The 144179-nt window shown below is 38.2% G+C and overlaps 3 protein-coding genes and 1 non-coding gene across 11 annotated transcripts; 2 read left to right on the top strand and 2 right to left on the bottom strand.

Annotated features, from left to right (window-relative positions):
* Nucleotides 1-14002: 14002 nt before the first annotated feature.
* TRNAF-GAA (transfer RNA phenylalanine (anticodon GAA)) lies at nucleotides 14003-14075 on the bottom strand. Its single transcript has one exon. It is a non-coding gene; the product is annotated as a tRNA-Phe (tRNA).
* Nucleotides 14076-32684: 18609 nt separating this feature from the next.
* LOC107800735 (dihydrolipoyllysine-residue succinyltransferase component of 2-oxoglutarate dehydrogenase complex 1, mitochondrial) lies at nucleotides 32685-39968 on the top strand. Of its 3 annotated transcripts, none has more exons than XM_075219861.1 (15): nucleotides 32685-32774; nucleotides 33044-33100; nucleotides 33208-33282; nucleotides 34089-34149; nucleotides 34231-34258; nucleotides 35580-35650; nucleotides 36770-36844; nucleotides 36958-37013; nucleotides 37108-37152; nucleotides 37256-37540; nucleotides 38029-38123; nucleotides 38693-38783; nucleotides 38908-39018; nucleotides 39181-39375; nucleotides 39460-39968. In XM_075219861.1, exons 2-15 carry the CDS (start codon nucleotides 33065-33067, stop codon nucleotides 39649-39651), a joined length of 1416 nt encoding a protein of 471 aa, XP_075075962.1. In that variant the 5' UTR covers nucleotides 32685-32774; nucleotides 33044-33064; the 3' UTR covers nucleotides 39652-39968. The 3 variants fall into 3 exon arrangements, with proteins under 3 accessions (XP_075075962.1, XP_016479453.1, XP_016479446.1); XM_016623967.2 differs by having other exon boundaries at nucleotides 32702-32792; XM_016623960.2 differs by having other exon boundaries at nucleotides 32703-32936.
* A 2792-nt stretch (nucleotides 39969-42760) lies between these two features.
* LOC107800727 (uncharacterized) lies at nucleotides 42761-43654 on the top strand. The gene is made up of 2 exons (XM_016623952.2): nucleotides 42761-42953; nucleotides 43500-43654. Exons 1-2 carry the CDS (start codon nucleotides 42761-42763, stop codon nucleotides 43652-43654), a joined length of 348 nt encoding a protein of 115 aa, XP_016479438.2.
* Nucleotides 43655-45157: 1503 nt separating this feature from the next.
* Nucleotides 45158-97398, bottom strand: LOC107766028 (uncharacterized). Of its 6 annotated transcripts, none has more exons than XM_075219856.1 (23): nucleotides 97068-97398; nucleotides 94547-94768; nucleotides 93975-94005; nucleotides 93331-93512; nucleotides 92411-92567; nucleotides 91702-91798; nucleotides 90666-90835; nucleotides 84853-85025; nucleotides 79944-80132; nucleotides 79768-79857; nucleotides 74892-74972; nucleotides 57955-58098; nucleotides 57670-57752; nucleotides 54443-54584; nucleotides 54242-54325; nucleotides 52619-52780; nucleotides 52454-52541; nucleotides 51376-51453; nucleotides 50135-50201; nucleotides 49956-50055; nucleotides 45954-46070; nucleotides 45808-45864; nucleotides 45158-45560 (listed from the first exon to the last, which is right to left on the bottom strand). In XM_075219856.1, the coding sequence occupies exons 1-23, from the start codon at nucleotides 97179-97181 to the stop codon at nucleotides 45384-45386; spliced, it is 2805 nt and encodes a 934-aa protein (XP_075075957.1). In that variant the 5' UTR covers nucleotides 97182-97398; the 3' UTR covers nucleotides 45158-45383. The 6 variants fall into 6 exon arrangements, 4 of the variants coding, with proteins under 4 accessions (XP_075075957.1, XP_075075959.1, XP_075075960.1 ...); XM_075219858.1 differs by having other exon boundaries at nucleotides 94547-94745; nucleotides 97068-97393; XM_075219859.1 differs by lacking the exon at nucleotides 93975-94005 and having other exon boundaries at nucleotides 97068-97393.
* Between the last annotated feature and the right edge of the window lie 46781 nt (nucleotides 97399-144179).

Below are 144179 nucleotides of genomic sequence, written 5' to 3'. Positions count from 1 at the left end.
CACGACCCCCTGAAAATCCATGGGATGTCTGGAGTGCTGAATGAAATGGCCTGGGAGGATGACCCCTACCAAAAGTACCTCGACCTCCATATGAGGTCCCATTGAATCCACTAGAATGACGCGGCCTCTTGTCACACCCCCGACCACTCCCCTGTAATAGAACCATCTCAACTCGCCTGGCCACATTGGCTGCATCCTGGAAAGAAATCTCACTCCCTATCTCCTTAGCCATCTGCAATCTGATAGGCTGAGCTAGTCCATCAATAAACCTCCTCCCCTTCTCTCTCTCGGTGGGAAGTATAAGAAGAGCATGACGGGCCAAGTCAATAAATCTGGTCTCGTACTGAGTGACGGTCATAGAACCCTGCTGGAGACGTTCAAACTGCCTCCAATAGTCCTCCCTCTAAGTGATAGGAAGGAACTTCTCCAGAAATAGCTGAGAAAACTAGTCCTAAGTCAAAGAACGCAACCCAGCTGGTCTGGCCAAACAATAGTCCCTCCACCAATTCTTGGTGGAACCTGATAGACGAAAAGCAGCAAAGTCGACCCCATTAGTCTCCACTATCTCCATGTTCTGTAGAACCTCACTGGGGATCCTCTGAAGATGTACCGCCATAGGTAGTAGTGAAAAGCTTGGTGAACCTGTCCAATCTCCACAAAGCATCAGAAGACATAGTTGCTCCATCACCGGTCTGAGGTACAATACCCGACGGAACTACCCCAACTGGCTGAGCTGCTGGAGTCTGAAGCTGAGGAGCCATCTGCTCCGGAGTGCGAGTAGCGGGAGTCTGTGCTCCTCCCCCAGCTCGAGAGGCGGCTGGTGCTACAGAAGGTATGCCGGCCTGAGTAACATTCTCCATAAGGCCCACTAGTCGGACCAAAGCATCCTGAAGTAACGGGGTAGCTATGAGCCCCTCTGGAACCTGAGTTGTCCCTGCTGCAACGGTCTAGGCCGGAACCTCATCATCAAACTCTACCTGAGGCTCCGCCGCTGGTGCTGCTGCTCGATCTCTGGGCTGAGCCCTACCCCTGCCTCGGCCTCTAGCACGGCCTCGACCTCCTCCTCTGCCCCACGTAGGATCTGCCGCTGGGGGCTCGGTATACTGATCAGCTGATGAAGCAGTACGTGTTCCCTCTATCTGCGAAAGAACAGAGTAGAGACTTCAATTAGTATTGAAGATCAAACCACACGACTGAGATGAATAGAAGTGAAATTGTTCCTAACTCTGTAGCCTCTAGGGATAAGCACAGATGTCTCCGTACCGATCCCTCAGACTCTACTAAGCTTGTTCGTGAATTGTGAGACCTAAGAAACCTAGAGCTCTAATACCAACTTGTCACGACCCGAATTTTCCACCGTCGGGACCGTGATGGTGCCTAATATTGTACTCGCTAGGAAAGCCAACGTTTCAGAATATCTTACCTTTTTCCTTTATCTTTCAAATATTTTAAGACTTAACAAAATAAACCAGCGGAAATAAGTGCAAGAGAAAACAGTTTAAAAGCTTAACTTTATGCAATAACCGAAATAAAATTCACCCAGAACTGGTGTCAAGACTCACGAACTGTCTACGAATACTACAAATAATGGTGTGAACGAAATGTTTACATCTATCTTGAAAGTAGATAAAACAGAAATGAAATAGGATAGAAGGGGACGACAGGGCCTGCGGACGCCTACAGAACTACCTTGGATCTCCAAAATGCAGCAACAGCTACCAACCTCTCGATCAGCCACTAGCTCCGAAGTCTGCACAAGAAATGCAGAGTGTGGTATCAGTACAACCGACCCCATGTACTGGTAAGTGACGAGGCTACGGCGGGGCATACAACATATACAACCTGCAACAGTTTATACTAAACAGAAAAGAAAATACATAATGTAATAAAGCAATAACTGGCATTAAATAAATTTGGAACCCAACTATTCTACTAGTATTCAGCTATAACCAATCCTTATGGGTGTTTCAACATCATAATAATGGACCTCAACAGATATGAACACATAACAACAACTGATGCGGTACGCATCCCGATCCCATCATATAAACAACAACGGTATCAATATTCACCCCTATTCCTCCTTGTTGCGGCGTGCAACCCGATCCCACATGTCCACCCTTATTACTCCTCAACACATTTCACCCTTATTTCTCCTATTGTGGCGCTCAACCCGATCCCACATGTCCACCCTTATTACTTCTTGTTGCGGCATGCAACCCGATCCCACTAGACAACATCAATTCTCCCTTATTCTTCCTCAACATCAACAATATATATATATATATATATATATATATATATATATATATATATATATATATATATATATATATATATATATATATATATATATATATATATATATATATATATATATATATATATATATATATATATAAGTTAATTCAAATCCTCTAATATACTTATACCGCAATTCACACAATGGAATATCACTACGATTAGGAAACTTCACCAGTGTAAACTACTCAACGAAACCAACCAAGGTGTACCATAAGGCACCAACAAGCCAATATAAGCCAACAGTGTGATAAAACGAAACCATGAATCAATTAAATACTTCAATAAAGAGAACAACAGTTAATATAAAGCGATTAGACATTGAAACATATATGAGCAAGTAGCAATTAAGACATGGAAGCAATTGCAATTAAGGCAAGAAATAGTATAATAGAAAATGGGGAAGGGAACAAGCTAAAAATAGAAATTTAGTGGCGCATAGATACTCGTCACCATATCTATACGCCACACACATGGAATTTCACATAGCAAATAAGTCGGGGATTCCTATTCCCTCAAGTCAAAGTTAGACGAAACACTTACCTCAAGTCAACGGGTAATTCAACACTCAATCACCGCTTTACCTCTCGATTCCATCACCAATTCACTCGTATCTAGTCATAATTAATTTAATAACATCAATAAACGCTAAAGAAAACAGTTCCACTGCATAATCATAGATTTTCTAGCATTTTCCCCAAAAAGTCAAAAACCGACCTCGGGCCCGCTTGGTCAAAACCCGAAGTTCGGACCAAAAATCGATTACTCATTCACCCCTGAGCCCGTATATGCAATTGGTTTTGGAATCCGACCTCAATTTGAGGTCTAATTCCCCAAATTTCACCCAAAAATACCCAATTTCCCATGAAAATCCCTAGATTTTATGATGAAATCTTACAAAAAGATGAGATAGATTGAAAGAGTTGAGTTAGAAATTACTTACTTATGATTTGGAGAAGTTTGGGTATTTGAAAAATCTCCTAGGGAGGTTTAGGGTTTGAGAGAATTGAAAAATGGGTGAAAATCCCGTCTAAGTTATGATTTACACGGTCGTAGATATCGCATTTGCGATCAAAGGTTCGCAAATGCGAACTCGTAAATACGACCAATGCATCACAATTGCGAAGCTTGGCCTGACCTGCTGCCTTCGCAAATGCGAACAATTGTTCGCAAATGCGATCACTGTTAGAGTCGCAATTGCGACGATGAACTTCGCAAATGCGAAGGTCCCCCTCCCTGCCCTCTGATCGCAAATGCGATGGAACTTCGCAAATGCAATGCTCTCATTTGCGAACCAGATCTGCAATACAACATCAATTTTCTTAAGTCTCAAAACACTCCGTAGCCTATCCAAAACTCACCCGAGCCCTCGGGGTTCCAAACCAAATATGCACACAAGTCTTAAAATATCCTACGAACTTGCTCTCGCAATCAAATCGCCAAAATAGCATTTAGAACTATGAATTCAACACCAAAACTCATAAAATTTTCAAGATAGTTCAAAATTTCTAACATTTCAACCAAAGGTCTGAATCACGTCAAATCACCTCCGTTTTCCACCAAATTTCACAGATATGGTCTAAATACCATAATGGACCTGTACCGGGCTCTGGAACCAAAATACAGGCCCGATACCAACAAGATAAAATCTATTTAAATTTCCAAAAACCATTATATTTTCAGTTAAACAATTTTCTTCAAAAATTCATTTCTCGGGCTAGGGACCTCGGAATTCTATTCCGGGAATACGTCCAAGTCTCATATTTTACTACGGATCCTCCGGCACCGTCGGAATACAGGTCCGGGTCCGTTTACCCAAAATATTGACTGAAGTCAATTAAAATCATCTTTTTAAGCCAAAAATTATTTTGTTTCTTAAATTTTTCATACAAAAGCATTCCGGTATCGCGTTCGGACTGTGCATGTAAATCTAAGAGTGATAAAAGGAGGTTTTTAATGCCTCAGAACACAAAAACGGATTCTAAAACAAAAGATGACCTTTTGGGTCATCACATGACAACAGAATTGGCTACAAAAAATAAATAAAATCAACCCTCTGTGTAAACCAGGTAAAAACATAAAAGAAATTGGCTATTTTTAGTTTATTGTTGATATGGGATGTTATTCTTGTTAATTATTCTTTTTCTTTTTGGTTTTATCTAATTTCATCAAGTCTTGATTAAATATTTTAAGGGCCCGTTTGGCCATAAAAAGGGATTCCTTTTTTTTCGAAAATTTTTTTATTTTTTTTTCGAAATCAAGGATTGACCATGAAAATTTCAATTTTTCATTTGAAGTTGAATTTTGAAATTTTTCGGAATTTGAAAAACTCCAAAAAACTATTTTTCAAAATTTTCACTTCAAAGCACTCACAAAAATTTAGAAACAGCTCCAAATTGTATTCATGTCCAAACGCAACTCTAATTTTCAAATACTATTTTCAACTTGAATTTTTTTCTCACTTTTTTCGGAATTTCACAATTCTTATGTCCAAACGCCCACTTAGTTTCACAGTTAAACAGAGCCATATATCCTACAGTGGGTATTAGTGCATATGGAGCGTAATTCAATGGGTTCAACTATCTCAGCATTTTGGAAACATACACAAATATGTAAATTTAATTGAATTTTGACAAATTTCGAATAAGTATTTTAAAAGGTGCATAGTTTTAAACTTATTATGTGAGACTATGACATCTCCTAATTGTTCTTAAAAGCATATGCTCACTAGATCTTGTCGTCGAGATGTATGGACCAAGCACGTACTACGTTATCAATTAAAAGGAAGCACATTGAGACAGAAAAGAAAAAAGAAATAGAAAACTGAGTTGGTTGGTAAACGTCGAATTTCTTAAGCAAATGTAATTTACGCACATTAAACATTTGCAATTGTTATTCTACTTCTCATTAGTCTCAGCGCCTGCTACAGGGTCAACCAATTAAAGCATATATTTGAGGCCCCACAAATTTTGGGGGGAGGGGGGGCTCATTTTTCTTTAATCAAAAAATAGGCTAATAGGTTAATTATCGGAAAATAATGAGTACTTTTAAATAGAGAAGTAGATATTTTTATATCAAACAATAATATGATGCATGTTCTTTAGTTCATACTCTTTGTTCATCAGCTTATTATATTTTTGTTCTTGCACCAATCAGTTCGAGGGTATTTATGCTCGAGGGCTAAATCTCGTTCAAACACTGGTTTGCTTTATCTTATTTGTTAATTTCTATTGCTAGTCTTTACATTTATCAATTGGTATTCGGTGAAATCATGTGTCCTTAAAACCACATTATAAATTTAATTGTTATCCAAATTTAAGGGTAAACAAGTTATTTATAGTCTTTTTATTATATTCATCTATCTATACTATATTAAAAGCACAAAGGTCCTTAGCGAAATGTCGTTCGCCTTTTTTACCTTCTAAAACCTGATTTCATACTAGACAAATTAGTCATTTCATTATTTCTCCTAATTTTTTTGGGACTTTAAAATCACCTAAGATTTTTCTTATTATATTTTTCCTTAATTCTTTTTTGAAGTATATATGTAAAAAGTCATAATATTTGGCAACATGTAACACATTAATTATCAAACCAACGTGAGTAATTTTCCATCCAAAGAAAAGCTACATTTTCATTGTTAGATATCCTTCGACAAATATAAGAAGTATAAAAAGAAATCAAGAAAATTAATTTTTTAAATTAATTTTACACTCAAAATAATCATTTAATTATTTTTCTAACTTTTAGGACGTTAAAATTAGCTAAAATTTTACTTATTATATTTATTTTAGTTGAACTATGTAAAAACCTTAATATATAGAATTATATGATGTGTAATATATTTATTAAATCAAAACTAACGTGAGTATTTGCCATTCAAAGCAAAGCTAAACTTCCATTGTGATATCCTTCTATTGTGATATTACCATTGTTTCAGCTATCGTTTCTCTTTTACTATAATTCAAGGGTCTAAAAAATAACTTTATCAATTAAAATTTGAATTATTATAATAGAATAACAATAAACATTGGTTTTCTACCTTATTTTTGTGACCTTTATTTTGTATGACCATTCGATTAAAATTTTCGTATGATAACCTACACATGGAGTCTTTTTTTTTTGTTTTTCTTTTTATAACCATTCTAATAAATGACAGTTTCCTATATTTACGTTATTTTTTATAAAGTATTAACTCTAATATTATAATATTTTTTAAGATTTTATATTATTATTTATTTATCGAGCTAACGGGCTAAAAATGATCAATGTTCATCATATTTAAGAACTTATACTTTTTATTTTATTTTATTCAATAACTCACATTATTTAATATTTTTTCGTATTTTAAAAAAAAATCCATTGATATAGGGTACACGCGCAAAGCGCGTACTGTCACACCTCCTTTTTACACACCCGAGGGAGTATAAGGGAGTTTTTCCAATTTAAGTGACAGTATTCGAAATGAGATTATTTATTTGATTTTCAGAGTCGCCACTTGGGATAATTATTGGTGTCCCAAGTCACCGGTTTATTTTAAATCCCAAATCGAGGAAATTCGACTTTCCTTTTGAAGTCTGCGAACCAAAAATTCTAAGTAAGGAATTCTGTTAACCCGGGAGAAGGTGTTAGGCATTCCTGGGTTTCGTGGTTCTAGCACGGTCGCTTAAACTATTAAAATTGACCCATTATCCGATTTATTACATGTTTTAACCTATCGTGCATTTTTAACTTATTAACCGTTTTTGATTATTTTAAAATGCTTTTAGGAAGATTCAACGTTATTTAAAACACGCCTCGAACCACGGCACATGAAATGCACCCGTAATCCACAACACATTTTATTTAACGTTGTTGAAAATTAGAATCGGGTCACATGAAATGCACACCCAGATTTATAGCATGCTTATTTCTACTATCATTATTCAAAATTGTGGTAGGGTCACATGAAATGCACACCCGAGCCCCTTTAATCTAATTTGACATAGTTCAGTTGACGAATAGCAACCCAATATCTATATTATGATAAATCATGTTCAGATATAACCAATTCGAGTGAACAATTAACATTAAGCTAGAATAAAATAAGTAGAGGATTGAAGAGTTGAACCTCAATATAGCCGAAAAATTAATTGTTTTACTGTTTTGAACTCAAAAATGTGACGAACCGCAGACGGGAATCCAAATCGGCACCGAAAATTTACAACCGGCAACAAACTCGAATCAACCTCGACTAAACTCCATTTTTGAAGCGAAATTCAAAATTAAAATGAAGGAGCATAATTTTTTTTTCTTTACGGACAATGGCAGACGTTTTCTTTCTTCTTCTTTTTTTATGCGTTTTTTCTTAATTCTTTTCCCTCACTGTTCTGTCCCCTCTATCCTCAATCCATGCTCCAACGAAATAGCTCCAAGTCCAGATGCCAAAGGAACGAAAAGGCCAGCTTCAAAGATTCATCTAAAAATCTCTAACTCAGGATTGGAGCCCTAATGTTGGCAAAGAAAAGGCGACTAGAGAATGGAGGTCCTATGTCTAAAATCTCAACTTAGGGATTGGGGCCCTAATGTTGGCAAAAAGACGACTAGGGAATGACGACCCTATATCTAAAAATCTCAACTCATGGATTGGAGCCCTAATGTTGGCAAAAGCGTAAAAGAATGAGGTTGGGAATCCTAAGCTATCAATTTTTTTGAATTTTCTTCTTATCTATTTTCTTTCATTTCAATTCATTTTTTAATAAAAAAAATACAGGAAAGAATTTGGAGGAGACTTCCCTTTTGGGTTGATTATTGTTGCAAATCTGTTTCTAGCGCTTACACATTTCATTTTCCTTTTTGGCTGCACCTGCTTCTTGCACGGTTGCTTTGGATTGCACCTGTTTCAATTTTTCAAACAAAAAATAATTTTAAAAGTAAAAATAAAATATTTTTATTTGAATTTTCATTTGTTTTCTCGTTTTCTAAAGAAGAAGAAAAAATATTTTTAGATTTTGGATGTTGCCTCTTAATTTTCGAAAGAGGGACTTTTAAGAAAATGTTTTGGATTTCTGAGTTTTTATTTATTTACAAAAGCACTTCTAAAGAAAAGTAAAAATATTTTTGGATTTCAGCTTGTTCAATTTTTTATGGACATTTACAAAAGAAGGACTTCTAAAGAAGAAAAGAATATTTTTGAATTTTTGTTTCTGATTTTTGTGGGAAAAATACTTCAAAATGAAGGAAACCCGTATTTTAAATTTTTATTCTTTTTTATTTTTCTTTTTATTTCTTTTTCCAAATGAAAGACTTCAGAAAGAAGGAAACTATTTTTGAGTTTAAAAACTTTTTTTTTGAATTTTCTAAAGAAAGATTTCTAAAGAAGGAACTAAAAGAAAAAATATTTTTTTTGGGGAATTTTTTGAAAATTGGGGTCAGAACCGATGAGGCTTGCCTACATATCTCACATCTGATGAGAATCAGACCCGCATAATTTGGTCAATTTTGCCGGAACATGTGAAACATGGCACTTGAAAATTTTGGCTCATTTTGAAATGACTTATTTTTTTATTTTTTATTTTTTATTTTTATTTTTTCATAATTTCGGTAGAGTTTCAGAATTTTATAAATACCTACCTCTCTCTCCTATTTTTGAGTTTTGATTTTTTTTCTTTTCTTTTTTTTTTTGATTTCCTTTCCCTATTCTAAAAGCCGGTCAACATGCAAGCCGAAACAAACAGATGTGCAAGTAGCACATAAGATGCATCAGGATGGTCTTTTTAATTTGGGTACACCTGTCCTAGACGGACCCAACCCCTGTGTTGAGTCCCTAAAGTCATATGCACGTGATGCAAACAAACGTTCCTACTAGGGATTCGGCATGAGGCTTTGTTATACTAGGTTTTAAACCTGGGTGTATTGTTCTAGACCTGGCTTACCCGAGCGGACAGCTCGAGCCGAGGGGGGGCAGCATACCGGAAATACAGAAGCTTCATCGGCTTTGCAACTTGTCTGAACCTCGTCCTAAAATTGAGATAAGACTCTAACAGAAAAGAAGTCACACAAAAGTGCACACTTCCCATCTGATTTAGAAGACTTAGAGAGATGAGGGTTTCGTAGCAATTTATATACAGTCCAAACAATATCAAAGCGGTGAAAAGCTGCAATTAGTACATTAGGCTCAACATGTAAAAATCAGATAAAAACAAACCAATTACAACAGTTATTCTATGCTCAAATTCTTGAACCCTGAACCGAAGTTCTGGGTTTGGATCCCCAGTAGAGTCTTCAGAGCTGTCGCACCTCCTTTTTACACACCCGAGGGGGTATAAGGGAGTTTTTCCAATTTAAGTGACATTATTCGAAATGAGATTATTTATTTGATTTTCAGAGTCGCCACTTGGGATAATTATTGGTGTCTCAAGTCATCGGTTTATTTTAAATCCCAAATCGAGGAAATTCGACTTTCCTTTTGAAGTCTGCGAACCAAAAATTCTAAGTAAGGAATTCTGTTAACCCGGGAGAAGGTGTTAGGCATTCCTGGGTTCCGTGGTTCTAGCACGGTCGCTTAAACTATTAAAATTGGTTCGTTATCCGATTTATTACATGTTTAACCTATCGTGCATTCTTAACTTATTAACCGTTTTTGATTATTTTAAAACGCTTTTAGGAAGATTCAACGTTATTTAAAACACGCCTCGAACCACGCCACATGAAATGCACCCGCGATCCACGACACATTTTATTTAACGTTGTTGAGAATTAGAATCGGGTCACATAAAATGCACACCCGAATTTATAACATGCTTATTTCTACTATCATTATTCAAAATTGTGGTAGGGTCACATGAAATGCACACCCGAGCCCCTTTAATCTAATTTGACATAATTCAGTTGACAAATAGCAACTCAATATCTATATTGTGACAAATTATGTTCAGCTATAACCAATTCGAGTGAACAATTAACATTAAGCTAGAATAAAATGAGTAGAGGATTGAAGAGTTGAACCTCAATATAGCCGAAAAATTGATTGTTTTACTGTTTTGAACTCAAAAATGTGACGAACCGCAGACGGGAACCCAAATCGACACCAAAAATTTACAACCGGCAACAAACTCGAATCAACCTCGACTAAACTCCATTTTTGAAGCGAAATTCAAAATTAAAATGAAGGAGCATAATATATTATTTTTTTTGACGGACAATGGCAGACGTTTTCTTTCTTCTTCTTTTTTTATGCGTTTTTTCTTAATTCTTTTCCCTCACTGTTCTGTCCCCTCTATCCTCAATCAATGCTCCAACGAAATAGCTCCAAGTCCAGATGCCAAAGGAACGAAAAGGCCAGCTTCAAAGCTTCATCTAAAATCTGTATTACTACTTCGCCAATCTTCTGAACTTCAACCGATCAATTAATGAATCTATTGTTCTCTTTTCCGTGTGTGTGTGTGAATGGTGAGCGTTAGATCTGGAAGAAAAAATTGGAACTGTGTTAACCTTTCGCTCTCAAATCAGCGAACATCTTGTTTTTTTCGAAGAAGAAAAGAGCTGATGGGGATGTGGGGGAAATCGTTTTTTTGGTTATCTTGAATTGCGGCGCAGCTCTTTGATTGTTTGGAGTCCAGCTTTTTGCTGCTTTTTTTTTTTTTGGTCTTTACGCTGATAGGTCTTAGGTTAGCTTTTAGGCCTCCTTTTTGGTTGTATTTTTCGCTGATCTTATTTACAGAAAACGGCGGATTAGGGATTACCTACTATTATATAAAGGTAGGGATTAGGTTAGGGGTATGAGCCTAGGAATTATGGGCTTGATAATTGTGGACTAGGTTTAAAAATTAGGCCTAAAAATAGGTTACTTGAGCCCAAATTTTATTCTTTACTCGCGAACGGAACTAAAATACGACCTCATTTATTAACTGTTAAAATAACACTGACCGTTAAAATAAACTATTTTTTTTTTGGTATTTTTCAAGACTAAAAATAACTACAAAACATTAATGGAACAATTTTTGAATTTTCATTTTTCTTGTAATAAAATAAGGTAAAAGAGTAAAAATTATTTGAAATAGCTATGTTAGGTCTAAATTAAATATTTACGTGCTAAAATATGAAAAATCTTGGGGATGGTCAAAAATCACATATCTACACGTACCCTAATATTAGTTAACTTAAATATGTCAACAAAAAATTAAGTATGAATCTAGTTGTTCCAAAATTAAAAAAAAAAAAAAAAAGAGTTAAAACTATAATGCATCCCCAAAAAAGATAATTAGAAGAATGCAATTATAAAAAAGTTGTTAATAATCTTGCATCTCAAAACATTAGGAAAATAGAATCCAATTTATATATATAATTTTTTTTAAAGTAAAGCTTAAGGCCTTTCGTCAATGTTGTCTTTAGGCCACATAGACTGTGTTGAGCTGCCCCTGATTATTCTATATAAATTTTCGTTTCTTTTGACATCGATTTGGATTACTCATCCTTAATTTGCTTTTTAAAGGGAAAATATCACTTGATTTTACCCGTGAATAGTTGCAAGGACTGGTCTTAAATCTTAATGCATGCAGTTGGTATGGACATATAGTCATGGCTCGTTTTAATTGACTCTTAATTGAGATAACGACTTTTACATGGAAATTACAGGAAACAAGCTGGAATAATTCAATGCATGCTCTGGATATTATTGGAGGAAACAAGCTGGAAACAATTCAATGCAGTTTTCATTTTCACATTATAGTAATTAGCAGCCTTGTCCATATATATATATATATAGTGCCTATTATTCCACAAGACCCCTCATTTCATTAGAAATACACCCCAAAAAACAGAAATATAGCCAAGATTTGATCCGTGTCTATGGCTTTGTTCAATTTCTGCAGTTGCTTCTCTGAGTCATCCAACTCAGAGTCCAGCCGATTCGTCTGCAATGGCGATGTTTGTGTTCTGCGTGATCCCAAGTCTTCCGCAGATATCAACTTCAAGAAGAAGGATAAGTCGAAGCGAAGCTTTAGAAACCCATTTTCTCAGCTTTCTCTAAGCAAGTCTCCAAGATAACATGGTGGATCGAAAATTTAAACTTGATGGTGTCAACCTTTAAGGTCTTACAACTGAACCCATTATACTTTTGAAATTATGGGTTTAAAATTTAATATCTGTTGAAATTTTGGTGACACATATATATCTGCGCTAAAATGTTTGGTTCAATTAAACCCATTAATTATATATATGTTCCGCTTTTCAATTTCTTACCATCCAACTTATCTTTCAATTTGTTATTATTCTTCGGAGGAGGAACTTCCTATGGAAAAAAACACACTTACATTGAATAAGATATGGGCCTTAATATCCAAAATCGAACTACTTTGACGAAAATCATGTATGTATTGGGGTTCATTTCTTCTAGTGTAAACCAAAAAGAGTTTCTGCTTTAACCTTATTGATATGACTTGATACACATTTTGATTTTTCTTTGATATATATTTTCAAAGGAGAGTGATAATTATCCTTTGATATGATTCAAAGAAGCACCTTTTCGAATAAAAAAAATGCAGAAACACTACAGATCTTCCAGTTACGCAGCTATTACCCACCATTACCTTATTTGTTTGGCTCAATAAAATGAGAACCACACTTTTTGCAGATTATAATGAATGGACCGCTCCGAATTAATTTTGGCAAATGTTGATGCTGAATAGCGACAAGTTAACTTCGAATACAGTACCAATCAGAGGCGGACTCAGGATTTGAGCACGACGGGCACCATTTTGTGCTAATCACTAGCGATAAAATTCGGCGTGCAGCTCTTTGAAAACTTAATGATTTTAATGACTTATCATCTAAGTATAAACAAAAAAAAGTTCTAAAGAAAAGAAAGCACTGAACAAAGAGAGTTTTCTTCGCAAAATGGGTGCTATAGGAAGGGAAAATGTTTGATTAAGCATGTTTCGCACTTTAAAATTTCTTTGAAATAAAATAAAGGGTCGGTGATCCAAAAGGCGTTCAAACTTTAAAGAAATCAAGATTAAGAGTATGTTAATAGTAAAAAAAACTAAAGAAAAGTCTAAACTCTTAGTTTCCACTGTCGAATCGGAGTCAAAGTGATTGATGAAGAAAGTTGTGGCATAAAGATTTGTATTTTTCTATTTGTGGAGTGCTAAATTGCAATTTGAAGCTTTTTACTTTAATTTTAAGGGATGAATTTGAAAAAAAAAATTAATTAAGTTGACTATTATGTATTAGAAGTTAGAACTAAATTATAATTGAATTCAAAGAAAAAGAATAAAGAAAAAAAACAATTTGTTATTAAGTATAAAGAAAGTACGTTGTATTCAATTAACTAAAAAAAATTGAAGATGGATCCGAACCCAGATCATCTAGCAAACAAGGGAATTGACGCGCCCAATATAACCACTTCTTCCGTCCATCTTTTAGTGTCTGGGGGCACAACTAAAATATTTAAGGGGCCTATATACATGTACAGGTATATATGCAATGTTTTTGTCGAGGCTAACGGGTCCCCTGGCCCCTCTACATGCAACGTAGGTCCACCTTTGGTACCGGAATATCAAACGCTAGCCTAAAAAAATGTGAGGTTATATTAGCCAATATACTGAAGCTGAAATGTGAAACACCAGAGCGGCGGAGAAGATCGAAGCAGTAAGCGCTACTGTTGTCTCGTAGAAGAGATTAAGAGAATGGGATTTCAACGAGTAGACAAAAAAGAGAGAAATGCGGTGAACGTGGATCGAACACGTGACCTTCAGATCTTCAGTCTGACGCTCTCCCAACTGAGCTATCCCCGCGTTTTGACACGTTCTGCTGCTATCCTATATTTGTCTTAAACATCCCCGTGACTTAATCCCCAAGTTTAATACCAGCAAAAAGAAATCTCTCCCTGGCGTAAACTATCTTTTTATAAATATTACACTAAACACCCCTGTAATATAACTCAATTATACTTACACTTCTTATATTTCAAAATCAAATATTTATACTCCATATACCATGAAATCCTACACTCACACCCCTTATAAGGTGTAACCTTATGTAAACTTAACTAAGTATTTTCAGAATATAAAATAGGAAATGAGTAGTTCCGAAACTCATAACTAGGAAATAAAATTTTTACTTCTTAAGTTATTATTAATAGTTGGCATTATCTTATTAAGTAATTTGTATTCATTTGTTATTTTAGAATTTCAAAAGATATTATTCTCTTTTTTAATCAAAGAAGCAAATAAAGATTTCAACAAAAATATTTATCCTCTTTGTTAAATTTTCATTAAATAAATACATTAAAAAATTATTTATAAATTTAATTTATTTTGATAATTATATTTTCATATACTTAATTATAGATATACCTCATAGGGGGTGTAACTTTAGAAATTTTATAGTAAAGAGTGTGTAAGTTTTGAGAGTGTACAACAACAACAACAACAAAGTATAATTCTGTGGAGGATAATGTGTACGCAGACCTTACCCCTACCATGGGGTAGAGAGGCTGTTTCCAAATAGACTCTGACATCCTTCCCTCCAAGAACTTCCCACATTGCTCTTGGGGAGACTCGAACTCACAACCTCTTGGTTGGAAGTGGGGGTTGCTTACCATCAGATCAACCCCTCTCGTGAAAGTGGATGTATAGTGTAATAGTCCTTTTTTTTTTTAATTTAATGCCTTGATGCCTTGACTTGAAAAAGATATTTTGTGGAAATTGGAGTATGACCCATTTTTTAATTTAATCAGCCTTGCTTTTTACTATTTATTTATTTGGTCTTTGACCTATCAAATTTAATTCCATCCGCTCATTTAAAACTCTTATAGTTAGTAAATTTCTTATTTTTACCTAAGTAGTCGTTAACACTTCATTTCATCAGACATTTGTTGGTTAGAAGATAATAAAGTAACCAAATACGAACAAATAATAATTTATAGGAATTTCCAACTCTTATTTCGTTTTCCAAGTTAATTTTTCAATAGGCAGAAAAATATGTTAGGAAGATCTTATCTTATCTTTTTATTTTTCAATCATTTTCTACTTTTATTTGATAAAGATAATCTGAAAATTCATAACTTCTCAAAAGTATAAAATTTAAAACTTCATCTCTTCAACTATACATACCCCCCCTGCATGGCCTTATCCCCACCCCTAGCAAAGGACCCAATACCTCTATTACTACAGGAATCCCTTGAACGTGGAACCAACAATCAAGAACACCTTCAAGGAAATCCTAGTAGAGAAACACGTGACAACGTCAAATGTTTACTATCCACAGTACTACCAGCAGTAGAGCTTGAAACAGCTTCAAACATAGGGAGCACTGAGCCACCCCCACTGTCACGGGAGTAAAAACTTAGGATATACCAACCATGCAAATTCTCACTTATCATCAAGGTGTTTGGAAGGAAAATCTCCCACCATTTCCAACAGACCATACTCCAGCAGCTTTGGAACCCAACTAAGCAGCTTATCCTAATTGACCTAGGATGGAAGAAAAAGGAAAATATGACCAATGCGCTACACGGGTGTCGTTATGGGCCATTTCCTCTCTGTTTGAAATTGGGAGCCAACTTTCATTCCGGCAAATACAATGATACAATCCACAACCATATGGATTAGGCTACCGCAATTACCCACTGAATTCTATGATAAACAAATCCTAAAAAACATGCGCATAAAGATTGGCAAGGTGCTGAAGATAGACACATGTACCTCTACTACATTACAAGGCAGATATGCACGGATCTGTATTCAAGTGCTAACCGAGGAACCACTGCAAACAATGGTAATAATAGGGGACCATAAGCAGCCGATTGTGTATGAGGGTGACGGTATCCTTTGCAAAGGGCGTGGGCGAATTGGCCATATCTCCAAAAAAAATACCCCTTAGCAATAGTTATCGACACACCGAAGCAAGTGGAATGCTCAAACAGTTCCTAAAAACTATCTGGAGAGGAAAGCTAGAAACCAGCGGAATTTCCAAGGAGGAAGAAGCATCGAGGGAAAATAATAGAGCACCAGAAACACTCCCTACCTTCCCTACTCAGATGCACTCTAAAAAGCCACCCGATCCTAAACTTGTACAGTCTGCACCTACTTCATTCACCAAACAAATCTCACATACCTTCATCCCTTCACCTGGCCAAAGAAACAGGAGAACCATCTCTCCAGCTAAAATGCATGAGAGAAGAGCTAAGGGCCTTTGCTATTTCTGTAATGAAAAATTCACACCAGGTCATAAGTGTACATTGGCTTCAATTGTTTGTGTTGGGAGGAGAGACTATGAGGAGATGGAGGAGGAATAGGTTAGTGGAGACCCCTCAACTGAAGAATCATACACTGTAGGAGATAATACACCAATAATCTCTTTATATGTTATAACTGGACTTAGAGGTGCCCAAACTATTAAGGTAACTGGGTATAGTGAAAAAAGGCCCCTACACATACTTATTGATAGTGGTAGCACAGATAATTTCATTGATTCTGACATAGCTAAAAGGTTGGGTTGTGTGATCACTCTAATTAAGTCTCAGTCTGTTAGTATAGGCAATGGAACTGAGTCTAACATTACTGTTGTTGTGAAGAACTTCCAATGGATGCTGCAGGGTACCACTTACACCTTTGACATGATTATTTTCCATGTTGGTAAGTATGATGTGGTATTGGGAGCACTGTGCATGATCACCTTAGGACCAATCACCTTAGACTTCTAATTTGACCATCTCCTTTAACTCTGAAGGCAAGCATCATGTCCTCAAAGGAGACTTTCCTAAGTGTAAAGAAGCTGGAGCTAAGGCTATTAATAGATTGAAGGGAGATGAGATACAAATGTTCACGCTTCAGATCAATTCTGACAACTCTCATAGAGGAGGAGACTATCAGCTCTATGCTCTCTAACTACCTAAACCTACTGACACACGTGAAAATCTCTCCCAACTCCTCTTCACCTACAAACATCTCTTTGTAAAACCAACCACCTTACCTCCTACTAGAGGCACCTTTGACCGTAGGACACCCTTGCAACCTGACTCCAAGGCTGTTAACATTCGATCTTATAGCTATTCTGCTATGAAGAAGGACATTATTGAGAGGTTTATTAAGGATATGTTAGCATAGGGAGCCATCCAGTACAACAACAACCCTTTTGCTTCTCTATTGGTCCTTGTTGGTAAGAAAGATGGTACTTGGAGGTTGTGTGTGGATTATAGGGAACTAAATCAGTGCGTTATCAAGGATAAGTTTTCTATTCCTATAATTGATTATCTACTTGATGAGCTAGGGGGGGAGCTACAATCTTTTCTAAAATTGATTTGAGGTCTGGATACCATCAGTTTAGAATGGCTATTGAGGACATCCACAAGACAGCTCTCAAAACTACCACGACCCAAAATCTAACCATGAGTGATGGCACCTATCGTGTTACAAGGCAAGACTATTTCCCAAAATATTACTAATAAATCGATTATAAAATTTTAATAAAATATTTCAACATTTAAATTTTTCATAAACTAAATCAACTCTAAATATAATATTAAAAAATACGAAAAACGAGCCCCAAACATCGGAGTTTTACTAAGTCATGAGTGTCTAAAACTATGAACTAAGATATACAAACTGTCTAACTGTCCAAGGAAGAAATGACAAAAGGAGTAACAAGGTCGTGCAGACACTAGCAGCTACCTTGAAATCTCCACAGATAGTCGGCCTGAACTCAACGATCGCCGCGCTCTAACTCACCTGGATCTGCATAAAGTGCAGAGTGTAGAGTGAGTACAACCGACTCAGTAGTAACAGAAATAACTAAGGAACTGAGCAGTAGTGGCGAGCTAAGCAAAATGGTTCAGAACAATTTATTTTCACAATTTACAATAAACATGAATGAACAGGTAAATTCCATAAAACCAACAAATGCCACAAAGAAATTAACAGGTAAATATAGCAACATCAAAAGTAAATGCAACCTCACAGCGATGTCACTCCATCACTCGCACTCAACACTCAACATTTAACACTCAATACACTCAACAATCTGTGCTCACTGGGGTGTGTATAGACTTCGGAGGGGCTCCCAAAGCCCAAGCTCTAAGCACAGATAACACATGTGCTACCATATCAATACCTGGATCCGCACGGTCAACTCACGTGCTACGCGGATAACTCACGCGCTATGATATCAATACCTGGACCAGCACAGTCAACTCACGTGCTACGCGGACAGTTCACGCGCTATGGTATTAATATCCTCACAACCAGGCCCTCGGCCTCACTCAATCATGTACCTCACTAGCCTCACCATCATCAACAAATAAGGGAACACAACCCACATCAAGTATCACAGCATATTAGCAAATAATAGAGACTAAGGTAAACATGTACAATAATTTCTATGACTGAGTACAAATAAAGTGAGCAAGAATAAAGTCTAAGCATGATCACTAACATGAAGGCAGACAAGTTCAACAACAAGTAACTACGTAAACACAAATGATGGCCATAAGGCCTCACGGGACGGACCAAGTCTTAATCCTTCGGGGTATACACCCACACGCCCGTCACCTAGTGTGGGTATCACCTCCAAACAGTTACACGATATCAAATTCTCCAGGTTTATACCCTCAAAGCCAGAGTTAAAATTATTACTTACCTCAACAACGTAAAATCTTACTCCGGGATACCCTCGTCTCTAACTCGGTCTCTAAAAGCTCTGAATCTAACCATAATCAGATTAATACCATCAACATGTGCTAAAGAATTAAATTCCACAATAAAGACTATAAAATATGCCAAAAATCTGAAATCGGCCAAAATCCGACCCCGGTCCTACGTCTCAGAATCAGTCAAAAATGGCAGAATAATAATCCACGTCCTCTCCCGAGTCTAACCATATAAAATTCGTTAAAATCATACTCCGTTTGATCCCTCAAATCCTCACTTAAAACTCTCCAAAACTCAAGCCCTAACTCTCTCAATTTCACTTTGAAATCATCAATCAAATCCCAAAAATGAAGATGGATTCATGAAATATAATTAAAACCGAGTAGAGAACACTTAACCCAATCCATATGGTGAAAATCTCCTCCAAAATCGTCCATATCCGAGCTCCCCAACTCAAAATATAACCGAATGAACAAACCCTTGTTTTGTATATTTTTTCCAGCTATTTTGCCTTGTTTCTCGTACCAAATGATGCCGAAACTCACTTTTTATATCTCTAATGGATTTCTTATGAAATTATAGTCAAGTTAGGCTTTTGAATCACTCAATTTGACCTTATAATAAAGGATATATGTTAGTTTCAATATTTTGCAAATAGTGCAGATTTTTAATTACGCAATCAGTGGGAATTTCGTAATTAATCTAAAAAAAATCTGTCAACCTAATTCTTAGTAAAATAACCATAAAATCCTAATACAATGTCCAAATTCAATGATTCTTTTTCATACGGGTCCGTAATTACGATACGGATCTAATGCTTCAATCAAAAAGAAATCGGAGCTCATTTGTTCAATATGATATCATTTATGCTTGAAGAAACGTCGTCAAAACATAAGAAAAACGGGCGTAACATAACCCAAACCTATCTGAAACTCACCCGAGGCCCTCGAGACCTCAACCAATAATTCCAACAAGTCATATATCACTACCCGAGCTTAATCGAACCTTCGGAACACCGAAAACAACACCAAAACACCAAATCAACCTCGAATTCAAGCCTAAGAACTTTTAAACTTCCAACTTTCGCCAATTCAAGTCTAATTCTACCACGGACCTCCAAATTACATTCTAAACACACTCCTAAGTCTAAAATCACCCAACGAAGCTAACCGAATTATAAAAATCCAAATCCAAATTTGTTTACTCATAAGTCAACTTCCGGTTGACTTTTCTAACTAAGAGACTAAGTGATCATTTCTCTCCAAAACTACTCGGAACCAAAACCTACCAACTTGATACAACTCAACACAGCTGAACAACACATAAATAAGTATAGATGGGGGAAATGGGGCTATAACTCTCAGAACGAACGACGGGGTCGTTACAAAAAATATATACGAGCCACTATGAATACCTAATGATGCCCTTTGACCTCACAAATGCCCCATCCACCTTCCAGGGCCTTATGAATCATCTCTTTCAAGAGTATCTCAGGAAATTTGTTTTGATATTGTTTTATGACATTGTTTCTGACATTCTAATCAATAGCAGGACCTTACAAGATCACTGTCACCATATGCTGCAAGTTTTGATGTCATGACTCAACATTAACTATTTGCCAAGCAATCTAAATGTATGTTGGAGTTCAATAGGTAGAGTATCATGGTCATTTCATCTCTAAGAAGGGAGTGTCTACTGATCGTAAGAAGATCCAAGCTATGTAGTAGTGGCCTACTCCCACAAATCTTAAACAAGTAAGAGGACTCCTTGGATTAGTTGGGTACTACAAAAAATTTATCAGGAATTATAGTCTCATTAGCAGACCTCTTACTAACTTGCTAAAAAATATGGTTTCTCATAGTCTTCCACAACTGAAGCTGCCTTCAGTAACCTGAAGGATGCCCTCACCTCTGCTCCAATATTAGCCCTTCCTGGCTACTCCACTAGCTTTGTAGTTGAGACATATGCAAGTGGAGTGGATTTGGAGCAATATTTATACAAAGATGTCACCCCATTGCCTATATCAGCAAGGGTCTTGCCACCAGACATATAGGATTATTAGTCTATGAGAAAGAGTTTATTGCCCTAGTGTTTGTAGTCACTAAGTGGTCACATTACCTTCTAGGCCAACAATTCATTGTCAAAACATATCAAAAGGCCTTAAAATTCCTCGGAGCAGAAATAACATACAAATTCTCAAATCAGATGGCTAGCTAAAATATTGCCTTCTGACTTTGAGATACAATATAAAAAGGGAAAGGAAAATATAGTTGCTGATTCATTGTCCAGGATGCAAGGAGCTGAACTACTCACACTAATAGTTTCATTAGTTCACACAAACCAGTGGCAAGAAATTGAGGACTCCTGGGCATAGGACACTGAGCTGCAAGCTCTTATTGCTAACCTACAAACCACCCCTCACTCTCAGTATACTTGGCTCAGTGGGCAGTTAAAAAAGGAAAAGAAAGTTGGTCATAGGCCATGATCTGGCCTTGAGGACCAAGCTCATTTCACTCTATCATAACACACCAACTGGTGGCCACTCAAGCATTGATGCCACCACCAGGAGACTATTCATATATTTCTACTGGAAGGGTATTAAGAAGGACGTTATTGACTACATACATAAATGTGCCATCTATCAAATGAATAAGTATGATCCTGCAACATACCCTGGATTCTTACAATCTCTTCCAATTCCATCATTGCCATGGACTGCTATCAACATGGATTTTATTGAAGGTCTGTCTAAATCTAGAGGAAAGACAATCATATGGGTAATTGTGGATAAATTCACCAAGTATAGGCATTTTTTAGCCTTGTCCCACTCCTTATCTACTCAATCTCTGGCACCATTATCCTTAGATCACATTTTAAAACTTCATGGGCAACCAACTACCATCACTAGTGTCAGGGACCCCATCTTTGTTAGTGCTTTCTGGCAGGAATTTCTATCTTTGCAAGGGGGTTCAATTGTAGACTTCTACAGTCTACCACCCTCAAACTAATGGCCAAAAGAGGTCTTCAATAGATGCCTTAAAACCTATCTCAGATGTTTTTTAACTGATTCACCATATGAATGGCCTGATTTTTTTCCTTTAGCAAAATGGCAGTATAATTTCACCTTCCACTCTGCTGCATAGACCGCTTCCTTTGAGCTTCTATATGTCTATCCTCCTCCTACTCACCTGATTTACCTACTTGATTTTATTGATAACCTACCTGTGGACAACCTACTACTGGTTAGGGATCTGAAATTTCACATAGCTAAGTTCCATTTAACTAGAGCTCAGCAAAGGATGCAGACCTTAACTAATGCTCACAGAACAGACAGGCACTTTGAGGTCGGAGATTCGATCTTCATCAAACTTCAATCTTACAGGAAAATTACCCTTTCAAATTTACCCTTCCATAAGCTCACATCTAAGTATTTCGTTCTGTATCCTATTGTTGAAAGTATTGGCTCAATGGCTTATAAGCTGCTCCTTCCTCCTATAGTCAAGATCCACCCTATCTTTCATATTTCTCAACTAAAGTTTTGTCATGTCATACCCACTGATATCCTATCACTGACCTTGCCGGCCCCTTTTTCCCAGCCCCCGAGTCTATTTTGGCAAGAAGAATGATCAAGAGAGGCAACAAGGCTGTAGCTCAATACTTGATTAAGTGGGCTGATCTTGCTTATGACTTTGCTACCTGGGAGTCTGCTACTGACCTGCGTGCAAGGTTTCCTTCATTCACCTTTGAGGACAAGGATGTAGTTCATCGGGAGAGGGGGTGGTATTCATACCAAAAAAAGAGTTTAAAGAGAAATTAGTTAATTTCAGTTTTTGGCGGGAAAGTTAGTTAGTTGTTAATTGCACTGTTCTCGTCTTTTCATTTAAATTTTACCGTGTCGGCATAGATGGGAAATGAAATTCGTATGACCCGAGTGTAGCTACAAGTATAAATCTCAACTCTATCATTGTAAAAGGTATGTTGAATGATAATATACAATTGCCTTCTTCTCTTTTCTTCTGATTCTCTCTCCTCTTATCTCCTCTTCGCCTTAATCTCTCTTTTCTTCTCAAATTCTATCTGCAATACCAATTTTGGTATCACCTTAATGGGGCATGGAACCTCAACAACCTCTCTCTAACACTTCCTGACAATGTAGTGAGCTCCATTAATAACACTAGCATCCATGCCAACTCAGGCGGAATGGACAGGCTGATTTGGAATTTAACAAGTAATGGCCTCTTCTCCACCAAGACATCATACTCCCTCATAGAGGCCCAACTAAAACATAGTGACAACTCCATTAGGGAGCACTTCATGTGGATTTGGAACCTTAAGAACTCTTACAAGGTTAAGTTTTTTGTGTAGCTTATGATGCATGGCAGACTCCCTACTAGCTAGTACCTGCACTCACTGTACATCACCACCAACCCTATATGCTTCTTTTGTAACAAGGAAGAGGAAATAATATCCCATATCTTCTTTCAATGTGATAATGTTAAATTCTTATGGGAGGCCATCTCATTGTAGAGTACCTGCAATGTGTGTATACATGCTGCTACCAATGCACCTCAGCATTGGGAGACTCTTTACCGTAACGTCAAGAATTATAAATTCAATAACCCCCTTCTATCTTTGGAAGATCTGACTAACCAAGAATAGCAACTGCTTCAATAAGAAGAAAGAACCAATCCCTAGCAACACAATAGCTAAAACAGTTGAGTTCTTACATGTAGTTGGTAGATGTACGACTAGGACACCAAAGCAGATCATTAGTGTCAAGTGGGAACCTCCTAACACAGGAACCTATAAGCTTAACACAGATGAGTCCCGTCTTTTGCAGGGAAATAAATGAGGTATAGGAGGGGTAGTGAGAAACAACAATAAGGACTGGATAATGGGGTTCTGGGTTTCATGGGTGGGCTAGCACACACAACTAACATGCATGCAGAACTAAAGACTTTTATGCAGGGATTGAAACTTGGAATTTTTCAATAACTTCACTCCACTGGAAGTGAACATATACGCAACTTAGGTGATCACCATGATAAATTGAGGGCACTTGATTTATGATATTACGGTTTATGAAAATGGACAATGCATGATCGTTATATATTAAGTGGTTCATTACATGTTCTTCAAGTTTTAATGGACTATGTACTACGTCTATTAATAATTGTACAATCTGTAACTCTATTTTTTATTAGTATCTATCACCTTCTCGAGCTTTTATTTGTATTTACTTTTTAGAGAGGATACCCAATTGAGATTAATAGTATAAGTCTCTTTCTCTACATTTATTCTAGCTTACGTAACATATTAGCATCGAGACCTCAAAATATAACTTGAATTATGTGAGCTTGTTTATCTTTTTTGTTAATCTTATTTCTTATGTAGTTTTGTTGAGGACCGTCGTTCATACTAATATAAAGTTTGGTCTTCAACTTATTTTGATGAGTCTATTTGAACATCAACTTTCATAAATTAGGAGACACAAAAATTTAAGTGCCTCGTGCTGCAAGAATCTTACATACTAAATCGCTCCCTTGCTCAGCCTACCTTCGAGCACGATTTAACAAATAAATAAATTTTTTAAAATTTATGATTTTTAAATGCGAAAAAGGCCCAAAATTGCTCATGTACTATTCGTCTAGGAGACTTTTGCCCTCCATTACTAGTTGAAAATTTTATGCCTTTACCATTACAAAACTAGCACATATTTGTCCCTATTTGCGAAAAATTCACTTTTGCCCATTTTCACTGACAGAGCCACCAAAAAAATATGAAAAAGGTCCAAAGATACCCCTCAAGTTTGCAAAATATTTACTTTTGCCCTTAATATAATAATTTGATTAATATTTTCTCTTTTTACTAAGGGGTTCATTTTAAACCTCACTTTGAGTATATTAAAATCACAAAATAATACTTTGCAACCCCCTCTTATTGATTAAATGCGGAAAAGGGCCAAAATTGCTCATGTACTATTCGTCTAGGGACACTTTTGCCCTCCATTACTAGTTGGAAATTTTATGCCCTTACCATTACAAAACTAGCACACATTTGTCCCTATTTGCGAAATATTCACTTTTGTCCATTTTCATTGATAGAGCCGCAACAAAAATATGAAAAAGGTCCAAAGATACCCTAAGTTTGCAAAATATTTACTTTTGTCCTTGATATAATAATTTGATTAATATTTTCTCTTTTTACTAAGAAATTCATTTTAAACCTCACTTTGAGTATATTAAAATCACAAAATACTTTGCAACCCTCTCTTATTGAATATCCCCCTCCTCTTTCATATTTAGGTTTAACCCCCCCCCCCCCCTCCCCGCCCCCCCAAAAAAAAAACATTTAAACTTTTTTCTTATGTAACTATTGTTTTAATTAATAATTTAGTTATACAAAGTCAAACACTCTATTCCGTGTTTTGCTTACTTTTGTTGTTATATTTATTCTAATTTAGCTTTTGACGTACGTGTTCAATTCTTTCAATTTTTTTATTTTTTTTTGTATTAAAAATTTTCATGAAATTTTAATTATTTTTTGCTTGACAACAGTTGTGTCTAGTGCTTTTCTTTAACTATATTAGAGTTTTTGGTTGAATTAGCTTTCTTTATTTCAATCATTTACTTCTAGTTATAGATTTATAAATATATTTTATATTATGGGTACATCTATTTGATGGTTAATTTTTTAATTTTTTTTTACTTAGTTTAAAAAAAGGGGGAGGGAAGGGGGATGATCAATAAGAGGCGGTTCAACTAATGGTCAAGTATCAGTGTGATTTTAAAATACACAAATTAAGGTCTAAAATGAATCCTTAGTGGAAAAAACTATTAATCAAATTATTATATTGGGGGCAAAAGTAATTAATTTGCAAATTTGAGGGGCAACTTTGGACATTTTTTATATTTTTTTGTTGGCTCCGTTAATGAAAAATAGCAAAAAATGAACCTTTCACAAATCACATGAGTAAATATATACCAGCTTTGTAATGGTAGGGGCAAAAAATATCCAATTATTAACAAAGGACAAAAGTATCCCGAAACGAATAGGACGAGTCAATTTTGGTCCTTTTTCATTTTAAATATGTTATAAAATTTTATAGCTATAAAAGTATATTATTAAGGAGAAAATAATATATTTAAAATTAGAATACCTCTAAAATTTAAAAATATATAATCAATTTTAGAATAAAATAATATCATATGAAATAAGTAGAAAAAGTAGCTCCATTTGCATTTGTAAGTTTTTTTTCGAGCGACGCCGTCAACCTAACAATATTTCTTTGAGTCCGGAACCAAAATGTAGTTTTTTTTACTCAAACTACACAAATAGATGGTTAAAAAAAAGTTACATTTTTATATATAGCGCCACAATATCTGGCGCTATACATTAACAGTAACAGAACCGTTAATGTATAGCGCCAGGTATTATGGCGCTATAATGTAAAAGCTGGCATGGCCAGGTATAGCGCCACAATACCTGGAGCTATACATAGCGCATTAATGTATAGCGCCAGGTATTGTGGCGCTATACATAAAACTCGAAGAAAAAGGGTCCCACATTCGAGTAGAGTTTCGTGCTATTGTTGATTCACAATTCCGGAGTCAAAATTTCAATTTTTGCTTTGCCAAAATTCTAAATCGAGGTATTTCGATTTATTTTAAGTTGAAACATTTATAATAATGTATATTATTTGATTTGTATGTGTTCTATTTCGGTTTGTGTTTTTTTTCGAAACTAGCATGTTAAATTTATCCGAATTTAATATTAGTATTTTCTAATAAAATATAAATTAGTAAAATAAATTTGTCTGTTAATATCCTGATTTATATATATGTTTTTTATTCCATTTTGTATTTTATTTGCAATTAAATTTATTTGTTGTTTATGCTTAGTTTAGATTATTTTTTAGCGTAGTAAAATCCAGACCTTTTTAGCGTAGTAAAACGTAGACCCTTATAGCGTAGTAAAATTTAGAGCCTTGTAGCGGAGTAATGTGTAGTATTTTAGCTTAGAATTCTTTTTGTTTAAGTATTTTATACTGGTATTTGAAAATGCAAACTTTGTACAATTAAGTTAATAATTGTATCAACACACATAATTAGTAATTTGTACAATTAAGTTATTAAAAAATATGAATTTAAATTATAATAAACACACACACACACACACACACACACACACACACATATATATATATATATATATATATATATATATATATATATATATATATATATATATATATATAATTTGTACAATTAAGTTATTAAAAAATAATAATTTAAATTATAATAAACACACACACACACATATATATATATATAGAATTTGTACTATACACACATACACACACACACACACACACACACACACACACACACACACACACACACATATATATATATATATATATATATATATATATATATATATATATATATATATATATATATATATATAATTTGTACAATTAAGTTATTAAAAAATATGAATTTAAATTATAATAAAAAACACATAAAGATTAATGATAGTTTACAGTTGACGACATGGACGCGACTATACATCCCGGCCCCCGGACGTTGGATCTATTAGCCCTACAGCCCCAGCATAGATCCGAGTATATATGGGACGGACAGTTGCTTACGCAGACTTTCCGGGCTAGGAGAGTGGATCTATTGTGGGAGTTTTGAGTCCTCCCCGTGTTCTACATCCCCGCGTTGTCCATTACCTGGAGGAAATGGGATTATATAGGATTATTAGGATTGGCCGGATACAGCTCGACTATGCTTTGATCACGGCCTTGATTGAGCGTTGGCGACCGGAGACGCACACTTTCCATTTGCCAATCGGCGAGGCTACCATCACACTGCAGAACGCTGAGATTTTATATGGTCTGCCCGCTGATGGCTTGCCAGTTTTACTGCCTGCGACCATGAGATATTATTCGCGACAGGCATATTGGGATATGCTGCACATGCTCACGGGTTTCATGCCGGAGGACGAGGAGGTAGCGTCTGGGTCCAATCGTATACAGTTGGTCCTCATTAGAGACCACATGGTGCAGATCCACCATACTATCACCGACGAGTCAGCGGAGGTGGATGTACATCGATATACGAGGCTGCTGTTGCTCCTTCTATTTGGGGGGTCTTGTCCCGAACACTTCGGAGAACATAGTGAGCCTCCGTTTTTTGCATCATATTGCCCGGTTCGAGGATAGAACCATCTACAGCTGGGGTGGTACTGTCATCTCATACTTGTACATGCAGATGTGCCGGGCTTGCATCGGCACACAGAGAGACGTTTGTGGCTTTCTGCCGCTTCTACAGGTGACAATATATTCAAATAATATATCCATTAGTTACAATTCTACTTAGTTATAGTTAATCTTATAATTTACGTCAACTTTGTATGTTAGGTTTGGGCCTGGGAGCGATTTCTGCAGTTTCAGCCACCTCTACCACAGCTACCGGCTAATGTAAAAATTCCGCAACTCCCTCTAGCCTGTAGGTGGGTTATGCGTCGTACTCTTGCACGAGAGTATGATGCCCATCATAATCTCCCCCTCTGCAGGGATGTGTTGGATCTGCTGGATGACGCACAGGTGAATATCTAACTAAACTTACCTGTTATAGATTAACTTAGTGTTGCGCATACTAACTTTTTGTGTTCTTATTTGATAGTTCATCTGGACATCGTATAGCGATGAGGTGATAGGTACCCTGCCAGCGTATTGCACGTTCGGCCGACATATTTGGAGGGCTTCTGTCCCGCTCATATGCCTCGATATTGTCGAGCATCATGCCTCCGAGCGGGTATTTCGCCAGTTTGGCCTGCCGTAGCCTATACCGACTCCGCCTGCATGGCATGCTTTACATTATGAGAGGGATGATCGGTCCAGGGTGGACGACACATTTATGGCATGACTTAACGAGCAGCTGGGTACTTGGGACAGGCGAGGGGACTTGACCCCACCTCTGCAGCACTTTCCTATTCAACGTTATATGGCATGGTACCGCACTGTTTCCCAACTTTTTATCGGGAACCCAGTTCATCAGGCACACGGTCGGTACATCCCATACGCCGGGAGACACGAGGCCCTGGTATGTTTTCTGTTATTATTAATTATATACCTGTAATTTAGTGTCAAATATGTAGTTTAAATTTTTTACTTTGTGCATGCGATTGGATTGCATACCATCTATCATATGGGGCAGCAGATGCAGAGTTATGTCCACGATCCTGTGGCCATGCAAGAGTATAGTCGTCGATTCATGGATGTGGCTGCCCAGACACTGCAGCGAGCCCGATCGGATCAGCGTTTGGCACACGAGGCTGATTATATGGACCCAACGCAGTACCATCGAGGTCGTGGTATCCCACGAGCTGGTGGTGCCCGACGTGCAGGTGGTGCCGGACGACGTGGTCCTGGGCGGAGAGGAAGTGGTCCCCAGCAAGGGGGCGTTGAGGCTCCTGCTGCTGAAGTTGCTGCTGATATGGCAGGTGGCATGCATGAGACGGACATGCCGTCTTACAACCTTGGAATTTATCACACTCCAGTGCCATCGCAGGTGACCCCATCGGGTCAATTATTGATCACAGGCTCGGATATTCAAGGAGTGGATTGGGGTAGATACTTCCCAGACCCCATGTGAGCAAGGCATGTGGTAAATGGACCATTTCCCACAGGAGCATAACCTTGCAGATTCATTTACAATATGTACATTATTACCTCGATTATTATGGATAGCAGTGCAAACTTCAAAAACACCTCTTTCGTTATCATACTGCAAAAATGAATGTCAATGTGCTCGCCATCTGTATTTCTCAAATCTCTTCATAGGCACTGGCATAAATTCAATACCCCTCTCCATCAATTCCGTTGCAGCTGCAGACCGTTCAACAAACCTCTCCGCCATCTGCTTGAACGACATCCGCACCATGGCTGTGACGGGCAATCCTCTTGCTGACTTTAATAACCCGTTGAAGGACTCTAACACGTTTGTCGTAAGAATTCCCCATCGTCTGCCACCATCCGCATGCAACATCCACTTTTTAGGGTCATGTCGTATTAACCAACGATAGGCTGCCTCGTCTTCTTGCCTGATAGAATCCACATGCCTCCGGAATTTATGCTGTTGGTGGTCTGTTGCTGCCATCCACATCAAATCATGTAGATCCTTGTTGGGATGTGCCTTCTGGAAATTGGCCTTAAAGTGCCTCACACAGTAACGGTGGTATGCATAAGGTTCTTGCCATGCAGGCAAGTTCTCCACAGAACTTAATATACCACCGTGCCGATCAGATATTAGACAAATACCTGAACGTTGTTTGACAACGTGCTCTTTCAGGTGGTTCAAAAATATCGTTCACGTCTCTGTGCTTTCATTGGCACAAACAGCAAAATCTAGAGGAAATATCTGTCCATTAGCATCCACTGCCACGACTATCAATAGCTTGATATCGTACTTTCCATAGACATGAGTTTCGTCTATGGATATTACGGGCCGGCAATGCAAAAAACCATCAATTGCTGGCTTAAACGCCCAGAACACGTAATTGAATATGTATTCTGGTGTTCCCGGACTCTGCTCAAGCTTCCATTCAACAACTGTCCCGGGGTTAAAGTGCTGCAGTGCGGCCATGTACTTTAGCAGAGATGCAAATGACTTATCCCAATTACCGTAGACAATTTCAAATGCACGTTTGCGCCCGAGAAATGCCTTTCTTTTCGTAATGGTATGGCCATATTCCTGGTGGACTGATGTAATGCACTCTTTGATTGTATACCTTATGGATGCTTCGAGGTGCGGAATAAGTACAAGAGATATCAAGTCAATATCCAAGTTGAAGTGATTACCGTTGAATGTGTCCATTTCGCATGTGTGGGTGGGAATATATTTACCCACTTTCCACATACCTGTCTTCTTCTTGGTCGCACGCAACATCCAATTACATGGCCAAAACCACCTGCGGCAAACAACCTTGTATACCATCGAACTTGACTCCCATACCTGCATCTCACGACACTCTTTTATGTTGTGCATTTTACAAGCCCTGCTTAAGCGTGCTTTATCAGGAAAAAGCATCCTCTTTGCAAGCACTGTTGGTCTAGACTCATCCCACATTGTTGTCCGGAGTTCATCAAAATCCCTTGTGAGAGCTTCCACATCCGGCACAGTTGGCAAGTTATCAATGTAAGGAATCTCCCTTGAATGAAACGACACTCCGGACTCGTACACTCTTCGTCTAGGTGAGTCTCTCTTCAAATCAGGTCCTTCCTCCTCATCCTGTTCATCACCATCCTCATGAAAAAAGGGTGTCTTGTCTCCAGATTCATCGGCATTGTTATCGTGATCACTGTTTTGTTCCTCACTCTATGCATCTGCCAGATCACGATGTAATACGTCGTTTTCCGTCAATTGAGTGAGTACAGGTGGTTCAACTTGCTCGTTTTTACTACACAACCAACAAAAATATAAGCTACTGAATTAATAAATGATATCCATATGGTTTTATATCACTTCACTTACAAGTCGTAATGTGATGAAATTCCATGATGGACGTTTTCAATTAGGTGATGACTACCGGATGGGCCACTTGTAAAATTCATATCCGGCCGGTACCCCTATTAAATATATGAGCGTTAATACAAATTCAAGTACGCCAAAAATATACATAATTAACACAAATGAAAATTAAAGCTTACCACTCGTCTTGTGAATTATGGAAAGCAGGGTATAAATTATTTTCTCGTTGCTCATTCGCCGCCGGTGATAAGTTTAAATCAATGAAAACTCTTTCATCCGGAACCTGTCCGGCAAAAACTGCTCCAAAATAACCACCCGATGACTGAGGGTTATCTCTGCTACGCACAACCTCGTTTTTGGGAACGTCTTCGACCTTCACGTACATCTCCAACATTGTGATTACAAGAAATTCCCGACATTCGTCCGGAGTCCTCAAAAAATCACTCAAAGTTTCATCATCGTCGATGTTAAACTCCGAGTAAAAAACAACCCCTTGCGGAGTGACGGAATACGGATATCTTCCGGTTACTTTAACTATAACTGAACGTTTCCTCACACTCAGTTTTTTGCATAATAACGATATCAATTTATCGTACTTTATTGTAAGTGGCAGTTTAACATGACACTGAGCAGGTAAACTGTAGCCCACAGAATTATTCTCCATCACAACCTCACCCCCCTCCCCAATATAATGAAACTCTTATTCTACGCTCTTCAGACATAATGAAAAATTGTTGGAGAATTTAAGAACAATAAACGTTTCAACAAGAGTTAACAAATTTTTTTTGGATGAATTTCTATACAATCCTAACCTCTTTATATAGGAAATGGCTAGCCGGATTTTTTTTATATGTATAGCGCCAAAAACGTTGGCACTATACGCTTTTGAATTATTGAAGTCCGAAATTATTGGTGGGGCCAGGAAAATCTATTATAGCGCCACAATACCTGGCGCTATACATTAACAGTAACAGAACCATTAATGTATAGCGCCAGGTATTGTGGCGCTATACCTGGCCATGTCAGCTTTTACAGTATAACGCCACAATACTTGGCGCTATACATTAACGATTCCGTTACTGTTAATGTATAGCAGGTATTGTGGCGCTATAATAGATTTGTACCTTTTTTTTAACACCTATTTGTGCAGTTTGAGTAAAAAAAATCACATTTTGGTTCTGGACTCTATTTCTTGCGGGGACAAGTTGGCATGGCCAGTCCAATAGTCCATTCCCTCAACTCCTTCTCGAAGGCAAAAAAAGGAAGAAAAGTCGGAATAATTTTCTTTATTTGGAAATAGAAAAAGGTAGCAGCTGTGCAGGAAGTGCGAACAAGTTCTCCCTTGCGACTTTCCCTCTCTCTGTTTCCATTCTCAATCGGCGCACTTTCCCCAAACCCTTTTCTCTTTGATCTTCATTTATTCTTCAGTTCAAAACCTTTCTTCTCATCGTATTTACTTCTATATTCTGTAAGATCTACTTTATCGCCACCATCCACACACCGTCACACACACACACGCACGTATTAACAGTATTGAATTTTCTCCTAAATTTCTTTTTTTAATTGATTTAACAGCTTTAATACACCAAATCTACGATGCTGGGCGTTTTAAGGCGCAAAGCTTCTGCTTCGGTACAATTCCTCATTTAGCCTTTTTTTTCTTTTTAGTTTGCATACTTTGTATTGGACTTTAAGATGAGTAAAATTAATATAACGAAATTTGTTCTTTTATTGGATAGTGTTTAGGGGAAAATCTGCATGTGATTCGCACTGCAGCTTCTACATCAAGAATTCCCTCTGCCGCATCAGAAAAGGTAATGACTTTGATTTTCTGTGTATAGGAGGTCAATTTTATGTTAACACAATTATTTTGCACATTTACGTCCGAGCTGTGACTTTTGGTCAGTTTTAAGATAAATACATTATTGAGCAGGGGTGGAGGTAGCGTTAATGTTATGGGTTCATCCAAACCCACTAGCTTTGGCCTCGAACCTTGTATATGTAAGTTCACTAGATAAGTACAAATAATAAATTCTTTCAGACGTATGTAAATCAAATGGACTGGTAGAATTGCTAACTTGAACCGTAAAGTTCAAATCCTGGATCTGCCTATGTTATTGAGCTATTAGGTTAAAGTATAGTGTATCTTGGTTAATGAAATGAAAGCAGTCTTTTGTCTTGAATATGAGGTTATTCGAGCAGGGAGTAGTGTTCATCAAATTGCCGTTTCCCTTTAATTTAGTAATTTTGAAGGTTGTTGTGCTAATTAGGCATATTTTGTGTCGAATTGTATGATATCCAGTCCGTGGATCTCACCTACTGTTTATTACCATGTTTTTTTTTTTTGCGATTTCTCCTTATACACTGGGATGTGCCAAAATTTATGCTTTGATTGCTTTTGAAAGACTATGTTCTGAATTAGTTAGGTCTTAGAATTCATGATATAATATTTGAAATAAACTATCTGATAGTTATCCAGACTCTTATCTTTTTTGTCCTCTAATTGGGGGATGTTAGTTGTCTTTTTTTATTTGGAGACTCTGCTCTTTTATGTTTTGTCTTCATATGCTTTGTTTTTTTTCGAGATTTTAGGCATAACATACTTCACACATGTCAACAGATAATACTTATTCCTAGACAATGTGGTCGTGCTCGGAATTTCAGTCACCGTGTTTTACCTGGTAATTGTGCTGGCTCAATCACAAATTTCAACATATTCATTTCACATTGCGATGGTTATTAACTCCTAAATTTCGATACAGGATACTCAACGAACTTGAGGCCAGAAAGGTTAGTGATCAGTTTCATTACTAGTACACTTTCTGTTTTTGTGTAAAGGTGTATAGCATGAAAAGATGCACCATACTCTTACCCCGATTAGCCTTTGCATTTTGCCCTCCTCGTAGGACACCCTGCTTTAGTTCAATATTTGGAGGTGAAACCAACTGTTGTTTTTTATATTTGCATATCTTAGGCTCCTGGTTAAGTATTGCTATTAGACATACGGCTTGGTCACTATTTTTCGTCATTATGCTTTACGGGAAGAAGAGACATTTTTGGCAGCTGGCTTTGTCCCTTCTTGTACTTGAATGAGAAATTAAGAGCCAAAGCAGTGCGAGAAAGATAGTATGTTCGTTTATGCAAGAGAGATAAAGGTCTACATGTTTCTATACATGATATATAAGTGAAACACCACCCATTCCCAAATTATATGATACAATTCAGCTGCCTATAAATTAATGAATCGAATGACTTACATTAACATTCAAATTGTGGTTAGAAGAGTATATTATGATTGTTGAAGATTGATAAGGAGATCATCACATCATGATCTAGATTTGCATCTTAATGAAAGTGAATTTGATACTTGTAAAAGGTGTGAATTATTTTTTGTGCCAGAAACTTTTTGGGACATCCATAGGTGGAACTTTGTCATACAAACTAAGGATAGGGGAGATTTATGATCGTAGATCTGATAAAATAAGAAAAAAGATCTGATAAGTTCATATGCTCAAAGAAGTCTTTGTACCCCCAAAAAGGTGGATCTTAAAGAATTAAACTAATCTGCTTGTTTTTTCTTCTTATGTGTATGCATGTGTACATATATTAAATATATTTTCAGCAGTGACCTACCTATATCAATAACACATCCCTGACCACAAAAATGGATTAGTTTAGTTTTGGCATCCGACAATCTCATTTCTCATCTCATTTTTCTTTTATAGTCTTAAGGTCATTTTTGAATTGTAGTGTGAAGAAAGAAAAAACAAAATAAATCACTAGTAATTAGTTTCTCAGTAAAAGCTCCACCTTATGCAGTAAAATAACTTAAATCATATTTATCTTTTATCTCATTTTCTTCACCAACTGTATAACCAGAGATGAGATAATGCGCCTTTATGTGTGCGGTTTAGTGTTGCCACCAATATCTAGTCAAGATTAATCCTTTCTTTCTTATGTTGCACCCTGTTCTGTTTGTTGGCTTTAATTGGTGGATGTTAGTGAGTAAAGAATAAGAGAGTTGATGATTTTGGTACATTCTGCTGCTTCTTCCACTTTTCTTTTTCCCCACTTTTCTGGCGGTCCATTTGAATTATATCATTTTCTGCAGGGGAGCTGTGGCCAATCATCACTCAAGTCTCACGCTACAGATTTGCAGCAGGCCTTTTTGTTCAAATAGTGGTATATCTGCTTTATTAGTGATTAACCTTGTCTTGAATCTTGATACATGTGAACCTATTCATGCATCTACTAATCTCCAACATGTAACTATTGAAAATGTCATTTGGTCCATTCTGTTTTCAATGGTTTACCACGGTTCCGTCCTTTCTATTCATTAGTGCCGGACGCTATTGATGATAGGGCTGGAAAATGCTAGCTATTAATTTGCCTATTGTATCTTCTCTAGTTTTTGACACATTGTTAAAATATCTTTTTAGAGAACATACCCTTTTTTTCCGTTTTCTGTTTGTTGAGATCCTATATAGATACTAATTGAATTTTGTCGGTTCTTTTGTTGTTTTCCATTGTGATCGTTGCCATTTAACATGTTAGTTATGGTAATATCAAATTCCTATCTGGGAGTGGAAGATTAATTTGCAATTATCCGTCCAAACTCCAAAGATACTGTGCTAGTTACTTGGAATGGTGTGAAATTAAGTACTCATTGGAAATTTACAATTGATTTATACTCCATATATTGTGTAGTAATGGATTGGTTGGATGTTTACTCTTATTCATCTTCTTGTTTCCGTTTCTAGTCTTCTTCTCAGTGCCATCCTTTTCCTTCTGTTGGACTTGGTTGTGATTAAGTATGGTTACACAAGAACATTAAAACTTTATCCCTGTTATTTTCATTATTAGTACATCAATTCGGCCATTGAATATCTTGAAGTGTGGTAATCTAAACTGGAGGAATCAGCTGTACTTATACTGCAACAATGGAGTCTGATGACGACTACCAGTGCCATGACTAGCAAGTTCATTATAGAGACATTTTTAACCTATGTATTCTGTGCATGATATGCTTTCTCTCAATTATAGTGATGAAATTGCTATTCATCACTTGTTTTCATTGTTATGTACATGAGTTACAATATTGGATATCCTACGATGTGTCAACCATTAAAGTGGAGTTGAATCATGACTATCAGTGAGATGGCTGAGAATTTTATTATAGTTAAGAGAATGTTTAAATTGCCATTTCCTTGTGCGCTTATTTGTCTCTGCAGACTGCAATGTGGCGATGCAATTACTAACATTTTGTGTTTTTGTTTTGCCTCATCTGTATTTCTGCCAAAGGCGATCTGGTTGATGCTGTTGTTCCTTTTATGGGCGAATCCATAAGTGACGGCACACTGGCTAAATTCCTGAAGAGTATGTTTTTTGTTATTTTGTCCACGATGATATTCTTTGAGGCACAACACTTGGTTTCTTTCGTCTCTCATTCTTTTTAATAATTTCTTTCATGTCTCATTCTTTTTAATCAGATCCCGGTGACAGAGTAGAAGTTGACGAGCCTATTGCTCAGATTGAAACCGATAAGGTATTTGGTTTGGAACATGTTTAACTAATTTTAATCAATCTTGTTATGGATTTCCGTGGAGGTTAATGGCTTACATGTCATCTATACTTGACAGGTGACAATTGATGTTACTAGTCCTGAAGCCGGTGTAATCCAAAAGGTAGAATATTAACACCAGTACTCCTCGTTTTGTTCCTCGGGTTTATTATACCTTTCTTATTTTGATATAAATGGATTCTGCATCTGCTTTTGAACATTTACAGTTTGTAGCTAAGGAAGGAGACACTGTGGAACCAGGCTATAAGGTTGCTATTATTTCAAAATCTGGTGAGGGTGTAGAAAGTGTAGATCATGTTGCTCCATCTGAGAAGCCATCTGAAAAAGAAGCTCCGAAGCCACCTTCTGCTGTTGAAGAGAAAAAAGAGGAAGAGATGAAACCTAAAGTTGAGACAACTCCTGTCAAGGAGAAGTCTAAGGAAACTTCACCACCTCCTCCTAAGCGCTCTGCTACAGAACCCCAACTTCCCCCTAAAGAGCGGGAAAGACGAGTGAGTCCCTTAAACTTTTGAAAGCTTATTGTCACGACCCGTGTTATTAAAATCCATGCCTTGTAGCTTAAAGAACTATGTGTAAGCAAGGCGTTATCACTTTGGTAGCAAAACTTTACGCTTCTGGAAAGTGTGTTCTTCAAATGATGATGCCAAAGTGAATCCAACCAGAAGCGGTTAAATATTTGAATCTCAACTTTGAGGAGTCGGGTTAATATTAGCATTATTGTATATTGGATGCTAAATCAGTTATTTTAATTATATCATAGTACTAGATTCATATGTGATCGGTATTTTCTAATCTTTCTGTAAATTGTGTGCTTCACTTCAAAGAAGCATGCACTTCACTTCTCCCTTTTCTTTTCAAGTCTTGTGGACTTTGTCACTTTTTCCACTTTTCGTTTTAAGAAGCACTATTCACGACATTATTTATTTGAGCATTTGTCGCAATTGCTATGTAGCAACATCTGAATCTTCTTTGATGATAGGTTCCCATGACGAGGCTCAGGAAAAGAGTTGCTACCCGCTTGAAAGATTCTCAGAACACATTTGCATTGTTGACTACATTCAATGAAGTTGATATGTAAGTTTGGATTGTAATTTTGATAAACAATTAATGAGTGTCTTTGTCGTATGTTATATGCTTAATCCTAGTGCTATCAGAAAGATAGAAGTCCTCTGATACCATGATAAGAAGTCCTCTGATACCATGATCTATGTTACATGGATTCATCAATGGGTGCATATTCAGTATGTGTGTGGAAGCATCCGGTTCCGGCATGCTAATGTTTGCCAACGTCTAATGTATTTTGAAGAATCCACGCGAAATACCCACACCCATGTTACACCCGTTCGACATGGGTACATCAAGGAACATGAAGGATCCTTGTAACGCGGTCCCTTTGATGACTAAAATTGGTTTAGTTGCCTTCCAAATAATAGTACTTATCTTTCTTTTTGATGAATTTTTCAGATAGCAAGTGACCTTTGAGGTTATAACTTTAGTTTCTTTCTCAAGTTGATATCCTGGATGCAAATTTGTTTCTGTTCTAATCCATTAGAGGTGTACGAGGCATTGTCATAGCCCATGAAGTGTTTGTTAGGCACCATTGTATTAGTTGTATTCATTTTCTCCAATCTTGGTTGTTGCAGGACAAATTTGATGAAGCTCCGATCTGATTACAAAGATGCATTTGTTGAAAAGCACGGAGTGAAGTTAGGACTGATGTCTGGATTTGTGAAAGTATGAGAAGCATCAATGTCAATACTTTTTCTTTTTACATATTGGTTGACAAATTCTGACGAAAAACATCTATTACTTGTCCCAACAAAAAAACTCTGACGAAAAGGATTATACGAAATTTCAGGCAGCAGTTAGTGCACTCCAGAATCAACCTATAGTTAATGCAGTTATTGATGGCGATGATATCATATATCGGGACTATGTAGACATCAGTATAGCTGTTGGTACCCCAAAGGTAGGCCCACCCTTCCCTTGCCTCGATATTTTGAATATTATAGACAGTTCATGGAAAATCTGTAATCTGATTTCTCAATCTTGTCCTTCTATCTGCTTTTGGGAATCTACTCTTTTGAGTTTATTGTCAATGTTTTCCAACTTTCTTTTTTCAAATTAATAGGGTCTGGTCGTCCCTGTTCTCCGCAATGCTGAGAAGATGAATTTTGCTGAGATAGAGAAGACAATAAACGGACTCGCTAAGAAGGCAACTAATGGGACCATCTCAATTGATGAAATGGCTGGAGGGTCATTCACAATATCCAATGGTGGTGTGTATGGAAGTCTTCTAAGTACCCCTATCATAAATCCTCCTCAGGTATGTGTCCTTGTTGAGACATAGAAGGGTAGCAATTTCTCGTGGAGTGATCTCACCATTTAAGTTTGTTGCTTGATTTTGTAGTCGGCTATTTTGGGAATGCACTCAATTGTGAATCGCCCAATGGTTGTTGGAGGCAACGTTGTGTCAAGACCAATGATGTACATTGCGCTGACATATGACCATAGGCTGATTGATGGAAGAGAGGCAGTGTACTTTCTGAGAAGGATTAAAGATGTGGTTGAAGATCCACGTCGCCTACTCCTTGATGTTTGAAGATATACAACCATCTCTGGCTTTTGATTGACTGTTCATGGTATACCTGAGTGCACACTCAAGCTTAAAACCAGAATAAACATGACAATGTCACAGTTTTGGAGGCCTTGAACATTGTTTTTTCCCCTGATTATTTAATATGCTGCAACCATCTATACTTGAGATGTGCAAATAGAGCTATGTTGCAATTCAATCTTTCCCTTCCCTGATTCACTTTTTCCACAACTCTTTACTTTTGACATGATGCTGAAAAAGGATTATTTCTTGTTTATATTTCACCAACTTGAACTGTTTTTATACATTTCAGTTTCATGTTATGCAGTTGCTCCTGTCCTCTGGATTTGTGGCAATACCTTTCGTAGAACTGCACGGGTAGCCCAATTGGATTCACACCTGTGTTTTTAGATACCGTGGCCTCTATTTTCCGGATACATCTCTTGACCTAATTAGAGTACTGCGTTCTTTCAGTACTGTGGTTAGTCCCATAATCATGTCCCATAATCTGTCATGCATTATTGCTATAAAATATAAAAAGGTTGTCTTGCTCTTGATGTAATTGTGTCTCTCTTGTCATTCCTCCTAATTGCATGTGAGAAGGAATGGAAGAGTTTACAAGATATGGAGACATTAGGAATCTTATGCAGGTTGGATGCACATGGCCTTCAATGCTTAAAGGCTCGGTATAAAGCTTTGTGGTCTTTCTTTTGCAGATAGCAGGGATCAAATTAAGAGGACAAATTCCCTAGTCTTGTTTGCTTCTGAAGCGACTAAGATGTATATTCCCTTAGAGCCACGTTGTCTTGTTTTGATCTGTCAATTTTTGAATCAACTAACCCTTTTGACTGAACCTTAATATTATTATTATTTTTTTAATAAAGGAAAGAAGGCTCGTAAGTTATCCCAAAAAGAATATCAAGTTTATAAACAGTCAGACGAACGGCTAGTGCCACCTTTTTTTTTTTTGGTATCGAAGAAATCATAAGCCGCAGGGATAGATTCCTTCGTTTTCGTTGGTAGGGCTAGAGAAGGGAATAACAATTGGGTAAAATTTTCATGTGGCGCCTAATTTTGTGCTATCCATTGAATTGGGCGAATTGCAGCAATAGCCCCTTTAAAGCCCGATATTTAAATATACCCACAATTTACAATGTATTTAAAGATTAGCTAATGCACCCAAGCTTCAAGACTAAGTATCCTAAATTTGGAAATTCAGGACTTAGTGTCCTGAATTTTTGAGCTGTTAATTTGAAATTCAGGACTAAGTGTCCTGAATTGCTGAACTAATTTAAAATTCAGGACATAAGATTCGAATTCAGGACACAATTTTCGAACTTTGGGACATGATGTCCTGAAGTTTGAATTTTGAGGTTTAAACTCTAGGACGTTGTGTCCTGAAGTTTTAGCGAAATTGGCTAATCTTTAAATACATTGTAAAGTGTAGATATATTTAAAAAAACATGCTTAAAAGTGGCTACTTGGTGTCATTTCCACCATTGAATTTGTACTCATTTTCTAAAAAAGTTTAAGCGATACCCAATTTTTTGGTAAATACAGATACATACATTTTTCCCTTCTTCTTTGTTGTTGCTTTCTTCTTTTTTGTGCTTAGAGTTTTTTCTTCTTCTTAGTTGCAAAATGAGTTTGTTAAATTTATTGTTGTTGTTGTTTTGACAATTTGATAATTGAGGTTTGTTCTTTATAATATTTAAAAGTCATGTTTCAAATTTGAGTTCATTTGGAGTAGATTTAGGTGTTGAATCGTGTGTTGAATAGTAAAAATTCGAAGAACAAGTTTATGTTTCAGAACTTAAGATTCAAATTTCTGAAGTTGCATGTGAAAGATAGAAGAATTTCAGATTTAATTTATGAAGTTGCATTGAAGATATTAGACTCAAATCCGAACCGGTACACTTTGCAAGAATATGTACAATGAAGGTATAAATTTTTAATTGCCCCAAAAGTGGGTACATATAAAAATGCCCCTGAAATTGGTGCAAACACTAAATTGTGTATTCGGCGTGTTTCGTATTGTTAAAGTGCCAAATGTAGGAGTGTCAAATTAGCATGATTTATGTTATCCCTTTATGTTACTCCCTCAAAATTTGACGAGTTGGAAGAGCCTGTTAATCGAGGGTGCATCATAATGGGTTAAACTCGACATTTAGGCTTGCGCTAAATTGAGCTGGAAGAGTCGAAACAAATTGATTCTTGATTCGTTATTTTGGGCTAAAATAGTTAAATCGTCTAAAATAAATATATGAATAAACAATAGAATATATAGAAAGAGAATTGTTTTTAATCTAATTGCACGAAGAAATTATTATAGAAGTAGTTCTAAGTTAAGCATGACCCACAATTTGACTCATATTTATTTGAACATATTTGGATACCATTATCAAGGAATGTGATAGGATGGATGATCTCTCCGCCTTTAATTAGGGTCTCGAGTTTGAGCCTAAAAATATAAAAACTACTCTTGTAAGGAGTTATTTCCTAATAAAACTTACACAAATGAATGCGTTTATTTAAAGGAAAAAAACATATTTCAATCCACAAGTTAAATCATAATCCATACTTTTACTTAATCTGTTTTGACTCGCCAGACCACCTCGTCCATTTGGCACCCCAACCAAATTTTGCACATAGGTTTTGTGTAAGGCAAAAAAAGGTTTCCATTTCCCATTGGATTTAAGGTTTCGATTCCGTAGTTGAAAGGGATCGAAGTATTTTGCAATTTGGGGCGGCAATCCAAACAAGAATTCCCCTTTGACGTGTTCACGGGTTCAATAAAAGAAGCCTCCATTTACGTGCCACCACACACATTCCTGAACCAAACTACAAGTAAATCAGTTGGAAACCACAAGCATTTTCCTTTGTTCTTTCCTACTTTTTAGTCCCTAAGCATTTTCCTTTGTTACTAGCACGCTTTTAGAGTTGAGTTAAATATTTTCCTTTACCTCACTAATAATTCATCACAACAACAACCAAAAGTTGTGTTTTTTGAACATTCAACGACAATATGATTCAACCGTTATTCGCACTTGTATTTTTTGAAGTGGCAGTGGTATTGATCCTCGTATTCCGAACCCCTTTAAGAAAACCTGTTTTGATGGCATTGGATAGATCAAAACAAGGGAGGGGACCTGTCATAGTAAAGAGTGCTGGTGGAACCTTATTTGTGGTTTTAGTCTCAATCTTGTTCAATGTCACTATTATTCAGAACCGTGCCACGGAATCTGGCACTGTCAATCCAACTGATCAAGTTCTATTGGCTAATCACCTCCTAGAAGCGTCACTCTTGGGTGAATCTCGTGTACCTCTACATCTTTTATGTTATAATTTCTGTCACATTATATTTGGCAGAAAAAGATCTATTTAAACTTTATAAATTAGCCGGATAGAGTTTTAACCATGGCTCATACATAATACATAACCAACATAATGCTTATACATAACACATCCATTACCTGATAAAACAAAAAAAAAAAGAATCTGTAAAAAATATTATCAACTGTAATGGAAACCCCCAAATCCAGAGCTTATGATCTTAAAGTTCCAACCCAATTACAACGATGCACTTCTTAGTACGTTTTCTTACTCCAATATTTTCTAAGAGTTTTTTTTTTTGTCTAATAGAAAATATAGAGAACTTCTAATATTTTTTTAGTAAAACAAATATTTTATTTAATATTAGTTTGAGATGAGTTAAAATAGAGATCCTGAAGATTTATATAACTGGCCCCAACTTACTTAGAATTGAGGCACGGAAGTAGTTTTTATGTTAATATCTTAATATATTTGGTATCTGACGTAGAATAATGTCTTTCTTTGTTCTGGTGTACATGCAGGATTTTCATTGTTTCTTGCATTGGTCATAGATAGACTTCACTACTATATAAAAGAGCTGCGTCTGCTAAGGAAGACTTTGGAGGCAGAAAAGAAAACAAAACAGAGCCGCGAGGTGGAAAATGTGACACCAAAAAGTCCGACCAAAAGTACATAGACATATGGAGGCTATATATCTAAGTTTTACCAACTATATTTTCTGTTTGTTTGATCTTTTAGGTCGTCTTTAACACGTATATTTGACATTTCCTGGTGCACGACGATGTTTTTTTTTTTCCTCCAATTATTTTAAAACTCCTTTGTATTCCTAAATGTCTGATGGTGATTTGTAATTTGTTTATTCCAAGAGTATACTGTTATTTAACTGCCACTCTTGTTGTCAAACTACCAGGAAATAGAAATGGAAAGGAACCATAAAGTTTCAATGACTTGCTTGTTTGAAAATTTTCAAAAAATAGAGCATGTAAAAAGTTTTGACAGTTTGCAAACTCTATTTATTGGAGTTGTTTTTGCAAAACAAGAAAAGTTAAAACTTTTTTTTTTTTTTTGTGAAGATTTCCGAACTCCATTACAAATTTTTTATTGCTATTTAGTGTTGGCAATATAGGCCTGAAAAAATATCTAGAAGAATCAATAGAGACATTTGTACCTTGTCAAAGTAAGGAACCATATCATATATGTTTGGACTAGATTCTATTTTGAGAAAGTCAAAAAAGCACCGTCTCGTTGTAAGGTTTTATATATTTGACCTTTCTCAACAGACTCCGTTGTTCCTCCTTTCAAATGATAATTATTTCCAAAACACGAAATGTGAATCAAACCCATGTTTGAATTGAAACTAAGTTTTTTAACTCTTTACAAAACGACAGTTCGCTGCAACTATCTGTTTATTTTACTAACTCGTTTCATTTGATGACATCAACATGCTACCGACTTTACAACAACAACAATGACGACCCAGTGTAATCCCACAAGTGGGGTCTGGGGAGGGTAATATGTACGCATACCTTACCCCTACCCCGAAGGGTAGAGAGACTGTTTTCAGGAGACCCTCGGCTCAAAAAAGCAATAGGAGATGATATATTAGTACCATAAAAATGCGTAATAAAAATAACAACAATATATAAGAGATATGAAATATGAAATACAGGATACGAAATACGAAATACGAAATAGATGGCTGGTATAGTACAACTAGAAGGTAAAGCCCTGCATCAATAGACGACCAATGACATTCCTAGTCTAACTCCTAACTGGATAGTCTCCCTCTATTGTGCTGTAGAAATATTCACACTCTCCCCTAACCTACAACCTTAATGCTCGACCTCCATAATTCCCTATCAAGGGCCATGTCCTCAGTAATCCTAAGTCGCGCCATGTCCTGTCTGATCACCTCTCCCCAATACTTCTTAGGTCTCCCTCTACCTCTCCGCGTGCCCACTACAGCCAGTCGCTCACACCTCCTCACCGGTGCATCAGTGCTCCTTCTCTGAATGTGCCCAAAACATGCTACCGACTTTATAACTTTATATTCATCTCCAGCTTGGGCAAGAGAAGTAAAATTTGAGGGCATCTGACATGAATTAATTTCCTTTTTCCAACTAAATCAGAATACATATTGGTTTCCGAAGAATTAAAACTGATTGACAACACAGGCATAGAGCATAAACCAACGTACTTTTTGTGGATGTGGTATAACATATTTGAACTTTCCCATTTAAACTATAGAATACATGACCCCTGTAGTGAAGAAACCAAAGTAGAAAATATAAATGAAGATATAACTATACACATAAACAAATCGGACACCAGAAAAGCTTAAATAGTACTTATACATTTGACAGATGCCAACTTAGAACAAAAGAAGACTACAGTGACAAAGTAAGCTACACGACACTTTCGCAGAGCAGGTTATTTTCCTGCTTTTTAAGACCCTCCCCTTGAACAAGTTCACGACTATTGAGGAACTTGATAGTAGATTGAAGATATTTGTTGTCAGAAACCAAAGACAGCTTGGCAGTTTCCACCAGCTTGGAGCAAATATCAGATGCTCCTTCACATGCCTGATTAACAAGTATTCTAGGATTAAAAAAGGGAACTTAGACTATTCAATTGCATCACACCTTTCAAACCTTCCAACTTTTTCACATCCATCAGATATAGGACGGATTTGAAAAAGATTTCTTTTTCTATTTGGTACTGTTATCAATTCGAATGTCTTGGTTATTAGGTGCAGATTCAGATACCAAACAGGACGTGAGGTCCTTCAGTCAATAATTTCAGAAAAAAACAATAAGAACTGTGACTTACTTCGAAAGAAGATGCAATAGCATTGCAAGCATCAAGTGAAAGATTTCCACTAGCGGCCTTCAAAGAGAGTGTTCAGAATTAGCTTAACAATGGTCCCCTTATTCTTTTTCCTCTCAAGCAAGAGCAAGTGATGAGCGAGATGTTACCTGGATTGGTTCTTGTAAAACAGTATCGATTAAGCTCTGAAGAATAACCGCAGAAAATGATAGAAGCTCTTGCATATATTGTTGATCACCATAGAACAAAGAGTCATTGCCCATAACCTGGATATGTGATAAATCAATATTGAGAGGTTAAATTCACTAGGACACTTAGGAAAGAAAGAGAAAAAAATGTAGATATCAAATCAGAGGAATGAAAAACTGGTAAGATATCTTAGGTGGTTCCATTTCTAGGACAATCTTTCTCAGGTTGTGTCCATCATTTAGTAACACACAATGCCAGAAAGTGCAAGCCTTTATGCCCACAACAATATTACAATGACCTTTTCTAAACGGAAAATATATATATTTATAACTTGCATTTCATTCCAGTAAACGAAATACCCAATGTATATTTCTCATTGCACCAGTAAATAAGATGGCCACATGGAGAATGGGCTACTATGCATAAATGTCAATACACATTTTTATACTCGTGCAGCATTCATCCCACACTGCTGTAAGGGCCACTCAAGATGTTGCTGGTAGATAGCCAAATACTATCTCAGTGAGAAAAATAAAAGAAGAGAAGACTGACTTGATATATACAAGACACTTATTTTTAGGTATCAAACACAACACACATGATAACTCTCCAATGTGAGATCCCTTAAGAACTTAGTATTAACATTCCAACTCAAACACTCAACATTCTGATAGTACCTCTCTAACAGAAAATCATTCTCCTTCCTTCCCCTGCTTGCCACCCTCTCATCAGCTAGCAAGGGATGGAATCTTACAATTATTCCTCGGACATCTTTACTTTTATGCTTTAGTTTGTATTGCTTGAAAGCAAACTAAAGATTTTAACACAAGAAACTTTTTTTTTTTTTTACATAAACACAATGGGAAGTTTGTGGCAACTAGAATGATGAAGCCTAAGTTCCTTGTGGCTTTCATTCAAAACTTTATCCTATCTACAACATAAATAAGAAACTGGCCTAAAATGATTTCGTTCTAGTGATAAACAATGAGAGAATAAACAGAAAATATGCAGTTTTGAAATATTTATTTGTTTGATGGATCAAAGTGTTTGTTAATAAGATACCAAGTTGGTGTCATACAACAGAATAAATAAATAAAATAATAAGAACATGTATTGAGCCTTTCAGCAAAACTACCAAATCATGCATACAAGACAGAGTTTCCTTTTTGTGCTAAAAATAGCGGGCAAAAGAGAACTCTAACCGCCTAACCAATTGATAAGAATCGACCTTGGGCCTAACTCAAACCCAAACCCAAACGCTAGCTTATGAGGTAAGGATTGACCAAGCCATATAAGGAGACCAAGGACCTCAAATCCCACCGATGTGGGACAACTCAACCCCCCCCCCCCCCGCCCAGACCTCTGGAGCGTGGACAACATAAATGGGGGCCCAACATCGGTAACAATAATTGGGATGGGCCTGACTCTGATACCATCATAAGAATGGACCTTGGGCCTAACTCAACCCCAAAAGCTAGCTTGTGAGGTGAGGATTGCCCAAGACCATATAAGAAGACCAAGATACCCATAACCCACCGATGTGGGATACAACTCAACACCAACTCTCGGCTCCTTCAGAAGTCCTCTTCTCTTTCTCTCTATACTTTAATCAATTATACCTACTTATTTCTCTCCGTATTATCCACACAAAAAATAAATAAAAAAACAGGAATCTGCCATTCTTCCATACCCTCTTTATAGCTCTGAACCTGCTAATCAACATTTCTGCCACAATTCTTAGGAAAAGCCCACTTGATATAAGCATAAAATATCAAAGCCTAAAGTTCCCCCAAAAAACAAAAGTACAATATAACCCGAGGCGGATCCAAGATTTGGAGGTTCTAGGTGCAACACTTTTGTGAACATAGACATGTTGCAATTTACATGTTCCAAATAGGGTATACATTTGGTTGGTTTGATCTACTTTGGGCGTCGGTTTGGGTTACTAGTCTATATATAGACAAACCAATCGAATGAGAAAATTTAATCATTTGCTAATGGACTTCTTTTTTAAAATTTAATTAGTTTGCTAATGGACTTCTATTCTAAAATTTTTAATTATGAACAAGAAACTTTAATATATTTTATGTTTAAAGAAAAAGGAGTAGAAAAAGTCAGCAAGAACTATTAATAAAATGAAAAAAATTGGAGGAACTAATAAAGAAAAAAAGAGTCAGCAACAATTAGAGAAAAAAAGAGTATAGTTAATAGATTTAATTATATTGATTTCCAGATAGACAAATTACAAATGAGCTGATGATCCTTAAAAAGTGGTTCACCTTTTTTCAGATGTTTGAAAATTTAAAAGAGAGGATCTAGAGAGTAAGGAGAAATCAACAATTTTATTTATTTTTAGCATCGCTAGATTGTAACCCTTGGATCTTGTCCTTAAGAGTTGGCACGATCGGAATGAACTGTTGGACAAAACTGGAGGAGAAGCTCCTGGAGCAAACAAAAAAGTTTTAAAAGTGTATTAGGCTGGAATCAAACTCCTGCCTCGTGGGCTGGTCATTTGGCCCTTCGCCAGTGGCACCTCACGCCCTTTTCTTAATCAGGGTGCGATTTCAGCATATTCATACTATTTCTTATATAAGTACACATACATATAGGGTTTCGACCGAGGTGTGCGGGTGCCGCTGCACCCCCTCCCTCCTTGGTGGATCTGCCCTTGAATGTAACACCAGGTGGTCAGTGTCATCTCCGAGTTGTTTGCATGTTAAACAACAGCTAATGATAATACATTTTTTCCATTGTAATGCCAAAACAACATCCTATACTGCATACAACATAGAAAACTCCATCATCCTTGAAGCTCGAGATCTACATAATGATTTCCAGACGAATGTTGCTTCTACCCATTCAACAGAAACAAAACATGGTAGCATGACATCACCGCGAAGTATTTACTAGACGACCCTTTCAGAATCTAACTATCATCCGCTCCGAACTGTGTGACTTTATAACCTCTGGAAGAGTGTTTTCACCTCTTCAATTCCCAGCCCTGTAAAGGTCCTGTAAGAATACATCTCAACTCAACTGAGGCGCACCACTTTATGGACCTCTGCTAAAATGACTTTTTACTCGTAATAGAAAATAAATTTGGGAAGCCTTCTTTCACTGTGGTGTCACCACACCATATATCAAGGCAGAACCATATTCAGTATACATTTCCCATCTAGAATCCAATGAACTTTGAAAAGATCAAATTCCCTTTTATAATTCGTTTCCACATGCTTGTCGTTACACATAGTTGTCACCTCCTTAACATCCATATTAGTCACATCCATACTTCACCTAAATCACCTTCTTCCCATAGCATTCTCTTCACATGTGAATATCCATAACCATTTTCCATACAAAGAGCCCGCTCATCCTGAATGAAGTGAATCATTTCATTCAACCTATCTCATTTCTTAATCAGCTGACTTTAGAAGGAATATAATTTCTTCCTACTTCACTATAGTTGATGCATTGCACAGTAGTGACACCTATCCCTTGGTTCAGAATTCATCTCTAGTTATCACTAATGTAAATGTCAGATGAGGCTGCACTATCATGCTCTATGTCACTGCTGCCCTTATGAATGATATTCCCAAGAAGGAGAATAACCATCTTATCTGCTAAGCTGGATAACAGGATATCAATGTGCTTGACTTTAGATACCTTATAGACCTGAGCATAAGAACTAGATACTGAGATGATGATGCAATGCATCATTATGGAAAACTTCCTTGTCCAATATATTCTATATATTGCTCCAGATCTCACTATATACAAGAGTAAGGCCTAATTATAGCACCAGGTAGTTCATCTCTATAAATCATCTTTAATTGCTTTAGCACAAATGATATCCTTTTACAAGCTTAACCACATACTAACAGATTCCTTGCATGAAATACTATATATCTGAAAATTGATGTAATGTATAACCAAAATTCTTAGATATGAAACAACAGGAATACCTCATCATGTATTGAATGGTACAGGAGATTATTCTGTGATAATGCAGCAAATGTTAAGATGAGTGCACATAACACCTTCACCTTCATACTTGGCAGCATCCTGTAACACAACAATAGAACATTAATAGAGAATGGAATGCAAATGCAATAAAATAAAAGAAGAAATAAGGTTGTCTCACCATGACAAGGAGCTGAGGATGGAAAACATGTTCCTGGGGATGCTAGTGACTCCTCGTTCTATGTCACCTAGAATGAGAATCCAGGACATAAGGCAATATTGTAAAGCTCATTGGCAAGATAGTGTGATCTTCATTCTAAGATTTTTGACATCTAATATCGGAGCAAATTTGTATGTTTAACATTTTGCTTACATTGGTTAGAAAGATGTTACCAACAGGGTGGAGTCGATTTACTTCTCCACAAAATTCAGGCAGAGAATCAGTTTATGCTTTATCGAAATAACAGAAATCAGTTTATACAGTTCTTTGGACAAAGTTCCTGGGCCTTAAAGCACAATTAAAATATTTGTTCTCAATGCCAAATTAACACCCAAATTGTAGGAAATTGGATACCAACTGTGGCCAATCTTATGCAAGTGCTTATAAAGATGAGCAACAGGAACACGCTTCATCTCAAAGGGTTCCAATAATTCCACGATTAGCAACATAATTTCTGCAAAAAAAGGACTTTATATGATTGCAATAATCTTCGTCACAACAAAACCTCTATATTTGATTTCTGCTGAGTTACCTAAAGACATTTCATGATCCAACTCCGCAACTGTTTGCTTCTCCATCACTTCGTTTTAGTCACCCCTCCGATCTAGTAGTAGTCTCTCGATTGCACTGTCTTGGAAGCTAGAAGCTTTTATTTATCCCCACCAATCCTATCACCTTATAAAAGAAGGTTCTAGATAAATTCTGGCAGCCCTACCAAACAGGGAGAAATAGTCCTAGTAGCTGGAGGTTATGTAAGAGAACTCTTTCTACTTTTACTTTCTCAGGTTCCCTTTCGTTCCAGTTAAGAATGTTGTACCATTCAAGACGCAATGGCGTTGGCTGACATTATCTTTGATTATTTGACTATTCTTCAAGCAGCTTTTGAATAACCACTTTTTCCTATATGTGTCCCACTTTATTTTGAGCATTTTAGCCCATGCCTATTGGGATACTGGAAAATGTCAGACTTGACTCAAGTTTTTGTAATTAGTGCATATTTTGTCCGCTACGCTACATCCATATGCAGTTTGTTCACGTAATTCTTCACATTATAGGTGCACCAGGTGGCCATTCCAACCAGTTGATATTACTATGTCTTACTTCCAGCATGCTGTCCTAACTCCTAAGTTCCAAGATCACAAGATACAGAAGCATTACAAAGGACAAATAAAATAGAACTGAAGAGGAACAGATTAAAAAACCTGGAATCATAACAATAAGACTGCAAAATTTGCATAATACTGATTGAAACCCATCAATGTCCTTGGGCATCCTTGAGCCTGCAGATAATGTTATTGCAATTCAATAGTTTACCAAAGAAAACCATCATAAAACTGGGATTTGCGAGAAAGGGTGGAATGTCTTAAATTTGGTTGCTTCTTGATACAACAACATGCATAAACGCCTCTTAAAATTTCAGACAAAGGAGGCTCTACAACAGATGCAAAAGACACATGAATTTGAGTATTTGATCAGGTCTTTTGTCAAAGATATACGGGGGTCAAACATGAAAAATTCTTGGAGAACTGAGGTAAGTGGCAACAATCACATGTGCTTCACGCAATTGTTGCACATTGCTACTGCTCTAACACGGAAATAAATCAGAACTTTGCCTTCTCTTTTCCTCTTTATAATCTTGTCCTTATCATATTCATTAACATTATCTCCAAAAGTTCAAAAAGCAAACCCATATCCCATACCCTATTGACTCAAAAACTCAAAGACAAAGGCGAGCCATGGAGCATCTGCCAAAACCTCTAAGCTGCACATATCATTAACCATTTGGTGCAAGTATAATGTAATATAAATTGTGAATAGAGGCAAGCAAACACTTTACCCACCCTCCTGGAAGGGGTAATCATGACGCTTTTAACTGATCATGAGCAGAATGCAATTTTGCAAAATGACACAAGCTTGACATCGTTGCTGTTTTAAATAATATACCGAGATGCTTAATTATCGATTGCCGATGTTACGATAGTAAGCTTTCTACTAATAGAAAGTGCGAATAAACTGCATTACCTTTTATATTATATACTTGGTCTCTTATTACATGTATCATAATGGATATTCCAGGCAATTGGTGATATAAACTTCCTCGGGATTAAGAGAGAAATTTTACTCCAAAACCACTTTCAGAAAAGTGATAAATTTTCAGAATAGGGAGAGGAATAAAGAGGGCACTGAAAGAAACCATCTAGTATTGTGCTTGCATATATACAACTTTGAGTTGACTACTAATATGCACCGAGCCATCTGGAGAAAAATTCATAGACAAACCTTCCAATAAGTCAACATTATTCAAGCACCTCAATGCTGAATCTACAAGTCCATCTGAGGGAGAAACTAAACCAGCCATTAATGCAACCTGAAGAGACAGAAAAAGATAGGTGCATCTAAATTATCAGCAGTGCAAAATAAGAATAAGGAAAGAGTTAATGTTACCTCAGCAGTTTCCAAGTAGAGGTTTAACTGTTTCAGATGAGATGGGATAGATGGTATTGTAACTTCACTGCATGCTATACAAGATTTGACAAAAATGACACAGCTAATGTCGTTCCTTCTTGATTTAATCGCCAGTAAATTGCTCGAATGAACAACAGTCTCCTGAAAAAAGCAGAAGATACCAGAGGTGTCACTCATCAAATTACGTAAGATGCATGCCGCGCTCAAACCTTTCTACTATGTCCAAATTTCATCACCATGCTAACTTGAAAGGCAACCTTGGGAGCTTGGTAGCAATATTAAAAGGAAACAACAACAAAAACTACACCTCAATCCCAAGTTAGTTTAGGTCAGCTCTAGGAATCCTCACTATTTATGTCATTCCTAGCCACTACAGTCCAGTATTCAATAATTTATGTTTTGGAACCCTAGAAATTCTTTATATTTATTACTCACATACAACTCCCTAGCGAAAATAATGACTCCAAAAATCATTGTACCTAAAATCAGCATACCGATATGACTAAGCCTTAATCCTAACTATTCCTTTTGTTCCATTCTATGTGAAACTCTTTCCTTTTTAATCCGTTTCAAAAAGAATGACGCCTTTCTAAATTGAAAATTTTTAACTTTAAACTTCCTGTTTTACCTTAATGAAATGCACTTACAACCTCCATGTTGGTAAACAAGAGTTCAACTTTCGTTTACATATTAAAGCATTTATTATGGCCACCGTGGCATGATTATGGAGAAGCGTTTCTTTCCCTTCCTTTCATCAAAAATAAAATAAAAATAAGATAGAGAAACTTTTGTTTGCATACCCATGGTTCAATTTTTCCCAACTATAATCAAAGCTTTATTGCCTTTCTGGTGTATCTGAAGGGAGAGAAATAGAGAAGTTATGAAAGGACCTCAAAGAATCTCAGCTATGTTGAAACTCCATCCCTCCAAAAGCATTTGTTTCCTGTGCACTGCACTTCCCTTAATAATAGTACTGCTTTAGCAGCAGTTCTAATAAGCTTGATCTTTTCTTTAGCTATATATCATACTTCAATTCCCTAACACTAATCTGAATTCTACTTGACATGCATATCATAAGAATTGGTAAACAACTGAACGTTACCGGTCAAGATAATATCGGACAACACTTTTCATGCTTCTATGGAGGAAGACTTCATAGCAGTGTGAGAAAATACTCCATCACACTAGAGTACTTACAATATATAGGGCGAAACAGGTTAGGCAGAAGGCAATGTGGCATAAGATCACTTTCTCATTCACCACATCCAGCAATAGGCACATCAATATGCGCGCATACACACACGAGGAGAGGAACTATAGTTAAGGTCATTCAGGTGAATTGGAAAGAATAATTCTCTTCAGAAAGGCATAATAACCTCATACAACCAACTGACAGGGATAAAAAAAACTGGAGAACAAAAAGTATAATTCGAGGATATTGTCAACCTCTACAAAGTGACATCACATTCATATTACAGAAACATAAAAAGAATTCACATAACCAATAACAATCCCCTATGCATAATTCATGGAAGCAGAAAATTAGCAAGATTTTTACTGTAACCCATTAAGACATCTTTGCAAATTGTGGAAAACAATAACCTTGACTTCGCTCATACTTCCAAAAGCTCCACGGCACTGAACCAAAAAAGCTAAGTGGCGTTCACATTCGGAACCATAATCAACCTGAATATTATGACCAGGAAACTTGTTAGAACATGTACAGAACTAATGTGCGGTACTTGGCATCTCCTGACCTACTATCAAGAAAAATGAAGTGATATGCAAACAATATGTCATTACCATGTGTATAAAGCGAGATATTAAATGTGCTGAACGATTGTTCTCCTTGTCCTTAATATTTGAGAGATCTATGCTATCATGCAAGGACCTTGAAACTTCGAAAAGGAATTGAATGGTTGTAGGATCTCGTACAAAAGTATTCCTAATGGAGAAAAGAAAAGAGAGGATAAATAACAATTTTATTTCCATGAGAGGAACTGACAATTTTTTTTTTTTTGATGAAGCAAAAAGGTATCATTAAAGAGCATCAGGAAGATGCTAAGCAAACGAGTTACAGAATAGAGTTAGCTCCAGTACATGAGTGTAGTAACTGACAATTTGTTTTCCGAAAAGTTCTCTTCTAAAAATAGAAGCAAATTTAAACGTGCCCTAGAAAGTAGGTGACAATTCGGGACAGTCCCAGAAAAAGGTGTACTTTACAATACATATGAATAAACATCATAGGCAACAATAGAGAGCAAAAACAGAAAACACCCTCTATCCATCATAAGAAATATTAGGAATAGAAAGGAGAAATGAAGAATGGTTTCAGCATCAACATGTTGACCTAGATACTAATATCTAAAGTCTAAAGTCATGTTCCATCTGCTCTCTAAAACATAACTCTCTATAAAATCTTTTTAAACAATCTTTTTTCTTCTATTTTCGTCTAATAATTTCTTAGAAAATTTGCTGAAAATAGATCATTAGAGGTCCATATAGATAGAAAATCAAGAACATATGAATTGGGAGAAGAAATAGAGACTGTACAAATTCAAATTTCATTGCAGCTCGCTTTGGATCTTCTTCAGAAAGCAAGAGGAAAGCTGAAAGACCTCTTAATTATTTCACTAGTTTTAAATGGTACATAGAATTAAATAAAGAGGAAGACATCCATAGCTTGAGAGTGGTTGTGAGCATGATCTGGAGATGGCAAAATTGGTGGAGCTGAGGGGAGGGAGGAGCAGATACTTCAGAAAGAGAAGACAGCATGGTGACAAACAGAACGGAGATAACACACGGAGGCATTGCATGTTTTCAGGGATAAATTGCGGATAGAAAAATTCAAAATGGAAAGCTCATGAACTGGACAATGTCCCCCGTGTTTAAGCAGACAGCAATATAAACAACATGGAGAGTCTGCTCCATATTTTGGAATTTCCATTTCCGTCTAGTAGCATGGTTTCATGATTTCATGGTTACCTTTTCTCATTTAGAATGACAACCAAAAATCTAAAACGGAATTCAAGCAACACCCAACAGTTCTTACAAATCCTTATTTTCTTGCATGATCAAGACACACACCAACTGATTGGAATTAAAAAGTAGTTTGAGCAATATATTTCTATCATATTGCTGTCACGGGTTCGAAGCCTGCCGCAGACAAAAGCGTGATATTTAAGTGGAGAAGGATAAAGGGACGAACCCATTATCCACTGAGTTTTGAACTGTACACATTGGTCCTCGGGGATTTCTATGTGTGTGTATGTGTGTGTTCTATATATATTTTCTGTCATAGTGTGTTTACTGCATCAAGAGGCACGTTTAAGCATCATGTTGTCATTCTTTCCCATCATTTTAACCTAAAGGAGCAACTGAAATTTTTTCCAGCAAGGGACGAGCTTGCTGCAAACTGCACCTTACAATGTATTGCATAAGTTAGACGTGTATTCAATTTTTTCTCTGTGATTTCCACATCTAGAAATATCCACAGATGAGAAAAACATCAGTTAGCTTTGCTGCAAATTTAACTTCAGTTAAGTTGTATAGAATAATTGTAAGGCCGACAATGTTGTATGGGAGTGAATGTTGGGCCTCTAAAGCCCAACATGTCCATAAGATTGTACGTCCAAATTTTGCATACAGAAAATAAATAACTGCCATAACAAAATAAATGTGAGAAAAAATGGTGTGTGCCAGAATTTAGAGTAGAGTAGTCTCCAAGAAATCCTTAATGGACTTTTAGGCTAGAATACCATGAATTGTGCTTGTCTTATCGAGGCCCAATTTAATCGCCTAGTCCAAAATGCAATTGGAATTTACTTAAATCATGTAATTTTGACTTAAATAAACTCGTTTGTTAACTCAAAATGTTGACCTGGGCCAATGTGTCTTTAATTTGGGATTTAGCCCAAATTCATATGGGCTTGATCCAACAAAATTTTGAAGTTTACAAAGATAAATGTCTCAGAGATGCGAATGTTAAGATGGATGTGTGGTCATACAAGATTAGATATGATCAGAAATAATCACATTGTTTAAACGGTGCAAATAGCACATACGTTTTCTCCATGTGTTATGTAGGCCTCCAAATGCACAGACTCTTAGTTGTGGAAACATGATAATTGAAGGGCTAAAAGGGGAAGAAGTAGACCTAAATCACATGGGAAATTTTTTATCTTAAAAGATTAAATATCTCGAACTCCAAGTAGATCTAGCAAAACATAGAAAACAATGGCAGTTGAAAATATGTACAGCTATACCAACTAGAAGATTAGTGCTTACTAGAAGACTCTTGGTATATTAGGTTATAACCACTAGAGTATATTAGAGAACCCATAGAGTTATATAATACTTAAGTATGGAGTATTCAAATTTTACGAACCCAAACAAAGTATTTATGATAATGAAGTTTTGTATAGCCAACCCCAACTAATTTGGGATTGAGGCATAGTTGTTGTTGTAATTTAATTTCCTGACAACAATTAATGAGGATGCATTTCATTTATGGGCGAGATGGCAATGACCTTCCCAATTCTGAGGGATCATGACTTGAATAGCCATTCACAAATATTATAAAGAGCCACTATAATTGCTTAGTGTACTTCCGTCAAAATGGTTAAAGGCTTTTTTGGGATCAAAGTGGTCATTCACTTGGTTTTTTTATAGATGTTAAACTTAGATAAAGGGGAATTATCCATTTTCCTACAGAGACCATGTATATCCTTAAGATAAGACTGTCCAAAACCACCCTGTCAAGCTGATTGACCAACAAGAAAATTTTGCAGTCCACGATAGTATACTGTTTCTAGATGGATCAAAGAGCTTGAGAAGTGGTTATCATCTTACAACTTCACCCAATGTAGGTGAGTCAGACAGGTCATATGCAGTCGCTTTAAACAATAGGAGCATTTTTTTCCATCTTAAATGGTGCAAGGGATATACTTATGCAGGAAGAAATGCCACAGATTATTGCTCAATAAACAAAAATTGATATTCAAACACACATTTCGTAAAAACAAATATACCTTATGGCTATACTAAGAATCCGCAAATTGATAATGGTTCTAGAGCTCCCCTGCATCATGCTTAATATTTGATTGAAATGGTTCTGCAAAATGATGATGGTAGTTCAGCTCAACATTAAGTAATTTATATCCCCCAACTTACAAGAAGTAAAAGTGTATATTGAGAATTGTTTATCCTGTTATTATCTGACTACAGAATAAGGTAGAAAATGACTAGTAGGACAGACAAAGAAACAATAGTAAAAGGAAAAAGAGCTTAAGCGACCACAACAACAAGTAGCCTACCAATTGCAATATGTTCTCTAGGTTGTCAAAATGATTAAGAAGCTTCAGAAGAATTGATTGCAAGCTTGATAGTTCACTTTTACCAATCTCGCCATCTGATATGCGCTCCAATATTCCATCTAATATACTGTCCAGATAACTTTTCTGCGTATGAAGACAGGATTAGGAAAAAAAAACTACACAACAAAGGAGAAGCAAGTTTTGGGGACCTTATATCCAAGAGAAGACAACTATTCAAATATTCTCATCATATGCAAATACCAAATCAGATACATTCAAGAAAATTTTTACAGTAAGTAATTTTTGCGCTGGGCAAGTTGACTGGCTTTATCTTTTGTTAGAGTTAGTTCATGCATAGTGTATGTTGTTTGTATAGTGTCCCATGTTGATAGAGAAGGCTTTAGGTATGTGTAGACGCCCTATATAAGGATATTGTAAAACACATAATATAACATATCACTAATATATTTTTCTCGTGCTATTTCTCACATTGCATCAGAGCAGCATTGAAAAACATCCAGGTCAGAAAAAAATCTGCCGCCGTGCGTCTTTCCGGTGACTCCTCAGATCTGATTTGCGTAAACTTACTTTCAGTGAGTGTTCTGCAAAAATCAACACAACCATTAGGTTCAGAACGCACCGGCGATCAAACCCCAGTTAGCCTCTCCGACAGCAGGCCCTTCACGCGCCAGCAGAAGCTAGGTTTCCGAGTACGACCTTTTCTGGCCATTTCTGACAAAGTTTCTTCAGGACAGTTTGCTTATCCAGTAATTCCGAGCCTACCCATATTGTTCTCTTTTTATTCCGATCACTTTGCATTTTTCAGGCGATTACACTGATTTTCCGGCAGCTATAGTGATTTTTCCGGAAACTATAGTGTTTCCTTTGTCTGTTCAGTGAGTTACAATTGATTCTTTCTGTTATTTGGTGATAATTTGTTAGACCTCTCTCGAATCCAACGATGTCTTAGGGATTTGATGTTTTTGGTTGTAAAAACAGGGGTTCTAAAAGTTCTAAGTGTTGATTACTTTGGAACCTTTAATGGGAAGTTCAAACTAGTTAGCTTGGACTTCGGCTGTCGAGTTGTAGTGTAAAGGCCAAGGTGTTCAAGATCATTTAACCAAAAAGGCTAGTGAGGGAGATGAAAAGGCCAAAGCACTTTGAGAGAAGATCGATTGCTCAGTTATACAGTATTCTACGACGATCTGTGATTCCAAGTTGATGCCCTTATTTCGTCCATTCCAGACATATTATTTAGTTTGTGAAAAGGCGTGCACTTTATACACTAATGACATATCTCATTTTTCAGATATGATATCGCAAATGACAAATTTAAAGAAACAGGAATCGGATATGTCTACTTACTTGGAACAAGTACAGGCAGTCATGGAGAAATTTGAGAAGTTGACGCCAGTTTCTGCTAGCGTTAAAAAGCAGCAATAGCAACAAAAAAAGATGTTTCTAGTTCTCACCGTCGCTGGACTTCCTAATGACCTTGATTCAGTATGCGGCCAAGATTTTGGCTAGTCCCACTGTCCCCTGGCCTCTGTCACTTTAGATCCTGTTCTTTATGTCCCTAGTTGTCCTTTTAATCTTGCATTTGTTAGTCGTTTGACTCGTGCCCTCATTGTGATATATACTTTATGGATGATTCTTTTATTATGCAGGACCGTAATACGGAGCAGACTATTGGCACAAGGCGTGAATCACAACGTCTTTACTATCTTAACTCACTCAATCCTTCCATAGCATGTCCAGACCTAATTCACAGATGTTTAGGGCATCCGAGTTTATCCAAGCTTCAAAAGATGGTGCCTCGTTTGCCTATGTTAGATTGTGAGTAGTGTCAACTTGGAAAACATATTCGAGCTACATTTTCACGTAGTGCTTAGAGTCATGCAGAGTCTATTTTTTTTTTAGTTCATTCTGACATAATATAGGATCCCAGTAGAGTTGCTCAACCTTAGAATTTTGTTATTTTATTAGTTTCACTGATGATTACTCAAGATGTACTTGGATTTTCCTAATGAAAGATCATTCTGAGTTGTTTTCTATATTCCAGAGTTTTGTGGTAAAATTAAAACTAAGTTTGGTGTTTCTATTCGCACTTTTCATAGTGATAATGCCTTTGAATACTTATCCTCTCAGTTTCAGCAGTTTATGACTTTTCAAGGTATTATCCATCAAAGATGTTGTCTGTATACTCCTCAACAGAATGGGGTAGTAGAGAGAAAGAATAGGCATCTCATTAAGACTACTCGCACACTTCTCATTCAGTCTCATGTTCCGTTGCATTTTTTAGGCAATGCAGTTATTACAGCTGGTTACTTAATTAATCGGATGCCTTCATCTTCCATCCAGAATCAAATTCCACATTCAGTATTGTTCCCTAAGTCACCCTTATACTCTCTTCCTCCTCGTGTTTTTGGGAGTACTTGTTTTGTTCATAATTTAGCTCCTGGAAAAGATAAATTCGCTCCCCGTGCTCTCAAGCGTGTCTTCCTTGATTATTCTCGGGTTCAAAAGGGGTATCGCTGCTACTCACCTGATCTTCGTAGGTATCTTATGTCAGCCAACGTCACATTTTTTGAGTCTTAACCTTACTTTACTTCATCTTATCATCCTGATATGATATATCTGAGGTCTTACCTATACCTAATTGTGAGGAATATATTGTCCCTCCTCCTACATCCACATCCGTAGCCACCCAACACCACCATAGCCACTCCTCCCTATACCGACTTTTAAGGAGTCTACAATTGCTCCTCCTACATCTCCAGCCACCACTCTTGACTTATCATCGTCGTCCACGTCCAGCATCACGCCTAGATAATTGCGGACGTGTCTCCTCCTAGTCCATCGAATACACTTTGGAAAGGTGTATGATCCACACTTAATCCTAATCCCCATTATGCTGGTTTAAGTTATCAGCGTATGTCATCACCATCATTATGTTTTTGTATCATCTTTGTCCACTGTTTCCATCCCTAAGTCTACAGGTGAGGCATTATCTCATCAGGATGGCAACGAGCTATAGTTGATGAGATGTCTGCTTTACTGGCGAGTGGTAGTTGGGAACTTGCTCCTTTTCATTCAGATAAGTCTACTGTTGGTTGTTGGGTTTATGCAGTCAAAGTCGGCCCGGATGACCAAGTTGATCGGCTTAAGGCTCGTCTAGTTGCAAAAGGATATACTCAGATATTTGGGCTTGATTATAGTGACACTTTCTCTCCCATGGCTAAAGTAGCATATATTCGCCTTTTTCTGTCCATGGTTGTTGTTCGTCGTTGGCCTCTTTATCAGTTGCACATTAAGAATGCCTTTCTCCCTGGTGATCTTGAGGATGAAGTTTATATGGAGCAACCACCTGATTTTGTTGCTCAAGGGGAGTCTAGAGTCTTGTATGTCGATTACGCAGGTCACTCAATGGTTAGAAACAATCTTCTCGAGCCTGGTTTGGTAAGATCAGCACAGTTATTCAGGAGTGACTCGTAGTGAAGTTGATCAATCTGTATTTTATTAGCATTCTGCTCCTAATATGTGTATTTATCTAATGGTTTATGTTGATGATATTGTTATTACTGACAATGATCAAGATGGTATTACTAATCTAAGCAGCATCTATTTCAGCACTTCCAGACTAAGGATCTAGTAAAATTGAAGTACTTTCTAGGTATTGAGGTCGCTCACTCTAGCTCAAGTATTGTTACTTCACAAAGGAATGTGCTTTAGACATTCTTGAGGAGACAGAGTTGCGGACCTGTTGACACTCCTATGGATCCGAATGCTAAGCTTCTGCCAGAGGGAGCCTCTTAGCGATCCTGCAAGATATAGGCAGATGGTTGGCAAATTAAATTACCTCATAGTGACTAGACCTTACATTTCATTTCCGGTGAGTGTTGTAAGTCAGTTTATGGACTCTCCCTATGATATTCATTGGGATGTAATTGTTCGCATTCTTCCGTATATAAAATCAGCTCCAGGCAAAGGACTACCATTCGAGGATCAAAGCCATGAGCATATAGCTGGATACACAGATGTTGATTGGGCAGGATCATCTTCTGATAGACGTTCCACATCTGGATATTGTGTTTTAGTAGGAGGTAATTTGCTCTCTTAGAAAAGCAAAAACAGAATGTAGTTGCTCGATCTAGCGCAAAAGCAGAATATTAGGCCATGGCATGGTAACATGTGAGCTAGTTTGGATCAAACAGTTGCTCCAAGAATTAAAATTTGGAGAAATCAGCCATATGGAACTTGTGTGTGATAATCAAGTTGCCCTTTATAGTGCATCAAATCCAATGTTCCATGAGAGGACTAAATACATTGAGATTGACTATCACTTCATCAGATAGAAGATACTCTCAGAAGATATTGTTACGAAGTTTGTGAAGTCAAATGATTAACTTGCAGATAATTTTCACTAAGTCCCTCATTGGTTCCCGTATTAGTTACATATGTAACAAGCTCGATACATATAATTTATATACACTAACTTGAGAGGGAGTGTAACAGCCCAGCCCGCTAGTGATATTGTCCGCTCTGGGCCTAGGCCTTCACAGGTTTAAAATTCGTCACTAGGGACTAAGGCTTGTTAACTTATATACCCAGCATCCCTCTTGTGTTTTGCCGACGTGGGACTTTGTCTAAAGTCTGGGTGTTACATACACCCTCTATTATGGACTCAGCGTCCTCGCTGAGGTTTGCCCACCGCATGGGATTCTTCTAGACTCAGCACTGAGGTTTGCGCTGCCTAACTGGGATTTGCCTAAACTCAGTTGACCTCTGACCCACCATCGACAAGGCTGACACAAGAGTGGCTCTAATACCAATGATGGGTTGCGGACCGGTTGACACTCCTATGGATCCGAATGCTAAGCTTCTGCCAGAGGGAGCCTCTTATCGATCCTGCAAGATATAGGCGACTGGTTGGAAAATTAAATTACCTCATAGTGACTAGACCTGATATTTCATTTCCGGTGAGTGTTGTAAGTCAGTTTATGAATTCTCCCTGTGATAGTCATTGGGATGCAGTTGTTCGCATTCTTCCGTATAAAAAATCAGCTCCAGGCAAAGGACTACCATTCGAGGATCGAAGCTAGGGGTGTTCAAAACCGATCCGAAACCGAAAACCGATCCGAACCGAAGCTTAATGGCTTACTGGTAACGGCTTAACGGACGGGGAACGGATTGAATTTTCTTTATTAACGGCTTATCGGTTTGGGGGCGGATTATTCAATTTTCTTAACGGATAATCCGTTAACCCGTTAAGAATATATATATATATATATATATATATATATATATATATATATATATACATATATATATAATTTATTTTTATTTATATATATTAAATATAAAAAAACTAAAACCCTTGAAAATGATTAACAAAAACAAAAGCCTGTCTGTTCTGTCCTGTCTCTAAACAAAGTAACAAACCTGTCTGTTCCTAAAATCCTAATTTCAGAGAAACCCTAACGCCTAAACCAGCAGCCACCGCCCACCGGCCAACAGTCCTCGTCGTCGTCGACTTTCACCAGCCACCGGTCTCCCTCTCGCCGTCTCGTCTCTCCCTCTCGCGAGTCGCGGCTTCTTATCTTCTTATCCAGGTACTCTTACTTATGAATAAGATTTTTTGGTTTTTGCTGGGACTTTAAGGAGGAGTATTTCTCACAAATTTCAACTACAGTAGAGGTGCAATCTGAGGTAACTCAAGTAGTTGAAGAAGTTGTTGTTGATTTTGATAATTTTAGGGTTTCCTTCTTCGTCTTCATTTCTCTGTTCTTATGTTTTGTACTGTGCAAATTAATCGTATTTGGTTATTAAATTACTAGGATGTTTACAACTTCAGTTTGGTTTAACTTTAGGTTTAACTTTAGCAAGTAATAACTTCAGTTTGGTTTAACTTTAGGTTTAATCTAAAATTAATAAAACAGTGTTTTACACAATAACGAGAAGCCTATACAATTTTGAAATTTTCTTGTTTGTGAAGTAATTTATGTAATTCATATTAGATTATCGTGTCTTTATTCTCATTCCTTTTCTTTTCTTGTTGCAGTGACTCATACATGGCTGAAAATATACAAAGTGATAAGGTGATGATGGGTGAAAGTGGGGCTTCTAATTCAGATGCAACAAGTCAAGCTCAAACAACGGAGTCAAATATAACCAAAAAAGGAGAAAAAGGTCTGTTGTGTGGGATCATTTTACAGAAATTATTACTTCTGAAGGGAGTACAAAAGCAAAATGTGACTATTGCTTTATTGAGTATGTATTTAAGACCAAAGACGGTACGTCGACACTTCTTTCTCATATGCTTAAGTGTCCTAAACGCCCTGCTATTGTTGATAAAAAACAATCAAATTTAGGCTTTCAATCTGCTCCGGGGGTAGTCAGGGTGACGTAGCTGTTGTTACTTGGAAATTTGAACAAGAAGAATGTAGGAAGGCATTATATCGTATGGTAATAGTTGATGAGCTTCCTTTTAGCTTTGTTGAGAAGTTTTAGAGACTTTATGAAATTGGCGCAACCTTATTTTCGGATCCCTTCCCGTAGTACTGTAACTAGGGATTGTTTTGATCTTTTTAATGAAGAAAAGCAAAAGTTGAAGAGGTTTTTTATAGAAACAAAACAAAGAGTATGTATTACCACTGATACCTGGACTTCTATACAAAGAATCAATTACATATGTATCACTGCCCATTGGATTGATAGTGAATGGAATATGCATAAGAGAATAATTAATTTTTGTCCTATTGTTAGTCATAAAGGCGAAGATATGGCAAACGGTATTGGTAGGTGCTTACGTGAGTGGGGAATAAATAAGATCTTCACTGTCACAGTTGATAATGCAAGCTCAAATGATGTGACAGTAAAAGAATTATCTAAGCAATTAACAAAAATGGGAACTAATTTGATGAATGGTACTCACCTTCACGTGAGATGTATGGCTCACATCATGAATTTTGTGGTCCAGAATGGTTTAAAAGAATCTTCAGTGTCTATTGAACGTGTTAGGCATGCGGTGAGATATGTTAGGCAGTCTCCTGCGAGGTTGAAAAGGTTTCAAGAATGTTTTAATGCTGAACAACTCAATTCTAAAAAAACTTTATGCTTAGATGTTCCAACTAGATGGAATTCCACCTACTTGATGTTGTGCAGGGCTGTTGAATTTGAAAGTGCATTTTCAAATTATGCTTCTAGTGAAATTGGCTTGAGACATTATCTTGAGCATTCTTATATTGATGTTGGAATTCCTACAGGTGAACTTTTGAGTAGTGATTGGGAGAATGTAAAAAGAATTACAAAGTTTCTTGAAATCTTCTATCTTCTTACTTTGAAGATATCTGGATCACGTTATGTTACATCGAATATTCATTTTCTTGAAATTTGCGCAGTTGCTGTCTATTTGAAGCAATTGATAGCAAATGAAGATATAGTTTTAAGTGAAATGACAAAGAATATGAAAGAAAAGTTTGATAAGTATTGGGGTGATCCAGGGAAATGAACAAGATAATTTTTATCTCATGTATTTTGGATCCACGTTACAAGATCGAATCAGTTGGCTTTGCACTTGTAAAGATGTTTGGTGTAGATCCGGGGGCAACTATACAAGCAGAAGTGACGAAGTACATGACTTCATTATTCAGTGAGTATGTAAAGTCCAGCTCAAAAAGTGTTGTGCTTGCTTCATCTTCAGATTGTTCTTCATTGGACACTTCGAGTTCCGAGCTTTCTGGCAGTCAAGCAAGCACCCAAAATATAGGACTTTTAGAATCACTCATGCAAGATATAAAAAAATATAAAAGTGGGAGTGGAGGTGTTGATACTAGAACAGAGTTAGATAAATATTTAGGTGAAGAAACTGAGGATGACACTAAAGAATTTGATGTTCTTCTTTGGTGGAAATTGAACTCAGCTAGATTTCCTATTCTTGCGAAGATGGCTCGTGATGTATTAGCTGTTCTGGTTTCAAGTGTGGCATCTGAATGTGCGTTTAGTACGGGAGGACGTCTTCTTGATTAATTTAGGAGTTCATTAACTCCTAAATTGGTGCAAGCTCTAGTGTGTCTTCAAGATTGGCTTCGAAATGAAAAATTAAAACAACCCATTAGTGTTGAGGAAGATCTTGATAAAATCGAGCAGCTTGAACAAGGTAATAATATTGTTACTATATTTGTTGTATATAAGTGTTGTTGATATGCTTATATTTATCGCACGACTCATTATTTTAATTTTTTTTTTCTTCAGATTTAGCCAGCAATGGAAAAGACTCTTCCATAATTGACGTGTAGTGTTAATATATTTGGTAAGATTATTCATCAGCAATTCTTTTTCTGAAACTCATACTTTCAAACTCTAAATCAGTATATCCCATTTACAAACACTCAGCAATCCGCTTTGTACAAAAATTGGAAGCATAGGCATCCATTTTTCAACTTGTTTTACTGCAACCTTTGTGTCTTTCCCAGGACAACAAAGTTGTTCATATTTGCACCAGAAGATATCAACCTCTAATTCTCCAAACAAGAACCAGAGGCAAAATTAGCAAAGTTCAACATAGATGTTGACACCTACTTTTTGATGAAATTACATGATTATGTTTGTCTGCTTTAGAGTTTAGATGACTTTCTGATGATCAGCAATGTCTTTTTTGCACGCGCTCTTTAATAATATGTTCGTCATCCAAATGCAGGCCGAGCGTCGCCTTCTGTTTGAGCCCGAGCGTGAAGAAATTGCTCAGGAACCAACTTAATCTGCTGTGTAACTGTGTGCCAAGGCATCAGCCACTATCTTGATCTGACTTTATCTGCTGTGTAACTTGTAAAGTTATTTGCAGCTCTGCTGACTTATTATTATTATTATTAGTACAGTCCTGAAGATCTTTAGCATGCAGCTCTGCTGACTTTATCTGTTGCGATGGTGTTTAACTGCTGTGTAACTTGTAAAGCTGTTTGCAGCTCTGCTGACTTATTATTATTAATACAGTCCTGAAGATCTTTAGCATGCAGCTCTGCTGACTTTATCTGCTGCGATGGTATTTATTTGCTCTGTATGTAGAAGCATTTTTCTGTGCAAAAGAGTAACTTAGTGTTCTTTTTGTTGTTTGATGATGTCTGCTGAATTTTATATTCTTGAGTAGAAGTTGCAGAAGAAGAGAGTGAAAGGAATTTAAAGTAATCAAGTTTCATACTAACATACATATTCACTAAATTAAATAAGTAGTGTATATATGTGGCACCACTTCAGTTGGATGTGTCCTTTCCTTCATTGAAAGACATCAATGGAGTTTACTGTTTAGCACGGTTAATATTTTTGTTCAACATACAGCTAGAGAAAAATGTTGCCACGTTTTTTATTGTGCTTTTGATATCATGCTTCTCATTTGTGATGATTGGTGGTGTTCTATTCTTTATATTCAGCTGGGGACTATGATTCTGAAGACAATGTCCTCTAGCACTTTCCTTGTTGGCCTCAATCATCATTTGTGAAACTGGATCTGGATTACTATCTTTCTCCGTAAAGTGCTGAAACAGGGAAAACACAATTTAGTGAATAGGTATGTTAGGCCGAAAAACCGCCCGATAAGAGCTAAACCGATACCAATACGCCCGATATCTTATCGGGTGGCTAACGGATTAATACATTTAAAAGTCGATAACCGTTAAGCCAAACCGTTAAGAGTAAAAAACCGCCCAATTCGCCCGATAAGCAGCCCTAATCGAAGCCATGAGCATATAATTGGATACACAGATGTCGATTGGGCAGTAGGGCTGGGCATATATCGGGTATAACCGATATCCCAAACCGAAAAAGTTTATTGGGGTATCGATATCGGGTTATTGGGTTAACGGTTCGATAACAGTTTAAAACTTTTTCACTATTGGGTTATCGGTTCGGGCCTCGATTTTCCCAATTTCTTAACGGGTTAACCGATAACCCAATAAGAATTAGTACTATTTCAGTTGTGTTTGGACAACTGTTGAATTACTAGTACTCTTGTTGCTCTTGCTACAGTTAGACTCTGAAAAAAGACATTGATCTCTTGGTTATGGTTTGGCAGGAAACCAAAAAATTGTTATTTATGTTCCTGTTAACTGCTATTTCCAGTGAATTGGAGATGGAATGCTTGTGAGTTGTAGTATCAATTTTTGAGATTGTACAGGACTTGAATTTGTCAAAATGAAGCATGCTTCAAATATTAGTTGTGGCCATAACGTAGAAATGGGTAGTATGCTATATGTGAATTCTTCTCTTTTTTGCTTGACTCCAGTGAATTGTCTTTTTTTTTTTTGGCTTAACTCTAGATTGAGTTATCTTATCGGGTAAACCAATAACCAAACCGATAATGGTCAATAACCGATTAACTGATAACCGATATCTTATCGGTTCGGTTATCGGTTTATCATATTTGTAAACCGATAACCGATATGCTAAACCGATAATATTCACAACCGAACCGAACAGACCAATGCCCACCCCTATTGGGCAGGATCATCTTCTGATAGACGTTCCACATCTGGATATTGTGTTTTAGTAGGAGGTAATTTGCTCTCTTAGAAAAGCAAAAACAGAATGTAGTTGCTCGATCTAGCGCAGAAGCAGAATATTAGGCCATGGCATGGTGACAGGTGAGCTAGTTTGGATCAAACAGTTGTTCAAAGAATTAAAATTTGGAGAAATCAGCTAGATGGAACTTGTGTGTGATAATCAAGTTGTCCTTTATATTGCATCAAATCCATTGTTCCATGAGAGGACTAAATACATTGAGATTGACTATCACTTCATCAGATAGAAGATACTCTCAGGAGATGTTACAAAGTTTGTGAAGTCAAATGATCAACTTGCAGATATTTTCACCAAGTCCCACACTGGTTCTTGTATTAGTATATGTAACAAGCTAGATACATATAATTTATATACACTAACTAGAGGGGCAGTGTAACAGCGCAACCCGCTAGTGATATTTTCCACTCTGGGCCTAGGCCCTCATGGGTTTAAAACGCGTCACTAGAGTCTGAGGCTTGTTAACTTATATACCCAGCATCCCTCTTGTGTTTTGCCATGTGGGACTCTATCTAAAGTCTAGGGTGTTACATACACCCCCTCTTATGGGCTCAGCGTTCTCGCTGAGGTGTGCTTCACCGCATGGGATTCACCTAGACTCAGCATTGAGGTTTGCCTTGCCTAACCAGGATTTGCCTAAGATCAGTTGAACTCTGACCCACCATCGGCAAGGCTGACACAAGAGTGGCTCTGATACCATCTGTAACAGCCCTGCCCGCTAGTGATATCATCTAAGGCTTGTTAACTTATATACCCAGCATCCCTTTTATGTTTTGCCGATGTGGGACTCTGTCTAAAGTCTGGGGTGTTACAGGGAGTGTTAGAGTTAGTTCATGTATAGTGTCCCAGTTGATAGAGAAGGCTTTAGGTATATGTAAACATTATATATAAATAGGTCTATTATAAAACACTTAATATATATCAATAATATATTTTTCCCGTGCTATTTCTCACATATTTGAACAGTGGTAACCAAATATTAAATTACCTATTGAGTCCTATGTCATATCACCCGCATGGGACATTCCAACTATTTTATGAATTACTCAAACATAACATGAGCTCTAAGGTCAGCAAACACTAGCATCTCCCCTACTTCTATAGAGAATCAATAACCGTTAACTTATTGGAGCATCATTTTTGCAAACCAGATGTTCAAAGTAGTGAAGAAAACCAAAAAAAAGTACCAAAAGATATCATGATTGGGCCCCTTAGTTACAAGGGGAGAGATAGGCTCATAAAGTTAAGAGAATGACGTTTGGAATGTGAGGTGTATTGGAGATGAGCACACATCAACATATTGTAAGATGAAAATTACAAGAAAAACACGCAACATAAACAAAGGATGCGTTGGATGAAGGAAAATGTTTCCATGGAGAAGTGTTTATTGTTGAAAATGTTTTACCCTGGTAAATCATTTTTCCTTTCCCAGTGTTTGGTTGGATATAAAAATAAGTAACATGTTAGTTTGATAGTTAAATAGTAGTAAATAACCCTAATCCCATATGTATTAGGAGTAGGACATGTATTATATATATATATATAAGGCTCATTGTATCATTGTCAATATTAATCAATAAGATTTTTCTCCCATGTATTCTCACATGGTATAAGAGCATTAGTGAGAAAAGATCATTGTGCGTCATTCTAGCGACATCCGGGAAGAAATAATTCAGTCACCGTGCAATTTTCCGGTGACCTAAGTGACTGATTTGCGTCATCTTATGTCTGGTGAGTGTTGTGCACAAACCATCACCACCATTAGATTCAGAAACCTCTGGCGACCAAACCCCCAAAAGATTCTCCGGCAACAGACGCCCCACGCACCCCCACGCGCCACCCAAATCTGTGATTCCGCGCGTGTGTGCTTCTCCGGCCATTTTTTGGCCAAGCTTCTTGAGGACAGCCTAGTCGCACATAAATTCCGAGTCGATTGGTATTGTTTTCGACAGATTCCGACAACTTTGGAATTTTCCTGCGTATAAACAGTGTTCTGGTCATCTTTTTGGAAAATTTCTTCAGGATAGTCCTATTTTCTAGTAATTCCGACCAGGCCCATACTATTTTCTTTTTATTCCGAGCACTTTGAGATTTTTCTGGCGTGAACAGTAAGTTTTCCGGCAAGAACAGTAATTCCTTGAAAAAATTCTGCTTTTTTCCGGCACAATATTATAATGGCATTCGTATCAGAAGCCTTTAACTCACAATCCGTTGGATCCAATGCATTGAATCCAATCCAGATGGTTTCTTTATCGGATTATATTAAGTTCCTTCAGTATGAAGCACGTAAACAGATATCTTCAGGATTAGCCTCCGTTGTTCCAACAAATAGTAGCATGACTTGTGTCTCCCAATCTTCAACTTCTGAATCCTGGGTCATTGATTCAGGTGCATCTGATCATATTTCTGGTAACAAATCTTATTTCATATTCTTAATCTCTTCCAACAGTCACAATGACTAATGGGTCTCAAGCCATGGTAACTGCAATAGGTCAAGCAAGTCCACTTCCTTCCTTACCTTTAGACTCAGTTCTTTATGTTCATGGTAGTCCTTTTAATCTCATAGCCGTTAGTCGCTTAGCCAAATCACTTAAATCTGCTATTTTATTTCTTGAGGACCTTGTTTTTATACAGGAACGCAGTACAGGGCGGATCATTGGTACCGGACGTGAATCAGATGGACTTTATTACCTTATCCTTATAAAATCACATGGACTCGCATCTTGTCTTCCTTCAATAACTTGTCCCGTTACTGATTCACTAGATTTATTACATAAACGGTTAGGACATCCCAGTTTGTTAAAATTTCAGAAAATGGTACCTGGCTTATCTCACTTGTCCACTCTAGAGTGTGAGTTATGTCAGCTCGGTAAGCATACCCGCTCCCATTTCCCGAGGCGTCTTGATAATCGAGCAGTCACCTTTTACTTTGGTCCATTTAGATGTTTGGGGTCCTAGTCGGGTCAGTTCTACCTTGGGATTCCCCTACTTTGTCAGTTTCATTGATGATTATTCCAGGTGCACTTGGATATTTTTGATGAAAAATCGATCTGAGTTGTTTTCTATTTTCCAGACCTTCCACGCTAAATTTCAAAATCAATTTGGGGTTTCTATCCGCACATTTCGTAGTGATAATGCCCTAGAGTATTTGTCTTCCCCATTTCAGCAGTTTATGAACTTCCACGGGATTATTCATCAAACATCTTGTCCGTACACATCCCAACAAAATGGGATAGCTGAAAGAAAGAATAGACATCTTATTGAAACTGCTCGTACCCTACTCATACAATCTCATGTTCCGCTGCGTTTTTGGGGGATGCAGTTCTTACATCTTGTTACCTTATTAATCGTATGCCATCTTCAGCTATCCAAAATCAAGTTCCATTCTCTGTCCTGTTTCCCCACTTACCTTTGTTCTCTTTTCCACCCCGTGTCTTTGGGAGTACGTGCTTTGTTCATGACCTTACTCCAGGAAAAGATAAATTAGCTCCTCGTGCTCTTAAGTGCATATTTCTGGGTTACTCGAGAACGCAAAAGGGATATCGATGTTATTCTCCTGACCTTCAGCGATTTCTTATGTCTGCCGATGTTACCTTCTTTGAAACTCAATCATACTTCACGGGTCCAGTTAATCACTTAGATATTTCTGAGGTGCTACCCGTTCCTTCTTTTGGAGATTCAGTCCCTATCTCCCATTCATCTGCCTCCATAGCTCCACCACCTACAGTTCCAATTCCAGTTGCAGCTCCACCACCGAGTCCAGTGCCACCAACTATAGCTCCAGTGCCACCACCTAGTCCAGTTCAACCTTCTACAGCTCCACCACTCTTGACTTATCATCGTCGTCCGTGCCCAGCATCAGGCCCAGCTGATTCACGTCCTGCACCTGACCCTGCTAATACTGCGGACTTGTCTCCTCTTAATCAACCGATTGCACTATGAAAAGGTATACGGTCCACACTTAATCCTAATCCTCATTATGTCGGTTTAAGTTACCATCGTCTGTCATCATCCCATTGTGCATTTGTGTCATCTTTGCCCTCTGTTTTCATCCCTAAGTCTACAGGTGAAGCACTGTCTCATCTCGGATGGCGACATGCTATGATTAACGAGATGTCTACTTTACATACGAGTGGTACTTGGAAGCTTGTTCCTCTTCCTTCGGGTAAATCGACTGTTGGTTTTCGTTGGGTGTATGCAGTCAAAGTTGGTCCAAATGGCCAGGTTGATCGACTTAAGGCTCGTCTTGTTGCCAAAGGGTATACTCAGCTATTTGGGCTCGATTATAGTGATACTTTCTCTCCCGTAACTAAGATAGCATCAGTCCGCCTTTTTCTATCCATGGTTGCCATTCGCCATTGACCTCTCTATCAGTTGGACATTAAAAATGTTTTTCTTCACGGTGACCTTGAGGATGAGGTTTATGTGGAGCAACCACATGGTTTTGTTGCTTAGGGGGAGTCTAAAGCAATCTCCTCGAGCCTGGTTTGGTATGTTTAGCACAGTTATTCAGGAGTTTGGCACGACTCGTAGTGAAACTGATCACTCTGTGTTTTATCGACATTCTGCTTCAAATCTCTGTATTTATCTGGTAGTTTATGTTGACGATATTGTTATTACCGGCAATGATCAGGATAGTATTACTAAGTTGAAGAACCATCTCTTTCAGCACTTTCAGACTAAGGATCTGGGCAGATTAAAGCATTTTCTGGGTATTGAGGTCGCTCAGTCTAGCTCAGGTATTGTGATCTCACAACGGAAGTATGCCTTGGACATTCTTGAAGAGATAGGAATGACAGGTTGTAGACCCGTTGACACTTCTATGGATCCAAATTCTAAACTTCTGTCAGGACAAGGGGGAGCCGCTTAGCGATCCTGCAAGATATCGAGGGTTGTTTGGTAAATCACATTACCTCACGGTAACAAGACCTGACATTTCCTTTCCTGTGAGGGCTGTGAGTTAGTTTATGGATTTTCCCTACGGTAGTCATTGGGATGTAATTGTCCGCATTCTTCGGTATATAAAATCAGCTCCGGGCAAAGGATTATTGTTATAAGATCGAGGTCGTGAGCATATCGTTGGATACTCAGATGCTGATTGAGCAGGATCACCTTCTGATAGACGTTCTACGTCTAGATATTGTGTCTTAGTAGGAGGAAATTTGGTGTCTTGGAAGAGCAAGAAACAGAATGTGATTGCTCGATTTAGTGCAGAAGCAGAATATCGAGCAATGGCTATGGCCACATGTGAGCTAATTTGGATCAAACAGTAGCTCAAGGAGTTGAAATTTGGTGAGATTAGTCAGATGGGACTTGTGTGTGATAATCAAGCTACAATTCATATTGCGTCAAATCCAGTGTTCCATGAAAGAACTAAACACATCGAGATTGACTGTCACTTTATTAGAGAAAAGATACTCTCGGAAGATATTGCTACAAAATTTGTGAAGTCGAATGATCAGCTTGCTGATATTTTCACCAAGTCCCTCACTGGTCCTCGTATTAGTTATATATGTAACAAGCTCGGTACATATGATTTATTTGCAATAGCTAGTCTATGTTAGTTTGATAGTTAAATAGTAGTAAATAACCCTAATCCCATATGTATTAGGAGTAGGACATGTATTATATATATAGGGCTCATTGTATCATTGTCAATATTAATCAATAATATATTTTCTCCCGTGCATTCTCACATAACATACGGTAACTGTAAACATTTTTCTCATAAACCATTTCCACCAAACCAAACACATCCAAATAAGACTTCAAAGAAGAATATACTAGAAACATAAAACTTAACCCACCTAAACAAATTCACCCTCATAGTATTACCATTACGAGCACTGGTTGCTAAAAAAGCTGGGAAGTGGAACAAAGTGAAGAAAAAGAGATGGGTATCAGCAAAACGTGGAGGGTTGAATGTCATGCGCTCCTCACATAAATCAAGATGCTAGAACAAACTTCACCACTGATTGGATTAGTGACCATTTGAAGACAAATTGAGTTAGGGCTTGGAAAGAAATTTCTTGATCCTTCATTGTCTAATATGTTTCTTGGAATTTCCTACACCCTAAAAATGAATTAATTTAGCCAAACTGACTTACACAAGAATAAAAGGAATTATGTACTAACTTTGGGATGTACAGCATAAACAACTAAAACTAGTAAAAATGATTGAAGAAGCAAAAAGACCATCACAAGTTCATTTTGAACCAACATATGCTCAATGAAAAGATCGAGACTACAGGTTGCACGATCAATAGCAGACGACATCATGCTTTGCACCATAGTTGCAGAAGAGTAAAATATCTATGGAACAGCTGTTAGATATACATAAACCATTCACCAGAGTTCTCTCAACTTACCATGTGTTTCTGGAGAGCAATATCTATATGAGCATCTACAACATTGAGGTACTCATCAAGGCTATTAAACCGAGAAACAACCTGAAATACAAAAATTAATTAAAATTGTGAAGAGCCACATTAGTGGAGAACCAGGGCTGCAAAAGGATAGGGCATTATTTGAGATTAACGTGAAGAAAGATGAACCCAGATAACAAAATAAAAATCAGAAATCAAGTGTTTATACAATGAACATTGGAGGGGCGTTGTGAAAGAGATAAGATTGTAAAAAGCTATACTTGAGGTAGTATAGAGTCAATATCCATGACTGGTACATATAGCTACGTAAATTGTAAGTGTGACTATAGTCCTTCAGGCACAGATATTAGTCTCCGCACATTCTCTCAATCTCTGCTCCTTGATTATCCTTTTATTTACTTTTTGAATAACGATGCTGTCCGATCCAATTCGCATGAACTTCAACTATTTCATCGAGTGCAGGTATCAGTTAACTCTGCTACCAAGCTCTTAGGCTAATGGAAAGAAATCTTACAATTTTTTAGCCTTTGCTAGGATTCAAACCTTATTTTCCCATGATCTTCATTTCAGTGCACTAATAGCTAAGTCACACCCTTGGGTGCTTCTTGTTTATCTTAATTCTCACATAGTATAGCTTCCATGACAAATTACTCCTACAATTACTAGCAACGCCAGGAGAGGAAAGTATTGTCACTGCGCAATATCCGAATACCATCTAGGAAACTTTTGTCTACTGAGAATGTATGCATAAACAAGCACCACCACAACTCCATAAACATTAGAACACTCTACAAGCACAACACAAGAAGTTGCACCCGGAATCGGAAGGTTGACACGTTCTCACACTCCGAATAAAGATAGCAAGTGTTGTTTACAACTTTTCACAAGCTTTTTCGGTCCTTAGGAGTTGTGTGAACCCTCCTAGTCTACCAATCAAGGTTCCGGAGCAACTTTGATCATCGGAAAACTAGACTGAGACTCTCCTATCAAGTTCAAGTGACGGAGTTAGCTTTTTCAACAACTCGGCCATCTTTTGACCAACTTTTCGCTTCTTGGGGTAGTCGACTGCACTTTCGACTCAACCCATCTTAATTCCAACAAGTCCTCGTGACAACAACCATTACAAAATTAGGTTCTCAAAAAATTTATCTAACTTTCAGAAAATAGTATATGGTTTATCTCACCTTTCTATCTAAAATGTGAGTAGTGACAACTTAGTAAACATATCTGTTTGTCCCTACCTCGTAGCTCCGTCGTCCTAATAATTAGGCAAGGTTACTTTTATCTTTAATTCATTCCTATGTTGCTCGCATCATTCAAAGATGTTGGGGTATGTGTCAGATCCTCTAAAAGTTATTCACTTTTGGAGGATCCGAGACTGGTGTGGCGGCATTTTTGGAAGATTCGAGCAACATACCTTCATTCAGATGTTTGGAGTCCCCGTCACATCTGTTTCACTTCGGAATTTCCGTTGCTTTATTAGTTCCATCGATGATTATTCAAAATGTACTTAAAAATTTTCAAACTTTAGACATTTTACACTAATATTCGAAATTAGTTTGAGGTTCCATGCATATTTTACGAGGATAATACAAAAATGTTCATTTTGTCAGTTTTAGCATTTTATGCGCTCTCTTAAGATTTTTCATTAGAGGTCGTGCATACCTCTAAATAAATTGCAGTAATTGAGAAGAAGAATAGAACATTTCATCGAGACCGCTCGCAATCTAATCAAACAATCACATGTTTCACTAAATTTTGGGGGATACAATTCTCACAACAAGTTATTTGATTAATAGTATGCTTTCTCCGCTATCAAGATCAAGTTTTACACACTGATTTATTCCTTCCTCATGTCTTTGAGAGCACCTGTTTTCTTCATTGCCTAATCCTTGGGCGACATATCATTGCTATTCATCTGACTTCCTTCCATGCTTTATGTCAAGCAATTTCACCTTCTTTGAAACTCAACCTTATTTTATACTCCATCTGTCTCAATTTATATATCATGCTTTCCTTTTTACTCTGTCTCAAAAAGAATTTCATACTTCTTTATTTAAAAACAATTCAACTTTAAACTTCCTACTCTATTCCTAATGAGATGATTTATAACCACACAAATATCTATGGCTTGTTTTAGACCACAAGCTTCAGAAGTCTTCCTTTCTTAAATTTCGTGCCGAGTCAAACATCATCACATAAATTGGGACGAGAGCAAGTACCTCTTTTTTACCATCTTGACATCTCTGTGTTTTTTCTTTTTAATAACCGATAAATCTATTGTTTCCAACTTTTGTAAGTCAGTGGATAACATGTCCCTCTACTCTTCTCTACTTAAGAACCTGAGTTGGTTCACCACAAGATTCAAATATGTGGTGTACGCGTACCATGCATCCGGTGGTGTACTACATTTTCCCTTAAGCCAAAACCCAGGGCCGACATATCTGTGATTTTATCCATGCCATCACTTGAGATTCTATCAGTACTTCTTTGTCTCCTCCCACAGCACCATTGCTCCCGACTTATCATCAATGCCAGCATCGTGCGAGATTCAGATTATTCACGCCCTTAACCTGCTACAGACTTGTCTCCTACACATAGTCCATGGCTGATCATTTAGGAAGATATTTAATTTACCCGTAATCCTCATCTTTTTATGTCCCCATGACATATCATCGTTCATCATCAAACCATTATGTTCCCATGTCGTCCTCATCCTCCATCTCTATTCTCCTCTGCAGGCAAATCACTTCCTTTGTAAGCTCGTGATAGGCTATAATGACGAGATGCTTACTTTACACCATAGGATACCGAAGAATTTATTGCTCTGCCTCCAGGAATCTTCCTTTAGTTATCGAAGAATGTACATGATGAGGGTTGCTAGGATGGTCAAATTGATCAACTTAAGGCATGTTTTGTCACAAACACTATACACATAGATATTCGCACACAACTACAGTGATACATTCTCTCATGCGGCTAATATTGCTTATATCCATCTCTTTTTCTTCATAGTTGACGTTCATCATTGGCTTCTTCATCAGTTCGAGAATGAGTATGCATTCTTCGTAATCTTGAAGTATATATAAAGTAATCACAGGTATTTTGTTGCTTAGGGAGTGACCAGTGGTCTTCATATGGTTTAAAATAGTCTCATGGGACAAGGCTTGGTAAGTTCAACATAATTAGTTAGAAGTTTCGCATAGACTTAAAGCTAATCATTTGATGTTCTATCCACACTATGTTCCACATTTATACATTTCATATATCTCCTCGCTGTGCCGGCTAGTCTGATAGTGTTTTGTCTAGGACTGCTAGAGGTTTTTGTTGTGTTTCACATTTTTGGCCTTTTCATTTATTTGCTGCATTTTACGATACTGATACTATTTTTCTGGTTTCTGTTGTTGTTGCAGATCTATTTTTTCTGAGCCGAGGGTTTCCCGGAAACAGCCTCTCTATCCCTCCGAGGTAGGGGTAAGGTCTGCGTATATTCTACCCTCCCCAGACCCGACTAGTGGTATTCTACTGGGTTGTTGTCATTGTTGTTGTTGTTGTTGTATACATCTCCTTGATAATTTATGTTGATGACATAGCTAGCATGGGTAGTGACCTGGATGGAATTGTGGTAAACCAACATATTTTTTGCACTTACAAACCGACCATATATGTATTGCGACATTTCCCAAGCACCCAAGATCAAACATTGTTATATTATAATATAAGCATTTTTTATATTATAAAGTATGCTCGACATTTTTAGAAGACAAGGAGTACATATTGTAGGCTTTCTGACACCCTCTAGTCCAAATATTAGACTTCTACCATGTCAGGGAGTCTCTTGGTAATCCAAAGAGATATATAAGGTTGGCTCTGAAATTAAACTATCTCACAATGACTCGACCTGGTATTATCTTCCTGGTGATTGCTGTAAATAAGTTAGTGGACCCTCTATGAGATACTCATAGAGACGCAACGGTCTGCAGCCCAAGTTTAATAATATCTTCTCCAACAAAAATATTACTCCACAAGAATCAAGGACATGAGCAGATTGTTAGGTATATAGACCCAGATTGGGCAAAGTCACCCTCTGAAAGACCCTCTACTTCTATTTCTGGATATTACATTCTAATTGGAGGAAATTCAGTTTCATGGAAGAGCACAAAACAAACACGATTGCAAGACTCAGTGCAAAAGCAGAATATAGAATCATGGTAGTGGCAATTTGCAAACTTTATAGATCAAACAACTAATCAAAGAATTGAAGCTTGCATATTGGTCAAATGGAACTTGTGTGTGATAATCAGACTACAAACTTGTGTGTGATAATTAAAAATTTACCGGTCAAAAAGCTTGTGCAATAAGATTAGACTACACTTCACATTACATCAAATTTAGTATTTCATTAGAGCAAGTACATAGAAATCAATTGTCACTTCGTCAGATAAAAGATACCCTTAAAAGACATTCCACTGAGTTCATAAAGTCAAATTACTCAACTTGTATAAATATACCAAGTACCTTGCCGGTCCTCGAACTAGTTACATATGTAACAAGTTTGGTACATACGGCTTGTATGCACCCATTAGAAGGGGAGTGTAAAATACAGTTAAGCTAAAATAATTATACTTGATGTAGTATAGAGTTACTATCCCACCTCTGATGGATACAGCTATGTACATTGTAAGTGTGACCATAAAAGGTTTTAGGAGAAAAAACATTAGTCTTCATGCATTCCCTCATTTCATCTCATTGTTTATCTTAGACTTACAAAGATAATTACTAACAAGAGAGACAGAAAGAGACGCCCCCATCCCAACCCTCAAAGAAACATAGTACTTGAAGAAGAGACACTGCATACCTGAATAACCTTCTTCATTACCAAATTGACTTCATTCACTTGAGATATGTTTTCACATAGTCTGAGTCCAAGTAACTTAAAATTCAAACACTGCATATTGAACAGAAATGATGTTAGGCATAACCGGAACTAAAAGCTTCACGAAGCAGCTACACATGAATCCCAGAGTAAAATACCTGATCAAAGGAGTAATCATAGCTACACTCAATGAGATGAAGAATGTCCAAGGCATTAGAAAAAATTATTTCTATAGGAAGTTCCTTTAATAAATGGTGAAGAACAAGCGAGATGCATGATGAGTTTCCAAACAACTCTGATTGGTTCCTCCCAAGTCCAAGCCCCATCAATATCTCTCCAACTTGCAACTGTTTCACATATGCATTACAAGTCAATAGGTTGTTATTACAAAGTATATATGCTTTTCCTATAACAACTAGTAATATGAACAAAAGAAAGAACAAATTCCGCTCTAATCTAGCAACATTTAGTTATTTTTTACTCGAGATTTTGAGTCAAAATCAAGGGCAAGACGAAGGTGGCGCAAAGACAGGGATTTATCTTGTTGCGTATGTACTTATTCCAACAAAAAATTAATTGGTCACTAGATGTGTGCTAGTAGATTAAAGATTACTTTCTGCTCAGATCCTACCTTTCCAAAAGAAAAAAAAATCACTTTCTGTCCAGAAGAGAGCAGAAAGCAGCCTAAGTTGGCCAATAGCTCAGCTTTAATTTAATATATTATCTAGCTTTCGTCCTCTTTTTCAGATAAAGTTGTTTAGCCCTTCTCTTGTATTGAGGTATAGCGATTAATGAGTAAAAGTTGGTAATGACTAATAAGGGACATGAGTAGAATTTCATTCCTGGCAGGGGAACTTTTTTTCTGTTTTCTTTTATCCTCATCATACAATTTTTTTCTTCATTTCAACTACTACTAATTGACAGAGACAGAAACATGTGTAGATTAATACAATTAATTTTTTTATTGGCACATTCTGATTCCAAAAGATAGGCCATATTTCTCAACCTCGATCCATCTTGAAAAGGAATAGAGCACCTTATTACTTTTTAAGAACAGTGTTGTCAAATGCTCATTTAGTGTGCGCTTAAGCCTTGAAGCTCAGAAAATCTCGGGGAGAGCGCTTTTCCTCGCTTAAGTTGTACTTCAATGTAGGCAAGGCACTAAGGTGTGCACATTCACTGCCCATGAGTTCCATCTTGAATCGAGCGGTACTAAACAACAAATATAATCGACAAATAACTGTATTAGTTGTTAAGGAAACATTATGAATGAATTTGTTACTTTTTTCTTGAATTGCATATATATTTTTATTTTTTTATTTCATAGTGCCTTTTTTACTAAAGCTCACACTTAGATTGTGCTTTGCACTTAAAGCCCCAATAGACCTGGAGCGTATTTAGCCAGTGGACTCTGAAACCAATACCATCAATTTCGCTGGATCTAAGTGTTAAATAGTTATGTAAATAATATGAATTAGTCCTAGTCCCACATAGAATAGGAGTATGGGATAGGGTTCATTGTATTATAATTAAACAGAGTATCAATAATAGATTTTTCACCCGTGCATTCTCACATGGTATTAGAGCATTAGTGAGAAACTTATCGTTGTGCATCATTCCAGCGACTTCCGAGAAGAAACACCTAGTCACCATGCAATTTTTCGACGACGACTTAAGAGACTTTCTGTTGGTGTTGTGCAAAAACCAACACCACCACAGGGTCCCCAAGGCTTCCGCTGATTCACGTCCTGCACCTGACCTTGCTCCTATTGCGGACTTGTCTCCTCCTAGTCCACCGATTGCACTTCAGAAAGGTATACGGTCCACACTTAATCCTAATCCCCATTATGTAGGATTAAGTTATCATCGTTTGTCATCACCCCATTATGCGTTTGTATCATCTTTGTCCTCTGTTTCCATCCCTAAGTCTACAGGTGAAGCACTGTCTCATCCAGGATGGCGACAAGCTATGACTGACGAGATGCCTGCTTTACATACGAGTGATATTTGGGAGCTTGTTTCTCTTCCTTCAAGTAATCTATTGTTGGTTTTCGTTGGGTGTATGCAGTCAAAGTCGGTCCAGATGGCCAGGTTGATCGACTTAAGGCTCGTCTTGTTGCCAAAGGGTATACTCAGCTATTTGGGCTCGATTATAGTGATACTTTCTCTCCCGTGACTAAGATAGCATCAGTCCGCCTTTTTCTATCCATGGTTGCCGTTCGCCATTGGCCTCTCTATCAGTTAGACATTAAAAATGTTTTTCTTCACGGTGACCTTGAGGATGAGGTTTATGTGGAGCAACCACATGGTTTTGTTGCTTAGGGGGAGTCTAAAGCAGTCTCCTCGAGCCTGGTTTGGTAAGTTTAGCACAGTTATTCAGGAGTTTGGCATGACTCGTAGTGAAACTGATCACTCTGTGTTTTATCGGCATTCTGCTTCAAATCTCTGTATTTATCTGGTGGTTTATGTTGACAATATTGTTATTACCGGCAATGATCAGGATGGTATTACTAAGTTGAAGAACCATCTCTTTCATACTAAGGATCTGGGCAGATTAAAGCATTTTCTGGGTATTGAGGTCGCTCAATCTAGCTCAGGTATTGTGATCTCACAACGGAAGTATGCCTTGGACATTCTTGAAGAGATAGGAATGACAGGTTGTAGACCCGTTGACACTTCTATGGATGCGAATTCTAAACTTCTGTCAGGACAGGGGGGAGCCGCTTAGCGATCCTGCAAGATATCGGCGGTTGTTTGGTAAATCATATTACCTCACGGTGACAAGACCTGACATTTCCTTTCCTATGAGTGTTGTGAGTCAGTTTATGGATTTTCCTTACGGTAGCCATTGGGATGCAATTGTCCGCATTCTTCGGTATATAAAATCAGCTCCGGGCAAAGGATTATTGTTATAAGATCGAGGCCGTGAGCATATCGTTGGATACTCATATGCTGATTGGGCAGGATCACCTTCTGATAGACGTTCTATGTCTGGATATTGTGTTTTAGTAGGAGGTAATTTGGTATCTTGGAAGAGCAAGAAACAAATGTGGTTGCTCGGTCTAGTACAGAAGCAAAATATTGAGCAATGGCTATGGCAGCATGTGAGCTAGTTTGGATCAAACATTTGCTCACGGAGTTGAAATTTGGTGAGATCAACAAGATAGAACTTGTGTATGATAATCAAGTTGCCCTTCATATTGCACCAAATCCGGTGTTCTATAAGAGAACTAAACACATTGAGATTGACTGTCACATCATCAGAGAAAAGATACTCTCAGGAGATATTACTACGAAGTTTGTGAAGTTCAATGATCAGCTTGCAGATATTTTCACCAAGTCCCTCACTGGTGCACGTACTGGTTACATATGTAACAAGCTCGGTACATGTGATTTGTATGCACCGGCTTGAGGGGGAGTGTTAAATAGTTATGTAAATAATATGAATCAGTCCTAGTCCCGCATAGAATAGGAGTGGGATATCTATTGCATAAATAGGGTTCATTGTATTATAATTAAACAGAATATCAATAATAGATCTTTCTCCCGTGCATTCTCACACTAAGAATAAGGTAGCATAGAAAATCGGACTCATCAAGGATGGAGAATGGGCAGTAGAGGTTGCTCCACTTCCTATAGATTGTTTTATAGCGGTACGATTATGATGCTTGCTCCATTAGAGTTTTTCGCCTTTGACAATAATGTTTAAGAGGAGCATAGATTCTTTCAGTTAGGGGAAAACTAACCAGGCCAAACTCCCTTGTAATTTTCTGCTTTTGATGGAACTCAATGCCTTCTTCTCATGAGTAGTTCCAACATTAAACATCTACCAGTCACATCAGTTGAGGATACTCGTGCACTTTAGTTGATCAGGATACTTATATCATGTATTTTGGGGAATAGTTTACTTTGCTGTTAAGATACCGTCTACCCATTTTTCTCCCAACATTAATCCATTTTCTTCAGCTCTCATATGACGTGTCCCCAACAAGTCTTTATTTCTTCAATTTTTAGTCTTCCTTTCAACTCCCATTAGGTGGCTTAGTTTGCTGTTCTCTCTCTGGCTCTGGAGAACATACTAGGGCCACTGTTGCAATAGATATTTGGTATCGAACCAAGAGACTCCACCACAAAATCCAGGCAGAAAACCATCTTCTTGCTCAGCATTAGGTGGGTTGCTTCACCTGTGCTCCCTGTGGTTTGAAATAGTGAGTTTTTCTTTCAAATTAATGTGTGTGTTTTTACTGATGATCAACAAAGATCAACTGCTCAGGGCAGGCGCCAACCAAAAAGCGAACCCTACCCTTATCCCATTATGTTTGAGGAAATGAAAATTACAGCTCTTTTTGGTGGAAGCTTTTGCCTTTTGATATATCTCAAAATAGTTCAAATAAAATGGAAAATGAACCCACTACAACGGCCCTTAAAATAAATGCCCCCTGCCCACTTCCCCTGTTATCCACCCTTTCTTAGCCACCTCCCTCGCTTCTGAATGCCCCTATCTCTCTTACCCCACTCTATTACGGCCAGCTCCCTCGACTTTGACTGCACCCTACCCTATTCCCTCCACCCTTTCTCAACCTACATGTTTCTTTTTCCCCTCTCCTCTATTTTTTTCACCCTCCCTCTACTACCCAAACCCTTCACCTACTTCACTGTCCTCATTCTTTCCCGTCCCTCCATTTTCTGAATTTCCTCTCCACATCTTCTTCCCTTTCCTTCCCACACCTTATCTCCCCAAACAGCACATCATTTCCCTCTTTTCCTATCCACTCCTGTTTTACCAAGACCTTCCCTCCCATAGATAACCTACCTCAGGTTCCGATCCCATTGCTCATCTTCCTGAAACCATCCTCATAGTGTGTTATGTGTCTTGTTCTCGGTTTCCAGAGATTATCTTAACACCCTTTCACATCTTAAAAAGAGAATCAATGTCTACTAGTGATGTTACTAAAATAACGTTAAAAAAAAGTGAAAGCATAACCACTTATTCCAAAACACGGAGCACAGCAGACCTTGCCGGAAACAAAACCAGAAAACAAAAAAGAATGGCTGTTAATTACCAACCTCACATGACTCCCTGAACAAGCATTTCATAACATATTCAATAGCTGGTTCCATCAGGCCCAGTTTTGAACTTCGATTTCCTGATAGAACTCCAGATGTTTTCTCCACAGATGCAACATGTGCACCATTCATCAGAAGAGTGTTCATGTCATTCATAGAAATTATCAGATGTCCTGTGAGATAAAAACAAACGAATTATTCAAGAAAAAAATAATAAAACTGACAGCATGTCAGATCAGATCACCACGGATGAAATTCTTTGCCAAAATATAAAGTTCAAGCTTACAACTCAAATATCTGGAATGCTAGCAAGACCTGGAAGCTCCTAAGTTCCCACAGTGAACCAAAAGAAGGAAAGAAGGGACGGGGTGGTAACTAGAAGAGTATTTTGTTTGATGCCCAAAACAAATGTTAGGAAAAGAGTTTAGACTGTGACTGGACAAAGTACTGAGCAGTCAACTCCACGGTACATTAACTGGACCTGCATTTTCTGACATTTAGTTTACTCAAATAAAACAACAGCAACATAGATATCGAATGGTGATTTTGGTGTGTCCAAAAGCGGTTCCAAAATTGCATATAGTTCAGCAAAAGGTAGAATTCTTTGAGTGGCAAGAGCCAAGATCACATTTTCCCGTACACTTATGAAAAGAACAAAAAGATCACATTTTCCAATATATTGGCTGAGAGATTCGGGTGGGAGTGGGTTGTCTACCATCTACCAGTTGCAGTTTCTGCTTCTTCCACTGTAGAAGTCTAGATTCCTTGACAGAGGCAGGATCGCAGGAGGAAGGAGTATTACTTTGTTCTTGACGATGAATATAAAAGCCAAAGGAACACTTTTATAAGAAGAGGCTTGTTAAGAATCGGTAAATATAACAAGAGGTTGATTCAAAAAATAAATTAGATGGCTCTGAACTTCAAGGTTTTTAGCACTAAACTCATTGTACTATTAATTATTTTATATGTAATGTTAAAGTATTAATCGTACTATTGAAATTATGAGTTTAGATTTAATATTTGATGAACTTTTAGTAATTTTTCACACATATATTTAAACTAGATGTTGGAAATACTGGAATTTGTTGAACCCGCAGCACAAAGGCTGTATCTGCCACTGAATATGACAAAAATATTTTCTTTGTAAATGCGGAAAGATTTAGAATCCCTCTAGGGTTATAATTATATGTTTTTCTTTAGATTTTTTTGTAATCACGATTCATATCCCAAATTGCTTGAATAATTAAGCTATTCAGTTCCTAAAATCTCCATTTTCTTCTCTTATACAACATGATATCAGAGTCAAGATGGTAGTCACTTCTCGAAACCCTTTTTTCAGTCTAAAAAAGGAAAAGAAAAGGAAAAAAAAAACTAAACAGCAGAATTGAAAAAAGAAGCCGGTAAAGAACAAATTTGATTTCTTCGATTTTTCATTAGCAGTTGACATCTGATCCTCTTTTTCTAGTCTTGAAGAAAGCCCAGCTACCAAGTAACCTATGAGGAAGAAGACCCGCTACGAGAAAACGCACGCATGATTCACATGCATCAGAACAGCTACGTTGTTCGCCAACACACGTGGTGGCGCATAATGTCGTCTTCAGCAATCTTTCGCACACGGGGCAACCTACCTGGGTCACCTCTTCTCCCCATATAATTTCAAATAATAGGCATCTACCAAAATTTGTCACAAAAGATTCGACTAACGAACCAGTGCTTCCCTTTTGCAAAACAGGTCATGATTTCATCCTTTCTTCTTCATTGTAGCTTTGGGTCAAAGCTTTCCTCCATTGAATTGTTCTCTGTGCTGTTTTATCTTTCATCATTTTGTTTTTATCCCGATGCCTTGTCTCTTCTACAACTTTCTACTACCTCCTTCACCATCTCTTCTACTATAACCCTCTCCAGCCACTAACCTGTTTCATCTCTTATTTTGTTAAACACTATTCCTCCCAGCTTACGTCTCCAACTCACCTCCTTGCTATACTATTATTTGTAAAAGCCCACAATCTCCCTTTTACTTCCTCCTCTCCCTCGAACACTACCTCGTTCTCTTTTAAAGATTCTATAAAATTCCTTCTTTTATTTGTTACAACCACCCGGTGAAAGAACTTAGTATTCCTCCAACTAGTCTCTTGCACTATTGACAACGTAGCTACCTCCCCTTTTGCCTCGTCATTCCTCATTCTCTCCCTCTCCTCTGACTCTCTAAACCTTTCGACTCTCTCCACATCAACTCCCTTAACCTCACCTTTACCCTCCTGAAAATCTTCTTGCTCCCTTATGTCCCTTTTTAGTATCTTCAACTTCCTTGCAAGCCGGAAAGGAAGTGTAAATCAATCATCTTCAGCACATGCTCTTGAATCGAAAAAAGCATATACTCCTTCCTCTGCAACCATCTTGCATGATAGGCGAATAATCTGAAGTCAATCTAACTGTGGAACGTGCAATACATCTGCCACATGGTGGACACCAAGAATCTGTTTAACCGTATTTTGAAGTAGAATCCTCTGCCTTGGTTCATGTGAAACTTGTTCCTGGTAAAGGAAGATCAATAAGAGATTGATTACTAATAAACTCCAAAACTCCCCATTGGCTTAGACACCGTTCTACATCCCAGTCTTTCCTACATCCATCACATCGTGTTAGAAGACCCTCTTAAACTTAGGGACCTCCTATTTCATCATTGAGGTGGTCATCTCCTCCCAAAACTCTTCTTTGAGCCCTCCCCACGGGTTAGTGCACTACCCCAAAACCCCATTCTTCACCACTCCCTTCGTTTCTAATCCGAGTTGCAACTATGAACTCCCTCATTCTCACCTCCATTACCTCCATTTTTTTGTCTATCTTAAAACAATAGAATGCCACCCGCCTCCCCCTTGTCACAACCCAATCATACTTCACACCTTCCATTCCAATGCCCACACTCGTCACAATTGAGTCCATTAAGACATTCATTTTTCGTTTCTTGAACACGCAACAAATCTCCCCACTCCCCTCTTATAACTCTCACCTTGATGATGCCCCTCTTAATTGGGTCATTCATCCACCCACACTCCATAAGAGAATCTTAACTTCCATCGACAACTTTTCCTTCCCTCCCTTTATCCAACAAATCACCCATGCTCCTCCAAACCTCCTTTGATATACTACAATGTTATCCCAACCTCATGCTCCTCCCTTGAACCCCTTTGTCTTTCCTCTTTACTAACCCTACTCTCGTAGCTAACCCCTTTTGACTCATGCTCATGATCAATTAGCACTTTAATAACTCTGTCCTCCTCCTACGAAGTCACTCCCACAAGTTTCGCAAAACTAAGCACTTCTCCCTTGTCTATTTTGACAAACTCCTCCCTCATTCTATGAATGCCAATGAAAAAGCATCTTTATCTACTCCCTCAATTTTAACCAGTGTCATTAAAAGCCATCACTTTGTCGGTTAAAACAATGAAGCAATGTGAAGCGATGGATAATCATTTCATAGGTAAAGTCATGCACTTCAAAAGAGACGGTTCTTTGGATCTCAACCTTGAGAGAGTTAGATTAAAATCAACATTATTGATTATTGTATGTAGGATGCTGAAATTAATTATTCTTTTGATGAAATGGGCAGCCCGGTGCACTAAGCTCCAGCTATGCGCGGGGTCCGGGGAAGGGCCGGACCACAAAGGTCTATTGTACGCAGTCATACCCTACATTTCTGCAAGAGGCTGTTTCCACGGCTCGAATCCACGACCTCCTGGTCACATAGCAGCAACTTTACCAGTTACGCCAACGCTCCCCATTACCAGCAACTTTTGATGAAGTAAATGGTTTTATTAATATGGGAAAAACACCCGTACACAAAGCAGTATTCCAAAAGTAGTAAGCCTATAATAAAATGTGGTTCTCTAAAAAAGTCATCCAATCATCCATACAAACCAGAAACTCAATGGTGCACTAAAAAGAAATCACAGACAAGAAGTTATTCCTCAAGTATACAAAATCATTCTCAACCCCATGTCCCCATCAAACGCCCTTCTATTTCTTTCCTTACGACCTACCACATAAGAGCTAAAGGTAGCATCCTATATGAAGGGTCTCTTTTTCCTTACAAAATCCTCCGATTTTTTCCATTTTATCTAAAGTTTCTGAATCTATTCTAGTATACCCCCACTAGATTGGGGCATCTCTAACGCTAGCAAGATTGCAAAAACAGATTTGATCACCACAAGTTGATGAAAAGAAGAGGATATAGTCTTTTCGGCGAGAACATAAAGCATTTCCAGATTCCTCTGAAGATCTCAACATGGTTCTCTCCGATCTAAATGCGGTCGAATCGAAGCAAAATTGAATCTTTAATTATTTCGACAATTAAGGCCGATTCAACATCGTTTAGACCAGAGGGAACTGTGTTGAGTACTAAATTGGTCCAAGTTTTACCTCCAAACCGATTCACTAATCTAAGGTAAATTTGTCCTTTTGCCTCATTCATCTTCGCCAACTAACCTTTGTTTTAAAAACATCTGTTGACAAGCCCTCCCAATTTAGTTGTTTCTGGCTAAGCCCCTATTTTGCCCAACTACTAGCTCCTCGCTCATTCCAAACTTACTTTTTTTGTCATGACCCACCATCATCCTTTGGCTCCTCTCTCCCCTTCCCCTCCCTTTCCAATCTTGTCCATAATTTCAGAGCTAAAAACTTGGGCTAACCAAACCTGAAACTTAAGTCACCACTCTCCATTACCATGGAAATCATCATATTTTCCCTTCTTTTTTTTTTGCATATAAATTGGCCTTAGCTAGGTCTACTAAATTGCACTCCACATCAATGATGTCCACACAAACATCACCTCCCTTTCTAAAAAAAAAGCGTTCCAACAAAGATGATTTGCAACCCCGCGACATTCATGACCAGTATATCCTTCTCCATTGAATTTCACAACGATTACTCGAATAGTCTTCAACCATCTCTCTAATAGTAATTAGTTTCTCCATCTATCTCATCCCTCACCCAAAACTCTCAGTACTTCCTCTTCACAACCGAGACTTTCAGCCGCATCGATATCGCCTATGCCTCCAGTGGAGATATCAAGCCCGACGAGTCCGCACATTTTTCAAATCTTCCGGTCAGTCAAATCACAAGAAACTCCTTCCTTTCAACTACGTGTTAATGGAGGTAGTCTGAAAATTGGTCCATTCCCAGTTAATACTTGACTGCACTCCCCATTGGAAGTCGATGTTAGCCAGGCCAAGATGTCTTTGTTTGACTAATTTTGAACTTCTTTACTTCTAGAGAGATTCTCTCTCAAAGCGCCATATCAAAGTTACTGCTTTAATACCGTCTCTTTAAGGGAATAATCAAGCTTCAATTCCCAAAATCTTTATTTTCTTTTCTCCTTTATATCAAGGTTTATAATACAGAGATTAAATTTAAAATTTAATGCTAAGTGAGACTTTATAGCCTAGCTAAGAAAGAACCATTTAAAATGGAACAAAGTATATAAATAAGGTCCTAATACAACAAGGAGACAATTTTAAAAGTATCTTCAACTAATAAGATCCAAACTAAGAGACAAAACCCCAAGGACTGCTACAACATTCACTGCACAGCCAGTATAAAAAAATCACCCAGTGCTTTTTACTCTAGCCAACACTATATTGATCTATCAAATTTTCATAGTTGTAGTTCGCATGACCATTAGAAGCTACAGCTTACTGAGTCAAATTTGCCACAGATTTTATTAGCACATATATATATATATATACAAATACCTATCTGCATTGATAGTATATCTAACCTTCATGACTAAACAAGTAAAGTGCATATAATGTTACCTATATCCCGTTGAGGTAACTTTTGTGCACAGTGGGCCAAATATAAGCGGCAATAAAACGAAACTAATGGATCTGCAATGCCTCTCGCCATCATAACTAGCCGTGGAAGATTATCAGCAGGTTTTTGCAGAAGGAAACGCCAGCAATGGAATATCGCCAGCTCCAAGTATCTGCGCAGAACAGTATTTTTCAACGGCAAGACTGATGGAAACATAAACTAATGCACAATCTTTTAATTTTAAAAAGAAAAAAGAAATGAAAAAGATGATTTTGGTTTTTTCCCTGCAAAAATACCTTACATAGGTTAATCCTTCTCAAAAATAGTATCTTACATAGGTTACAGACACTTTGCTTCTGTAAGGAAAAGAGAAGAAGAGATTCGGTGATAGTATTGCTTGATCATTCCCTCAAACAGGTTGGGTTTAAATAGTCTTTACAAGTATAATCCAATAAAGGAAGAAAGTAATTTATATTCCTAATTATATAATTATAGGGATTCTAAACATTTCTCGTATTTATAATGTGCTCTTGCCATATTGACGATTTTCAATTCTTAGCAGCTTCCAAAAGCCGCTCAGCTGATAAGGACCATGAGCACGAAACAATGAATTCCAGAGGCGGAATTATCATTGAAAACTTTAAATCATCCCCAGTCAAGAGGGGGGAGGAGGAAATCTGCTTCACTTTTATGATTATGATGAAAGCAGTTGTATAGACAAACCAGATGGCAATGTAGGTCCCAGATAACTCAAAATTTACCATGCCAGCAATACAGTGATAAATCTCCAGCTTGTACGGAGATGTTACCAGTTTATCTCTAGTGTACCAAGATTATCACTTTAAGACGGAACGGACATCCAAAAATCATTCCTAAATATGTTAAATTTTCAAAAACTCTCTGATGCTTCCTAATCCATTCCAGCATCTCAGTTAAGGACATTATGTATTTCAATAACAGACACCTAAAGATAAATTAATGAAGCAGAATCAAGAACTTCAAAGAGACAGGATAGCAATTGAGAACTGGGGACTTCACATGCGTGGCAATAGCTCGCGGATGGAACCAACTTTGAAGAACCAGTTATAGCAGGTTTCTTTGGCTTCAGCACAGATTTCAGTTGCTCGAAAGTTACCTGCCATAGATCAAGTGTGTCGTTTAGGAAGATATGAGACTCAGGGAACCAGAAAAATTACATCAAGGATATCAGAATACTGAAAACAAAGAAGAAACAAAAATTGGATAGATATCTTAGAGTTTAGGTGTATTGAGGACATTAAAACCTTTTCCTTCAACTTAAAAATAAAATAGTACAAATGAAAAAATAAGAAATGTTTTCCACGCAGTTCTGATTTGGAATTTTAACAGCACGACAATTTATCCAGCATTTCTTCACCATATAACCATCCCACCAATTCCTGTCAGACTGTGATTAGTTGTAATTAGGAATTGGAGATCCTTAAGGTGCTAATGTCAGGCTTAACAGTAACAGTAAGATGATTTGCATAACTCGTTGCCAAGATATCTACTATCCTAACCATGGGCCTAAGGATTCTACAGTTTGCCATTACAATTAACAGTGGCAGACATTCACTTCTAAACAAGGATGACGACAAACTTTAACTGCATTCGAAACTAGAATTGGGTCACAGTAAACGTATATGACAAGAGCGGACACTGGTTACCGGAAATTAGAGTGCCAGTTGGTCATGGGGAAGCAGAACTAGGGTAAATGTGAGAGCTATACCTGGTAAATGGACTAACGTCCCATCTTCAGTGTATTCAGCTTTCTGCCTGATGCGTTCCCATACCATATCCCCTAACATATCTAGTATTTCTGTAGCTAGGACAAATAACGTTGGATAAAATTGTAGTACAGATGTATCCGACAGTAGCTTAGCAACCTAAACAAGAGAAGTCAAGGCACATTAAGCTCAAAACCCAGAGAAGTAGAAAATGCCAACAGGCAACCTGATGCTATATAAGAGTCTAAGTTATTATATTCTGTGGTTCATTTGATCAGTTGATTAACGATCCTTTATTATTCGTTTACTGTTGGAATCAGTGAGCAGGGACGAGAAGCAACTTCTCCTGTTAACGAATAATACGAAAGCAATGCAATCATGCTTTTTACCATTTACTTTTCTTGGAAATATGTTGGTATATCAGAATATCAGGTGAGTCGTGTTTGTATCTTAACAGTTGAATTAATCTTTTCAGCATCAGCTGTCATGGATTGGCAGCAGAGAAAAGGGAATGGTCTGCAATTTTTGCCTCAAGTCAATGTGGAGATAGAATAAGTTTGGACTTTATTGTTGTTCGATGCTATAGGTATGTACCCAGGAATAACCCAAGTCAGCAGTTAAGCTATGAGCCAAGTATTATTAAACAGCAAACTTGAAACTGACTTATTGAACAAATACCAAATAAAATTGTTAAGCAGAGAGGTACTTATCCAAAAAGAAAGATCACTTGATCAGGAATAACCCAACCCAACCAGATTAAGCTATGAGCCCAGTATTATTAATTAGCAAGCTTGAAACTTACTATGAATATGAAATAAAATTGCTAAACTGACGGGTACTTATCCAAAAAGAATGATCACTTGATTGGTAAGTGCAGAATCCAACAAGAAGCAAATGTGAGATAGTTTAGAACAAAAACTACCTTGATTGACAAATTAAAGGAGGTTACACGGTCATTTGCATGCCAGGCACGACTAATTTCATCTTTAAGTTCAGTTAAGCGTGAGACATACTCCTGCAGGGTGATATATTTAACACCTTCAGCAAATCTCTGAGGATCATCTAGCTCCTCTAGATGTGCATTTGCTGAGGGTTTCTCAGTGCCTACAGTATTTAATCATCATACCAATTATTGCCGAGGAAATGAAATAGCTATTCTAACATAAGAAACAAGTTCAAATGATACCCTTTTTCTTTACATTTTTCTCAGCTGCTTCAGAAATAAAAGGATGAGAAAGCTTTAAAAGTCCGTGTAAATAAAGAAAAAAAGCTTTCATATCACTTATTTTCCCTATTTTATATGGCAATCTTTGATCGAGCCACACAGATTAAGGAGTCAGATGACTTAATATTGTATTTGCACAGGTAGAAAAATATTAAAACTAGTTTTGGATTAGGTATGCAAGTCAGATTTACATGGAAATAACGTATCATAAGCTTAAACGAAAATGCTTTAAACCTTGTATAATGCAGAATATTATTGTGTGCCAAAATATGTAAATTATTATGGGACATTTCAAAATAAGCAATGCGCCACATAAAGTAAATATGGTGAGGATATCATACCCTTGCCTGTCTTCATAATTGAGCTTGACAGCTGTAAGGAGTAATTAAAAGGTTATACCGAAGCCCAGAACAATATTAAAAATTTAACACGTACAACACTGATTAAAAGTTCATAATATTTTTCATTTGACACCCTAGTTTCTCTTTTTTCCCTTCTCTTTTATGTCTTCCTTTTAAGCAAAAACCTTTGAAATGACCCCAAAAGGTAGACAATGAAAAGATATTAATCTTAAAGGTCAACAGAAACCCACTCACCATTTGCAATTTGTTGGAGTGTTTTTAAAGACCCCCCCCCCCTCCCCCAACCCACCTACCCACCCAAACCAAACAGATTAAAAAAAAAACACTTTGGGCCAAAACAAACACAATCTCGTTATAAGATATAGCTAGCAACTGCAGCATAAGAAAAGAATTTTCCACTGATCCATTGAATAGAAATAGAAATCTTGATAACTCAACTTTAAAACAAATTTATACCATAACCCATAAGAAGACCACTAACTAGGGATCCACTAAGACAATTTATATGCAGCTCAATAGCAGGTGTATGAAGATTAAAAAGGGATACTAACCGAAGAAACAGAAATCATTTTGGAGACAGGAAATTTTTGCATCAAGACTTTCTTGTAAGATGTCCATTCCGTGCCTGGATATTTAATAGTAATATCTCTATATGGTTCTGCTGTGATTTCAGCAGCTGTGCTTCCTAAATCCTTCGCTGAATCCTCTGGTTTTCCACTATTCCCCCTTAATGGATCAAAAAACTCATCCCTGCCATAATCCGTAACATCAACCTACAGACTCGACCAATTGATCGAAAAATTAGGAAATGGCCAAGCATCTGAATATGCTAAATGCAACAAAGCCCAAGATAAATCATAGCGTAGGGTTATTGACTGAACAATTATTTTTTTTGATAAGGTAAAATTTTATTAATAGAAGTACCAAGATGGTACAGAAGCGTACAATCCAGCTGGATTACAAAAAGAACTTCTACATATCAATTAATTCCAAATCCCCTAAATCCATATCACCTAACTCCTCTACAAAGTTTAAACATTGTTCCAGATTTTCCGTAATACTTCTTTTACACCAAAAATACAAATTTAGTAAACAACTATTTTAATCCTGGAAATATTCTGTCTTCTCCCTTCAAGACAGGCCCTATTCCTTTCTAGCCATATAGTCCATATCACACATAAAGGAATTGACTAAACAATTGATGAAACCTAGGTGATATTTATCGCCATTATAATCTTTCACCATACTGAAGCAATCAACAGTGGGTACAATTTTAGCTACATATCTTATACAATTATCTGGTTTTCTTTTCCTATGCTGGTTTCGACTCTACTTTGGACTAGCTTATAAGTCCCTTCTCTTACAGGAGTAGTTTCTTTTGTCTCAAGTATTTCTTCTCTTTTTCTCTTTTTAAACTGTGGCGTGTAGACCAGCTTGCTGACATATTTCGCTCGTGCATGCATCGTGTTACCCGGGGGCCGATGCACCTTTGCTTAAGAATCGAAATTTTTTATTATATATATATATATAGTATCCAAGCAAAGAAATTGTATAAATTACGTAAAATGATACCATCACACAAGAAGTGTGCGTCGGTCCGCTGATTAAGGCGTTAAATTACGTAAAATGATACCATCGCACAAGAAGTGTGCGTCAGTCCGCTGATTAAGGCGTTACTTTTGCTTATTGAAGGTTGGGGTTTCAAATTTACTTGGATGAATGTTCTTGAAATTTGTGAGTTCGATTTGTAAAAGATAAAGATACAAAGATTCGAACCTCTGATCTCCTACAAGGCAAGGATCAGCTAAGACAAACTAAAGAACCTTCTTTTCTTTTCGAAGCTAAAGAACCTTTGTGATAACCCAAATATTAATGCAAATTTCAGCTCAAGGAAAACAATTATTTCAAAATAACATAAGTGAATTTAGAACCTAATTTGAAAAAAGAATCTTCTTCCTTGCAAATTTTGGGTTTGCTCTCTTGCTAATACTACTCTACTAACTTCTTATCTCCCTCGTCATCTCTCTCAACTTTGGTGGATCATTGACTATCGATGAAAGAAGCTATTTTGAATACATTTTCAGAAAATGAAATTGTCCAAGAGAGTTGTTGTAATGTACTTGAATTGTGTTTATTAATACGATCATAGTTGTGTTTATAATATGAAGTTGTTGCAGTAATTCGTTCGTGCATCCACTTTTTAAAATGTTGACACCACTTACGAAAAAACTTGCGTACACTAGTGTTCTTAACAGAATGAGCCCTGCCCACCAAAACTCCGGCACAAGGGACCATGGTTTCTCATGTTCTTCATTCCTGCACACGCTTGGTTACAACAATAACAACAATCTAGAGTATTCCCACAAGTAGGGTCTGAGGAGGGTAGGATATACGCAGCCTTACCCCTACCCTGCACACGCGTGGTTGAACTTCTTTTTTCCTAAGTCTTAACACCGGTAAGGAGTGTGGGTGCACTTTCTTGTCCTAAGTCTTAAGCCGCTAAGGAGTATCAAGTCCAACAACTATAACTCCTTCTCCTGTTCGGCTGAAATTGCATTGCACAAATCTCAATAAAGCATAAAACATACGATTTCAAAAAACTTGAATGTGCTTCTAACTTATTAGCATCTTAATAACTTCTTTTCCTTCCATAATTAACCACTGAAAAAAGAAACTTTACCATCACTAATTAGCTTGAACTTGTCAAAATCGAAATTTTCTCCACATTTTTTAAATGTTTTCCTAATCTGTCTGAACCATAGGACATTTAAGTATTTAACCAAGTCCAATTTATGTGATGCACTTTGTTTTTAGCATGTCCTAAAAAGAATGATATATTTATATATTTAAAAATAATTTAACTTTACACTTCTCATTTATCTTTAATGAGATAATTTATAGCTACATAAATATGTATGGCTTGTTTTAGATCACAAGTATTTTTTTTCTTGTTTAAACTCCGTGCCCAGTCAAAGTGATACATTACAACATTTTCCACTGATTTAAAATGCAAGTTGTGGAGTAATCAAATGCCTGCAATTGATATAAACGAGAAATAGAAAAACATTAAACCTGATCACACGACGGTGATTGAAGGGAGAGAGGATGAGTCTCAGCTGGCATTCGGCGGAAGGAGTGAATCTCTACTTCAGCTTTGTAATCTCGATGTCGAAATTTGAGTTCCATGAAGAATCGAATTGCAGTATTTGCGTAATAGTAAGTTTAGCTACACTATGCTCTGCGCTCCGATTCGTGATGGACTAACCGGAAGCAGAAGAGGTTTGACTCCGTTTTCTGGAGAGATGCCGGAATTGAAGCCTGTGAGTTGCTATTTGCCGTTTATGCGAGGGTAAAGTGAAAATTGGATTTTTTTTGTTTTACAGTTTTAAAAAAAAGATGGGATAGCCATTTTTTAAGTTTGCTATGAGTTTTTAGCTACTATTTATAATAGAATATTTCCCCATATATCTATATCGATATTATATTAAAAGTACGAAGGCCCTTAAGGGTAATATCGTTCGCTTTTTTTTACTTTAAAATGAGAGTTTATACTAGACAAAATAATCATTTACTTATTTTTCTATTTTTTAAAAATAATCATTTAATTAATTTCCTAATATTTAGGAATACTCATCTAATTATTTTTCTAATATTTAGTAGTTTGAAATCAACTAAACTTTATATGTCAAACCTTTCTTTATTTGAAATATTTTTCCTTATTTGAACTATGAAAGGAGTTTTAATATTTGGCTCTTTAAAATTCAATTAGTTTAGCTTTCTTTTCCAGGATTCACAAGGAAAGAAAAATAATACATTTTCATTTTTTCTCGAGGTAAAACAAGATATTCGAGCACACATCATCAAAAGGTTAGCAGGTATTTTTAAACAACTAACATTAGCAAGTATTTTAAATAAGCAAAAGAGATGTCGCTCGGCTTATACAATAATTAACTCTCGAAATATACATAACACTCGGTAAGACCCGGAACACCGTAAATCCAAGCTTCTACGATTTTCTACTTGTTCTATACATGAGTGTCTATAGAAATAAGGGAAGAATTAACATAAGGGGATAGAGGGGGACTCCGAGGTCTGCGGACGCGGACAGATGTACCTTGAAGTCTCCTGAAAGCAGCAACCACACAACTAAACCCGAGGCTGGTAGGAGGTATCTGGATCTGCATACGATAAACATGTGAAGGAAAGGCGTGAGTACATCACAACAGCACCCAGTAAGTGCCAAGCCTAACCTCGGTCGAGTAGTGACGAGGTCAGGCTAGGCCCTACTAGTATATATATATTTATATATATATATAAAAACAGACAGAATGAAATATCAACAACAACAACAACAACAACAACAACCAAGTGAGATCCCACAGGGTAGTGTGTACGCAGACCTTACCCCTACTCCGGAGGAGTAGAGAGGCTGTTTCCGGTAGACCCTCGGCACAAGAAGGAAAGAGACAATATATCAGTAGCAGCAAAGGAATCCTAACAGATAACACCAGCAACGCAATAACCAGAAAATAGAGAGCAAAGGGTTAACACTAAGCATCAACAAAGGCACAGTACTGTCACACCTCTTTTTTATCTTACACCCCGGAAGGGTATAAATAAAGGAGTTTTTCCAATTAAAGGACAATCGAAACGGGATTTATTGTTTTAAAAAAATTCAGAGTCGCCACTTGGGATAATTTTATGGTGTCCCACGTCACCGGTTCAAATCCCGAATCGAGGAAAGAATGACTCTGTATTACAGTCCGCGAATCAGAAATTCGAGTAAGGAATTCTGTTAACCCGGGAGAAGGTGTTAGGCATTCCCGGATTCCGTGGTTCTAGCACGGTCGCTTAATTGTTATAATTGGCCTATTATCTGATTTTAGAACATTTTGAACCTATATGCATTTTAACTTTATAACCGCTTTTATTCATTTTAAGGAAGATTTCAACATCAGCCAAAATACATCTTTTGACCGCGCCACATGAAATGCACCCACAGTCTGAGACATTCTATTTGATTTTGTTAAGATTTGGATTTGGGTCACATGAAATGTGCACCCGAGTTTAGGAAGGTAATATTATTAAAAATAACGCACCTAAAGCAACTAACGCGTTGTTAACTTTGCGAGGGCCATGAAAATTCGCTAAATGGCAAACCTCAATTTCTAATTTCAAAGGATTTTATTATTCGAGGGTCATAGCTAAGCTTATTTAACATGGCACGCCTCCAACTATTTCAAAAGATTGTACTCAACTAAAGTCACCTACGGATACTCCTATCTAATCCAATTTCTGATTTTCAAAGACAAACAAACATCTCCACTGCCTTGACTAACAGGCCATGGCCCAGAAATGCAGTACAACTACTTATTCAATTAAATTAGACCAAGTGACCATACAACCCACGTAAATTAGCAAATAATGGTCCAACTATTATTTTGACTCAAGTCTTATCATTCCATCCGTGAAGAAGAACCAAGTCTAAAACGTGAGACCCAACAGGGTAGAAGAAAACTAAAATGCATCAGGACTTAACGATGAGCATTCATATTATTCCAAAAAATTCCAAGCTTGTCATGATTGATTAAACTCTACGGATGCTGCATTTTAATGCCACTAATGAATCAACAACATGAACAATATGAAGCACATTAATAACACCATTTAATTTCAAACCAAACAGATTATAGGAATTTAACCATCTAAGCAAAATGATAAAGAAGAAAACAACGGACCTTTGAAGCCTCTCAATATATTAAAGATCTTTCAATGGGTTACAAGAAGAATACAACACGATGGCTGAGCACGAACAGACCCTCGGCAAGCAACGGACTAACCGAGTTTCGCCGGAAGAACTCGAATCTGACAGTAGCTTGGACGGAACACTAACTTGACAACCTCGAACGGGACGATAACTGAAAACTTCTCACGTTTCTGTCACTATTTTTGCTGCATTTCCGGCCAGTTATGGCAGCGGCAGATGTGGGAGGGTGGAATGGTAGCAGTGTGTGTGTTCGCCGGCTTCAATGGTGGTCGCCGGTGACGTCGTGCGTCTGGTTTCTGACGAACAGCGGTTGGTTTAAGTTGTTTGGTCGTTGGTTGGTGTTGTCACTTGCCGGTGATCAATTCCGGCGAAGCAACAGCTCAAGCGAAGGAGATGGCAGAAGGGTCGAGGTCATGTTTATGGGGTGGTCGACCGGTGGTTGACGACGGAGATAGGGTGCTATATACTGAAGGAAAGGATGAAGAAGAGTCGGCTAGTTCGTCGTTAATGGGAAGAAGCAAAAGCACGATGGCTATGGCTGCTACGCTCAGTCATCGGAGAAGATGAAGAATGGGGATGGGGGTCGGTCATCTGGTTCGCTGGGAAAATGATAAAAGGTGGGGAGGGATTGAAGCAGATGACGCGCGGGGGGGGGGTCCTGTCAAAGCTGCGCAGCTTTTTTTCGTTTTTTCAGCCTTCCTCCCCTTCTTTTTAGTCTTAGCCTTGTTTTTATATTGTAGAGTCTAGGTTTTTGGTAGGTTTTTTAGGTTAAGGGGTATGGGCCTAGGAATTCTGGGCTTGGAAATTATGGGCTAGGTCCAAAATTAGGCCTAAAAATGGGTTGCTCGAGCCCAAGTTCTATTCTTTCCGAGATTAAAAATACGGGCTCATTTATTAATTAATCATACTATTCAAATAATTATTAAAATAAAACTAACCATTAAAACAAATCTATTTTTGGTATTTTTCAAATATCATATTAAAATAAAAATACGATACTATTTTTTGTATTTTTTTTAAGATTAAAAATGACTACAAAATATTAATGAATCTATTTTTGTAATTTTTGTTTTCTTGTAATAAAATAAAGTAAAAGAGTCAAAATTACTTAAAATATCTATATTATGCCTAAATTAAATATTTTACACTAATATATAAAAAAACTTGGGGAGGGTAAAAAATCACATGTCTACAGCTGCCCCTCTTTGACTGAAAACGCGTAGAGTTTTCAGACAAAGACTGACTAGATAGGTTTTTGACCCGACCCTTATTTGGAGAGACTAAAACTAAGAGAAAGGAGAGTGTGACCGAGCCCTGGTGTCTGAGCTGCCTATATATCCTTGGCTATAAAGGAATCAGGCCACGTGTAGTTCAGAGGTTAGTGAAATGATGGAGTATGCCGAGGTGGAGAGCTGGTCGAGGTGCCATTCCGTCGAGGTTCCAGTCCACAGTCCTGTTATTACATCAAAAATCAAAACATGAAAAAGACTAGCTAATCCTATCAACTACGAGTTACAAGATTCCTATCTATAAGTCTTCTGAAGCTTGATCTTGAGTCTTGAATGGTTCTTCATGCAGACTTTAGATTTGAACCTTGGTGCTTGTTAGCTGGGGGTGCTAGCTCGTTCTTCTTCAGCTTTTTGGGTCAAGACCGGACCTGTAGTGCTTGTGACTTCCACCATGTCTTAAGCATCCTCCATCAACTTCTGCATTTGGATTGACTTGTTGTCTTTCTCTCTTTTTCCTTTATTGTGGCAAACTTCGGTTGATCATCTAGGACTGCTGACTCGCATTCTTGACGCGAGCTTCTTCTGTTACTGACCTGCATTGCATTCTGAATTGAATTCCCTTTTTTCCATGTGGGCGCCTGACTGCTGAACTTGAACCGTCTTCTCTTGTTACTTGACACTGTTTTCCCTTGCACCTTGAACCATTTTCCCCTGAAACTTGAACTGTCTTTCCTTCGAAACTGCTTTCCCTTGAAACTCGAGTCGTCTTCCCTTAACACTATTTTCCCTAGAAACTTGAGTTGTCTCCCCTTGTTCTCCAGGTGGGCGCATGATTACAACAAAACAGACAAAACAAAGAAATCTTTCTGCCCCAATTTGTACTAAGAAGATTTGTGAGTTGTTAGCAAAATTGTAAGCCACTTGTACTATTGATGCAATGATGAAAGTAAACTAAAGAATAGACTAGGAAAACTATAAATTGAGCTTGACTAAAGTAAAAACTGAGTTTGACTAAAGTAAAAACTGACCCTATTCTCCAGGCGGGGCCCCCTGACTGCTAACTTGAAATGTATTCCCTGCTCTCCAGGCAGGCTCCTGACTGCTGAACTTGAAATGTATTCCTTGCTCTCAAGGCGGGCTCCTGACTGCTAAACTTGAATGTATTCCCTGCTCTCCAAGCGGGCTCCTGACTGCTAACTTGAAATGTATTCCCTGCTCTCCAGGGGGGCTCCTGACTTCAACAAAATAGACAAAACAAAGAAAATTTTCTGCCCCGGTTCAGTGGCTGGGCACAGATGTAAGTGTAAAATGGATCACATTACCAAATATCAATAAGAACTTGAAAGCTAAAACTTGAATTGTACTCCCTTGTTCTCCAGGCGGGCTCCTGATTGTTGACTTGAAAGTATTCCCTGCTTTCCAGGTGGGCTCCTGACTTCAACTTGAAAGTGCTCCCTGTTCTCCAGGCGGGCTCCTGACTTCAAGATAGACAAAACAAAGAATTTGAAAGCTAAAATTTAAATTGTACTCCCTTGTTCTCCAGGCGGGCTCCTGACTGCTACGCTTGAAAGTATTCCCTGCTCTTCAGGCGGGCTCCTGACTTCAACTTGAAATGTATTCCTTGCTCTCCAGGTGGGCTCCTGACTTCAACATAGACAGAACAAAGAGTTTGAAAGCTAAAATTTAAATTGTACTCCCTTGTTCTCGAGGCGGGCTCCTGATTGCTGCGCTTGAAAGTATTCCCTGCTCTCCAGGCGGGCTCCTGACTGCTGACTTGAAATGTATTCCCTGCTCTCCAGGCGGGCTCCTGACTGCTGAACTTGAAATGTATTCTCTGCTCTCCAGGCGGGCTCCTAACTGCTAACTTGAAATGTATTCCCTGCTCTCCAGGCGGGCTCTTGACTGCTGACTTGAAATGTATTCCCTGCTCTCCAGGCGGGCTCCTGACTTCAACTTGAAAGTGCTCTCTATTCTCCAGGCGGGCTCCTGACTGCAAAATAGACAAAACAAAGAAATTTTTCTGCCCCAGTTTGGTGGCTGGGCACAAATGTGAGTGTAAAACTAAATCATATTACTAAGTATTACTAAGAATTGAAAGTTAGATCCCATTATTCAGGAGGTCCTGACAACTTTTAACTAAACGACAATTTTTAAAATCTAAGTTATGTCTTCTACAGGTATGATTTCTGCTAAATCTTGTTATCTAAGAGGGTCTTAAACTACTCCCCATTATCCAGGAGGGTCCTGAAAATCAAAAGTCAAGTTTTATATTAAGAATGACAACTTTCATGGCTGAATTATACTACCCTACAACAGAACTTACGCTAAATGTTATTATCTAATCAAAAACTTAAAGCTAAGTTCCATTATTCAGGAGGGTCCTAGAAACTCCTAATTGAATCATATCTCGAACATGCAAACTTCCAAGCTAACTTATATTTCTTTGGGGTATATTTATGCTAAATTAGGCCATTTCTGAACTTTAAACTAGGTCTCATTTTCCAGGAGGGTCCTGAAAATCAAAAATCAAACCTGTTTGGTGACTGCCTTTCTCCACGGAGGGTTTCTCCGAAACAACCGAAATTTTCTGCCCCTGTTTTAATCAAAGAAAAATTTTGTCAGTTTAAAATGTGGTGGTTGGTTTGTGGCCTTGACTTTGAGGGCGATTGCTCATTCACTTCCCTTGATAACTGATTTCCACTCGAGGACCTTGCTTGCTTATGGATTTCTCTGTCATCCTTATTACAGAAAATACCCCTTCTCCGTTCAGACCCAATTCCCTTTATCTATTGCATTGCTCATGAACTGACATTTATCAACTTTTGTGTTTCACCAAAAATACCTTTGATCCGTCCACCTAACACCCTCCATCTATTGCATCGTGCTCTTGTGTTGGCGTGTACTGCACCTTTGTGTTTCTCATGAATTCCAAAGTACGTTAATTGCCATCCACTTAGTGTGCATGCTGTTCTTTCCTGACTTAAATCACTGTCCTTGGCCTTGAAATCTATTGCTCCCTCACTTGTCACGATAACTTTGATTTCTGCTTGGAAGACCTCGCTTGTCACTGGTTAAACACTTTCTTTGTTGATTTCATCACAGAGAATACCTTTGACCCGTTCACCCAACATCCTCTATCTGTTGCACTGTTCACGAATTGAAATATACCAAACCTTTGTATTTCTGATGGACCCCAAAACATGTTGATTGTTACCAACTTAGTGTGCTTGTTGTTCTTTTCTGACTTATGACACTGATGTACTGGCCAAATCCCGTTTTGTGCAATTGGAAAGCTGGTGGCAAATTTTGAAGTCATTTTTCACTTATTTTGACCAAACCGACTCAGGAAGAGGAGGTAAACAAGACAAAAGTAATAGAGTAAAGGGCAAAAGAAAGGGATGATTCCTAACAAGAAAGTTACGAAGTAGAAACCTATCAAATGTGGATACCAACTCTAATGACCATGACATGCACCTGTGGCCTATTCTGTTAAGCAAGGTTGATGTTCAACTCCTGTTATACCTCTAAGCCGTGAAACTGGGTTTTAATGCTCCGATCACCCAATCTGATTCACAATCCTTATTCGACTTGTAGTGCCCAAAGGGTTTTCACCATCAAGCCTCTCTCATTTTATTCTTTCTCTCAACTTACTGTTGCCTTACGGTGCCCGCGAGGGTTTTCACCAATAAGACTCCCTCATTTTTAACTTCTCTCAGCTCTCGTCGCCTTACGGTGCCCGTGAAGGTTTTCACCAATAAGACTCTCTCATTTTATTTCTCTCAGCTCCCGTCGCCTTACGGTGCTTGTGAAGGTTTTCACCAATAAGACTCTCTCATTTTATTTCTCTCAACTCCCGTCACCTTACGGTGCCTGTGAAGGTTTTCGCCAATAAGACTCTCTCATTTTTATTTTTCCTGCTTGAACCAGAGTGTTGCCCCTGACATGAATTACCTTTACCTGCTCGACTTGACATTTCTCAAAGACTGATCAAAAGGTCTTCTTTAGACCATAATGTGGGCTTTTGGACAGGGTTAGAAAGAAAGGGTATAAAACGCTCAAAACAATTCAAATGAGTTAAAATTACAACTTTCAGAATCAGATTTCTCACAACAACCACGACTTCTGCCCCAGTTTCTTGCTTGGGAGCTTTTGGATGTTTATTTTGATGAGACCGAACCGTGAGGCTGTCTACGTATCCTTAAAAGGAATTAGGTCAAACGTAGTTCATGTCATAAGAATTATTTTGTTTTTTGTGATTTTTCTTTTCTTTTTCTTTTCTCTTCTTTCCTTCTTTTTCTTTTTGTTGTTGTTTTTCTTCTCTTTTTCCTTCTTTTTTCCTATTTCTTTTTTTCTCTTTTCTTGCTTTTTTTCTTTTTCTTTTCTCTTTCTTCTTCTTTTTCATCTCTCTTTTCATTCTTTTTCTTTTCTCTTTTTCCTTTACTCATCTTTCACGCTTGCGTTTCTGATCTTTGCTACTGATTCCGAAAAAGGGGTATGGAAGAAAATAAATAAGGCTCAACGGGGTAACGAAGGATAAATTGTTTAGATAGCAAAACAAAATGACTTCGTCATTCCAATCTCCAAAACATTCCAAGTGCAAACTATACAATTAAACAGACCAAAGAAAACATTTGTAACATCTTTTGATTGCCCTAGACTTGATAACCATATTCACGCATTTGCCTTCTATATCTGTTAATTACCAAGCCCCATTGGACAACACCCTCATTCTCATTACCACGAACGGCTTCCCTAAAAATTTGGGGCAAACTTGCTTTTATCTTCAAATTGATGCGGCAGGATGTATTTCAATAGGGGTTCTTTATGTTCTATCTGCCCCAGTTTCACACAATTCGGGCTTGAAGTGATCTCAAAATGCCTTTACTTATTTCCCTCAAATGTCCCTACATCTTCAACATTGTTTCATTGCTTCGTGATTAAACTGACTTTTAAAACCAGGCTGAGAATTATGCGTGCATGTCACGTCACTAGAGTCAACAAGAAAAGAACTATAAAAAGAAAAGAGAGCCAAACTAAAATGACTAGAAATCACGGAAAACAGAAAATGGCATTAGACAGATGGTGAAAGGGTTTAGACAACAAAACAAACAAACTAAACTGGGGTTACAAACCTAGAACAAACCTAGACAATACTAAATGAGCTATTATGACTAAACAAACTAAGCAAACTAAAAAGATGGAAGGGTTTGAGTCACAAGACAGTATCTGGATTACAACCCTGAAATAAGCTGGACAACAGAAATGACAACAAAATAAACCACCAAAACTCCTCCCTGGCTAACCAAGACAGAAGCGTCTTTCCAATTGCCAAGCTCGGCATCTTAACCACTGAATTCCACATCAACATTACTAGGACCTTCACAAACTTCCATCACATTGTTCTTAACAAATTGCTTTTGGGTTCCCTCTACTGGCTCGTTCTTAAGATCAACCTCTGATAGCACTGAAAACTTCGCAACGCGTGGCCCTTCGAGGATCTCAGAAGAATTTCAATATTCCTTTTCAAAACAAATCATACTCACCATATGCGTCTCATTACGAACAGGAGATGGATTTTGGCTAGTGTTTGCTGCATCTGAATTTTGCACGACAATGTCACCTGCATCAATAAGCTTCTGAATTGCTTTCTTCAAATTTCAACACTTCTCTATGTCATGCCCCGGGGCATCTGAGCAATATGCGCACCTTTGAGAAAAATCAAACTTCTTTGACAGAGGGTTTGGCATTTTTATATGAATCGGCTTCAACATGTCCAATTGCTTCAACTTTTGGAATAAACTGGCGTATGACACTCCCAATGGGGTGAAAGCCTTTTCTTTTTTCAGTAACATCTCATTCTTAAATGCTTGATTGGGCCGGAAACCTGATCCAGGAGGTTTTCGGTAGGCCCGTGGGGGTGGATAGGCATTTCGTGGAGCTGGGTACTGGGAAAATGATGTACGACTTTGGGAGTTCTACGGAGAAAAGTGGCATTGGGGAGGATCATCTGGTGCACAAGGATATCCACGGGGTTGATGTCGAGGCTGGAAGTGTTGATCGAGAAAGTCCATCGGATCATCTTTTTTGTTTCTCTTTCTTCTACCCAAGCTTACTAGGATGTTCTGAATGTTTCGAACAACTCATGATTTTGCCTGACTTGATTCCCTCTTCTACCATCTCCCCCATTTTTAACACATTATTGAAAGGCTTTCCCAAGGCCGGGACCAAATGACTGAAGTAGGTGGGCCCCTGGGCTTTTAGGAAGAGCTCAACCATTTCTTCTTCCCCAATCGGGGTATCGACTCGAGCAACCTGCTCATTTCATCTTAGTCCAAATTCTCTGAAGCTTTCCTCCGGCTTCTTTTCCATTCTAGATAGGGAGGAGCGGTCTGGGGTAATGCTTGATCTGTACTGAAAGTATCGAACAAAATCTTGAGCCATGTCACCCAATGTAGGCCACTTACCAACATCTTGACGAATATACCAGTCCAAAGCTGCCCCAGTCAGGCTCTTACTGAAATATACCATCAACAGGTCATCTTTCTCTCCAACACTTCTCATTTCACTGCAATAGACCCTCAGGTGGGCTACTGGATCTCTACACCCATCATACAAGTTAAATTTTGGCACTTTGAACCCCGCGGGCAAGCGAACGTCCGGGGACACAGACAGTTCTTTGTAAGTCATGCTACCTTGGTCTTCCCTTCCTTGTTTGTTTTTCAAGGATTGTTCTAGGCCTTTTAGCCTCCTGGGTATCCCATCTTTCCTTTCTTTTCATGTGAACCTTTCATTTTCAACATACGACTTATCCCGAGGGCTCTGTTTGTAAGAGTTGGGAACTTTGTGGGCAACCTCTGAGGGGTAATATTGGGCATCGTTAGCTTTGAGTGGGTGTTCATTGTTGGGGATGGTGGATAAGACAGGAGGGCAATTTTTGGGAAAGGTAATTGGAAAATGAGTGACAGAGCTACTAGGGTGGTTGGGAAAGCCATGGTAAGTGGGTGAATCTGGAGAGTATGGGGGGATCATCTGGCACTGTGACCGGTGTTCGGGTAAGGGTAGTATTTAGGAAGATAGGTGGTGGCGGGGGTGGTGCCTTCCCGGTCATCCAAGCCTGATACATGTCTGCCATGTGTTGTCTTAACATCCTTACCTCTTCAACCAACCCATTGTCCTATTCAACCAACTGCTTTCGAGCGCTAGTATCAACCGACTCAGTTTCGTTATTGTCTGCCATTACCTTTTGACTTTATATTGCAGAGAAGAGTTACCACTTCGAGAACCACAAACCAACCACCTTTCTTCTATGAAGATATCAAAAGAAATAAAATGAGGTCATCCCGTTAGCGTTAGGGCATTTAACACCAGAAATATCACATTGCGTGCAATGCACCTAACAATAATTAGTGGTTCTAGAATGACTTCGAGGGTCATAAGGTCACTTGGCATCATCCCAATCTGTCCATTTGAGTCTTCTCTTTTCTTTTCTTTCCTCACATTTCTTAGCTCGCTCATTTTCTTTCATTTCTCTTTTTTTATCACCACTCTTTTCTTTCTCTCATATCTCACATCCCACAATTTCACCTCTTTTTTTTGTTTCCTTCTTTTTTTCCTTTTTCCTTTTTTATTTTCTTTTAACAGTAAAAAAAATGATTCGATCGAACCCTATGTAGGTTGCCTACGTATCATGACGCCGCATGAATCAGATCTTTGCGTAGTTCTGGAAGATCAGGAATAAAGGAAACAAATTGATGTTCTCTGTTTCTACCTTAATGACTCTGACGAGAAAAGGGAAATAAAAGAAACAAATCTCTTTTTTTGTTTTTAAATTTTCTAGACTTAATGTTCTATAACCTATTGCAAACTCAAGCTTAACGAGCATATATTTTGCTTTTTTTTTCTTTTCTTTGAAACAAACACTCCATGGGAAATTATTAAGGAAAACCCTAGAAGAGAAAACAAAAATATTTTTGATTCCTTTTTTTAGGAAGAAGATCGAAAGAATAAACCACGGAAAAATATTTTAAATTTTCATTTGATATCCTAACGCAGGATTTCGAAGCAAGCAATGAAAAAGATAAAATAGAATGTTTTTGAATTTCAATTTTGATTGCCTAAAGGAAAAATTCTAATGATAAACAAAAGATAAAGTATGTTTTTTTTCTATGTACAATATCCTAAAGTTCTAATGAAGGTAAAAAGAATTTTTTCTTCATCTTTCATTAATTTCACAAAGAAACACCTCAAAAGAAAATCTTTTTGGATTTTGGAATTAACACCTTAAAGAAAGCTTTTAAAGAAGTATTAAAATAAAATTCTCTTTTTTTTTTGAATTTTGGTCCTAATATACTAAAGGAAACATAAAAATAATTCATTTAAGTCCTAGATATTAATTACCTAAAGGAGAAACAACCTCAGATTTTTCATTTCTAGAATTAGTATTCAAAAGAAAACTTATAACGGAAATATAAAAATGCAACATCTCCTTTTCTGGATTTTTGAGTTACAGCATATTTTTTCAAATATAAAACAGAAAATAACAATAACAAAAAGACTTGACATTACTGTACAAAAGTAGAAAGTAAAAGACGACATAAAATGAGGAACAAACTCAAAACATAAAAATAAAACAAATCTCCTTAAGCAACTCCTGAATGCGGTGGTCCTGGGGTATCTGTCATGCTCAAACTCCGGTAAGTGGATCCACGCCTGTATGAGAAAACTTAAACCAATACTATGTGAGACAATAACATTCCCTACTAGACGCATGCAAGACATGATTGAGGCTATTTTTTGCAAAATGACTTATTTGGCCAAAAGATGGCTAGAAGCGCAAAATTTGGCTAAGACCCCGCAAAGCCAAGAACCTAAGATTTACTAGGAAGACCGGACCCTATGTGGGTTACCTACGTATCACGCCCCGAAAGACGAGAATCAGGTATGCGTAGTTCGGGCAGATTGGATACGGGCGAGAATTTAAACAAAAACAACTAATTTAGAGAATATATTTTTTTTTCTTTTTTTTCGAAAAATGATGAAACATATAAAATCTTTTTGGATTTTTTTTTCTGATTTAAAAAAAAATGGTAAAAAGTGCAAAATCTTTTTGAAGTTTCCATGCTTTTTTTCTTAATTCAAATACCAGGATTTTTAGAACCGAGCCTTATTTCCTTCCCTATATCACTCTTGGTTTTTCTTTTTGCTTTATTTTCCCTAGCCAGTCAGCATGCATGCCAAAACAAATAAATGTTCGCATAGCACGTAGAATGCATCAGGATGGTCTGTTATTTCGGGCACACCTGTCCTAGACGGACCCAACCCCTGTGTTGAGTCCCCTAAGTCAAATGCACATGATGCAAGCAAACGTTCCTACTAGGGATCCGGCATGAGGTCTTGTTATACTAGGTTCAAAACCTGGGTTTATTGTTCTAGACCTGGCTTACCCGAGCGGACAGCTCGAGCCGGGGGGGGCAGCGTACCGGGAATACAGAAGCTTCACCGGCTTTGCAACTTGTCTGAACCTCGTTCTAAATTTGGAATATGACTCTAACAGAAAAGAAGTCACACGAAGTGCACACTTCTTCATGATTTAGAAGACTTAGAGAGAAGAGGGATTTTGCAACACTTTATATACATTTCCCTGAATATCAAAGCGGTAAAAGCAATCAATTAGCACATTAAGCCCAAATCATGTAACAAAATCAGATAATGGATAAAGCCAACTATAACAGTTATTCTAAGCTCGAATTTCTTGAACCCTGAACCAGAGATTCTGGGTTCTAATCCCCACCAGAGTCGCCAGAGCTGGCACACCTCTTTTTTACCTTACACCACGGAAGGGTATAAATAAAGGAGTTTTTCCAATTAAAGGACAATCGAAATGGGATTTATTGTTTTAAAAAAATTCAGAATCGCCACTTGGGATAATTTTATGGTGTCCCAAGTCACCGGTTCAAATCCCAAATCGAGGAAAGAATGACTCTGTATTACAGTCCGCGAACCAGAAATCCGAGTAAGGAATTCTGTTAACCCGGGAGAATGTGTTAGGTATTCCCGGATTCCGTGGTTCTAGCACGGTCGCTCAACTGTTATAATTAGCCTATTATCTGATTTTAGAACATTTTGAACCTATATGCATTTTAACTTTATAACCGCTTTTATTCATTTTAAGGAATATTTCAACGTCAGCCAAAACACATCTTTTGACCGTGCCACATGAAATGCACCCGCAGTCTGAGACTTATTCTATTTGACGTTGTTAAGATTTGGATTTGGGTCACATGAAATGCGCACCCGAGTTTAGGAAGGTAATATTATTAAAAATAACGCGCCTAAAGCAACTAACACGTTGTTAACTTTGTGAGGGCCATGAAAATTCGCTAAATGGCAAACCTCGATTTCTAATTTCAAAGGATTTTATTATTCGTGGGCCATAGCTAAGCTTATTTAACATGGCACGCCTCCAACTATTTCAAAAGATTGTACTCAACTAAAGTCACCTACGGATACTCCAAGACGAACAAACATCTCCACTGCCTTGACTAACAGGCCATGGCCCAGAAATGCAGTACAACTACTTATTCAATTAAATTAGACCAAGTGACCATACAATCCACGTAAATTAGCAAATAATGGTCCAACTATTATTTTGACTCAAGTCTTATCATTCCATCCGTGAAGAAGAACCAAGTCTAAAACGTGAGACCCAACAGGGTAGAAGAAAACTAAAATGCATCAGGACTTAACGATGAGCATTCATATTATTCCAAAAAATTCCAAGCCTGTCATGATTGATTAAACTCTACGGATGCTGCATTTTGATGCCACTAATGAATCAACAACATGAACAACATGAAGCACATTAATAACACTATTTAATTTCAAACCAAACAGATTATAGGAATTTAACCATCCAAGCAAAACGATAAAGAAGAAAACAACGGACCTTTGAAGCCTCTCAATATATTAAAGATCTTTCAACGGGTTACAAGAAGAATACAGCACGATGGCTGAGCACGAAAAGACCCTCGGCAAGCAACGGACTGACCGAGTTTCGCCGAAAGAACTCGAATCTGATAGTAGCTCGAACGGAACAATGACTCGACGACCTCGAACGGGACGATAACTGAAAACTTCTCACGTTTCTGTCACTGTTTTTGCTGCATTTCCGGCCAGTTATGTTAGCGACAGATGTGGGAGGGTGGAACGGTAGCAGTGTGTGTGTGTTCACCGGCTTTAATGGTGGTCTCCGGTGATGTCGTGCGTCTGGTTTCCGACGAACAACGGCTGGTTTAAGTTGTTTGGTCGCTGGTTGGTGTTGTCACTTGCTGGTGATCAATTCCGGCGAAGCAACAGCTCAAGCGAAGGATATGGCAGAAGGGTTGAGGTCATGTTTATGGGTTGGTCGACTGGTGGTTGACGACGGAAATGGGGTGCTATATACTAAAGGAGAGGATGAAGAAGGGTCGGCTGGTTTGTCATTAATGGGAAGAAGCAAAAGCACGATGGCTATGGCTGCTATGCTCAAGCGTTGGAGAAGATGAAGAATGGGGATGGGGGTCGGTCGTCTGGTTCACTAGGAAAATGATGAAAGGTGGGGGGGGGGTGGTCCTGGCAAAGCTGCGCAGCTTTTTTTCGTTTTAGCCTTTTTCGTTTTTTCAGCCTTCCTCCCCTTCTTTTTAGTCTTAGCCTTGTTTTTATATTGTAGAGTTTAGGTTTTTGGTAGGGTTTTTAGGTTAAGGGGTATGGGCCTAGGAATTATGGGCTAGGTCCAAAATTAGGCCTAAAAATGGGTTGCTCGAGCCCAAGTTCTATACTTTCCGAGATTAAAAATACGGGCCCATTTATTAATTAATCTTACTATTCAAATAATTATTAAAATAAAACTAACCATTAAAACAAATCTATTTTTGATATTTTCAAATATCATATTAAAATAAAAATACGATACTATTTTTTGTATTTTTTTTAAGATTAAAAATGACTACAAAATATTAATGAACCTATTTTTGTAATTTTTGTTTTCTTGTAATAAAATAAAGTAAAAGAGTCAAAATTACTTAAAATATCTATATTATACCTAAATTAAATATTTTACGCTAATATATAAAAAATCTTGGGGAGGGTCAAAAATCACATGTCTACAAGTACTACATACGCAAGGGAATAATATGTACATACAGGGCCGTTAAACATACTATAGCCTAACTTTCGACCCTAAAGAAGTATTAAGAACACAACCGAAGCCCCTCACACTATCCTCCTATCTCTTAACATACAACCCTAGTGGTCGACCTCCACAAATTTCTATCAATATTGCAGTAAAATAAAGACTGAAATTTAACAAAAATGATATCATAGAAGATAACAGCTCAATATATAGAGATAACAACCGGGGATCTCCTGAGATACCATCTCGTAGTCCCAAATGTAAATGTGCAAGGGATCTCTCGAAATACCGTTCCTTAGTCCCAAAGTAAATATGCAAGACCGGTGGATCTCCTGGAATACCGTTCCGTAGTCCCAAAGTAAGTATGCAGTGGGATCTCCCAGAATACCGTTCTGTAGTCCCAAAGTAAATATGCAACTCAAACAACAAAAATAACAGTTACAGCAAGAAAACCTACCGTTCAGACTAAATTCAAATCAAGGAGAAAGGCAGGAAATTCACTAAATATGCTGCACATAATTCAGATAAACAATTAAGGCAAGTAGGCATGCTATTCTAAGCTAACAAGATACAAAACATACTAATATAACTCAAATAAGAAGGAAAACATGTTATTACTTAGCAGAAAATCGGGTTTTACAATAATTAGCCTGTGTACGTACTCGTCACCTTACGTACACGGCGCTCACATATCAAAACAGTACCAAATCCTAAGAGGAGTTCCCCCACACAAGGTTAGGCAAGCTGCTTACCTCGAACCAAGCTCAATCAATCAGTCACAATGCCTTTCCCACGAATATCCGGCTCCGAATGGCCTAAATCTAGCCAAAAGCAATTACATATCATAAATACAACTATAATAGACTAATCTAATTAATGAAATCAAGGCTTAAACAAGAAATTCAAAAACCGCCCTAATAAGCATGCATCCCCGGGCCCACGTCTCAAAATCGGTAAAAGTAATAAAATATGAACACCAATTCACTCATGAGTTTACTCTTACCAAAATTATCCAAAGCCGATGTCAAAATCTCAATCAAAATCCAAAATCTTTGTCGAAGAACTTCTTCCCATTTTTTCCAAATTTTCAACCCAAATCCAAAATTTAATTATGAAATTAATGATAGATTTGTGGGATATAATCAAAATCAAGTGTAGAATCATTACCTAATTGATGTATCTGAACATCCCTCAAAATCTCGCCCAAATCCGAGCTCTCAAACTCAAGTTTTGATAAAAAATGGGTAACCCTCATTTTTGAAAAGTTTATATTCTGCCCAGGTGAACCTTCTTCACGAACGCGGGCACACACTCGCGTTCGCGTAGAACAAAACTTTACTGACCAAAATCCCTCAATATGTGAACGCGTACTTTACACTTCCTGCTGATTCGCGAGCGCGGGCGCGACCACTACTGCACGAACACGTAGAACAACGCATTGGGTTCCCAGTTGCTACACTTCCTCTACGCGAACGCGATGTCCTTCACGCGTTCGCAATACACTGATGGTCAACCCTTCGCGAACGCGTCCCCGTATTCACAAACGCGAAGAACAACTTTCCCTCCTGTCCCAGCTCCTCTTCGTGAACGCGGTATCTCTGTCGCGAACGCGAAGAAGGAACCCAGAGCTGGAGATTTCTACAAAATCTGCAATCTTTTTCTCAAGTCCCAAAGGTCCGTTAACCACCCGAAATCAACTCGAGGCCAACGGGACCTCAACCAAACATACCAACCAATCCTAAAATATCATACGAACTTAATCGAGCCCTAAAATCACATCAAACAATGCTAAAATCACGAATCATCCTGCAATTCAAACTTAAAGAACTTAAAACTCTAAATTTCTACAACCGATGCCGAAACCTATCAAACTACGTCCGAATGACCTCAAATTTTGCACACAAGTCATATTCAACATCACAGACTTACTCCAATTTTCGAAATTGGAATCTGACCCCGATATCAAAAGGTCCACTACCGGTCGAAATCTCCAAAAAATCGACTTTCGCCATTTCAAGCCTAAATGAGCTACAGTCCTCCAAAATACAATCCGAATACGCCTCTAAGCCCAAAATCACCCAACAGAGCTAACGGAACTGACGAAACTCCATTCCAGAGTCGTCTTTATACAGTTCTGACTATGGTCCAAATCCTAAGACTTAAGCCTCCGTTTAGGAACTAAGTGTCCTAAAACTGTCACGCCCCGAACCTTGGGGCAAGGCTGGCACCCAGTGCCTCACCTATCCTTGTGTACTAACTTGCAACTAAGGGACTCTGAACATATGATGTCATACTTTGGCCATGGGCCATGTTGCAAGATAACTGCGAATGCTGACTAAATGTCAATATAAAACTGGGTCGACAAGGCCGTCATAACTATTACAGCTGACAAACCAACCAAATATACATACAAGGCCTACAAGCCCAACATATTGCACTAACTGACAGGATATGTCTACAAGCCTCTACTAATGGATATACTGTGATCGGAACGACTCTCCGACCTACTCATGGCATATATACGTATATATACAAGATATACATAAGGCTCTAGATCCGGAAACTCCGAAAGGCATGGAGCTTATCGATCAAGCTAAGCTCAAGAAACACTTATTGAAGAGGCCTACTCGTCTGTCTGACCTGCACACATGAAATGCAGCGCCCCCAGAAAAGGGACGTCAGTACGAAATAATGTACTGAGTATGTAAGGCAATATACTGAAAGCTGAAACTGAACTGATAATATAATAACTACAAGTAGCTGGAAGTCAAAGATAATCTGAAAATATGCTTACATGCTGATACTGACTCAATTCTCTCAATATAGTAAGTAAAATAGTTGTCCGGCCCTATAAGGCTCGGTATACATATATATCTGCTCTACCGTAGTAGGCTCGCTCATAAGCACTCAACCATACTAGGCTCTGTATCTCGACCAACTGGTCTCGCTCATAAGCGCTCGGCCATAGTAGGCTCGGTATATATATAACTGCTTTAACGTAGTAGGCTCGCTCATAAGCGCTCGGCCATACTAGGCTATGTATCTCGACCAACTGGGCTCGCTCATATGCGCTCGACCACAGTAGGATCGTCATATAACTTACCATCTGATCAGAGGTTGCCCAATAGGTGCCTGCCTATCGATTATAACTCGATGGTAATGAAAATACTTTTAATACTGTATATATGTAACTTCTTGCTCTCTTGATTTGAAGAAGGAAATACTCAACTGAGTATGAAATCCCGATAAGGAGAATATTATAACTTACAACACTAGAAAAATATACGCAATTTGCGAGACTAGCAAAATATACGTAAATTTTTGGATATGAATGTAATGACGAGATCATGCCAAATGAAAGAAGAGCTTAGCCTTAACATACCTGGAGTAGGGAAAACTCCGTATAATATTCTTGGAGAAGATTGCACCGTACTCCCTTCGAATCGCAAAACCCCGTTACTACGATTTTAAGACATGTTTCGGCATGAACTCTTGAATTTCTGCGATGATGAATAATCATTTATCCTATTAATCATCAATGTTGCTGCCACTCCATCGAAATTAAAGGCATATTTACTCCATCGAAAGATTGCAACTTGCTGGTCTAAATTCTTATAATGGCAAGTATACCATATTTTCATTCCTATTTTCCACGTTAGCTTACCAAATAAAGAGACCAACCAAGGTACTTCATCAAGGCATTATGTCTTCATGCCATCCAAGAATTAAGAATTCCTACGTGTAATCAAGGCATCCTTTGCCTTTATGACTCATTTGGCATATTTTGCCACTTTGGCTTAGCATCTGCGATGTGGCAGCCCCAAGAAGATTCTTATCCACTTAATACCATAATTATCCTGTTGCCCGGTAATTAATCAATTACTCGCATAATTTAAAAATTATCTCAACTTAATTAAATACTACTCTCTTTTAACATACCTTGTATACCTTACTAGCATGGTCATGTAGTACCTTGTATGGCACTAGTCCATAATACCGGGTATTTTAGCTCGGACCGTATTTTACCCCAAAATGCCAAATTTCAACAAAAATTCGTTTTCTTCGATTTTACTTATCCTCTTACCTTCACGAATTTACTCATCACTTATAATCCTGATAATCCCCAAATAATCTTTTCCTTATGACAAATTTAACGTACAATACTTCAGGGTACAACATCGTCGTAACTTAATACTACGAAGCGTGACATCACCGTAATGTAATACCGCTGGGTGTATAACATTGACGTATATTGCGGGGCGTAACAAAAACACTCCAAAAACCAAAACGAAACCTCCCGACAAGTCACATAAGCAGAAACAGATACGGGGAAACAATTAATAGGGGATCAGGGATGTAACTCTCAAAATGACCGGCCGGGTCGTTACATCTTCCCCCTCTTAAAATAATTGTTTGTCCTCGAACGAGCATAGACACATACTTGAAGTGGTAAAAGGATGAGGATAACGGCTGTGCATATCCTACTCGATCTCCCAAGTTGCCTCCTCGACCGACTGACTCCTCCATTGAACCTTCACTGATGCAATGTTCTTTGACCTCAACTTTCGGACCTGCCTGTCCATAATAGCTACTAGCATCCTTGCCCAACTGGATTAAGCTGAAATCCAACACATGAGATGGATCATCGTGATACTTCCGGAGCATAGAAATATAAAATACCAGATGAACTCATGCTAGGCTGGGAGGTAAGGCAAGCTCATAAGCAACCTCCCCAACTCGTCGCAGCATCTCAAAGGGACCAATATACCTTGGGCTCAGTTTGCCCCTCTTTTTGAACCTCATAACGCCCTTTATAGGCGAAACCCGGAGCAAGACCTACTCTCCAACCATAAATGCAATATCGCGAATCTTCCGATCTGCATAACTCTTTTGTGTGGACTGGGCTGTGCAAAGTCTATCCTGAATCACCTTAACCTTCTTCAAGGCATCCTGAACCAAGTCAGTGCCAAATAATCTAGCCTCGCCCGGCTCGAACCAACCTACTGCGGACCGATACCGTCTACAATACAGAGCCTCATACGGTGCCATCTGAATGCTGGACTGATAACTATTGTTGTAGGCAAACTCCGTAAGGGGCAAGAACTGATCCCAAGAACCTCCAAACTCCATCACACACGCAATGAGCATATCTTCAAGAATCTGAATAGTGCGCTCAGACTACCCATCTATCTGCGGGTGAAATGTTGTGCTTAACTCCACTCGAGTACCTAACTCATGTTATACGGCCCTCCAAAACCATAATGTAAACTGCGTACCACAGTCAGAGATGATAGATACCGTCACACCATGAAGTCTAACAATCTTGCAGATATAAACTCGAGCCAGCTGCTCGGAAGAAAAGGTAGTCATCACAGGAATGAAATGAGCTGACTTGGTCATCCCATCCTCAATCACCCAAACTGCATCAAACTTCCATTGAGTCTGTGGGAGTCCAACAACGAAATCCATAGTGATCTGCTCCTATTTCCACTCTGGAATCTCTAACTTTTGAAGCAATCCACCTGGCCACCGATGCTCATACTTCACCTGCTGGAAATTTGGACACCTGGCTACATATTCCACTATGTCCTTCTTCATTCTACGCCACCAATAATGCTGCCTCAAGTCCTGATACATCTTCGTGGCACCGGGATGAATGAAGTACTGCGAGCTATGAGCCTCCTAAAGAATCAACTTAGGCAATCTATCCATATTAGGCATACATAGCCTGCCTTGCATCCTCAATGCACCATCATCCCCAATAGTGACCTCTTTAGCATCACCGTGCTGAAGCGTGTTCTTAAGGACAAGTAGATGAGGGTCATTATACTGGCGCTCCCTGATACGATCATAAAGAGAAGACTGGGAGACCACACAAGCCAAAACTCGACTCGGCTCAGAAATATCCAGTCTAACAAACTGGTTGGCTAAGGCCTGAACATCCAGTGCCAATGGCCTCTCTATTGCTGGCAAATATGATAAGATCCCCAAACTCTTCGCCCTGTGACTCAAGGCATCGACTACCACATTGGCCTTCCCGGGATGGTATAAAATGGTGATATCATAATCCTTAAGCAGCTCTAGCCACCTCCGCTGATGCAAGTTAAGATACTTCTGCTTGAACAAATGCTGCAAACTCCGGTGATCAGTGTAGATCTCATAAGGGACACTCTACAAATAGTGCTGCCAAATCTTTAAAACATGAACAATAGCTGCTAACTCAAGGTCGTGGACAGGATAGTTCTTTTCATGCACCTTCTACTGTCTAGACATGTAGGCAATCACCCTACGGTACTGCATCAACACTGCATCGAGACCAATCCACGACGCATCACAATAACAGTATAAGACCCCGAACCTGTAGGCAATACCAATACTGGGGTTGTAGTCAAAACTGTCTTGAGCTTTTGGAAGCTCTCCTCACACTCCTCTGTTCACCTGAACGGAGCACCCTTCTGGGTCAGCCTGGTCATAGGCGCTGCAATAGATAAGAATCCCTCAACAAATCGACGGTAATACCCCGCTAAACTAAGAAAACTCCAGATCTTCGTAGCTGAGGACAATCTGGGCCAACTCTACACTGCCTCCACCTTCTTCGAATCCACCTTGATCCTTTCACTAGACACCACGTGACCCAAAAAATGCCACGGAATCTAACCAGAACTCACATTTTGAGAACTTTGCATATAACTTCTTTTCTCTCAAGGTCTGAAGCACAGTCCTCAAGTGCTGCCCATGATCCTCCCAAATTCGCGAGTACACTAGAATGTCGTCAATGAACACAATGACGAATGAATCAAGATAAGGCCGAAATACACTGTGCATCAAATGCATAAATGCTGTTGGGGCATTGGTCAGCCCAAATGATAGCATAAAGAACTCGTAATGACCATACCGAGTCCTGAAAGCAGTCTTCGGTATATCTGTCTCCTGAATCTTCAACTGATGATAACCTGAACGCAAGTCAATCTTGGAAAACACTCTGGCACCATATAATTGATCAAATAGGTCATCAATACGAGGCAAAGGATACTTGTTCTTCACTGTGACTTTGTTCAACTAGCAATAATCAATGCATATACGCATAAAACCATCCTTTTTCTTCACAAACAAGACAGGAGCACCGTAATGTGACACACTGGGCCAAATGAAGCCCTTATCAAGCAATTCTTTTAACTGTTCCTTCGACTCCTTCAACTCAGGAGGGGCCATACGATATGGAGGAATAGAGATGGGCTGAGTGTCCGGCAATAAATCAATGCCAAAATTAATATCTTTGTCGGGCGGCATGCCCGGAAGATCAGCTGGAAACACATCGAGAAAGTCCCTCACTACTGAAACTGACTCAACTGTAGGGGTTTCAATACTGACATCTCTCACATAATCTAGATACGCATCACCCGCCTTCTCAACCATTCATTGAGCTTTAAGAAATGAAATAACTCTGTTAGAAGTGTAATCTAAGATACCCCTCCACTCTAATCGCGGTAATCCTGGCATATCCATCATCACAGTTTTGGCATGACAATCAAGAATAGCATAATGGGATGACAACCAGTCCATGCCCAAAATAACATCAAAGTCTACAATGTTGAGCAATAATAAATCGGCTTTTGTCTCAAAACCACTAAGAGTAATCAAACACAACCGATACATGCGGTCCACAACAAGAGAATCTCCTACAGGAGTAGACCATGCCTAAAGGTATCCCCAGCAGAGTCACCACGCTGTCGCGCCCCCTTTTTTCCTTCCCTTTTACGGGGAAGAAAGGTCCAGGTTTTTGACATTTATGGGGGGTAATAACTCATTTACTTTTGGGAATTGGGTATTTTGAAGAGTCTCCACCGAACAAATTATGGTGCGTTAGGGCACCTAGAGTGATTAACTCTTGGATTGGTTTGCATTACCAGAGATTTAGGGTAAGGGCTTGAAATAACCTTAAGGGAAAGGTGTTAGGCACCCCTCTTGGTCCACAATTGTGGGTCCCAGTCGAACTTATATTTATGAATTAATCCTTTAACAGATAAGTAGTTGAAACAAATAATTGCAAGTAAAGCACGTTGGACATTGTATAACTCAAATAATAAGATAAAGATTTTAAACAAGTTGTGTACATATAGAAGAGTAAAGCAAAGGATTTTTGGAAAGGAGGGGTCCTATGTTGGTTTGCCTTTAGGATCACCCCACGCAATTCCCGGTAAATACTCCTCAATGAGGGGCTACACATGATATTAGCGCGCAGTCATCATATCCCGTTCTACCCAAGTCCCTACCCTTGGTTATAGCCTAAAGCGTTCTAGTAATCTTGACAATGCCTATGCGTGCACTACCCGTCCCTTCCTTGTGGCCCTGGAGGTATTTTAGGACCTCTAAATCTAGGCAGTTCTAGACAACTCCTAAGGTGCTTAAAAGGAGAAAATTCTAGGTGACAGGCAAGAACAATTTAGGACTGCATATAAAGCAAGTTAGAGGCTCACAGTTACCTCCTCAAGCATATTACATAAGTGCACGTCTTCAAACAACATTCAAACACTTAAGAAAACAAATCCTAGAACATGATATCTAAGTGAGCAGAGGTTATAAAGTACTGAATTAGGCCAATATGTGAAGGATCCTACTTGCCTACTGATTAGACCTGTTAAATCTGGACAACTTCAAGTACTACAAATGCAGCATCAGAGTTGCAGAATTTTAACTCGACCTATAGGCTTGCATAAACGCTGAATAGTGGTGTCCCAAGAGCATGATAACTACGTTTGATATAGTAAAATAGCAGGCAGATTTTAAAAACGGACTCTTGAATTCCTATAGGCATGCTTTCTAATAGTAAATTAGGGAAATACTCGAAAGAATTCATTTCAGGAAAACAAACCACTGATTAGACCAATTTCGAAGTAAACTAACATGAATTGAACTGACTTATTTAAACTAAACTGATTTTAGATTTATTGGCAGAATTTCTGCTGTTGTTCCCTATAGGCATGGTATGTAGTTGTTAAGAGCTGATGTTAGAAACTTGTAGGCATGATATTTAATGAAAACAAATGTAATTACCCATTATAACAGATGTTGAACTGGATCACATTCTATTGGCATGGTATCTACTTGTGAAGTTGATTTTAAAACCTATAGACATGATTTCTATTATCATAACCACTTGAAACCTATAGGCATGATTTCTAACATGATAAGGCAACACACAACAAATATAAAATCCTATAGACATAGTTTCTACCCATATTACCCCACAAATATGTAACTACCCACCCCTTTTCACTAATTACCCCAATATTCGTTTACAAATTATTACAAATCAGATGAATGAATTACATAAATAGATAAAAGAAAAAGAAGAAGTTACACTATAAGGAGCCTGAAGCAGGCCCAAGTGATTTCCCAAACCTCCAATAGCCTCAAATGCCAATTTCATAGACAATATCATTGTCTAGGTGCGTCAGAGTTCCCTAAGGATCTCAAGGATCCCGGGCAGTGCTCACACCTAGACTTTGTAACCAAATTGAGTAAGTGCAGTGTAGAAGGGCCAGCCTTAGTGTGCCAAAGTTATGAGGGGTCTCAAAAGGATCCCAACGTAGTACACATACTGGAGGGGGCATAACCTAGGGACTTAGGAGTAGAGCGAGAGTACTTGACATAGTTTGAAAGGGTTTCAGTAGGAAAACAGTGTTAAAAGATATTTGCTTGAAATAGTTTTGTAAAAAAACAACATAGGGAATTATTAAATAAGACAATTTTGAAAAGGGTAAGGTGATAAACAATCAACAAACCAAATACAGAACCAGAAGAGGTTCATCAACACTTCAATACATGGAATCAAACAGGTACACATATTCACTCAAGGGTAATGGGGGATTTGGGGTAAGTATAGGGCACATAGTAAGTACAGATGCATATAGGTACAGAATCAGAGAAGCCTTGAAAGGGGTTCAAGGGATTTTAAGGTACAACATGGACTTCAGAGTTAATACAAAATCAAACAGACTTAAGATAGCCAACTACTTTACACATGAAGGTGCATGCCAGAAATCAGAGAAACATAGTCACATTGGGGTATACTAGAAAGGGATTCATGAGTAGGCTAATCCTAAGGGGGTATATTCAGAAGCATGTAGTAAAGAAGACAGTGAAGTAGACATGTTAGTTGCAGGTTGAACGACAAAACCATAGATAGAAGCATATTAGAAACATGTCAAATTGAAGTAGTAGGAGAAGCATATTGTTTTGGGACTTGAATTGAAATTAGAACCTACCAGTAAAGAGATAGTAAACACAAAGTGAAACAGAACCCAATAGTTAGCCTTGGCTTGCAGCTGACTAACTTATAATAGTAGCAAGTAACACAAAAGAGAGCAGAAAGCTTTGAGTGTGAGAGAGAGAGAGTTTTTGAATCAATGTGTTCGTGCGTTGTGTTAATGAAAGAGCAGGGTACTTATAGTTTGAAAATAGGTCGAAAATAAGGCAAGAATCAAAGTTCAGTAATTATTATGGAACCATGTACTAATTAGAATCAATCAATGCAAGTATTCCCATAATTATGGGGTAATTAACCAACGGTAAAGAGCATGACATGTTTAAGGAAAGGAAATCAAGTAAGGCATTAGGTATAAAATAGACAATTAGGGGTAAATACACAAGGGTTCAATTAAGGAAACAATTAGTGAAGAATCAACAAATAACAAGGTTAACCAAATAAGGTAAGAAAACTAAATAAGGTTGCAGAATATAGAATTAATCAAGAATCAGCATATAGCAAATCAATGAATCAAGGACTCAAAATAATACTGATTTAAGGAGAATAACATAGGTTCCCATGAATAAGCAAATAAGCCAAGTTTAAACAGGAAGAATCGAAGGTCTAAAGGAAAGTTTTCAAATCAAGCCAAGAAATAGGGAACTCAGAATCAATCAAAGAGAGAGTCATGAGTCAGTGTTTAGCATACAAATAAAGTGAGACAAGGATAACCAAAGGTTGACACATAACTCTAGGAAGCACAAAAGTTAAACAATACTGATTCGATAAGAGAGAGGCAAGTCTTGAACAATCAAGATGAACACAAGCACATAGAATCGATGCAAGTTGGGCTAAAAAACTCAGTAGAAACATATTCAAGGCAAGATGGTCACAAAAACTCAAAAATGAGAACTGGTCAGTCATGCTGATACACAGAACCAAACGAAGAAACCTAGAAAATTAGGGCTTTCAACATAGACGAGTTAAAGATGAAGTAAAATCATAGAATCAGTCAAAATGTGTAAGAAATAGAAGTTTAAACACAAAGAATCAGTTAAACAAGGCTTTAAAAGAAGTTCCGAAACCTTAATTTTTAGAAGAAGGTGAAAACACTTGAAATCAACAATTCTTGTAAAGAGTCTCATGGACAGTGTCAAATATTAAAGAAACAAACTCAAATCGTCCTAGATCTGACAGATCTAGGAGGTGTAGAAAAGAAATTAGGGTTTCAAAAGAAACCCGTATAGAGATGAAGAAACCTGTCTAGAAACCCAAGGATTGTAGCAAATACAACATGATTTTTCTTGAAATCACACTGGAGTAGCCAAGAATAGGCGGGTGACGAACCCTAGATGCAAGTCGGCATGACCCTAGGCCCTTGAAGACCTTAGAGAAGGCAAGCATGGCATGAGAGGAGCCGGAGATGAGAGGTCAGCGGTTGGAGATTAGGGTTACCGGAGAGTGTTTTGAGAGCAGAGAGGATCTTAGGGTTAGGGGTCGTTTAGAATTAAAAAAGGAAAGAATGAACGAGGACCGTTGATCTTTTAGATCAACGACCAGGATCTGATGGGTTTTGGGTAAGGTAGGTGTAATTAGGGCCTGGGTCGGGTATTTTAATCCAAAATTGGGTTGGGGTATTGGGTTTAATTTAGGCTACAATTGAAATGCAATTTGGCTAGGTTTTAAATAGCCAATTTAACCCTATATAATTTATAATAAATAATAGATGATTTCTAAAAAAATAATTTCATGTACTAAAATGATTTAAAAATAGATCTTTAACATTAAAAATATAGAAGACCATTTTATGTATTAAAAATGTAATTATGCTTTAATAGGGCTAGTATTGCAAATATATGCATATTAGTTTTAAAAAATACAAATGCAATTATAAAAAATGCACCAAAAATACTTAAGCACTATTTTGGCATAAATATAGGATTTAGATGGCTAAATTACCACAACAATAATTTGAAGAATAATTATTGAAAATTTTATAAGTAAAAGGGGAAGAAATAAATTAATTTAAAGCCTTTAAAATTATAGAAAAATTTATAAAAACCTTGTGCATGCTTACATATGCATATATATGTTATATTGAATGTATATATGTCTATAAAAAAATATATAGGGGAAAATTGGGTAACAACAGCTGTCCATCTTTACCCAGGAAATATGAAAGAGTTTTCGGGTAAAGAAATGATGGCCAATTTTGACCGGGCAGAATGCTTTGGAATCATTGCAAGAACGGACACGAGGTGCCGAAGCGGCTATGGTGAGCGGTTAAGGATCGGGACAATTGAAGGAACTGGAGCGAGATCGCTCCTTCTAGGATAGCAGTTGTTTACTGGTTACCTGTAGATAGAAGATGCTACAAACCTGTATTTGCGAAAATTTAAACATGATGCAGATTCCCTTTGGACCATAAAGGTTGTCTTCGGACGGTTAAAGATGACTTCCTTGGATCATGACGTCCTAGGCCATGAATTGTTTAGTGAGGGGTTGCAGGCCATGAAATGATGTTCTCGGGCCATAAAAATGGTGCCTCCGAACCATGACGCCCTTGAATAATGATATGCAAATTTTAGAGAGATCCTTAGTCCATGGCATGGTGTCTTCCGGCTATGAGGATGATGCCTTTAGACTATGACGCCTTCGGATAGATTGACGATATTTCAGCTCATGATATGCAGTAATGATAAGACAAGGCTTAGTCTTGTGAACTGGAGGGCAGAGCTTAGCCCGATTGAAAGCAAATAGATAATGCTAGAAATAGAGCAATATTTATGTAAGGAGGGACAATGCTTAGTCCCATGCAAATGTGGAGGCAGGGATTAACCTCATGCGGATACGGAGGCAGGGATTAGCCTCATACAAATATGGAGGCAGGGATTAGCCTCATGCAAATATGAAGGCAGGGATTAGCCTTATGCAAGTATGGAGGCAAGGATTAGCCTAATTCAAATAGGGAGGCAAGGATTAGCCTCATGCAAGTAGGGAGGCAGGGATTAGCCTTGTGCAAATAGGGAGGCAGGGATTAGCCTCATGCAAGTAGGGAGGCAAGGATTAACCTCATGTAGGATGGATGCATGGATTAGCCTCATGCAGGATGGAGGCAGGGATTAGCCTCATGCATGATGGAGGCAGGGATTAGCCTTATGCAGGATGGAGGCAGGGATTAGCCTCATGCAGGATGGAGGCAGGGATTAGACTCATGCAGTTAGGGAGGCAAGGATTAGCCTCATGCAAGTATGGAGGCAAGGATTAGCCTCATGCAATTAGGGAGGCAAGGATTAGCCTCATGCAAGTAGGGAGGCAAAGATTAGACTCATGCAGGTATGGAGGCAAGGGTTAGCCTCATGCAATTATGTCAGTAGTAAGTAAAAGTAGCATATGTCTTAGCTGGAGATGTATATTTGGTGTCTGATGTCCTTATTGATAGTGATCTTGCTCCGTGGATGTTATCGTTACGTCGGATGTGCCTGCGTTCAAAGAAAAATTGTATGTTTTGTGGGGGGAAGGTTGTATTCGTGCTTTTGTCGGCTGGCTTTACTTTGCTCCGTTCTGAAAGCCTTTCGAGTTCCCCTGGGTGACACCTGACTGCTATGAAAATAGAGTTTTCGAAAATATGCAATTTGATAAAAAAAATAGAGTTATTTCAGAAATATATTGATACATTTGATGAACTATCCCCAAATCCCTTGACCCATGTTTGTGACTATTGAACTTGTTTTGGTTCTGTGACTCCTGGCTGTGTATGAACCTATCTTAAAGGTGTTGTACTGTTGTTCACTACTCCAATCTCTTTTCAAACTGTCTCTGTTGTTTTTACTAAATTATTTTCAAACAAACTTCCTTTTAATACAGTTTTCCACTAAAACTTTTCAACTTGTGTTAAGCACTTTCACTCTACTCCTAAGTCAAAAAGTTCTGCCCCCTCCAGCATGTGTACTATCTTGGGATCCTCTTGAGAACCTTCTGAACTCTGGAATACTGAGGCTGACCTTTCCACACTGCACTTATTTAATTTTGGTTACCAAGTCTAGGTGTAAGCACTGCCCGAGATCCTTGAGATCCTTAGGGAACTTTGATGCACCTAGACTATGATTTTGTCTATGGAATTGAGGCATTTGAGGCTATTGGAGGCCTTAGAAACCTGAGCCTAATTGAAGGCTCCCTATAGAATAACTTCTTCTTTTCTTATTTACTTATGTAATTTATTCATATGGCCTGTAATACCTTGTAAACAAATATTGAGATAATTAGTGAAAGGGATGGGTAGCTATATGTTTATGGGGTAATACGGGTAGAAATCATGCTTATAGGACTTTACGTTCTAATCTGATTGCCTTACCAAGTAGAAATCATCCTTATAGTACTTTACATCTTGTCATGTTTATCTTACCATGTTAGAAATCATGCCTATAGGTTTCAAATAATTCCATAATAGAAATCATGTCTGCAGGTCTTAAAATCACCTTAACAAATAGATGCCATGCCTATAGGATTTAACCCGGATTTTGTTATAACAAGTGTTTATGTATGTTTCTATGCTTGCAAGTCTTTAAAATCAGTATTAAACTTAGATATCATGCCTATAGGGAACAATATCAATCTTGCCTATGGATCTCGCCTAAGTTTAGTTTAAATAACTCAATCCGATTCACGTTTAGTTCACTTCTGATTTGGTTTAATTAAGTGGTATATTTCCGAAACAAGTTCTTTTAAAACTGCCTCATTTTATCATTAGATAGCATGCCTATAAGTATTAAAAGTCCGTCTTAAAACTCGCCTTGTTTCACTATAAGATGTAGTTATCAGTGTTCCGCGTAGGCAAGCCTGTAGGGCACTCTTTCAAAACTTGCAATTCTGAGGTTGTTTTTATGACTTAGTGTCTTTCTGATCTTAACAGGCTTTAAAAACCAATAGGCAACTGTTAGGGTCCTTACTTCTGAGTTTAAAAATAAGTTGCTTGTTTTCTGCATATTCACCTAGATATCCTGCCTTAGGATACTGTTTAATAAAAAGCCCTTAATTATGCTTGAGTCGTGCTGTTTACGTGCCTTGTTTGAGGAGGAAACTTTGAGCCTCTATTTGCTCCCTTTTATCTTATGTGTTAAAGTCCTAGTTGTTTTGCTTGTCGCATTAGAATTTTCACCTTTAAAACCTTAGGGGTCTGTCTAGAACCACCTATAGCTAGAGGTCCTAAATCACTCCAAGACATTTAAGAAGGGACGGGTAACAACACGCAATAGAGATCGCTGACCAAACACTCGCTTTGCATGACCACTAAGGGGATGGGAAGGGTAGATATGAGATATGATGATTACGCGCTAATGTCACGTGTAGCCCCTCATCGAGGAGTGTTTACCGAACATTGTGTGGGGTGATCCTACAGGCTAAGCAACCTAGGACTCTTCCTTTTTTCCAAAATTCCTTTTTTTTAATCTTTGTTTTATACAACTTGTTCAAAAAAATCTGTATCTTATTACTCGAGTTATCCAACATGCTTTACTTGCATCCTATTTGATTCAACTGTTTATTTGTAATGGACTAATTTTTAAATATAAGTTCGGCCTGGACCCATAGTTATGGACCAAGAGGGGTGCCTAACACCTTCCCCTCGAGGTTATTTCGATCCCTTACCCTAAATCTCTGGTAATGCAAACCAATCCATAAGTTAATTACTCTAGGTGCCCTAACGCACCTTAATTCGTTAGGTGATGACTCTTCAAATATCCAATTCCCAAAAGGAAATGAGTTATCACGCCCCATGGAATGTCAAAACTCGGACCTCTCTCCACGGAGGGAAAAAGGGTGCGCAACAGGACACACCTTAGTAAACCCAAATCAGGAGTTCTTTTGTGCAAATTCCTCCGCTATGGAAGAAGTGATTGGACAATCTCCGGAGCGTGCATTTTTTAGTGTGGTTTGTATGCTCCGGATATTCTCCCTTTGACAAATACTCCTTGATATCATGGAACCAAGGTTTTCCATCTATTTTCTCTTCAACATGAGCACAATATGCCGACTGATTATGGATTCTCACCGGAATGGGATCAATGTAGTTCTTATATGGATGTTGTAATCATAGATGACAAAGTGGACAATGCATCGGCAAACTCATTCTGAATTCAGGGCATATGTCGGAATTCTATCTTCGCGAACCTCTTTCTCAATCCCGCACACGATGCGGATATGGCAATATATTGGAATTTTTGGTGGCCCATTTTCCTTGTACCTGGTGCACAAGCAAATCTGAATGACCGATCACCAGCAGTTCCTGAATGTTCATATCGACTGCCATGTTGAGTCCTAGTATGCAGGCTTCATACTCTGCCATGTTATTGGTGCAGGGAAATCTGATTTTAGCAAATACTGGATAATGCTGACTCGTTTTTAATACCAAAACTGCTCCAATACCTACTCATTTGAAATTTGCAGCCCCATCAAAGAACATCCTCCAACCGTCATATGCTTCGGTAATGTCTTCTCCTACGAATGATACTTCTTCATCAGGAAAATACATTTTCAAAGGTTCGTATTCTCCTCCCACCGAATTTTTAGCAAAATGATCTACTAATGCTTGTCCCTTGACCGCCTTTTGAGTTACATAGACAATATTGAACTCACATAATAGTATCTGCCATTTAGCCAACTTCCCAGTAGGCATGAGTTTCTGAAATATGTACTTCAAAGGGTCCATCCTTGATATGAGGTATGTAGTATAGGCACATAGGTAATGCCTCAATTTCTGAGCTGTCCAGGTCAAAGCACAGCAAGTGCATTCGAGCAGAGAGTATCGTGCTTCATAAGGTGTGAACATCTTACTCAAGTAATATATGACTTGCTCCTTTCTTCCTATCTCATCATGTTGTCCCAAAACATATCCGAAGGCTCCATCTAATACAAATAGATAGAGTAATAACAGTCGTCCTGGTTCTGGCAGGACCAAAACTGGTGGTATGGACAGATACTCCTTGATCTTGTCAAAATCTTTCTGACAATCCTCTGTCCAGCTTGTTTCAACATCTTTCCTCAGCATCTTGAAGATGGGTTCACATATGACTGTGGACTATGCTATGAAGCGACTGATATAGCTGAGACATCCTAGGAAGCTCATCACGTCCTTTTTGCTCTTAGGTAGTGGTAACTCCTGAATAGCCTTGACTTTAGACAGATCTGGCTCGATCCCTCGAAGACTGACGATGAATCCCAATAATTTTCCTATGGGAACCCCGAATGCACATTTTGCGGGGTTTAGTTTCAAATTGTACCTCCTTAGCCTGTCAAAGAACTTTCTCAGGTCTGCTATGTGATCTTCGGCCCTTTTGGATTTGATAATAACATCGTCCACATAAACCTCTATTTCTTTGTGTAGAATATCATGGAAGATGGTTGTCATGGCTCTCATATAAGTGACCCCAGCATTCTTCAGACCGAATGGCATTATCTTGTAACAGTATACCCCTCACGGTGTGATGAAAGCTGTTTTCTCTGCATCTTCTTCATCGATCCTAATCTGGTGATAACCCACGAAGCAATCTACGAAGGATTGGAGTTCATGCTTAGCGCAGTTGTCAACTAGGATGTGTATATTTGGCAGTGGGAAGTCGTCCTTGGGACTTGCTCTGTTTAAATCCCGATAGTCAATACATACTCGGACCTTCCCATCTTTCTTCGGAACTGGCACAATGTTAGCTAACCAGGTTGGATACTCAACTACCCTGAGAACTTTGGCTTTGATATGCTTGGTAACTTCCTCCTTGATTTTCAGGCTCATGTTTGGTTTGAACTTTCAGAGTTTCTGCTTGACTGGCGGACACATGGGATTAGTAGGCAACTTGTGAGCCACTATAGATGTGCTCATACCGGTCGTATCATCATATAACCATGCAAAAATATCCTCATACTCTTTTAGGAAGCGAATGTACTCTTCCTTCTCGGTTGGTGACAAGTGAATGCTGATGCGGATCTCTTTGACGGTGTCGGCGTCTCCCAAATTTACTACTTCGGTCTCGTCCAGATTGGACTTGGGCTTATTCTCAAAATTTTCAACCTCCCTAAAACTTTCCTCGGGTATCTCATCTTCTTCATCTGAATCACTATTCTCATATTGCGTTGCCTCATTCACAATCACTGGTTATTAGGAAAAGTAATAATAACGCTGTAGAAAGGAAAGTGTAAATATAGTAGTGAATAATAAAGAGCAAATGCAATTAAAACTGAAAAATCGTCCACACAAAGTACAACTCGATGAATCGAGCATTTATTTTGAAACAAGTAAAGATTAAAACAAAATTACAGGAAATCTTAAATGCCTAGAATGGCTATAGAAGTAAATTCTGCCAAGATACCCACGGACTCGGCGGGCTCAAGATGGTGTGGCGGTCCAGTTCCTAAGAACAACTCCCTTCTTTACGGTCTGAATAGTGAGGCCTTCTTCCTCCTCCTCCTCAATTATGGCACTACAGTCCATGCCTTCATCCTCCAAGAACAAATTCTTCAACCCAACTAGTGCTTCTTCTTCTGCGGTCCCCCATATCATATCAGCTTGGTGAAAAGCTTCTTCTAAATACGGCACTGGCTGCTCAAGAGGGTAATATGGTCCATGCCATAGAGGCGACCAATCTTTGTACTCTTGCCATGTGTACTAGTATCCGAGCCCAAAGGTGGTACCATGATTTTTCAGTTGTATCGGTTTAGTGATACCTTGAAGATTCTTTCCCAACCCTTTGCCAGGTTCATATCCAGACCATGCCAATATGCTTTCTATTTTGCCACTCTACCATTTATCTTTCTCGACGGCATTGACACATTCAATGTGATGATAGGTTTCCCCTCCTAGCCTCCTTCAATGTCCAATGGCCTAGATGGCTTGACTAGTGTAAATGGGGTTACTTCCATCTCCATGAATGGTTACCTCCTGACGGTTCCATTCAAACTTCACGGCTTGATGTAGTGTGTAAGGCACGGCTCCAGCGGCATGGATCCATGGTCAGCCCAATAAGAGGTCATATGAGGCTGGTATGTCGAGTACTTGAAATTCAACGTCGAACCACCATCTGCAAGCAAAGGTTGATTTCCCCGATTGTGGTCCTTTAGGACCCATCAAAAGCTTTCACATTCAAGCTTCCTACCCGTATTTCATGGAAACCTTTGTCCAACCTTTTCAAAGTGTCCAATGGACAAATATTTAGGCTTGAACCTCCATCAACCTAGACCCTGGCAATGTATTTGTCTTCAAATTGTACTATAATATGCAATGCTCGGTTGTGATTCAATCCATTAGGCGGTAGCTCATCTTCGTGAAAGATAATCTTATGACTTTCTAGTACTTGCCCTACCATATTGGCCATTTCTCCACCAGTGATGTTATTGGGTACATAAGCCTCGCTCAGTACTTTCATCAAAGCGTTCTTGTGTGCCTATGAATTCTGCGATAGTGATAGGATAGATATCTGAGCAGGGACTTTGTTCAGATGGTCAACAATAGAATACTCCTTTGCCTGTACTTTCCTCCACAGGTCATCTGGCCCGGTCTCAATGATAGGCTGCCTAGTAGCGGCATCCTTACTTGATCCTCCCAAATGTTCTGGTGTATAGATTCTTCCAGTTCTAGTCATTCCTTGTGCGGCATCAAATTCCTCTACCTTGGCCTTCCCTTTTCGCCGAGCCTCGGCAACATAATCCCAGGGTATTGCTTTTGAATTGGAGGTGTGGTTGATACTGTCACTGTGAAGGGTGTGACCACTTCTACCTCAAATGGAGCGGGGGTGGCCACGGGCGGAGCCACCTCTACCTCGAATAGAGCTGATGCAGCTACCTCAATCTCGATGGGTGACTGAGCCTGTACCACAATAAGAGTAAGTGTGACTGCAACTTTAGAGTCATTGCCTTCTCGAATAAGCCCAACTGACCCCTCAGGGTCTCATTCTTCATTCGTCTCTATCACATGTACACCATCACTTCGATGATCAGGGAGGGGATTGTTGCTGACATTAGGTGTGACTTCCTTCGCCTGTATGACCTTGTTGTCAATTAGCGTTTGGATCTTATCCTTCAATGTTCGACACTCAACAGTGGTGTGCCCTTTCATACCAGAATGGTACACACAAGTTTTGTTCGGATTTACCCATTGGGATGGATTCTCTAATGCCACAACGGGAACATGAGTGATGTAACCCGCAGCTTTTAACCTTTCATACAATTGGTCGATGGGCTCAGCAATGGCAGTGTATTGTCTGGGTGGCTTGCGGTCGAAGTTGGGTCTTGATCTTGGATAATTTTAGCGAATTGGTAGTGATTGAAAATGGGATGATTGGGAGTTATAGGTGTGGTGAACAGTGGCTGGTTGGGAATATCTGAGGGATAAAGGTTGATATGTGGGTGATGGTGCTTGGTATATGGGTGGAGGTGTTTGATATCTGGGTGGAGGTGTTTGATAGGTAAGTGGAGGTTTTGGGCCCTGCCCCAACATCTCTCTTCTTTGATATGCCGCCTGATTGTAAAACTTTATTTGTGGCCTGTAGCGCCTCAAAGTTCGTTATCATCCCGCTCTTGATTCCTTCTTCGATTCTTTCTCCAAGTTTGATGATGTCAGATAATTTGTGATTTTTGATAACCATCAACCTCTCATAATATTGCGGATCCTATGCTCTGATGAAGAATTTATTCATTTGTCCTCCATCCAAAGAGGGCTTGACCTTGGCCGCTTCCGACCTCCAACGAGTAGTATATTCACGGAAAGTCTCAGTAGGTTTCTTCTTAAGATTCTAAATGTAGAAAACATCCGGTGCGTTCTCTGTGTTGAACCTAAACCGGTCCATGAAATCCGACACCATATTTACCGAATTAGACCATTTCTTGGGATCTTGGCTGATATACCAAGACAAAACATCCCCAGTAAGATTCATCATAAAGGCTTCATCCGGATCTTTTCATCTTTCCTGACCCCAACAAGTTTGTCACAATAGGTCCTTAGATGAGCCCTGGGATCACCTGCGCCATCGAACATCTCGAACTTAGGAGGTTTATACCCCTCAGGCAGTTCCACATCTGGCTGTATACACAAGTCTTCATAGTTTAAACCTTCTATTCCTCTGTCGCCTTCAACACCTTCAACTCGGTTTGTTAACTTCTTGAGTTCTTCAGCCATGTTTTTAATGAGCAGGTCCTTCTTAGAGGATTTTGATGCATAGAAGATTGGTTGGGTAGAGTGAGGTATAGTTTCCACATATATAGGGCTGCTTTGATGGGTGCTAGGTACTTGGGTGTAATGATGGTCATTGGTGGAGTTTTGGGGATCGAGAGTGGGTTGTAGTGTGTTTTGGGGAGTGTGGTAAGTGGTGGTTGGTGAGTACTGGATTGGTTGATGGTGATGTTATGGTGGAGTTGGTATTGGTAGTGGATTGATATTTTTGGGTGGAGTTGTGTATTGATTTGGTGCGGGAGGATTTTGGTTTTGTGTGTTCTGAGGAGGTGCTGGGTTCTTTGTGTTTTGTTGGTGGATGCCGGGGACATTGAGGGTGAGTGACAGGTTTGCCAAGTTGCGAACCTGCTCAAGTTCTTCTTGCAATTCCAGTATCTTTTGTTCCAGTCTCAGGACTAGATCATTTGGGGCCGGAGTACTACGACCATCTGAGGTTTCTTCTTTCTCAACATTTTCCTTTCGGATTCCACTTAAGTCGTCCATTTTTGCTTTTCCTCTACCTTTTGTATTTCTTGGAGGAGGAGGAGGTGGAGAGCCTCTTGATCTGGTATGGTATGCTGACGAGGCCAGTATGAGTGAACCAACCTAAGGGGATGTGAATAATGAAAAATAAGCAAAAACAAAAGGTAACAAGTCACTGAGGATCCTGAAATGTTTGCAGTATTTAAACACATATTGCAAAAATGTAAATTTGTGTCCTACTTTGGGAACCTTGTTGTTCCCTAGGTAGGCCTAGCGACAAATAAATTTGGAAAACTTTTAATCCCAATCAATGCTTCATTTCATAGTATAAAAATAGACGAATCCCAAAATGACACTAAGATGATAAAAAAGTAAGTCACTACTGGCACTTGGCCTTATTACATTTTTAGAAAAAAGCAAATAAATCTAGCCTATTTGGTCCTAGAAGGACCTTCCCCAGATTCGATCTTCCGAACTCCATCATATAGATCCCCTAGCTCGTGCAACCCCAACAACAAGTAGGCTCTATCCAGATGTTCTCCTTCATCTCCTTCAGCGTTCTGGAAATTTTCAATCCTTTATGACTTAACCTTCCAGCTCTACGATTCCTCGCTCCAGATATTTCAGTTTATTGTTGGAAGTAACTGCCACTTCTTTCCATTCCTCGATCAGCCTTGCATTCCTCTCATGTATTTCCCGGTGTTCATTTTCAAAGTTGTGGACCCTCTTGCGTAGCCTGTTGTATTTGACTTGAGCTTCAGCTTCTTCATCTATGATTCTATTCCCTCGATCGGCCCCTGGTGTCACCATTCCTTTCAGATTGTCCTCCAACCATGCTGGGTATAGAGGCTCGCACCCTGCATGATACCTATCTGGCTCAATGGTGTTCTTCTCCACAATGATTTTGCAGTGCCACATATGCTGAGCTTGGCACTTGTAAGGGACATCATCGTCTTGGAAGTCTGCTCTAAAATGACTCATCTTGACAACCCTTGGTACAACCTATTTTCTGCCTGCTTGCCTCATAACTCGTATAGGGACATATGAGTATATCCCTCTCAACCCAATCAACACCAAGTGTGGAGCATCCCTGGATTTGATGATGAATTCGTCCGTTGGGAACCATTCAAACATCCATTGCACCCGTTCCTCGGTCAGATTATCGAAGAATTCTACCCATTCTTTGGCACTTTCTGGCTGAGCAAATCTATCTGGAATGTAAGTCATCCGCTTGGGGTGATGGAAGGCAATATGGTCGTTCCAAGACCTTCACGAGAATTCTTGGCGATAGTGACCCTTTTGGAAATTCTCCAACAACCATAACTGCAGCAACAAGTTACAACCCTCGAAATGCTTGACCCCACTTTGATAGCGCTCCAGAGCCCTGTATATGTTATCTATAATCATGGGGACTATGGTATATGTCTGTCCATTAATCCATTCCATGAAAGTCTTAGCGACCATGGCCAACCTAGTGTGGATTCTTCCCTTTTTCATTGGGAACACTATCAGGCCTAAGAAGCATACAATGAATACGAACACTCTGCGGTGGATGTGAACCACAGAAGTGAGAGAGATCTCATCATGGTAGGTACGGAAAGACTTGCTATAGCCATACCTCTCATACAGGTATTCGAAAGGTATGTAAGATTCCTTCAAGCACACTAGGTCGACATTCTTCTTCAGCCCCATCATCTTTAAAAAATCCCCTGCCAGTACGGTTTTCTGGTACCAATAACCTGGGACTATCCCAAGTCAATCCCGCAAGCCCTCCAATTTCTTCTAGAAGCGGTGTCATTTCTATATCACTGAAACGAAACACAACCCTTTCACTATCCCATAATAAAGTGGCAGCCTCGATCAATTTGTTGCTTGGTTTAATATCTAGCAAGGAAGGCAGGTTACCCAGGTACTTTCTCACATGTTTCTTGTCACTTGAGGAAAGGTCCTCCCACTAATATAGCAGCAATGGTGGGATGTTTCTAACCATACCGAATCTGGGGACCTCGTGCCTCATTTTCTACAAAACAAAAGGGTTAGGCCTTACCCCCACCAGACTCGACTATTTATACGTTTACGATCAACATATCATCATTTAGTTTTCCAAATTAATGCATAGAATGTGGTTGTGTCCGTTGGGATTATGGAAAACCTGATGGACTTTTGGATAAGGCTTATCTTAAAGGATCATTATGTGGGCAACATATTGATCCGACTAGGTTTGACCATGATGCATGCACAATTTTGACCAGAGTAAGGCTACTATGGGGTTTTAGATTGGTACCCTCAAGCGGACAACTTGAGAGGAAAGACACGGAACCGTCAACTGCACTGTTGATCGACTGGTTTACCGCAAATAAGCCTTTCCGAATTTAAGGGTGGTAAATAGGAAGAGCACAACCACTCATTTAAGCGTTGCTATAGAATTTGATACGCACGAGTAGAATATGATGTGGAGCAAGATTTATGCAGCAATTAATAACATGTAGTCAAGTATTTGCACGTAGGAAAAATAAATACAGTATTTAAATAATGGAAAGACAGTTACAGGGAAAAGAAAACAAAGAGATAAGTCAGTTTCAGGGATAAAGAATCATAAATGCTTTAAAAGAAAACGAACAGTTAAATTCAAAAAAGAGAGAAGGGTACGGGATAAGCATGCTTAGACTAATTCATAAGAGTAAGTTTGTTATGGTAAGAGCCTAAAGGTATCCCCAACAGAGTCATCATGCTGTCGCGACCCCTTTTTCCTTCCCTTTTACGGGGAAGAAAGGTCCGGGTTTTCGACATTTATGGGGGGTAATAACTCATTTCCTTTTGGGAATTAGGTATTTTGAAGAGTCGCCACCTAACGAATTATGGTGCGTTAGGGCACCTAGAGCGATTAACTCTTGGATTGGTTTGCATTACTAGAGATTTAGGGTAAGGGCTCGAAATAACCTTGAGGGGAAGGTGTTAGGCACCCCTCTTGATCCACAACTGTGGGTCCCAATCGAACTTATATTTATAAATTAGTCCTTTAATAGATAAGTAGTTGAAACAAATAATTGCAAGTAAAGCACGTTGGACGTTGTATAACTCAAATAATAAGATAAAGATTTTGAACAAGTTGTGTACATATAGAAGAGTAAAGCAAAGAATTATTGGAAAGGAGGGTCCTAGGTTGGTTAGCCTACAGGATCACCCCACGCAATGCCCGATAAACACTCCTGAATGAGGGGCTACACGTGACATTAGCGCGCAGTCATCATATCCCGTTCTACCCAAGTCCCTCCCCTTGGTTATAGCCTAAAGCGTTCTAGTAATCTTGACAATTCCTATGCATGCACTACCCATCCCTTCCTTGTGGCACTGGAGGTATTTTAGGACCTCTAAATCTGGGCAATTCTAGACAACTCCTAAGGTGCTTAAAAAGGAGAAAATTTTAGGTGACAGGCAAGAATAATTTAGGACTGCATATAAAGCAAGTTAGAGGCTCACAGTTAACCCCTCAAGCATATTACATAAGTGCACATCTTCAAACAACATTCAAACACTTAAGAAAACAAATCCTAGAATATGATATCTAAGTGAGCAGAGGTTATAAAGTACTAAATTAGGCCAATATGTGAAGGATCCTACTTGCCTACTGATTAGACCTGTTAAATTTGGACAACTTCAAGTACTAGAAATGCAGCATCAGAGTTGCAGAATTTAAACTCGCCCTATAGGCTTGCATAAACGTTGAATAGTGGTGTCCCAAGAGCATGACAACTACTTTTGATATAGTAAAACACTGGGCAAGTTTTAAAAATGGCTCTTAAATTCCTATAGGCATACTTTCTAATAGTAAATTAGGGCAATACTCGAAAGAATTCATTTCAGGAAAACAAACCATTGATTAGACCAATTTTGAAGTAAACTAACATGAATTGAAGTGACTTATTTAAACTAAACTGATTTTAGATTTATAGGTAGGATTTCTGATGTTGTTCCCTATAAGCATGATATCTAGTTGTTAAGAGCTGATGTTAGAAACTTGTAGGCATGATATTTAATGAAAACAAATGTAATTACTCGTTATAACAGATGTTGAACTGGATCACATTCTATAGGCATGGTGTCTACTTGTGAAGTTGATTTTAAAACCTATAGACATGATTTCTATTATCGGAACCACTTGAAACCTATAGGCATGATTTCTAACATGATAAGGCTAACATAGCAAATATAAAATCCTATAGGCATGGTTTCTACCCATATTACCCCACAAATATGTAACTACCCACCCCCTTTCACTAATCACCCTAATATTCGTTTACAAATTATTACAAACCAGATGAATGAATTACATAAATAGATAAAAAAAGAAGAAGTTACACTATAGAAAGCTTGAAGCAAGCCCAAGTGATTTCCCAAACCTCCAATAGCCTCAAATGCCAATTTAATAGACAATATCATTGTCTAGGTGCATCAGAGTTCCCTAAGGATCTCAAGGATACCGCACAGTGCTCACACCTAGACTTTGTAACCAAATTGAGTAAGTGCAGTGTGGAAGGGCCAGCCTTAGTGTGCCAGAGTTATGAGGGGTCTCAAAAGGATCCCAAGGCAGTAGACACACTGGATGGGGCAGAACCTAGGGACTTAGGAGTAGAGTGAGAGTACTTGACATAGTTTGAAAGGGTTTCAGTAGGAAAACAGTGTTAAAAGATATTTGCTTGAAATAGTTTTGTAAAAACAACAACAGAGGGAGTTATTAAATAAGACAATTTTGAAAAGGGTAAGGTGATCAACAATCAACAAACCAAATACAGAACCATAAGAGGTTCATCAGCACTTCAATACATGGAATCAAACAGGTACACACATTCACTCAGGGGTAATAGGGGATTTGGGGTAAGTATATGGCACATAGTAAGCACAGATGCACATAGGTACAGAATCAGAGAAGCCTTGAAAGGGGTTCAAAGGATTTTAAGGTACATCATGAACTTCAGAGTTAATACAGAATCAAACAAACTTAGGATAGCCAACTACTTTACACAGGAAGGTGCATGCCAGAAATCAGAGAAACATAGTCACATTGGGGTATACTAGAAAAGGATTCATGAGCAGGCTAATCCTAAAGGGGTATATTCAGAAGCATGCAGTAAAGAAGACAGTGAGGTAGACTTGTTAGTTGCAGGTTGAACAACAAAACCATAGATAGAAGCATATTAGAAACATGACAAATTGAAGTAGTAGGAGAAACATATTGTTTTGAGACTTGAATTGAAATTAGAACATACCGGTAAAGAGATAGTAAACACAAAGTGAAAGAGAACCCAATAGTTAGCCTTGGCTTGTAGCCGACTAACTTATAACAGTAGCAAGTAACACAAAAGATAGCAGAAAGCTTTGAGTGTGGGAGAGAGAGTTTTTGAATCAATGTGTTTGTGTTGTGTTAATGAAAGAGCAGGGTACTTATAGTTTGAAAACAGGTAGAAAATAAGGCAAGAATCAAAGTTAATCAATAATTATGGAACCATGTACTGATTAGAATCAAATCAATACAATTACTCCCTTAATTAAGGGGTAATTAACCAACGGTAAAGAGCAGGACATGTTTAAGGAAGGGAAATCAAGTAAGGCATTAGGTATAAAATAGACAATTAGGGGTAAATACACAAGGGTTCAATTAAGGAAACAGTTAGTGAAGAATCAACAAATAACAAGGGTTAACCAAATAAGGTAAGAAAACTAAATAAGGTTGTAGAATATGGAAATAATCGAGAATCAACATATAGCAAATCAATGAATCAAGGACTCGAAATAATACTGATGTAAGCAGAATAACATAGGTTCCCATGAATAAGCAAATAAGTCAAGTTTAAACAGGAAGAATCGAAGGTCTAATGGAAAGTTTTCAAATCAAGCCAAGAAAGGAACTCAAAATCAATCAAAGAGAGAGTCATGAGTCAGTGTTTAGCATACAAATAAAGCGAGACAAGGATAACCAGAGGTCGACACATAACTCTAGCAAGCACGAAAGTTAAACAATACTGATTCAATGAGAGAGAGGCAAGTCTTGAACAGTCAAGATGAACACAAGCACATAGAATCGATGCAAGTTAGGCCAAGAAACTCAGTAGAAACATATTCAAGGCAAGATGGTCACAGAAACTCAAAAACGAGAACCGATCAGTCATGCTGATACACAGAACCAAATGAAGAAACCTAGAAAATTAGGGTTTTCAACATAGATGAGTTAAAGATGTAGTAAAATCATAGAATCAGTCAAAATGTGCAAGAAATAGAAGTTTAAACACAAAGAATCAGTTAAACAAGGTTTTAAAAGAAGTTCCGAAACCTTAGTTTTTAGAAGAAGGTGAAAAACACTTGAAATCAACAATTCTTGTAAAGGGTCTCAAGGACAGTGTAAAATATTAAAGAAACAAACTCAAATCGTCCTAGATCTGTACAGATCTAGGAGGTGTAGAAAAGAAATTAGGGTTTCGAAAGAAACCCGGATAGAGATGAAGAAACATGTCTAGAAACCCAAGGATTGTAGCAAATACAACATGATTTTTCTTGAAATCACACTGGAGTAGCCAAGAACAGGCGGTTGACGAACCCTGGATGCAAGTCGGCATGGCCCTAGGCCCTTGAAGACCTTAGAGAAGGCAAGCATGGCATGAGAGGAGCCGGAGATGGGAGGTCGGCGGTTGGATATTAGGGTTACCGAAGAGTGTTTTGAGAGCAGAGAAGATCTTAGGGCGGCGGTGTGTAGAGAAAATGGTTAGGGTTACAGGTCGTTTAGAATTAAAAAAGGAAAGAATGAACGAGGACCGTTGATCTTTTAGATCAATGGCCAGGATCTGATGGGTTTTGGGCCGGGTAGGTGTAATTAGAGCTTGGGTCGGGTATTTTAATCCGAAATTGGGCTGGGGTATTGGGTTTAATTTAGGCTACAATTGAAATGCAATTTGGCTAGGTTTTAAATAGCCAATTTAATCCTATATAATTTATAATAAATAATAGATGATTTCTAAAAAAATAATTTCTTGTAATAAAATGATTTAAAAATAGATATTTAACATTAAAAATATAGAAGACCATTTTATGTATTAAAAACGTAATTATGCTTTAATAGGGCTAGTATTGCAAATATATGCAAATTAGTTTTAAAAAATGCAAATGCAAATATAATTAATGCACCAAAAATAATTATGCACTATTTTGGCATAAATATAGGATTTAGATGGCTAAATTACCAAAACAATAATTTTAAGGATAATTATTGGGAATTTTATAATCAAAAGGGGAAGAAATAAATCAATTTAAAGCCTTTAAAATTATAGAAAAAATTATAAAAACCCTGTGCATGCTTACATATGCATATATATGCTATCTTGAAAGTATATATGTATATAAAAAAATATATAGGGAAAAATTGGGTATCAACACTAGCCTCCCCCTCTAGGTCAACCTCTACCTCCCCGACCTCCACCTCGAGCTGGCTGAGCAGGTGGAGTGGCAGCTGGTGCTATAATCATAGCCTGGGGACCCTATGGAGCACGTTTTGGTTGAGAAGTATGTGGAGGTGGGCCCCTCCTAAGTCTGGGGCAATCCCTCACCATATGACGAGTATCGCCACACTCAAAACAAGCTCTAGGAGGACGGGACCACTGTGGCTGACTCGGTCTAGGTCTGCTGGATTGACCACTAAAAGCACCCTGTGTAGAAGGCACACTAGATACTGGAGGTGCATAATAAGGCTCCTAAGGCCTAGAAAGGGCTGGAACACCACTGGCAGCTGGAATAGCTGAATGAACGGGGTGACTCACATAGCCCCTACCATGTCGAACTGCAGTTGGGGCACGAGCACTAGAATAATGGCCAGACTCTCGAGACCTCTTGGCCTCCTTCTCCTCTCTCTTTCGCGCAAGCATGCCCTCCACTCTTCTAGCAATACTCACAACCTGCTGATACGAGATATCCATCTCTAACTCTTGGGATATGCTAGTCCTAATACCGGGATGGAGTCCCTCAGTAAACTGGCGGACCTTCTCGCGAACTGTAGAAACCAAGGTCGGTGCATGTCTATCCAAGTCACTGAACGGACTGCATACTCTGAAACAGTCATAGCACCCAGGCGCAAACTGCTCAAACTCCGTGCGCCATGTATCTCTTAGACTCTGAGGGACATACTCTATCAAAAACATGTCCGAGAACTGAGTCCAAGTAAGTGAAGATGCCTCAGTCGTACTATTTAACTCATAAGCACGCTACCACTGATAGGCTGCTCCTCTAAGTTGAAACGCAGTGAAAGAAACCCCACTCGACTCTCCTATGCCTATAGTATAGAGGATACGGGGGCACTCCTCTAGAAATCCTTGAGCATCCTCTGACGCTAGGCCACTGAAAGTAGGAGGGTCGTACTTTTTGTACCTCTCGAGCCTATGCTGGTCCTCCTCTGAAACTGCTGCCCTACCCTCGGGCTGAACTAGGGCTACAGGTGGCACCGTTATAACCTCTGGAATCTGATCAACCTGAACCCGCTGTTCTGGGGTGCGGGCAGTGAGAGTTTGTACTCTTCCCCCGGCCTGAGATGTGGCTAGAGCAAGGGGAATCAACCCTGCCTGAGCTAGAGTATCGAACATGCTCAGGAACTGAGCAATGGTCTCTTGAAGAGCTGGTGTAGTGGTAGTAGGCATCTCAGGGGCCTGCGCTCCGACTGGAGCTACTGGTGGCTCCTCTGTAGCAGCTCGCTCGGGTGCTCTGGCTACCCCATATGGGCGTCCTCAGGCAGATGTACCTTGAAGTCTCCTGAAAGCAGCAACCGCGCAACTAAACTCGATGCTGGTAAGAGGTACATAGATCTATACACGATAAACATGTGCAGGAGAGGCGTGAGTACACCACAACGGTATCCAGTAAGTGGTAAGCCTAACCTCGGTCGAGTAGTAATGAGGTCTGGTTAGGCCCTACTGGTATATATATAATAAAAATAGACAGAATAAAATATTGCAGTAAAAATAATGAAATTTAACAAGAATGAAATCATAGAAGATAACAACTCAGTACACAGAGATAACAATAGGGGATCTCCCGATATACCATCGCATAGTCCCAAAC

The sequence above is a fragment of the Nicotiana tabacum genome, chromosome 8, assembly GCF_000715075.1.
Source record: "Nicotiana tabacum cultivar K326 chromosome 8, ASM71507v2, whole genome shotgun sequence".
Classification (NCBI taxonomy): domain Eukaryota; kingdom Viridiplantae; phylum Streptophyta; class Magnoliopsida; order Solanales; family Solanaceae; genus Nicotiana; species Nicotiana tabacum.
The sequence above is the reverse complement of the archived record's forward strand: the minus strand, read 5'-3'. Positions and strand labels throughout refer to the sequence as shown.

What these genes read in the sequence shown, in the direction of transcription:
- LOC107800735 (XM_075219861.1), top strand. Translation starts at nt 33,065, where the DNA reads ATGCTGGGCGTTTTAAGGCGCAAAGCTTCTGCTTCG. An exon ending in ACTGGCTAAATTCCTGAAGA is followed by an intron (nt 36,845 to 36,957) that starts GTATGTTTTTTG and finishes CTTTTTAATCAG; the next exon opens with ATCCCGGTGACAGAGTAGAA. An exon ending in TGATGTCTGGATTTGTGAAA is followed by an intron (nt 38,784 to 38,907) that starts GTATGAGAAGCA and finishes ACGAAATTTCAG; the next exon opens with GCAGCAGTTAGTGCACTCCA.
- LOC107800727 (XM_016623952.2), top strand. Translation starts at nt 42,761, where the DNA reads ATGGCATTGGATAGATCAAAACAAGGGAGGGGACCTGTCATAGTAAAG. An exon ending in CCTAGAAGCGTCACTCTTGG is followed by an intron (nt 42,954 to 43,499) that starts GTGAATCTCGTG and finishes GTGTACATGCAG; the next exon opens with GATTTTCATTGTTTCTTGCA.
- LOC107766028 (XM_075219856.1), bottom strand. Translation starts at nt 97,181, where the DNA reads ATGGAACTCAAATTTCGACATCGAGATTACAAAGCTGAAGTAGAGATT. An exon ending in CGCGAGCTATTGCCACGCAT is followed by an intron (nt 90,836 to 91,701) that starts GTGAAGTCCCCA and finishes TGTTCTGCGCAG; the next exon opens with ATACTTGGAGCTGGCGATAT. An exon ending in TAATGTTGACTTATTGGAAG is followed by an intron (nt 51,454 to 52,453) that starts GTTTGTCTATGA and finishes CATTATCTGCAG; the next exon opens with GCTCAAGGATGCCCAAGGAC.